This window comes from Molothrus ater, chromosome 8 (genome assembly GCF_012460135.2).
Source record: "Molothrus ater isolate BHLD 08-10-18 breed brown headed cowbird chromosome 8, BPBGC_Mater_1.1, whole genome shotgun sequence".
NCBI lineage: Eukaryota > Metazoa > Chordata > Aves > Passeriformes > Icteridae > Molothrus > Molothrus ater.
The window spans coordinates 16,953,234-17,097,412 of NC_050485.2; the positions used below are offsets into that span (position 1 = coordinate 16,953,234).

Here is a 144,179-nt window from a genome sequence, read left to right on the forward strand (position 1 = left end):
GACAACTGACACCACGTCTGGGCACCTGTACCCAGAGCTCCCAGGGGATCCACGCATCGATGTCATTGGCATCGGCCACACAACGGTGACCCTGGCCTGGAAACACAGCCCTTCTGTCCTGCAGCACAGCGAGGGCATCCAGTACTGCCTCCTGGTTAATGAAAAGCACAACTACAAGAGCTTGTGTGCTGCTGAGACAGCCATCAGATCCTCTGGAATGAAGCTGCCACCCACAGTAGCTCTGTCCCTCTCTCCATACCTTCTGGAGCCACAGCAGGTGATGATACTGTCCAACAGTGAACTGAGCATCATCAACAAAGTGAGCAGTGGGGAAGTCAGGCAGGTGTGCATGGGCACCAAGAACACCTACACAGTGCCCAACCTCAGCCCCAGCACTCAGTATTACTTTGATGTTTTTATTGTCAACCTCCTCACAAACGCCAGCGCCGCATACACCGGGACATTCGCCCGGACCCTGGAAGAACCTGAGCCCAAGGTGACAGAGCTGAAAGATGGCAAAGTGATTCATGTGGTCCTGGATGGGGAAAAAGCAGAAATTCTATAGTCTGCAGTACCAGGCAAGGCACAAGAAAATCCACTTCACCTTTCAGTTGTGTCAGGGCCAAATACGGGTTCACATAACAAGGAACGGCAAAACAGTGGCATCAGAAAACCTCTCTGGGCTGAGGTATTTCTCCCTGAAGGGAAAGCTGCTGGACACCTATTCAGTGCAGCTGAGGTCCACAGAGGAATCTAACTCTTCTGTGAAGGTACTGGCATCCCCCCATTTCCACAAGCCCTTATTCCCACTTCTTCCGGAGAGCTTAAAGATCAAATCCTTCAGTAAACTGAGAACATGCAGGTCTGTGACCATTGCCTGGCTGGGAACACAAGAGGAGAGCAAGTACTGTGTGTACAGGAAAAGGATTGAGGAGGATCAGATCTGGAGGGAGCTGCAGAGTGCAGACAGGTGCTCTGGGCCTGAATCTCGGCACAAATCAGAGAAAGTACTGTGCAAGTACTTCTATGACCTAAACCTCCAGCGAGCCGTCACCACAGAGACCATCAAAGGGCTGGAGGCAGGGACACTCTACTTGTTTGATGTTTATCTCTTTGGGCCATCTGGCATCCCTGTCAGATATCACAGCAAAGTTGTGAAGACCAGGAAAAAATGTTGAAGGTTTTGAATGAAAGCTCGAAGTGAGTGAATGCAGGTAGTATGGAAATCTACTCCAACCCAAGTCAGAGCCCCTGCAGTTTGAACTATGCTGATAAATAAAAAAATTTAAAGCTATAAGATTCTACAGCAAAACACATCTTAGGTGATTATACATCTTCTCTCCTGTGCAAGGTGGGGTGCATTTTTTCTTTCCCTGTCTCATTCAAACATTAAAAACAGAGTTGTGAAACACTCATACACATGGAAATAAAATAGCCCAAGAGTACTCATGAGAAATAGACTGGTTACCTAAAATGTTTCTGAAATCCAGCACAGAAGTGATGGGGAAACGCCTCACATGAAGCACACACCATTGCTCAAGTCCCAGAAATTTTTCCACTATCTGTAACTCATGCAGCTAATGAGGAACCGAGAGATCCCACAAATCAGACTGCTCTTGAGAAAGAGATTCCTCACTGCTTGAGCAAGAAAGGAAACAAAAAGAAATTGAAAAAGCAGTGGAACTGATGTATAGCTCAATGCATTGAGTAAAGCAGGCTGAACTACATCTTCCCCTATTAACCTGCATGCTTGCTTGGTTTCATTCCTACAGAGAAACTGTGCTTGGTTAGAAACAGACAAAATTGCAGCCAGGAACTGGCTCTGGATCTGGCTTTTCTCAGGAGTGTACAAATACACTGCTGTGTTACTGCCCACAGAGGAAAGCAGCAATTGAGGAATCTCAATTGATTTGAATTGATGGAAAGATTTGTCATCTATAGCCTCTGAAATCAAGCCCATGTCAATGACTCTGCGATTCCTGACTGTAATATATTCATTCTTTGCATCCTTAAGCCAGCCTATATCAATGAATGCATTACTTTGAGAAAAATTAAATGTGGTTTTCCTACTAAATTTCATGGAAGGAAAATATTTGTAATAAAAATTCTGACACACTTTGGTTGTCTTGTTTCCTTGATTACCTTCCATATATGACATGAGACAGGGTTAAAAAAGACAATTAAGTCTTCATGAATTCCCTTAGGTTCATTTTCAATTATCAGTAGAAAGTATTTTGTGTGTAGGTTCTTGGCAGGCCTGGAATTTACATATAAAGAGATACAATAGCTTCACTAACCAAGAGGTTGCCAGAGAAATTTTGCCTGTAGTAATTCTTTTTCCTCTACAATTACACTAAACACATTACATAAATGATTAAATCCATTGTTGTGTATTTGTCTTGCAGTTCAGGGTCATCAAAGTCCCAGTTTACTCTGAACAATTATTCCATCCAAGTGTGTTTGGAGGCCCTTGGTAAGGACAGAACCAGTCCTGTGTGCAGGACCAGGGTTGTGTTTCCTGCTCCAAGGACTCTGAGCCCTGTGCACCCTGTCCAGGGCACTCTGTGCCTGCTCAGCCCCAGATGAGGGGCCAGGCCTCCCCAGGGATCAGCTGCAGGGTCTGGGCTTGGCTGGGCTTTGCATTCCTGCAGGCACTGCCCCGGACTGAGCAGGGCCACAGCAGGAGCCACGTGCTCTGCAGCCTCCTGTCTACACTCCACAGCCTTTTGGCTAATTACAGGGGCTGGCAGCTGCTCTGCCTTCATTCCAAGGCAGGCCCTCGCTTCATTTGCCTCCTGCCAAAAATAGTCTGAGCTCAGAGAGCAACAGAGGTCATCTCTACTTGGAAATCTCAATGTTTTCTGCCTTCCTTCTCAATTTCAGGCACTTATATTGTGGATGAATTTCACTTAGATGCCCTACAACTGACTGTAATAAAAACCATAACTATAACAGAGGAACAGGAAGATCTGTCTAACTGCAGATACAATATATTCTTAATCCCCTGCCCTCAGTCTGGCAGAGCATTAACCCTTGCTATACAGAAATGCCACAAAAAAAGTCTTTTGGAAGAAGATACATTGGCACCCTGACCAGTACCAGTGTTTCTACTAAAACAGTTTGTTTACAATGGGACTGGCCTTGGGCTTCTCAGTAACATCATGGATGAGGGCTGTAGTCAAGAGATGTGAGGAAGGGATAGAGGGAGAGCCTGAAATAGGGCAGAGAGCTGAGGAGTCAGAGGTGGCACAGAAGCAAAGGCTCAGTGTTACGCCAAGTTAAGCACAACAGTTAAGAACCTGCAAGGAAGGAGTTCAGGTTTGGAGGACAGCAGCTATTTCAGAGGGACTTGGAAAAGAGCCAGGAGAGTCTCTTCTTCCCAGATTGACCATTTGCTCTTCACTCCTCCTCCCCTGGCCACTGCCCCATGCAGAGGACTGGCTGAGGCAGAGCACAACTTACTGGTCCTGTGGCCCAGGCTGGGAGCCAAGCAGGGCAGGGAGCACTGGTGCTGCTGGGAGGGCTGATGCCCATCCCTCACTCATATGAGGAGCTTTCTCCCACACACACCAGCCCCTCCATCAGCCAAGGCCCCTGCACTCAGCAGAGAGCTCGGCTGTAGAGAGGAACACGCTGTTCTGCCACAGCCCATCACCCCTGACACAGCAGAGCAGGTACCTGCCCTCCAGGCAGCAGCCCACCTTGCTCATGTGGGCAGCCAGCCATGCTCTGTAACAGAGCCCAGGAGCAGCAGGGATGGAGAGCAATGTTCCTCTCCACTGATCTTTCCACTGTGATTGCAGCAGGCTGCAAACCTGTGCTCAACTCACTCCTGCCCACACCCTGCTCCTGAGGTGGCCTCTGGGTGCACTGGTTTGAGCTGGGGCTCAGTGCTGTCCTCAAAGTTTCAAAGGCTTATCCACAGCAAAACCAGAGGTGCTGCATTAACCCTTGGTGCTCTTCCCTCCCCTACACAGGCAGCTGTTTGTGTGCACAGCTCCCCATCTTCAGCACCCACAAGTCCTTTTCTTTCAAAGCTCTTTGGCATCTTTCCTTTCCCCCTCCTTCCATTTTGACTAGTCTTGGCCTACTAGGCCACGTCTAACCAAAACATTTCCCAAGCCTTTTCTCCTTGCTTGTCTTCATGCTTTCTGCAGTCCTTCCTGCTCCATTTTTAGAGGCTCAATGTCTTCAGCTCAGCCTGTCCTAAGCTGCCATCAGCTCTTCCCACCCCTGCTCAATCTGAGTCACACCAGAAGCACAGACAGATCTCTTCATGGAGAAGATTTCAGAGCAACGTCTTGTTCTTGTGGATCATTTAAAGTAAGCCATCAGCATTATTATCAGGCCAAAGTATTTTCCCTGGCTAATGTATGTCAAGTCCTGTCACAGCTGAGATCAAAGGCCATGCTTCTCCTCCCAGCCTTTTTACAGAATTGCTCCCACTGCCATGACACCCCCTGCACATGGGAAGTGAGGGTCAGGGTACCAAAAGCACAGCAGGCAAGTAAGAGAGAACAGGTCTAACTCCACATCCAATTTCCCTGTGGGCTCAGCCTCACAAATGAAAACTAGAATTGGCAAAATGAAGTGCTGGTATGGGAAACAGTGCAATAACAGAGCATGGGCCTAAGTTTACCATTGTGTGTTGCTGCTGAGCACAAACCAGAACAATGAGGGCCTCTTCAGCATCACCTTTCAGTGCTTCATAGAACTGCTCCTGATAGGGACTTTGAAATGTGACCCAAGTCAGTAACAATTGCTTGTTTAATTTATACACTTTGAAAGATATTGCTGTCCAAAACCAGTGAGAGGTTTCTGACGCTGGGTTCATGTACTAATGGCATTTATGAGTTAATATTTAGCTGACAGCAAAAATAATCTATATTGTTCATTCCTTTCTATTTCCTGTATGTAACAACCCATTTATCCATTCCCTGTTACTTTGAGTTTGCCAATAAATTTAAATACCCTTCCAAGTGGACCTGGTAGTTTAATAAATTGTTCCCTATCTGCCCACATTCAGGGATGCATTCACAGCTTTAAAAGAAAAAAATAAAAGCTTAATTTCAACTTAGTATCTTGCAATTTCTTTTTCTGGCTGATGCTTTCCCATTTGGAATACTCCCTTCTAGCTTAAACAACATGTTAAAATACTCTTCCTACTTTGGCCTGTGGTGCAGAGGCAAAATCCTGCTCATTATTTGCTTTGTAAGACACAGAGCTCAAGTGTTGGTTTATATGCACACACACCACCCTCATTTTGGGCTTCCTTACTATTCCCTGTTGGGTTTTGTGGGTTAAGAATTTATGAGCCATGGACACTGCAGTTAAACATCCTGGCCACATGCAGCTTTGCACAAGGCATAAAATCTAATATTGAAAATCAAACAGCATTAGCACTGACAGCAAGTACAGACCAGTGACCCCAAAATGCCAAAGGCTTTCAGGTGCTGTTAGAGCAGCTGAAGCTCTCTGGCATTTAGACAAAAATGGATGACTGAGTAATCATTCAGCACAACAAAATAGAGGGTGGCTGTGGGGGCAGAAGGGGAACAAATGATGTGTGGCTGCTCATCAGTATTCCCTCTTCTGCACGTGCAGGACTGAGACACCAACAGTGTAACAAAGCCAGTGCAGTGTGCTTCTCTTGCACAGCAACAGGGATTCCATGGACAAGCCTGCCAGGGAGTATTAAACAACAGCAGTGTAAAAAGGGAGATCACTCTACTAGAAGAGGCAAACGACGAGTGCGTCCCGCAGCTGCAATGCATTCCTCCGCCCAGAAACGCGATCTAAGTCAAGGATGGGCCGGCAGCATCCTGGGCTGCCGGGAGAGCATCCTGGGCAGCACCCGCTGCCACCAGAACTGCAAACACCAGAGGGCACTCCCCGGCTGCAGAAGGAGCACAGAGTGTGCTCGATAAGGCTTATCAGCAAGAAATATCTCAGCAAATTTAACAAGTCCAGCATCCTTCTGGTAAGATTATTAAGAGTAGCAGGTAGAAGAAAAAAATCCAAAGAGCTCACATATTATTTTCTTTTAGTCTTTTACATCTTCCAAGCTTGAGGGATTTTTGTTAAAATTAAGTGTGTAAAACCTAACAGCCAAGGAATAGTGAGAGACAAGCACTTGCTAAAAGGATCCAAACAGTAGTGGTCCCACTGCCTCTGAGATGTCAAATCAATCACTAATGGGCTAAAGCTCAAATAAAACAAACACTGTGGTACTGAGGGCAGTCACAGACTTCATCATGCTCAGGTGGGGAGTCAGGCACAATCCGCTCAGCAAGCTCCTATCCCAGGCACCTCATCTCTCCTCCTGCAGTGCCCTTGTACTGAGGGACATTCTCTGGGGTATTACTTCCCTGACTCACCAACATTTAGACACTGACCTCCCACTGGAGCTGGATGTCCCACCTATACTCTGGGACACAGCAAACAGATTGCAGTTTGTCAGGGCCCTTTTTGGGGGGAGAATTTGGTCACTGGCCTTTTAGCCTCTATAAGAGATTAAGGATTTGCTTACAGGGGCCAGGAGCCATCCCCAAAAAACTGCAGACCCTGACCTATACTGCTTTTGCATTGAGGAAAGCTCTCTGAAATTCTACTTCTCCCCATCAAGTTTACAAAAGCATGTGAACAAGGACAGGGCTGACAGCAGAAGGGACCAAGTCAAAGAGCCAGAGATGCTGTTTCTTTTTACAGACATTGGTATCAGGGACACAAGGGGGGCTTTGAGAAGGTGGCCCAGAAGCTCAGGTTCAAAAAGACTCAGACTCCCATGGTAATTGGCTCTGAAAGCAGAACTCAATAGGAAGGGAGACCTCCAGGAGCCAGGGTGAAAGCAGAAGGAAACCATGAAGAATCTGAAAGTAATGAGGTAAAATTCAAATTTGTTAGAAGCTTCTAAGGAAGCAAAGGGCCAAACCTGGATCCACATTGTGGATCCAGCTCACATTTTTATAAGTTGCCTACTATGGACAGGAAGCCTATTTATCTGGACAGACATTCATTTTCAGAAGGGCTCTGCAGGAGCCTTGATAAGGGCTGCCAGTGAGATACATCAGTCCTGGCCCTTCCCACAGCATTTTCCAGGCACCAGCACCATGGTGGTAACTGATACCAGCAATTTTTTCATTCTCCTTCCAGCAGCAAGAAGATTACATTCGATTGAGCTTCACTACTGATTAATTTCTGTCTCCAGGGTTCTCTGCCAGCATACAAACCCACTAAGCCCCTAGTATTCCTTTAGCCTGTGACTCATAGGAGAACCCAGCATGCAGTGTGTTTTCTGGTCCAAGACCATGATCCTAAGGAAATGCTCAATCTGATTCTCCTTTAGAGGCCTCTGAAAATAACCACACACAGTCCACTGTCAAGGTAATGTGCTGTTAGACCTGGATCTCACATCTGACATATCTGCTACATGAAAAACACCACAAAGACCAAACAGGGCCTCAAAGCAAATAGTCAAAATCTAGCTGCCCTACTTTTCATTTTCCTCTGGGACATAGAGTTCAAAAATCAGCCCAGCAACACCCAAAGTGGTACTAGCCAGCACAGCTGAGGTGGTACTAGTGTTCAGAAAAACTTCAGTTTTAAAGATGGGAAATGCCAGTGCTGGGTCCCACACGTTCTGTCAGGGCAGGTGATGGTTTTAAAGAGATTAAATGCAGCTCCACTCTGAGCTTAGGGCATGATGTGTCTCACCCAAGGCTGCAAACACAACCAGAGAGTCAGAGCAGAACTGTTGCTATTGACTGCAGTGCTGACAAGTGCTCATCTCCTGAGGCTTTACCCACTGAACTCCCACAATCAGGGAGTTAATTCCTTCTTTCCTTTCTCCATTCCTGACACACAGAAAGTGATCCTAAGCATGAGCTACTCAGCTTAACAGTACCTCAGTGTCATGACTTGGGGCCAGGTTCATGACTTTTAAGCATTTGGAGTTGACACCCATGACTGGGGCTTATGAGCTGCAGATCATGAAAGCAAGAGCAGTTTGCTTACAATGGCAAACAGGAAAGATTAAGATGTTTTCTGTACATGGTGGAAAGCTTGAACTTGAATTCTTTGGCCTTTTTTCCTCTAGAAGAATCCCAGCCAAAGAGGGAGCCAACATTAAGCACTACAGTCAGTGACAAGTGCCTTTGAGGACAAGAGCCATCATCCACCCACAGAAAAGGATTCTTTTCTTTATCTACAACTCAAGGAAGGAAACACAATTTTATTGTTGGGTTGGCCTAAAAAACAAAAAGAAAGTACTTCTATTCAGGCAGTTAGTTTCATATGTGGGCCAAACCCTCTGCTTTCATAACATGGTAGAGTCCTCAAAGCCAGATGTTCAAAAACAGAGTGCCAGTTTCTCAGCTCAGACTGAGAACCCACAAATTGGCCAGACCATCAGCAGTGTTTTGCACATATTATCTCCTATTGGGACAAAATCTTTTCAAATCTGCCTGTAACTCAATGAAACCACAACAGTTACATCTGCAAACAATTTGGCCCACAATATTTTCCTCTCTAGTCATGCCTATGCAAAGAGAAAAAAATGCCACTTTCATAGTGACTACTTTATCCACATTATTCACATGTACTAATGCCCAATAACAATGTTTTCTAGAATACCCAGGAGAAAGCAGAAAGGTGTTTTATTTTAATTCTCCCAAGAGGAAATTTCCACAAAGAAGCAGCCAATTCTAACTCCAAAATACAACTGTTCTATAGCTAAGCAGCAGAACAACTCAGAAATGAAACTTCTCCAAAAGCAATATCACAACTCCCACTCATGCAAATGGTTTTTATTTGCAAGGGTGGTTGTTCTTCAAGAAAGGACTCCACAATGGAATGGAAAGGTGATTCAGAACTGTAAGTCTGGTGCTAGAAAGGACATTAGAGTAGAAATCTGCAGCTCACATTGTGTTGGGCACAGACAGTTCTGACTAGAATAACTGACAATTATGTTATTCAATAGCCTTTTGAGTCTCAGAAATTGGCAGCAAACCTAACATTTCAGCTATTTGGATAAAACTGTTCCTTGTCTCTAGGGTATTGCTGTTTATTTGCCTCAGCTCTATTAATTCCATCTTAACCAGGTATTCAGAAAATGTGTGATAGCAGAATTGATCAGTCAAAACATACCGAACATTCTTTTCCAGAGGATTGTGAAATAGCTCATTTAAGTACTTCTTTTGCAACGTCTTTTGGCTACACTGTCCCTCCCACTAGCTTCTTATAAGAATCATTGAATTACATCTATTAGTGCTTCACTACAGTTTCTTTCCCTATTAACTTGAGATAAATTATCACAGAGTATTCTCAAAACACCCACAAGGATCATTGAGTCCAACCCTTAAGTGAATGGCCCATACAGAGATGGAACACACAGCCTTGGCATCATTAGCACCAGGCTCAAACCAACTGAGCTAAGTATTCACGTGCATTTCTACTTCATTTAGAGCAGGAACTGTTCCCTAACAGAACAGTTCCCCACCCACTCCAAGAAAAGAAAGCTAACTGTCATAGCAAGGCCCCAGGTAAAACTGTAAACATGCTCACTTCCGACTGCTAGAGCATGTTTCAAGGTAGGCAAACGGAAATAAAAGATAATGGAAAGACCAAATTTTAAAAGGGAAACTAGAAAGCTCCCTACAGCCTGCAGACATGAAGGAGGCAGATCCACATGCCTTAAAGGTTACTTTGGGCAGGTAAAGAGACTGGCCTTCTGCACCCTGCCTGTCCTGTGCTCCCTCCAGCCATCCACAACACCCAGGGGCTATGGAAAAGGTCAAAATGAGGGGTTCTGTTCACTTCTATCCTTACTGCCTATCCCACAGCCAGAGAGGCATCTCTCCATTTCCTGGAAACTGCAGCATTGTGGCAAGAATACAGAAAAGAAATAAACACAAAGCTGTATCACAAATCTGAATGTTGGATTCCCAGTAGAATAAGGGTGAACAGCATTTCACTTTTAGGAAATTATGGGTTACTGTCAGAACACAGCTTTGATTTAAGCTCTAGTTTGGTTTGGTTCAGGCTTGTGTCCAAACCTTTTAAAAAACAGTTCAGTTAGAACAGTTAAAGGAAGTACTATAGGGTTTACTGCACTTTTTCCTTCGGCAGTGAAATGTTTTGACTGGAAGCAATTAGGGTCAGGAGCCTTTTTTTTATTACATGCATATTCAGGCCACAACACTGATCCAATGGGCAATAAATGCGGTGGGCACCCGTTGTTTATTCTCACACCAGAGTAACTGGACGATTTTACCATTAGGTGGCACCAGAGAATATTTGAACATACCAGGAAGGACTATTGGGACTGGGATCGTCTTAATTATAGTCCTCTTTGCTATGCATATGAGCTCTTTAATTACTTACTAGAAGTGTTACACAGTTCATCAGAACACAAGTTGCAGCTACAGCCATGATTTATTAACAAGTGGTTTTTAATCATACATGAGAAGTATTTCACATGAAATTGCCATACAGTTGGATTTAACTGAGATGAACAGCTTTGTGGGGTTTTATTTGTCTTACTGAAAAGAAAAATATATTTCTGCCCAGACAATTCCAAATGTGGGCTGTTAAAAGAGACCCTTTGAAGAATCCCTGTGCATATCTGGTACAATTCCAACAAGGTCTATGAATAATTTACTAGCTAATGAGCTCTTTTTCTGTTTATGAAATAATACTCTTAAGAATAATAAGGCAGGACATAAGCAGTAGCCATATGTTTCTTCTCAAGTTCTAGCCAGACAAATGACCTGAAAATTGCTGTTGCAAGAACTTCTAAAGCATATGGCTAAGTACAGGGAATTTGTTAACTTCTTGTGTCAGATCCAAGAGTTTCTAATTATCAACAAAAGATGGAATACCAACCCAATTACTCCTGATATATTCCAGCCAAAGACAGATTCCAAGTAACCATAGCTGTGTGGGTGTATGTGGTTTGAAATAACAGGAATCACTGCAAATTTAGTGTAAATAAAAAAGTAGACCCAGAGAACACATCCAGACAAATGTGTCCCAGTGTGCTGAATGTACTTTCAACAGGAAGCAGGAATTTTTAGGCATTCTACCAACACTGATTTCGAGCCACCATAAACTATTAGAGGTACATTTACTTTCCAGCTCTACAGAAAACTCCAGTAACAGCTTATTTCATTTGTCAGAGAGGAAAAGAAAGGTGTATTTCTTACATAACAAAACAAAAATATAGCAAATAGTTGACAATTTTTTTTAACTATTAAATGCAGATTTCTTTTTAAGACAAGATCCTCATCCAGCTGGATAAACACCAGGACATTGGTACATTATGCATATTGCTGATACATCTGACTAAGCAACTGAGTCCAGTGCCATTTTCTCACTGACAGGAATCCTTACTCCAAAGCCCTGGACACAATGTGTTTTCATACCATGCCTGAATCATAGAATCTCCAGCCATTCTGCTTGACAGCAAGATGGAAAAGCAATGATATATTCACAACAATGGACCAGAACTCATAAAACCTCTAGGGGAAAAACACGAGGAACCCATTTGTACATTAAACAATATTTCATATTCACATTAACATTTATTACATCATCTTAAGAGCCATATAAACTGTCGGGGATTATTCCCACTGTACTGGGTCAGTGTGTCAATCCAGGTCAACAACAGCATATTCTTCACTAAATTAAGAATGTTTCTGGGTTAATTTTTGTTTTAATCACACATCTTGCAAGGAAGGTGAAGGTCCACAGGTCATTTCATGCTGTGTTTATGTTTGAATTCAACATGTTGAAAGTCACTGCTTAGGTCCTTTTTTACTTAACTTCCAGTGACTGGCTCTCCAAGGTTTATGGCAATAAACATACAAAATGCCAATTATCCATAGACAGGCCAATGGCTGGGATGCTTTCCTCTCCACAGCCCTGCAGGCACTTCTCAGCTGGGTTCTCTTGGGTTGAGTTGCTCAGTCCAGAGCAGATTCCACTTACTACACTGCAGAGCTCTGGGGAGTAAAGCTCTAGGGGGAGTAAAGCCTGAGTAGACGCTGCTGGAGAATCCCTAACAGGCCACGGGCTGAGCAAAAAACCTGAAAGAAACCATGACACTGGTGAAGAGAGGAAAAATCCTACAAATCCCCAGAACCACCTCCTCTTCCTCAGGATTTCCAGCCAGACAATGATCATGAGAGAGACTGGTCCATTCCAACAAAAGTAGGCAAAATCTATGGAAAATGATCCCCAAATACTTAGTACAGACTAAACATTAAAGTAACCGCATGGGCAAAAGATGTGTAAGAGTCTACAAATGCAATCTTTTCCTATTGGCTCAAGTTTCACTTCCATCAAAGTGAAAAAATCACCAATTTAACTAATCCTTCCTTTATTATACTGCTTTTAAGAGTAGTACCTGAGCTCTAAGTGTAAAAAATAGGCATTTTTTAAAAACACAACCTTGATCTAGTTAATGCACCATAAGAAAATAAGAAGTGAAAACTCACATTTTGGACCTGCCTAAATTTCCAGAACTACAGTAGAAGTATCCCAAAAAATCCAAAAAGTACTTCTGAAATTTGCTCTGTCCATGCTGAGTGCACATGACTGATGTATTTCTCCCAAACACAAGATTAAAACTAAACTGTTGTTCCTTATCATAGCAAATAATACCTGGCACTGTTCCTAGGCATTTCCAATATTAACCCACCTGTAAACCAAAGAAAACATTTTCTCATAGCTCAGGAATCACAGTGCCACAGCAGCTCATTTCAAAGACCCAGGAATGCTGCCTGTGAAACTTAACATGGTGTGAGCACATGGAAGCTTTTCAATGATTAGCTATTGTTTTATCAGGTCCACAAGAGAAAAAGATGAGTTTTCACCAGAATGGTAATGGTACCTGACTGACAAAGCTACCTCAAAACCAGAACAAATAGAAAGATACTAACAACTAGAGAGAAAGATACTAACATAGTATTAGTAGCCAACAGGTTTTCATAAATGTCCTTATACAACTTATACACTAAAGTGTGGGGAAAGTGTTCAAATGCCTGTGCCCCCAATTAAAACACCTACTTTTAAGCAGGCAACAGTCCACCTTGCAAAATCTTATTCCTCACTGCCTGTTATGTTCCACTTGTCATGCTTTGTCTCTCTCAGGCTTGTGTATAACAGTCAAACACAAACTAGCACTCCCTTCCAGCAGGAATTAAGCAGACAAATGAATTCAGTCAATTAAGCCCATTGATTTTGGTGATTTTTTTTGTACACACAAAGCCAGGCTTAAACACCACAGTGAACAATGCCTTTCTTTATTATCCCACACACTGTCCACAATCATCCAGCTATCCTAATATCAAGGTATGCATACACAATCAGTCAGCCTGAGCTACTTCACAACAGTTGTGTCCATAGAAAATCAATAAATATATTTATCTAATAATATATAAATATAAAATATATAAATATATTTGTATAATAATATATAAAAATACTAAGAAATATATGTGTTCATGGTTTTGTGGTATCAGCCAAACATTGATGCTGTGGTATCCCCAGGTATCTGAATCCTGCCCTCCCCTCACCTCCTGAGGCACAGGACATTGCAGGTGTGTCTCTGGAGCACTACACTCTGCAGGGAGTTCAGGAAGTCTCTTCTCAACATCAGTGCTCAGCATCACTGCAATAGCTGTTCACAGGGGGAGGATTCTCTGCTGTACAGTATTTTTTGATTTTTTTCAATACACAATGATTAAGTACCTTTCATCTTCCCTCACCTCAAGCCCTGTACGCCCTTTGCCAGGGCAGCACTGTGCAGTTTGTTACAGAAAATGGGCTCAGCAAAGGTACAGATTAGTTAAGGGAGCACCTGTACAGAATCCCTTGGGCTGCAATATTCTCAGTTACACCTTTTAACTGAGAGCCCTCACCTCTCTGCTCTCACCCTGCAAAAATCACAATGTTCTTCCCAAACTCCAGCAGCTCCTTCTCAGGCATGGTGGCTGTGTGGAAGAGCATTGCTCTTGTCAGTTGAAATCCCTGCTGCACTTGTTTGGATTGATTTAGCTCAATACTCTCAGCCAGTGCTTCTGTACTAGATTCAAAAGATTTATTTTAAATATCCCAACAGAGTCAGATAAGACACACTCGGCCCATTTCAGCATAAAATGCAAAACATTCTTAGAGCAAAATGTGCAAAACTCCCATAACTATTTAAGTTAATAATTAAAAGGCCTTCCCCTAGGGTTAACCAAGTCAAGTTAGTTATTCCTCTCATTTAAAGTGCATGTACTAGGACCAAAAAGGAAGACTGTTGGATGATTTTGCATTTCATCCACGCAGAGCTGTGCATTATAGCCACATACAGAAGTGCAATATGCTTCCAGAAAAGCACAATATTGCTCCATACCTTGGCATTTGTGACAGAGTCCAGCAAGGCACATACCCTGAAGCCATCCAAGCCTCTCAGACTGCTATAGGAGACATACCTGCATACCTGAAACCAGCTTAAACAGCATGGCATCCACACAGAACATAGGCAAGGTGCACATTTAACAATGCATTTAAAACCTTACTTGCACTTCACACCTGCTGCACAGACACCTTTATACCTCACACCTAAGGGAACTTGTGACTGGCAGTCCCAGCCAGCCACTTCTCCAAACAATGCTTTAAAAAAGCAAATTTACTTTAATCCCAGTGCTGGTGCCAGCTTTGCAGAAAGACTAAACCATAGGAAAAGGCAACACTCTCCCTGTATAAGTGCTACAGTAAATGACCACCCTTAAGTGATCATGTTCTGAATAAAACTCATTCAGGACTGTGTGCTATCCTGTGCCCATTACCATCATCCTGTCATCATTTGACTGCTTTTTTGGGAAAAAAAAAGGCTCTCGGGTAGCCCTGCTATCTTGACACACTGGAGAATCTAAAGGCAACAACAATTATCCCAGAAAAACATGATTAAAATAAAGTGCTTAACTTTAGCAATAAACACTATATTACAGCATAAGTATTTCAGATGATTCTAAAATGTAACAGAATCTTCTGAAATCTCAGGTTTTTCTTTACTCTTTGTAGCCTATTCATGCATAGGATAGAGAGCATTCCTACATGATTAATCTTACTAATAAATGCATTTAGAGGCACCCTTTTTTTAAGGGCAGTATAAACATTTGCCTAAAATATAAAAAAAAGCACAGGATTTTTTTTTGACATCAACTTTTCAAAAATTAGCATAATAGCACTCTGAGACTCAGGTATTAATTAGGCAAACTGAAGCACATGCTTGATAGCATTATCAGAGAGCATTGACTACATTGAAATCTCTGGATCAAATCTTTATCTGTTTCACATCCAAAGTCATTTACTCCAACATCTCTGTGTGAAAATATCCAAGAGCAAAATGTATTCCTACATGTCCACTGGAGTTCTTGGACATTTACAGTCACTGACCTGACAAAACATTATTACAGACTTGTTTTAGGAATGTTATTCAGTCCTTTCAGTGCTTCCTGTCTCTGCCTCTGTGGGCTAGTAAACTTGACTTGAACAGTTTGGTTACATTAACCTAGCTTTCCTTGCCATTACTATGATATTTTTCTTTCTTGTGAGTACTGTGAGTCATTTCCTTAAATCTTTGCTGGTTTGGCTGCAGCCTTCAGGATATTAGGAACTGCCAATGCTCCTCTTCTACTTCTGGTTTTAATTGTGCTGTGTGCAGGAACCATTGCTCTATTAGAGTAGATTTATCTGTTTAGTTGAAACAATTACATTTTTGCCTAGTGCAAACCATTGAAGTTCAGTTTCCATCATAGCTTCCTCAAAGCCATAGAAGGTTCCAGGTGTTGAGAGTCTGAGCCCAATATTCTGTGAATATTTAGATAAAACTCCTGCAGATGAGCAGCAAGACTTTAGAAACATGGCCATACCACTGTGTCTGATCATGCCTTTATTTAAATAGAACAAAGACTTTACACCTAACTAGATAAAGTCTACTAATCATTCTAATGCTTAAATACTCCTCTGTGTATACCTAGGCCTTGGGCAAAGGAAAACACACACACACAAAAAGGAACAAGAAAACTCAATATGTGAAAGACCCATCCAGGGAGATTCTGTGGTAACAACAAGAAGCAGGACAGGGAACCACCTACCTGTAACCCAGAACCAACATCCAACTCTCCAAGGCAGGGCCAGAGCAAGAACCTAAGAGCCAGGGAAGCCCAAAGCAGGGCTGAGCTCTGGGCCACGCTTAAATGCAGCTCTTAAGCCCATGGGTAGAGGGTGTGGGTGGGGCCCAGCCCAGGTGGGGCTGATCAGGCAATTAAAGCCTGTTACACCCAGAGCCCTGGCACTGGGGGACAGGGGCTTCCCAGCCTTCGAGGATGAGTAGCTGTGAGACATAAAAACAACCATGTTCTAAGGGCTGAATAAATCCAGGTGCTTTTTACAGACTTGTGACTCACCAAGTGCAAACAATTTTATAATAATGAAGACACATATTAAACCTGTATGAAAGAAACAAGGTAAAAGAAGAAATCCTCCAATCCCATCTTTTGTTCAGTTTCTGATAGATACCCAAAGCTAATCTCAGCAGCTATCAGCCTTTACTACTGAAAGGGAGGTACATTAATTGTTTCAGCCATTATATACAATATGAAAGCCTTGAGAGACTGAAGGAACCTCTGTGGTGTAAAGGAGATTTTTTTTTTTTAGTTCAGTGACTACAATAATAATTGAGTAAATCTTATCTGTTGAGACAAAAAGAATAGATTTTTTTTTTTTTTAATGGATCACTGTTAAATGCAGCATTTTAACTATGCAGGACGCTAAGAAGGATGTACACTACATCATACCCCAGTAATAGAAAAGAAAAATAACCAGAATATTCCTAATAAAGAAGGTTGACCTATTTGGAATCTGAATCCAGAAAACACTTTTACCTAGCCGTAATTTTATTTCCATTAGTTTTAGAAGAAACAGAGAAAAACTGATTCAGTATATATTTATTTTAAATCAAAGTATTAACTCTAATTGTAAACTTATATCAGAATTTAGTTCAGATACTCTCTCCTTCAATAAAACCACTTTTTCCTGTTTGACACTTTATGTGAGTGGAATAGAAAGAATGTAAAACACCTAAAAATCACCTGTGAAGATTACAGTGTAAAGAGGCAGTTTCAAAATAGGAATATTTTTTCTTAATCCAGAAGAACCTTTCTTATTCTTAATGAATTAAAGAACATGGTTATCAAGTTCAGGATTTAGATTAGAAACCAACTTTTCCTTATTTATAGATTAGTAATGCAGTTCCTTTGACAGCAATGACATGACAGGGAGATTGCCAGTGCAGGGTTATTGCTCTCATCCTTTTTGGTTCTTTAGAGTGCCATATTCAATTCTCATTCCTGCTATCATTCATTAGTTACTCTCCTTACAAATTAGGCAATATCAGTTTTCTTTTTCCAGTTGGAAATATTTAAATCTCTTGTTTTAGTGTTTTCTAATTGGATTTAGAATGTGAACTATGACTTTGCTTCTGAGAGCCAGAAAGAGCCCGTGCCATTTCCAAGAGCGAAAACTCCTGGACTTCTGAGCCTTGTACATTTGTTTCAAATTCTCCTAACATTTCTGAAAAGACAAGGTTCACATAATCCATCTGTTGAAAAATCTTCCAGAGATTAAGATGTTTAAAACTGCATGGCTCTAATAAATAACAGTGTATATATAAGGTTATACAGCACATTGAATGTTACCAAATGTTAACACCTCATGTGTGATCAGTCAGACTTTTAAGCTGAGATCCAATGGTTTTCTGCAAGGTTGTATTTATTTCCCTGCTCATTCTCACAACCATTAATGACTGTCTATAAAATCCTTTGGTGATGGGTGAGGTACCAGAAAACAGGAAAAGGTCAAATATAGACTGTCTGTAAAAAAGGCAGGAAAGGAACAAATAAATTCTAGACTAGTTAGTTTAACTTCTTCTCCCAGAAATATTCTGGAGTAAAAACAAGTAATTGGAATAGGTAACCTAATAACAAGAGTCACACAGAGCAAGTATAGCTGTGACAAGAATAAATTCTACTAGATCAATGTGCTACTGTAGCAAACCAGGAATGTTTGTAGCAGTGGCCATAACTCAGGACTTCAGCAGAGTTTAAATCCTATTTCCTGTAACATTCCCATAAAATACAGCAAAAGTTGTCAATGACACAAAATGTGAAATAAGCATCCCCACACAGGACTGTTGTGACCATTAGGATGGAAGGATGTAACAAAACAGACAGATATCCTATCCTGGGCCCACTGTGTTCTGTGTTTCACTGATGGTTCTGTGAGAAAACTGAAAGGATGCTCTGAGGGGTGTAAAAACTGAAGCTGCAGAAGTACAGCATTAGTGCAAATAGATGTCAAAAAAACAGGGAACACAATCTTTTAGAAAAACCAGGATCAAATTCATTTGGGACAAGACCAGAAGACCATGCTGAGCAACAATACTCAAATGGCACACCAAAACGTACCAAAGAACAATTAGTTGGACAATGGTATTTTCAGAGAAGGACCTGGGGGTTACACTTCATCAACACAAGCCAGCAATGCCATGCAGACAGGATAAGCACTGGATAAAAATGAATATTCAGGAGTACAGGTTGTGAGGCAGCTGGTAAGGTCATGCAGTTCTGTCCAGCACTGGTCAGGCCTCAGCTGGGGTACTCCCTGCAGTTTTGTGCTTGCATTTCAAGGATGTAGCTCACTATGGAAAGAGTTTGTTGCAGACCAAGACAAAACATGACTGAGAATGAGCTGAAAGACTTAGGAGTATCTAGCTTAATGAAGGTAACTCTTAAAGATTAATCAAAGCTTGATAAAAGTATTTATAAGCACCAAAGTCTGATAGAAAGAATAAATAATTCATTCAATGTGTCCATGGTGGACAGGACAAAAACTAATAGCTTTAGGTGGTAGGAAGAATAATCCAAGTTACTTATTAAAGGAAGAAAATACTTCTTGATGGTAAGTGAAACACAGGAATTTCCTGGATAGGTCATGAAGACCTCATCATGAGAAATTGTAAAGGACTGAATAAATAAATATCTATTAGAAATGAACTCAGCATAGTTAGGAGATGAATGAGATAACATTTTTTGTTATCTCTTTCAATCTTTTTGTTTTATGGTTCCATAATTCTGTATCACTAAAAAGATGACTCAGAATCTCTCTGCCCTTTCAGTTAGAATTTATCTGGGGAATTTCTAGGAGTGGAGAAGTTTTTGTAATGGCTGTGGCAGACGTTTTATTTATTTGCTGGTGGGTGCACACTACTTTAGAACAGAGTAAGACATGTTATATTATTCTGAGAAATTTAAGTTAATGGGACTTGTTTGGGGAATATGGTATAGCATCATGAAAAGACAAAATATTATAGGCTTTTACTTTTGTAAAACAGTGAATGCAATAAAGCCTTTCAAAACACCACCAGCATTAATTTTCACTAGCAATAACCTCTCCCAAATAACAAACCCAAACTTTAGCACTCCTTCTAGAAAAGCATTTCTAGATACTACAGATGAAAGAATCTTCATGCCACCTTCTTTCCCCACCCTCACTTTGCAGCTTTCCAAACTGCCCTTTCTGCACCCACCTCAGGGAACTACAGAAAAGAGTACTTTGCTTCATCCTGATGCTGTGAAGTAGAGAAATTTGAGATGAAGAACAATAAATAAATGCAAGCTCTGCAATACAGACTGTGCTGTATTAAGGGTAAGTTACACAGCCTGACTCTTTGTTTATATCTCACTTCTCCCTCCTGGGCAGACACACCCAGCCATCAGCCCCATGCACTGGGAGCAGCCCCAAAGCAGAGCAGAGCACATCCAGTGCTGCTCCCTGCATGGTGACCCTCATTTCTCATCCCCCAGCCCAGGGCAGAGCCACACCCTTCCCAGGAGAGATCCTGCACTTCTCTCAGTCTGGGGACTTCGTGCAGCCCCAAACATGTGGGACTTATTACAGTGGATCACCCAGTTTATGAAGTTCCTTTAAATTCCAGGATTTCACCCCAATGAAGGTGGGCTCTGCACAGAGGCTGAGTGTGACAATGAAACATTCTCCTATTCAGTGATGCTTTTTCTGAGATTTGCAGATATTATATGTGTGTGTGTGAGGTGAGGGAAAGAGACCAGGATGAAAAAAGAAGGCAGAGAATGTAGCAAAATAGACATGGTACACCAGAATGAGAAAGATCCTGTTATTCTTTTCTTTGATCAAGCTATTGGCCCCAGAAAAAATGTCCAACATAAATTATATATGCCAAAGTCAACTTCAGCTGATGTTCTTTCTAGCCATTTGATTTTGTATCTGCCAACTTCCACCCATTTCCCCAGTTTTATCCACATGTAATAGTATGTAGCCATTGAAAATGTGTTTTTCTACTTAGTTCAGGTTTTCTGTGTAACAGGCATTTTATTCTTCCCCTGCAATACACTAGGAAAATAAAATGTCATTTATTCAATTGAAGTGGTAGAGTACTGAATTTAACTACCAATAATAATGCCTAATGGCTGTATCCTTTTAAAAGCATTTATATGGATTTCAGTAGGAAATCAAAGAGTTTACTTCTTATTTTTTAATCTAAAAGCACATTAAGAAAGGGTTCTTTTCAGCGAATAAAAACTAAACTGCAGACAAAATTATTTTTAAGAGGTCTTTGATTGATTATATTATTTTTATGGCTGCTGAAAAAAAGATTACTTTTGGTTCAACTAACTGATGAGAAAGAAGGTTTCTGTGGCTGTATTGCAGGAATGGATAAAACACAAGGAAAGGGACTTCCTGGGCTTCTTACACTGAGAATCTCTGACTGTATATCTCACTCATTTATGAGTGGAAAATACCCAAATAATTGTTTTGCTCAGAGGAGCTAAGCACCTGTAGCTGTTGTGGATTGTAACTGGTGCTGTTAACACTCACCACTTGTGAATATTTGGATTGTACAACTGACAGGTCCTGGCATCTAGAAGACACACAACTCCAGCTGGTGTTGCTCTGGGGTGAGGCAGCACACTTCGCTGAATTTCAAGTTGTTTTGATAAGGACAATGTTCACTTTCTCATCTACCAGAAAAAAAAAAAAAAAAAAAAGAAAGAAAGAAAAAAGTGCTTGATGACTGTAAACTTCTCAACTGGGAAGGAAAAGACTTTCAGTCTTTCCTGAGATTGCCCCACACACCTATATTGAGATCACACTACAAGAAAATATTAAGAGAAAGGGAGATTGCACTGTTTTCAAGACCTACATTCATATTTTGTTCTAGTGTTTTTGAGTTCAGACACTTTATTTCCTGGGGCCATGGGAAGTAGCAGAGGATCTTGTGAGCAGTGTGTTGTTACCTGCAAGCTGCTGGCTAGCATCCACAGAGGCTGAGAATGCCTCACTCCATGCACGTAATGCACAACTGGAATCCTGGGTGTTGTAGAATTCATACTGTCATGGAACTAAGTGGGAAATATATGAGGACTCAGTAAGCCCAAACTGGAACTTTGTAAAAATGAGTGCATGTTGAGACTGGGCACAGTGCAGGTCCCTGGATCTACCTGGAGTACCAGTAAATCTCCTCACCAATGTTAGCATGGTCCTTCAGGCTGATGTTATCAACGAGGTGAGTTCACTGTCACATCAGCTGTAATTTTTGTGTTGGCATCCAGAGTGCATCCAGTAACCTGGTTTGGCCACCAGAAAAGCATGGATGCTGCAGATCTGGAGGAGACAGGCATCTACAGCAGTGTAGGATACCTTGTGGGATTCCAGACCCAGTGCTGCTTCTATCTTCTATCTAGCAGACTGGAAAACAGCAGAAAAGAGCAATCAACTGAAGCAGAAAGCTCCTGTTGGAGTGTGTGGTATGCAACTTTTTGTGTCAGAAAGGATTTCTCCGATTCAGTAGAAACAAAGCAGACCCAAAGAGAGTGGGATGTCCATGCTTCACTCTTTGTCGGGGTGATTTGGACAGTCACACTTGGGCAGTGATGGGCCTCCTGGGCAGTGTCTGGCTGAGGGAACAGCAAAATGCCACCACTGCCAGCAGGCCAGTGTAGCAGCTCATGTTCACGTTTCCTGTACACCACTGCGTGCTTCTGGGCTCAAACTGTTTGCAAAGCGGCATGAACTGTGCCGGAGTACATCCAGCTGGGATTCTGGGTCTGGGTAAGCGCAGTTCTGCTGGAAGGTGAGGGATGTGTAACCCAGTCTCTTGAGGTGCAGCAGCACAAGGCACTTCTCCTTCAGAAGGCTTCGTGCAGCGAAATGTCCGAGCGGGGATTCGGGGCCCTGCCCGGCGGGAGGGGATGTGCCAGACGCGGCCCCAGGCAGTGACTGCAGGGCATGCGGCCGGGCCGCCCTCACGGGCGCGATTCGGGATCGGCTCTGGGCACGGTGCGGCTCAGGACCGCCACCCGCCTGTCCTGTGTGTCGCCCGCCACCGCACGGTCACGGCCGACGCGCTCTCAGGGCCGGGGGTCGGCGGGTGCGGCGGGACCCCGGCTGGCAGGGCGACCCCGCCTGGCAGGGCGACCCCGCCTGGCACAGACCCCGGCCCGGCGCCCGCAGGCGGGGGCGGTGCCGCTGGGGGCGGTGGCATCTCCCCTCTCCTCCCTCTCCTCCCCTGCCCTCCCTCCGCCCTCCCCGCCCTCCTGCGGGGCCGCGGCGCTGCCCCCTCCCGCCGGGGATATCCCCGGCCCCTCCCCGGCGGGCGGCGGCCCAATGGAGGTGGGGATGCTGTGCGGGCTGCGGGCGGGCTGGGGGCGCCGCCGAGCCGCGGACGCCGCCGGGCCGGGGCCGCGCTCACTCGGCGGGGAGCCGCGGGCAGGGGCGGGCGGCGCCGGAGCTCGGTGCGGCGGCGGCTGGGATGCGCCGGCCGGGCGGCTCTGGGGGCAGATAGCGTCCCGCGGCGAGGCGGCCGAGTGGGGCCCGGGGCGGCGGCCGCCGGGCAGCGCCATGGCGGCGCAGTGCGACCCGCTGAGCGGGTACCTGCCCCAGCCGCTCTCCGACCCGGGCTCCAACAGCGAGCGCAGCGCCGACTCGCCCGCGCCCGGCTCCGAGGAGGACTCGGCCGGGCCGCCGCGGCCCCTGCACAGCCCCGAGTGGGGCGAGGAGCGATTCCGGGTGGACAGGAAGAAACTGGAGGCCATGCTCCAAGGTGAGGGCGGGAGCGGCGGCGGTGCCCGGGGGGCGCGGGGCGGTGGCGGCGGCCGGGAGCGGCGAGAGGGGCCCCGGTCCCCGCCGTGCCGTGTCCGGCTCTCCCTTCCCCGCCGGAACGGGAGCCCCGTCCTGTCAGCCGCTTCCCTGGGCGCTGGACGCGGGCCCGGGTCGGCGGGGGCCCCGTGGGCCGGTCCCTGCTCCGGGCGCTGCCGTGGCCTCTCGGGCTGAGGGAAGCGGCTCCCTATGGCCCCGGAGCGGAGCCGAGCGCCCCTGGCCCCAGCCCGGATCGCCAGATGCCGCTTGGGGCGGGCCGGCCCTGGTGTCGCGGATGGTGCCGCTGCCCGGCCCCGCTGGGGCTCGGAGGGTCCCTGTCCCCCGGCGTTCCTTCCGTCGGTGAGAAGGGACATCCCGCCCGGGCAGGCGCTGCGGGCTCTCGGCTTTCGAGGAACAGCCCGGCGCGCAGGGAGCCGCCGGAGCCGGGTGTCCCGGCCGGAGCAGCGGGGATGGATCCGCAGGGCTGACAGCGGCCGTGGGACCGGCTCGGCCCTTAGCTCCGCTGTCTGGGGTTTTTTGAAGTTTTTTTTTTTCTTTCCTTGAGGCTACATATTTTGTCCCAGTATGTTTTGAATTATCTGCTCTCAGTGGAAGTTACGTAGGCAGCTTTTGACAAAACAGGAGTAGTAATTGCTGGTTTTGTTGCTAAAGAGCACATGAGTGGGTTTGAACCAGTTGAGGATGCTGCTGAGCGGGGTGATTCCCTCGGGCCGTTCCCAGCAGTCTGGTCTGAGTAGCCTGTGAGAACCGAGGTGAGTTTCAGGCCTTAGAGTGTCAAATCTCAGAGTGTGTCTGGATCAACAAGAAGAGACGGTGCTGGTTTCAAGAGGGCGCTTTTCCCTTTGGATCTACTGTTTTGTAAACATTTAATGTTACATTAACACGGTAACTCACATATTTGTGTACATTTTCAGAAGAAACCCTTGGCAAATGTTCTACCTGGCATATCACAAAGAAAGCGTTTTGGTCACTTACTGGGAGCTTTGGGTGCTCCCTACGTGAGCATCCCCTGTCAGGGACCTGCCTTCCTCCTTGCAACAGTGGAAGGGAGGCTGTGGGAACGAGCAGCAGCTGGTGACTTAGGTTGGTCACTGAAGAGCTGCAGTTTGACTTGGTGACTACAATGATTGGAATTTTTTTAATTGAGATGGTCTCTCCTGGGGGTGAGTTAATCTTTAATCAGTTAATACTTTAGAGCTAGTAGAAAAATCTCATTATGTAATGCAGTAAAGAGAAAGGAATTTGGAGAAACAGAGCAGCAACAACTATTTATAAAGATGTGCTCATCAAAAGTGTCAGAAAACCAAAACCACATGGGTATTTCTGTGTAAGAAGTGGTAGAGAAGGGTCAAAAGTTAGAGTTCTGTAGGAAGATGAAGGTTGCCTTAACTTTTTTCTCTAATAGCCAAATAAATTTCCATTATCTCATCCCTCACCCAGTCCTTTCCTCTACTGCTTGAGGTAGTAAGCATGAAGGGGTAAACAAAGCTCCCAAGCAGAAGACAAATACTCTGTAAGTTGTGTGACCCAGTTGTAGCCACTGTCAAAATGTAAGATTTTTCTTTGCTCCTATTTCAAATTTTATTTCTTTATTTCTTCTTACTTTTGTAGGAAGAATAAAGTAGTAAAAAGTATATGAATGATAGAGCATAGTGAGTAAATACAAGCAGAGTACTGCCTGGTTTTTGATGTGAGGTTACCGTATGCCCTGTCTAGAATACACATTCTTCAGGTGGTGGTTTGGGGAGGGTTTGTATCAGGTAGTTGTCCTTGTTGTGGTGGAAAGTTTATGCTGGACTTGGAAATAAGTGGCTTTATGTGAAAATCTGAACTGTCCGGCTTACTGTTAATGAAAAACTGTTTATTAGGAAGCAAGAAGCAAACATAGCAGTTCTTTCTGTGAGAAAACCAAACTGTTTGGTAAACATTTTGTCAGTTCTGTCAGTTTCCTCTCTGTGCTTTACAAGCATTTGCCTCATCTTTTGACTTACAAGAACCTCAAGCACCAAGCAGCTCTGCCAGGGAAAGCATCGTGAAACCAGATCTGTACCTGGTACCCAGAAATTCAGTCAGCTATGCTGCTGCTTACAAGCCAAACTTGATTTTATTTTTTAACTTCTCCCACCCTCCCCACCATTTGTTTGTGTCTGTCTTTTGGGAGTGAAGCTTTGACTTGCTCTATTAGGAAAGTGACAATGGAAAGGAAGCAGTGTGAATCATCTCCAGGAGCAAACTTCTGTTAGATAATTTATAGGGTTGTGTTCCCTATAAATTAGAAATAATTTATATTATAAATACCAGATCCTTTACTGGAAGTTCTTAAAATATGCAGAAATTGCATCATGGAAAAGAAATATCTTTTCAATCCAAGTGATGATGAGCAGATTTCTTATTTCCAAAAGTTAGCCAATTTTTGCACTTTTTTTTTTTAATTTCAGGCTGGTGTAAATACAGCTTTTTGTTCATATTAGATGCTTAAAGGTTCCTCTTTTGCTTTTACTAGATAGCTTGTTTACACTTGGGAAAGTTACTTTCTAAATTATTAAACAACTTAGAATATCTTCTAGTAATCACCACACCTTTCTTATATTATAGAAGAGTGAAAATGTATCATCTTTAGTTCAGTTGTCTTTACAGCCAAGTTTGAAGGAGCATCTGCTGAAGGAACTTATCAGGAAATGTTCTCATTCTTGCTTGGGGGTGCCTTGGTGGTTTTTTTTTTTCCTCATCAACATCTGTTGTTTACTGAACTAATCGTGAAATGTAAGAAAAACTATCTGGGAGAAAGAATAAGCAGCAGCTCCATGTTCAGCCCAGTGCTTCTGTTACTTCTTGCATTGCTGAGTTTTTATATCTGCTGCTACTGTGGTTATTTCCATCTTTCCCACAGTCTGTGGGCAGTTTCCTGGGAGCCAGGGCTGATCCCAGCAAGGCTCACCTGGGAATGTCAGCCTCTGCAGGTCATCAGGGACTGGGGCACCTCCCTGTGAGATACACAGTAGCTGCAGTAAGTGCTGTAGCAAGAGCTCTCAGTAGTTCTCTTTCAAAAGAAGAGGAGGTGCAGGTAGTTTGCTACCAATTGTATCTGAACCAGAAATCAAATCTGACTTGTGGTGCCAAAAAATTATAGATTTGAGGATGCCTCTGCTACCTTTTTTTTTCTCCCCCCCATTTTAAAATAATTGTAGTGGCATTCCTGAATAGTTCTGTTTGGAATATCAGAAACTGCAAAAGCTGTGGTAAACCCCTTGCAAATAAGAACTGGTTTTTCCTTGTGTTCATCTTCTCTGTATGACTGTTTCATTACTTGCACATGGATGACTGGAATTGTGTCCCATAAACAAATCTCAGTCTTTACAGAGGGGTGTAAGCTCTCTTATCCCTCATGTCTTCATCAGTTTCTTGGTGAACAGATACTTCTAGAATAATTCTGTTTTTCCTAGGAGGCTAGTATGAGTAAAACAGATCAACTTTTCTTTTCAGCACTGACAGAAGATGGTATTTCCTAATAGCCCAATTAATTACAGCTGCTCTGCACAAATTCTGGTTAATGCTCAGGTGACTTCATATTGTGGGATGATTTACTTAGTGGTGAGTGCCTGTTACCATAGGAGCTGAATATTATTGTAAAGAGGCAGAACAGTAAACTTAGGAAAGCTGTCCAAAAAGTATAATCTATCAGCTGATGTTGCAGCAATCAGTAGGCTTAGTCCAGTTGGCCATGAACATTAAAAAAAACCCAAACCAAAGAAAGCAACACCTTTTTTGCTTGCGTGGTGTGTCTCATTCTTGGTTACAAAATGTTATGCCCATCTTGCATTTCAAATAATCCTCTTTCTTTGTCATGTTCTTTAGCAGATGTAGGGGTTTTTTATGTGGTATGTGTGGTTTAAGCACTCACAGTTAAATACTTTTTGACTTTATAATGTACTATCACACGATAGCAGTTTGCTAAAAAAACAAATCCATGCTGTTTTTAATAAGAGTCTAAGTCAGTCTAAGTCTAGCAATGATGTGTGGGCCCTTATTATGTATAGCTTTTTCATTAAAGTAAAAAACTGTGCTAGTTAAAATTCTGTATTTCTTTACTTTGTTTTGTATTTTTTTTGTGCATCATCTTTCATTTTGAGGGCTCCTCAGGGTAATTTTACTCAGGGATCTAAAACTTTATGGGTGGTAGTTTTTTTGCTCTATGTTTTTTTGGTTTTGTTGGGATTTTTTCCTTTATGAGGTAATTCAGCATTTGCCTGACTATTAATTGATAAACACATGAAGAAAAGCACAGACCTGCATGCCCAGGAAACTTTGAGGAGCACCCAGTTGGCTCTCGAGCTCACCTTCAGAGCAGGTTGTGTGGAGACCAGGTGGGCACCTTGGAAAATAGCACTGGGTGTGGTGCTGGCTATGTTGGTTATGTCACAGGTCAGCTGGACTAGGCCAGAACTAGAGGAATCATGTAAATTATAAAGATAATAGTGGATCAATGGTTACTTTCCAAGCAGGAAGGACAAAAGTGCTGTAAGAATTCCGCATGAGCAGTCAGTGCAAGCTGCTCATTGAGGTGCCCTTGTGGAGCTCTGTCCTGCCATTGCAGCACTGAGAGAGCTCTCCCCCATCCTACTCCCTCTGCTCTTTGCCTGTCGTGGGGAGCTAGAAAAATGCTCAGCTAGTAATCTGCCCAAAACAACCCCTGATTTTCTTAGGGGGAGGTGACACCAATACTTAGCTAACTTTTTTTTGCATGGTTTAATCCACATGAAACTTACTGTAAATTGTTCATTCCTTTGCCTAAAGGTCACCCAGAGACCATTGTTAGATCTTGATTGTACTTACGCAATGCCTCTTTCTGATGTCTGGATGATAACCAGCTTTTGTTTGCTGATCCATGAGATGAAACTTGTGTTTAAACAAGTATATTTTCCCTGCTTAATGCATAACTGTTGGAAAGTTTACTTCAGTGCTTTTCATAGTCTTCTGCACTGGTTGGTTTCATCTGCAGAGAATGAGAAATCGATATGTGGGGGAGGCAAAGCTTGGGGGAAGTGGAGTGGGGGGAAGACAAGCACTTTTATTGGAATGTGCTAAAGAACACAGATATTCTAAGAAACCCAGGCTTCTGCTGAGAGCTACAAACAATGGTTTTATTAGAGGCTGGACCCTGAAGATAGAAATTTTGAGCAAGTTGACTGCTTAACAGGCAATTGTAATGTTCCTGTGATGGTGCCTGTGCAGGGAGGGCAAGTTCCACGTTAAATTTATTTTGGGGTTTTATGTTTAAATGGCTAAGCAGTAATTACTGATATTCCCCTGGATTTATTTGTGTGTTTGTGATGGTGGTAGAAATTTGTACAATAGAACTTAGTGTACTGTGGTCCTTCAAATAATTAGTGTACCTTGCTTGCAGCTGAAGTTAAAAATACTGAGTGCTGGTGATTTATACTCCTGTTTACAGTTCCCATGTCCCTCTTGGAGCTCCAAGGGTTGTGAACTATGTCTTATCTATTTCAGATTTGTACTGAAATATCTTACTCTTTATTTTAGCAGGTCCTAACCACAGTTGCTTTTCCTAGAGGAAGAAAATTTTGGGTTTTCCTACTAAATTGTGAGATTTCTGTTGGTGGTTTTTATTATATTTTGTTCCTTGTAATGTGTCAGCATAACCTATACAAGGACATAGTTGTGGGGAAATTGGAACCTTCCTAATAGCATTTACATTTGGTTTTCAACTTATATGTAGCAGGAAAAAAGAATCCAAGTTCTTTGTCAGGTTTTCAAATCCCCAAAGTGCTGAATAGTCTATTTCTACAAAAAATAAATACATGAAATGAATTTGTGTGACTTGTAGTTCTTGCATTCCACTATTAACAATTGTAATAATACCACTTTCTCAAGTTTCAGTGTTCAAGTAGTACAAGGGACTATCATGGTTTGGCATGAGCTGCTGAGTTAAGTATTGCTGGCTTGCACATTCCTGTTGGTTATATTGTAATCTTTACCTCCACTGGAAAATATGTCCTATTTTGAGTACTCATTTCAAGCTCTTGGCTTTATGCCTCTCAAACAATGAAACATGCTAGTTTTCTTTAATTTCAAACTTCTGTGTCAAAGAACTAATAGCTTTTTTAAAAATATTTTACAGTAGTGACTTTTGCTGTGAAGACTCTTTAGTGACTTTCATGAACTTTGAGCTTGAAAACTGGTATGACTCCATGAGCTGGAGTTCAGCTACAGAAAATACCCACACCTAATAAGCTATCTGAAGGAACAAGAACTTGATTTAAGGTTTTATTCTTTAAGATGCTACCTATTAATCGGTGGTAATTTCTAAAATAATTTTGACTTAAGCAATTCAAACCATTCTTTGAACACAGCCTCAGCTCTTGTTCAGTCTTTGTTTTTGTTTCTTGCCTCTGGCTCAGAGCAGTATGAGTGTATTGCATGAGGCAAAAGAACTCTTCATGTTTCGGTGACTTTTATAGCTGATTTATGTAAAGATATTGGCAGTGATAGCCTCTTTACTGGAATAAATAGTTTTGTGTTAGAGTTCTATTGATGTTTTGAAGGAACACTCCAGAGTGAGAGTCTTATCTCACTAGATAATACAGTCTAAGGAATCTGAGTAATCACAAGTTCTCTCATGTGTGAAAGCAGGGTTTGGATATTAGGTGGAAAAACTCTTGATGTCTCTGCAGAAAAAGATGGGTGTGATGGATAGGGGATTGAAAACAAATCTAAAAACAAATCCATAACTGTGAACACTTAGTGTCTGGATAAGTCACTTGCCTGGTAGCATAACTCCATGTAATTTTTCTGCTGTGAGCCTGGTTTCATGGAGGGGTTGATGGGCAGGTAGCAGCACTGTTCTGTCCTGTTCTGCTGCTGTGCAGCTCTGCTGAAGTTACAGACACCAGGGTACAGAAACTGGGAAGGCACACCATAGGTGTGTGCCTGCAGGACTGTTCCAGGAAAACCTTTACTGGGAACCCATGAGTGTGGTACATCCCTGGAGCTGCTGATGGTGATGCATGGGTGCAGACAGGTGGAACTGCAGGGCTGCAATCTCCCTGAGGCTGGAGAGGTGTGGTGGGATAGCTCTGGGGACGGGAGTCCTTCAGTGCCAGAGTGGGATGCTGAGGAGGAGGTGTTGCCCTTTGATGTGGGGGAGTGGCAGGGTGGCAGGGAGCTCTGCCTTGGAGCGCACCAGCAGCTATTGGAGAGTGCAGGCTCAGGAGTGCTGGGTGGTTTTACAGGTGGCTGCTACAGACCATCTCATCTGGGTGGGAAGAAGCAGCACATGAGGCCTTCAAACAGCTGGAGGGAGGCTCCTGTTTGCAGCTGATCCCCATGGAGGAGTTTAACCCCTCTGTCCTCTGCTGGGACAAGAGCCTGGCAGCACACAAGCCATGTAGCAAGTTTCTGGGATGTTTCTGTAGCAGCTTCCAGACAGGTGATCAAGGAACTGACAGGAGGTTTGCTGGGCTTTTGCCTTGCTTGCAAGGAAAAATTATTCATGAATGTGAAGATGGAGGGCAGCCATTGAGAGGGACCCTGGCAAGCTGAAGAAATGGCCCAGAGGAATTCCATGAAGTGCTGCACCAGGGAGAAAGCTGTCAGGGGTTTGTGCAGCCCTGACACTCTGTGCTGCCCTGGTGAGACAAATCAGGAGTGCAGGGTCCAGCCCTGGTTCCCCAGTGGCAGAGAGACATGAGCATTCTGGAACAAACCCAGCAAAGGGCCACAGTGCTACTGAGGGACTGGAGGGGAGGCTGAGACATCTGGGATTGTTTAGCTTTAATCTTGAGAAGGCACAGGGAACACCGTATCAATTGTGTGTGTCAGAGGATATAAGCAGATGGAGCCAGAGTCTTCTCAGTGGTGCCTAATGACAGGACAAGCAGAAAAAAATGTCATCTTATGACTTTTCCTCTTTTTGTGAAAAAGAAATTATCCATAAAATCTGGAGGCTTTCCAGTTTTTGCAGTGTTCACTGCTGAAGTGAGGTCACTGCTGTCTTTTTTGGACAGCAAAGGAGTTAAAGAATTCTTAACTACAGTTTCAGTTGTTGAGTTAAAATACTAAATCTGAGATTGGGCTATTATATTAAAGCACAGTGTTTATTAATGTTAGGTATTGGAGATTTTTAGGTAAATCCTTGCTCAGAAAGCAGTATTAAAAATAGCAGTTTGCAGCCTGAAGCATTCTCCATAGTTGATAAAATTGTGATTAAGTTAGGGGTCAATTTATCTTCCTCAGAGCATTGAGAAACATTGGGAAAGCTGGTCTGTAGACCCCACCTTTGGCATCCTGGTAGGATTGGGTTGTGCTGGCCCCCAGGGCGATCCCTGCAGGAAGGCAGGATGCTGGCTGGGTCAGCTGCTGGTTCTCATGCCCACGAGGGGTGCTGGGGGCTGTGTCTGGCTGCACATTGTGGTGTTGGGGTGCTCTGGCCCGCAGGAGCACAGCTGGAGGGTGCCTGCAGCCTGGCTGGGTGAGCTGGGACACAGATCTGCCCTGCCAGCAGCGTGTGAGTGCTGCTGCTTGGCTGCCTTCAGGCAGCTTTTGGGGTGCTAGTCCTACAAGGATGAAGCTGTGGTTATCTCTGTGAGCCTCCCACCTGCTGGGCTTTGCTGAGGCTCTCTCAGGGCTGGCTCCAGGGATGGATAAACTAACTGGGTGCTCAGGGCTGAGCAGTGGGAGCTGCCCGTGGGCTGCATGGCCTGGCTGGCCCCAGGGGTGCAGTTCAGGGATGCTGCGCTCTGGGCTCCAGCACATCCTCCTGAGCTTTGTGTTCCTGCTGCTGGTATGTGAGCAAGCTGTGAAAACAGGACCTGGGAGTGCAGCTGGGCTTGGAGCACAGTCCTGTTATCTCTGCTGCTTGGATTCTGTTGTGTAAACCACAGAAGGACATGTTGCTCAATTTATCCTTCCTGGAAGTGTCTTCCTTGCACATGTGAGTGACAACAAACAGGAAATAACTTGTTCTTTAGCTTTCTTTTCCTTCAAGGGTGAAAGGTTTTTAAAAATGTATTTATAAATGTATCACTTGTGGTGAGAAAGACAATAATAGATGATGCATTTAAAAGGCATGAAATTTCCAGTCATTCTGACTACCTCCCAAATGGCCAGCTGCCAGCAGCTGTGTCTTGAATTTGGCATCTTGAGATCAACAGTTTAGAAATGCTGTGGAGTAAAGCTCCTTTTTTATTGCTCAGATTTTTTTTTTTTAATAACTGCCCAGGTTGACATATCCTAAACCTTTAAAGATCAGATTTTGTCCCATTCCTTTAGGGGCTGTGAACTTCTGGGGCACACTGGTGCCTTGAGGAGGTGCTTTCCAGGACAGCCACACAATCTGCCATCTGAAGATGCAGTTAGCTCGTGATAAGTGATAGTTTTGTATGCAGCTGAGTGTTTTAGCTATTTCTAGAGGGGCTCCAATGCAGCCTGGTAGAAATTTTACTGGACTGGAAGGAATATTCTCTGGTTTGCTGCTTTGAGACTTAAAAAAATTGCTTTTCTTTACCCCATCTGATTTGACTGCTGAGCCTTTTCCCAGAGGTAGGAAGCTGGACAGTGTAGCTGGTGCCAGCCACAAGGCAGCTGCATTCCCTATTCTGTTGCAATTCCAGGGCTTGCCTGGTGTGTAAAGGTTGCAATAAAACTTGTGAAAAATACTCCTTGTGTATAAAACTTGATAAACTTGTATGGAGAAGCCTTTTCTGAGATATTAATGTATGAAAACAGTGATTCCCCATTCCTCTTTTGGCTTTTTACTTGTTGGGAACATGTGTAGCTGCAAGTGAGACATGAGCAATCCATTTTCCATTTACTAAACTTCTCTGCAGGCCAGGTCTGGGAGGCTTTGCAAAATCTTGGTTCCATTTTCCCCTAGAACTATGTGATATGAATCAGGTCTGTAAGAATGGTTTTCAAGGAAAAATAGGCAGCAATCATGTTGCTTATGTGGTTATTGCCAGGCTTGCAGTATGCAGATGCTGAGGAACGTTTATTATACTGGGGTTTTATAGGTACTTCTTCTCCCTCATCTCATAGAAAAGTTTTTCTGTTTGATTGGTTTGTTTCCCTTTGTGCCTGCCCAACATGTTAAGAAGCTATGGGTTGATAATTCTTTTAGGACTTTCAGCCCTTCTCTACAGCTCTTTAACTTGCAGAAATAACTTCTATTTGTAGGAGTTAGAATGGCACAGGATTTTGATTTGACTGCTAAGATATTAAAGAGGTTTTGAAAGCAAAAAACTATAAATAAGAGTGCCAAGGAAAGAAAAACAAAGCCTCATTCCAGATTATTCAAGTGAAATATATCTGCAAGTTCAAATTATGTACTTGAAAAGATTGAGCTATGTGTTTTCTCACTTACTTGGCACAAAGTCTGTGTAAAAGCTTGAATGATTGTCCATACTAGTGAAGAGATGACAAGCAGAACAAACCCAAAATACCATTCTGCTGCTTGTGGAACAGCTCAGATCATGGGCTTCATCTGTTTAAACTCGGTTCTTGGAAAGGAATTATGCTAGATTTCCTTGTGAGGAGAACTTGCAACATTTTTATAAGCAAGCTGAGCTAAATGGTCTCCAGTACAACATATCTGAAAATCAGTATTAAGCCAAGTAAATCTGGTCTGAAAGAAGCAATGTTAAAAGATAACTGGAGGGAGAAGTTGGTAACACTAATGATTTATCCTGTTGTTTTGAAGCGCTGCTTTTGTTTTCTGGAACATGTACACATATCTGTGCTGTTCTTAGCTCACACATCCCAGAGTGGGTCAGGAAAGGAGCACAGGGGGTCACTGGTGCTGCTCCCTGCTCATCCTGGAGCACATGGCACAGAGCTGTGTCCAGCTGGGTCTGGAGCACCTCCAGGGAGGGACGGAGGAGGCTCCACACCCTCTCTGGGCTGTCCCGGTGCTCGGTCACTGTAAGGAACTGCCTCGCGTGCGGATGGAACTTCCTGGCCTTAACCTCACGACATTGTCTCTTGTTCTACCTTGCCATACAAACCTTTAAATTTTTTTATTGTTTTGATAGTCTAAAGTTCCATGGTGAGGTTGTCACATATTCCAAAATTTTAAATAGATTGTCACCTCTTTCTTTTTTGTTTATAAACCATTTTTTAATTCTACATACAGGTGATGATTCTTTTTTTACATTTTAAGCAAACTTTGGTTTGGGGAATCTGTGTTACCACTCTGAATTAGTGGTTTAACCTTTAAGTGTGCCTTTTACCTTATTGCAAATCACTTTGTATGAATGGAGGGCTTTGATTATGTCTATTTTGATTGGCTCTGTTCTGTTCAGTGCCTGCAATAAATTTATGGCAGTTGAATATGCAAGATTGGTAACTTAAAACCAAACATCTTGAGAGATGGAAAAATGAAATTCATAATTCCAAAATAAATATTAAGTCCATTATAAGTGATGCAGTGAAACAGTTTTATGTTTAGTTACATTGATATCTTCTGAAGATATTCTCTATGTTCTTTATGATGAGATTGTGTTCCTTGAGGGTGTATAAACTGGAATGTAGAGTAATTGAACCAGGAGTTTTGCTGTAAAGGAGTTCTTGTGCAGAGCATTACACTGTGGTACAGAGCCATGATGAGTGAAAGATGAGCTATGTGCTGAGCAGAAATGGGTTAAAATCACCTGTATTTAAAACCATGTCTCTGTGTGTGTAATACTTACATTTAAATGGAAAAACACACATGTAATTTATGAAATGAAGGATACATTTGCATGTCACCCTTGCTGGGATATGGGAATCCTTTTCATTGAAGGAATATGAGACTTGGTGTCCCTTTTTCAGGATGTGTAAGCACATCCATGGGTGAGAAGTGCTATAGAGTGGTGAAATATTAAATTACATTAGATGGCCTTTGTTTATATGCAGCTGGAGCAGTTAAAATAGCAATGATTTAAAGAGTCTGGATGTGGAATACATTTTTTAAATACTGTTTTATATGGTGGAAAAGAACCCTGGTATGTCTTTAGTTTTTTAGTTAAACAAACACAAGTGCTGTTTTTGCTTAGTAAATTTGCTTCCGGAGTGTGTATAAAATAGTGGATAAGAGAGAATCTGTTTCTAATCTGTTCCATGTGCAGAAACAGTGAATAAATTTGATCAAATCTTTAGTTCTTCATAAGCAATTCCTTTTTGAAATAAGAACGTATTCTGCAGAATTTTCTTTTCTTCCTCTGTGTGGAAGACATTACCATCATTAGAGTGCAGAATACATGGACTCTCAATATGTGTGAAATTTTTCAATGCACTAAACAATTGAACATGTAATGATGTTTTCTGGGTTGCTTAGCAGCACTCAGGTTTTTTACTTTAAGTGGTCTTCAGTGACATCTTTAGATTGTTCAGAGACTTGGCAGAAATAAAAAAAGTCATTCCAGTGTTTGAGACATGAGGAATCGTTTAAGCTGTGGAAAAAAAAAAGAGTAGGGTACTGCAAAGTTTTGTATGTATTTAAACATTTACAAAACTTTATATTCTGTGTTCTTGTAAATGTTTGGGGGAAGTGAGTGCTAGAAGATTATTCTGCTGAGTTTTAAGTATAGTTTTAGGCATTTATCACCTGAAAGATGAAAACTTAGACAACAGATGAATTTTACCTTTACAAAGGCCATCTAATTTAATTTAATATTTCACCACTCTATGGATGTGCCTACTCATCCTGAAAAAGGGACACCAAGTCTGATATTCCTTCAACTGAAGTTTTTTTAAATTGGTTTATATGTCATTGGAAGTATGCTTTCTGTATTTCTGTAGAGAGCTTGAGGGTTAGTGGTGTTTTGACTTGAGAATATAATGCAAACCAATTAAAATGTAAAATGCTAATACACTTTTTTTCCTTAGAGGATATCAGCTGCATATTTACAGGGATCCTTTCATTGGGTGTCTCTCCTGTACCACTGCAGAGCTTCTGTTGGCAGTGCCTTCCCTCCAGGCTTGAACAGCCAGCAGAGAATTTGAGACTGGTTTTAATAATGTGTTAAAGAATTAAGTGCTGTCAGCTTCGTGCTACAGCTCTGTGCTGCCTGAGGCTGCTTTTGGTGTCTCTTTCCCTGCTCCTGCTTTCTGCATTGTGTGAGTTAAAGGAATGTTCATCCTCCAAGTGAGCAGTGGCAGGGTCTGGCCAGGGCAGGACTGAGCGAGGCGTGGGAGCAGCGAGTGGCGGAGCTCAAGGAAAGAGTGACACAACTGCCCCTGCAGGCTGGCCAGAGCAGAGAGAGCAGGGCAGCACAGCCAAGTCTGCCAGACAGATAGGAAATTTCAGAGTGGGAAATCTCAGGGCTCAAGAGGAGAAGGGAGACGTGACTAAGAGGATTATTCAAGTCCAGTAGCTTTGGATGAGCACAGGAAGGATCTCCCCATACATTGCACAGCAGCCAGGCACGCTGCCGGGACAGGAGCTGCTCAGTGCTTCTCTGCTGCTCATTCAGCTTCTCTCCTACTCTCCTTCTGTTTGTACTGTTTTCTGGGAGGAGAGGAGGAGGAACCACTCACCAGCTCTGTTCTGCCTCCTCCCAGCAGCGTGATGGATCGAGATCACTTGGAGCACGTTCAGCATTTCTGCACCTGGTACCCAGACTCTGGGCTGCTCCTCTTCATGTGAGTGAGAGCAGGCCAGGGGCAGGCAGGGAGAGCTGGGAGCCTGCGGGGATGGATGGACACAGCCTTCTTCCATCCTCTCCTAACTGCCCTTTCAGATAGAGTGCAGATCATTGGTGAACATTGCATTTGAGTATAGGCTTTGGTGCAGGTGCTTTGCCATGTCCCTACCCAGGATGGGTTCTTTCTGTGTGATGTGTGTCCCAAACAGCTCCTCTGGCTCATCAGGACTGCCTCACTGGAATGGAGGCAGTGTCAGGATGGTTGGTATTTGGGTGCATTTTGTTTGCTGCAGTAAGGCCAAGTCAGATGATGCAGTGCATGTTGACTTCCACGTGAAAGATGTGACCTGGAGGACCATGGTGTGGAGCTGCTGGTCAGCATGGATTTGTATTTTTCTGAGGAGAAGAGCCACAGCCATAATTGGGGGAATATACGTATTTGTCAAGTAGATCAATTTTACCTGGTAGTGTGAAGGTAATGGGAAACTTATAGATGCAGCTTCTCATTCTGAAACTCTTGAAAGTCCTTAGTGTTTAGCATTTTATTGTAACTTAACCTTTCTTCCACCATTCTAATAATCAAAGGAGTAAGAATGTTCTCTTGCAATATCTTAGTAATTTTATATCCCATAGAAGGGTTTAACACCAGCCCAAGTGAAAACATGGTTCTCTGCTCTAATTATAAAATACACTTATCTTTGTGGTCTCTTGTGATTCCCAAGTGATGTTGTCTTCTCAAACATTTTGCTCTTGGGCTGTATTTTTTTTATTTCAGAAATACAAAGCCAATTTCTCTTTTGAGGTAGTCCATGATTTAAACCTTATTGACTTTAAAGGGAGAGTATTTCAACATTTTTAAGGACAGAAGTAGAGGTGAAGAGGGTATTTAGGAGGAAAACACATTTTCTGGTAAGTTAAATAACTTTTAATTCAATTTTTTTAATGTGCTCTAATGATCCTTGTTTGTTCTGCTGTAAGTGGTGGTTACTGCTGCAGGTGGATCCCAGGTCAGCTCCTGTTGCTCAAATACAGACTGGTTTGGGATGTTTCTGGCAGGAACTGGTTAATTACTGCAATATAGAGATTGAAGTGGATTGAACACCTTGGGCACTGGTGCTTGGGCTGTCTCAACTCCATGGTGCTGTTTGTTCAGCAATGGAAGAATAGTTTCCTTTTCTAGAGAAACCTCTCTGATCTGTGGGCAAGTGGGCTCCATGTAGGCACAGTGAGGGCTGGTTAACATTTCACTATGACAGCTTAGGCAACAGAAATTTATTTGCTTTTCTTTTCTAAAAGAATTTTTTTCTTCTGACACTTTAAATTTGGTGGTTATTTTTCATTAGGTTGCAGAGAAGATTTGTATCAATTTCTGCAAATGGGTTTTGCCAAGGCTGTGGGTTTGTGGTAGCCAAAGAGTCTCATGATTTCAGGGTAGCAACTTAAAGAGCTGAAAAGTATTTTATGGTGAAATCCAGTTGAGCTGTAACCGAATACCCAAATTCAACCAAAATCAAAACAGAAGAAAAAAATGCAAACAGGAAATGTTGCTTTTTTTGGCAGTCTTAATAATAATGGCTTATGAACTCCAGAAATGGAGTACACCCTCCAGACTTTCACCTCTGTTAATTCTAGATGGTTTGAGTTTGGTGGTTTTTTTATAATTATGGTTGAGATAAGCAGAGACTTTCAGAGTCTAGTGAGCTTTTTGACTGTAACTTCTGGCTGTTACAATGTCTTTTCCTCCTCAAGAGAAATGTATACGCTTACATGCTTGTCCTTACAGAACAATCTGCTGGTCTCCATACCACTTAATTAGTGCTAACTGTATGCAATGCCTCATTTTTTTTAGTAATGTGGCAAAAAAAAGCAAACAATAGCCAAATTCTGTTTTAAAGGAACAGCTCAAATAGTTGAAATAGCACTGGTAAAAAACCAGCATGAAGGAAGTGGCATAAATTAAGGGATAAAGTCATTGTTGGCACAGCAGGAAGCACAATACCGTCATGTTTATCTCAAGAACAGCTTGAATTGTCAAGATTGGAGCCACATCTGATGTGTCATACTTGTACTATTTCATCTATGCAATAAACTATATGCAGTTGTGACTTCTGTATTATTTTTGAGCTCATGATTAAGTGCTATTGATGATATGTACTGTCTTTAGAGTAAATAAGGTCTATGTATTTACAGTTTTATGTTTTTTAGGATATCTGGATTTCAGTATCAGGAGGTGGTGTTTGAATCTTGGGCTTGCATTTCCCTGAGTATATGGACTTTTTTCAACTGCAAAAACAGGCTTGGTATAAAAATGACCCACAGTCTCTGCAGAGTTAGGAACTTGGAAAATTCCTAGGGATTAATTGCAACTCTAGGAAGACCCAGTTAAATAAAGTCAATAGTAGGAGGCTTTGCTTAATACTTATCATGTGTGGGTAGGGCTGTGTTTGCCATTTTTCTGCAGGAGGCATAATGCACTTTATTTGGAGTGGACACTGTCACTGTGGGGAGGATTTTCCTGAGCTGGAAAAGCCCATTTTCCCTGGTGGTGTTTGTGTGTGCTGTGTGACAGCAGGGCTGAGCAGGGCTGCAGGTCTCTCTGTGGGGACTCATTCTTACCCTTTCTCAATGCATTTGTGATTTAAGATCCCTGACTCTACCAGTATATCTTAGTGTTTAACCTCCTTCCTCTTCCAGTGCAGTTTACTCTGCTCAAAGACTCCTGAAACATGAACTTTCCAAACATTCAGCAGAGGAACTAGAGCAGCAAGTCCTCCCTTTTTTTTTTTCCTTTTCTGCTTGGTTTTAAAGCTAATCCATTTTAACTGTAGGAAAAATGTAATTTTACTGTTGGCTGCTTTGCACTGCACAAAGCTTTGGTTCACGTTGTGGAACATCTTGAAATCTATATAATTGTAATGGAAGAAGAATGTTTGGAATCTTTTGTGGACAACATTTTTTTTTTTTAGCAGAGCTTTCTGGATGGCGAAGAGCAAAGGCTGTCATGGCTTTTTAAACTTTTCTATTCCTCAGTAGCAGGCATTTTCATGTTGAAGGGCTCCATCATCTATCCCCCCCCCCTCTTTTCTCAGGAAAATAATTGTTGGGATGGCAATTTTGAGTAAAATACTTAGCCTTAAATTTTCAGTTTTCAGCTGGTGGTACAGCTTTGTTTTTTATTTTTCTCCTGGATGGCTTTTTGGCTTATTCAGCATTATTCCAAGCTTTGCATAGTTCTTGAAAACCTGTGGGACTGCTGACCTGGCTTTTTGGATCCTGAGTTGCTCTGTGTGATAAAAAAAGCTGAAATAAATGTCAGAGGCTCAATACACTGAGAACAACAAAGTTAAAGAGGTTGTTCTGTGGGGAGGTGTTTTGTTAAATTACAAGAGGAAGAAGCATTAGATGTTATTTTGTGTTTGTTATACATATGTTTACTTTTTTTAAAACTTACAAGTTAACTTACTTACAGAATTTCCAAGAAGCCTAAATCTCACCCAGTATGTGCAAGTCTTCTTTCCTAAGGGCTTGATAAAGCTTTGAGGAAGTAATGGAGGACTTGGAAAATGACAGGTTTTTCTGTGATTGTGATACTTGCATGCATGCATTGCAATTTGGTGTTGTAAAATTACATGGCTTGAAATAGTCATCAGAGAGAAAGTGAGGCTGAGTTACAACGTGTTCAGTTCTTACATAAACTGTGTGATTTTTATTGGGGCTGTTTTGTTCCTGCTATTCATTGTTCATCATCTTCTCCTATTGCATATTTTGATAAGATGAGAATGAAAATTTGATGAGAACGAAAATTTGATGAGAATGAAAACCTAAAGCAATCTTTTTAATATTTCTTAACTGGGACTTCTTAGGACTTTGTTGCATTTCTTTTTAATGAACCACTAGCTGGTGTTTACTGGAAACAGTAGCCAAATGTGGGCACATAAGGGGCATTGACTGATCTGTGCTCCAGGGTGGTGATTGTTTTTCACTGAAATACAAAGCTAAGATCCCCTTGGCTGTCAAGTGGCAGCAGTGCCATTATATTTTTACTCTGCAGCAAAGCTGAGTGCTTGAGGCTTGGTTTATTGTTAATTCTGTTGAACATAAAGCACTCACATGGTTTGTTTTTTGTTGCAGAAACTACTGATGGGTGTTGCAAGCACACAAATATTCTTTTTTTTTATTGATGGGTAACTCATTTCTTTTGCAGAAAGTTGACCCCAGTACGTGCTTATTTATGCCTGGGAATGCTGACTTTGAGCCACTTCCCCCTGCTCTCAAGTGGACTGTATTTCCTTAGGAAGGTTTGCAGTTCAAAGCCCCCTTGCCTTTTGGAAACAAAGCTGTTGTTTGAGTTAGAAATCACGCGTTTGCACGGCGTCCTTGTTTTCCCACATGCCAGCACACAGATGTGGTTATTGTAAATTAAAAATACCCTGTTTGTAGAGCTGAACTGGAAGTACCTTAATGTATGTGCCTGCTTGTGCTTTACATCATATGAGTCACACACAGGGATTTCTCAGGAGCAAACGTGGCTCCATAAATAAATAAAAGAGCCCTTTTTCCTATACTGGCTGTCGTTATCATTCCTAGCCAGAATTATCCTCAAGAGCAATCCCTTCTAGTGTTCCCTGTGTATGGCTCTTGCCTGTGCTTATGTTAAAGACCTTTGGATAGCATTTTTCCTTTTGCCAGCCTTCTTTGATACATAAGTTGGTGTTTTTTGATACTTATTTCTTGTTCTTTTTGAAAAGAATGTCATCAATACTTCTGTACCTCTTTAGTAAAAGCTTGCTTTCCTTTGGTTTCCAGTCTAACTTAGCTGCTACCATAGCAATCTAATCATCATCTAATTATCAGATGACACTCTGCTAAGATTTTTTTTGTCCAAAAACTGGCTGTGGTTTTGGTTTTATTCACTATCGAGTCCTGAGAGTGACATACCTTGATTATAAAAGATATAATAAAATTGCTGAGTGTACCATGTCAGCTCAGCCTCAGCAGATCTGCATGTGTGCGTTAATTATGTTGGTTAATTATGGTTACTCCAAAGAACACCAATTGCCAGGTAACAGGGCAAATAGCATGGTTTGAAAGTAGACTTGATTTTTCTCTTTGGTTCACTGACATTCCTTCCACATTACTAAGCTTTCCATGTCACTTAAAAAGTGAGTGTTTTGGCAAAAGCTTTATGAAAGCACGAAACACATGGGCAATATTTCTAAAACTGGGATATTTTGCAAGTGCAACATGTTGAGGGATGTTACACAATGCTCAGCCCATAGTGGTTTTTATGAATAGGTGGTAATGTCATTCTCTGTTTGGTGATAAAGAATTGGTTTTGTTTTTGTTACTGGAAAAGGAGCCGATTGTTGACGTAATGCAGGGAAAAAAATTGACAAACGTTTATGGAAAAGATTCAAATTGGGTAATGTTGAGAAAAATGGTAAAAGAGTCCTGAAAGCAGCATTGCATTAAATCAGCTGCACTAAGATCTTGCTACTTAAGCCTCTTTTTGTTTGCAAAAATATGATATTTCTTTGGCTAAAGCCCCCACGCAGGAACTGGAGGCAGAAGTGGGCCAAATATTAGTTCCTTGCTTGTTATTGTTTGTTTTTCTAGATTTTGGCAGAAATTGCACATTCTTTGTTTTAATTTTTCACTTCCCCACACTTGACATTTTATATCCTTTAAGTTTACAAGTTTCTTGCCAGTTTATTTTGCATGAACTTAAAGGGTTTTGTATTGTATCAGCTCTTCTAAGCAGACTTTCCTGAGTCTCGAACATAAAAAGGGGGAATTTAATATCAGAAATAGTCAAGGTTTCAAGATAAATGAGTTGTGTAACTCAGAATTGCAGTTGTCTAACCACAAAACAATGCTTTCTTGTTTACTTGTGGTCATTAATTTAGTTTAAGTATTTCCTGCACTGTATCACAAGGTTGTGTAAATGCAGCTTTGTAGAGTTTTCCTGACTTATATATTTCTTGTAAACAGCAGTTGTAGAAATAGTTTTGAGTCCATAAAAATACAAATTAGATAGCGGGGGGCCAGATGCAGGTCTTTGAGATTGTACACTGCAGTCAGTGATTTGCTTGTGCTTGAGAAGAAAGGAACTTTAGGATTTGAGGAATATATTTTTGGGCCTCATATGGACATATGTTTGTGTAGGCAACATAACTTCAGCTCTGCACTTCCTGCCTGGTCCTTAAACGCCTTTCTTGGTTTCATAAGGTTTGAATGAAGGGTTCAGCAGCCCACAAAGGCTTGCTTTCAAGTCTTGGGGCACACACTCCCCAGTGGTGTTTATTTAGGGTTGGGATAGGTTTGAGCAGTCCAGGCCTCTGCTGAGGGTTTCACCCCTTTGTGGGGTTGCTTCCTGAGTACTGCAAAGTGCAAATGAGGATTCCTCTTGCCTCACAAGTGTAGCAGCTCAAAGGTGTTGCCAGGAATTTGCAGTCCCTTGGGAGAGTTTCAGCTGCCCTATGGCAGGACCTTGCCTCTAGGAGGTGGCAATCACAAGGAATCCAGTGGGTGATGCACCTGGATTTCTAAAGACTCATCCCTTTAGAGCCTTTGGGTGGAGAGGGCTTTGCATTTCTATACATCTGCCCTGTAGCCAGAAGACACAGCTTGGAAACCAAGCATTAATTAACTTGAGCATGTTAATTTATATGAAAGCATGGCCCAAAAATACATACAGAATGTGATAGCTGAACTATAAAATTGTTGGTAATCTTTATCTCTATAAGATGTAAATTTATTTTTATTGAAGTACTGCAAAATTTGCATCCTTGACTAACTTTGTTTTCTTGAGATAAACCCAAATCTCAGGGAGGAGTCACCCTGTGAAGAGGGCTGACAGCCTAGATCAGGGCTTTAAGGTGAAGGGGCAGTTACAACTTCTCTCTGTGTGTAGCCTCTGGTGATGAGTGCGTCCAGCATGTCTGTGTTCAATTTCAGAAAGAGCTTTGGGAACTTTGAGGGACAAATCTCAGTAGCGTTGAGGTATTTGAATAAATATCACTGTGTGTTCTGCCAGATGAGATCTTGGTTTGGGTTTATTTTAACCTTTAGGTGACTGACTTGTGGTCTCTTTGCTTTGACTCTGCCATACACAGCCTGAGCTCAGTTTTGTAATGCTTGAGCCATGGTGCATTCTTTGGAGTGTAGAGCACTTCTCCATGAAACTCTAATGAATCTGTGACTTTGCTGCTTACTTTTCTAGCTTGAAGTTCCACTTGTCTATGCCACCTTACCCGTGGTTTGGCAAGAATGCTCAGGTTTTCTGAAGGAGTATATAGCAAACTAAATACAGTATCAGCATAATTTATCCACAGTTGTTCAGCTCCTCTTCCACTGTAGTGAAAACTGTTGAAGGTTTCCTGTAGTTATTGATGAAAATTCATGAGGAATAGATGGTGAAAGAATGTCATTATTGTCTATCTGAATTTCACAAGGATTTGCTACCATTCAGCAAACTTCTCCCAGAAGATTATTTCATTGGTAATAAAAAGAAATGAGACCAGTAGAAGTGCAGAATTTCCTGTGGAGTTGGACTCTTTTTACCCAGAAGTGGCTTTCTCCTGGTGCCAGCTTAGAGCAGTGTTTTTCTGGATACAATCATCTGCTAAGTCTCAGTCCTGAGCTGTTTATATCTCTAGTGCTGTCTGAGTGAAAAAGCAGGTAGGATTTCCCATTGGAGTCATTTCACTTAGGAGATGAAAACTAACATAATTGGTTTAATTTATTTTTGTTTAACACCCTAAAATCAGAATGCTCTTGCTTTTCTTAAGGTAGCTGTCCTCTTTTTTGCTAAACAGTGCACAATTCTAAATTTAAAACTAACTAATTATTCTTAACACCTTATGCAGTCCACATCTAATGTGGCATGATTGGAGCTGGTATGGATGCCAAGCTTCTGGCCAAATGTTACCAGTGTAATGTAAACCAGTGAGGCTTTTATCTTACTGTAAACTGTGTCTAGAAATCCTAATTGTACAGCTTGACATTCTTGATTCACTGTGAATGTGTATGTTTTTGTTTACATGCATGCACATAAATGGAATAATTTAATGCTCTGCCAGCTGTATATACCAGTTGTGGTTTTTAATATGAAAACTGTTCTTAAGAAAAATTCATGTAGATGATGAAAATGTGGATATAAAACCAGCTGTGAAAATAAGACTTGTTCACCTTTACCAGAAGGGTCTAGACTTCTGTTGTGCTTTGATCTTCTTACCTAAACAATTACTTCATTTCCTTAGTTTCTTGAAAGCAGAAAGATCTTGGTGTTGTGAGTAAACTTGAGTTTGGCAAAGTAACTTTTATCAATGTATTTTTGTGCTGATACATAATTTGGATTTCATGCCTAACAAGTGCATGGAACAATGGGTGACAAGTTGGTGCACGTTTTGTTGTGGTGATACACAGCTCTAGGCTGGATGGATGGGTGAATTTACTTCCTCTGCTTCCACCCTTTGGGGGGATCCATCCCACCCTCTCTTTACAAATCTGCTTTGCAATTTCCTGTGATATTACTTGAACAAATTGTTTTGGTTCTTGGGTCAAACTGATGAACTTGCCTTCTTCAGATGTTTCATGGATTATGATGGTATCCAAGAACAAACTGGCACCCTTTTTTCCTGTCTTTAAAGCTGTGAATTGAGACATAGGGTGTATTCCTGAAAATGGGATTTTGTGTGATTTTTACCTTTATCTTCTTTCTTTTTTTAATTAACTGAATGCATCAGTGCCTTGCCCCAGTGCTTATGCCTGCACTTACTTACATTTGTTTATCTTATGCTTTTCTTCTTGGCTTTTTAAACTTTTTGTCTTTTGCTACTTAATGCTAGTTTATAGCTCAGTTATCCTTCTCATGAAGTGTTTAAGTGGGTTTACATTTTTCTGTACGTATATTTAAACTGGTGTTTTTCCTTTAGAGGGAGTAAAAGATGCAAAAAAAACCAATTTACAGTTTGCAAATACTCAAGGTAACAGCTGATGTCAAGTGGGCACTGCTTCAGTAGTACTGTCAGTAGTCTAACATATTACAAATTTAGTGTACAGGAGTGACTCTCAATTTTACCCTGAATTGAACAGCCCTCTGCTAAAATTCCTCTGTTGCCACATGCCTTAGAATCTGGAATTAAAATATAGCAAGAAGGCTGAATTGGATTTTTATCTGAGGAAGAATTTACATCTAAGGCGATCAGTATATTTTCAAACTGATGAATGCAAGAAGGGAAGACAGCAGGCATTCAAAATTCTCAGGCTAAGGGAAAAGGAGATGCCAAGCAGCCTGGGTGTGTGGATTTGCAAGTGTTACCAGCTGTATGGATGTTCAGGAACAGGAGAGCAGATGCCTAGAAAAGGGTTCACAACATGTGTCATTTAAAAATTGAGGTGTTGGGTTTTTTTTCTTCTGATAGAGACAGAAATGAAGAGTGTGTGGGTTTAGACAGAAAAATGAAACTCTCGTTTTGTTCTCCAAATATTCCAATTTCATCCAGGAAGCTGGAGAGTGTGGAGTTGGTTGAATTTTAGAAAAGCAGGAGACTTTGTAATTCCAAATAATGGGAGTTTTTTTGTCCCTGTCAAATGTATTCCAGAATCTTGTTCAGCATAATGGGCCCAGACACAGGCAGTGTCTCCTTACTGTTGGAAAAGGCCTTGGAACTCAGGGTTTAACCTGCCTTGCAGCAGACTTAAACTGGTTTCCTGTATAAAGCTTTGTCTTTGACTTAATCTTGGCTTCTCTCCTTTAACTCCACATCTGTGAATGACTCATAACAAGCAGGACCATCAGAAAAATATTGTGTACCTTTTTATCCAATTCTGTGGAGGTTTTGTTTCTAATTTTTTTACAGCCTTGCTGCATTCTCCCCTCCCATGCAATGAATCATGCAGTGTCTGTACTCATACCTGACAGGAAAAGAGCTTGTGCATTGAGGGAAAGTTGAATGCTAAACAAATAGAGAGAATATCCCCAGCCATCAATCTGCTGAGAGCAGAGCTTTTGTGTTTGGCAGGTATCCTCAGTCAGCCCCCGGGGCAGTGCTGATACTATGATTTTCTTTCCTCCTGTAAACAGCAAGCCCTGTTAAATGGATACTCTGGCTTGGGGCAGAGTTGGATCTGTCAGGCACTGGCAGCGAGGGAGGTTCTGCCTCAAAGGCTTTTTTTTTTCAGCTGTCTCATCCAGAGACTCAAGGCAGTCCCACTGCAGAGCTTTTTAGAAAAATGTCAAGCTTTACATGTCTTATTTCTCCTGCCCTCCCATGAATGTTTTGGCCCATTGCCAGATGTGTGCCAGCACAGGGGCAGCTCACTCAGCTGTGTTTACAGTGGCCACACTGGATGGAAAGGGCAAAATGCTACACCCTGGGTCCTTGTCTTCCATATTTTTATTTTAAATACTTTCCTAGGGAACCACAGCCCCCATATTTAGTGCAGGTTATGTGCTAATGATGATGAGGATGTCAACCGAGGCAGGCAAGGTGGGAGAAGGGCTGGAATGGCTTCATCCTGTCACAGTGTTGTGGTCTCTTCCCTTGTGTCAGACAGGAAGCCTGGAGTAGTGGACAAGTGAGTTGCTGGCATAAATATTGATAATTTTTATTGCTGTGCAGAGCAGGATTTTCTAGCAGCAGTATGGTGTGATGTGGTGAGTTGGTGAGATGCTCCTGCAGCTGCTAGAGCTGCCCAGCTCCAGCTGTCTCCTCCAGAACTGCCTCTCTTTGGGTGACAGGTCAAGGGAATTGATAACATCTGAGCTGTGTTTGAAGTGGGACAGTGCTCTCACGGCTGGCTGCACACTGCTGCTGTCAGTTTTTCACTACAAAGGATTTGGAACAAATTAATAAAATGTGATTTTTTTTTCTGGCCAGCCTATCATTTTGGGTACAGAGTTCAAAATGGAAAATTGAAATGCTGAAAGGCCTGTTTGAAGATAGAGAGGTAATTAACTCCTTGATGAAAATAATAGAAGCTAAACCACATCACCTTTCCTTTACACATCTCAGTATAGGTGATGCTTTTTGGATGTGACTGATGACACTTTGCATCTCTCAGGCAGCTGCTTGGCAAAGAGCAAAGGAAGACTGAGGTCACAGATGCTTTATTTTTCTGTATATAGGCAGCAAAAATGCTTTATAAACATGAAAGTCATAGAATTGTTCTCTTTCCTTTTAATTACTGCCTCAAGTAGTATTTCAAAGATGTTTTTCTCAGAAGTGGGGGAGCTATAGTGCTTCAATATACTTAATGTAAGGTTTCAATCAGATTTCACTTGTGCTCATAGCAATGGATCTTAACAGAGCTGTCTCATAATTCACTTTTTGATAGGCTCACTTGTAAAAAAAGTGATTATCAGTAGCACAGATGGAAGTTTTCTGTCTTAAGAGGACCTGTTAATAGGGTGTTCAACTTGGCTGTTATTTAGGTGTCAAAAAAGCCATCTTCATCCATTGATTAAAATGGAAGAAAAATGTAGCTTGTAATTTTAAATCTGAGGATAATGGAATTATTTGATGAAAAATCAATGTCTTTCTTCTCTCTTTCTTGGAATTCTCATCTTCTTTCCTACAACCTGGCAGCTGGGTACACTGTTTGCATGGATATTCTCCTTTCACAGTACCATTAAAGTGGTTACAAACTTGAAATGGAAAACTTGTGTTCATTTCAGACTCCTAACACTTTCAGGAAGTCATAAGTGAAGTTGTTGTGAAGTTGTTTTCTTGTTGACTTCATTTGAATTTTGTAAGTTGAGCAATTTCCAAGAAGCCCTCTGCTGATCCCAGAAGCAGGGTCATTGATTTACTCGCTGTCAGTCATGGGAATGAAGACTTCAGTAGGGCTTTGAAAATCTCTTTGGAAGCCTCAGCTGGCATATCTTCTGTAGGAAACAGCAAAAGTCCTTGAGTGCATCTGCAGGGTGATGTAGGAGACTTCCAGGAATATTTTACCCAGTCAGAGAGATGATGGAGCATTTGTGGCTCTAGCAGTGAGCAAGTGGCAGCCAGCAGAGCAATTTTAATCAGGTAATACAGTGCTGACAGCTCCTCAGTTTCCCTGGCTTTGTTCTGGAGTGGCTGGCAGGAGGCAGAGCAGTCACTTCATTATCCTCATTAATTCCTCAGTGCCTCACTGTGCTCCACATCCCACCAGGCACTGGGCATGGGCTGCACTCCTGTGTGCCTCTGCAAGGAGAGATTTCCACCAAGGAACCTCAGCTCCACTGCCTGCCTTCAAGCTGTGACTTGTCTCTAAAAATAAATAAACAAGCTGACTTATTTCTATGCAGAATCTTGGCAAGACAGCCTTTCCCCTAGGGATAAATTTGTTTTGCCAAATTAGAAAAATCTGTTAGATATCTAAAATTTACAGTTGTTATGTACTAAATTATTGCTTTTAGAGATAGAGTTTTGGACTTAGGCAACTCGAAAAATATTGATGGTGGAATGGACAAGGCAAGTTGCTTTCTGTATAACCCAATTATTTTTTTCCTTTTTTTCCCTTTCTATTTGTTTTTCCCCTTAGCTTTTAGTCACTAAATCTGTCAGGTCCCTACAAATACCATGGGGAAATCTCTAGGAATATTTGTTGAAAATCCATGTCCTTTTGGTCCTCAGAGTATGTGTGTTGTTTTTTTTGCTTGCATTCTTTCTCGGCAATGCATGCAGAGCTTGTGGAAGCAAGTGTAGTTTATTTTAAGTTTTCTCTTTTTCTCTGTGTTGCTGTTCCCTTTATTCATCACAAATGGTGGGTGAGGCTTCCTGACTTCTGGTTTTAGTTATTTGCCAACAATCTTAATTCTAGTAAAAACTATTTAATTTTAATATAGAATTATGGGGAGTTGAAAAGTTAATATTCTTCTAAGTGAATATGACTAATATTAAGGGGAGAATGAAGATCATGGATGTGTCACCTGTCTGTGTTTACAGTCACATTCTGATGATGCCAGCCTTGATCCAGTGAGCCTCCTCCAGCTGGCAGGGGGTCCAGAAAGAGCCTGTGGACCCTGAATGGCCAAGGGGGCTCATTGACCCTGTATGTCAGCAGCAGGGAAAAGCAGCCCAGACTCAGCCTGCTTGGTTCCCAGCACTGGTTTGGTGTGTCAGATGCTGGAGCACAGCTGGCTCTCTGTGGATAGCTCAGCAGTTGTGTATTGAGTTCCTGCTAACAGGAGGAGATGCACTGGAACCCACCCAAAACTGTCCAGATATTTGACAGGCTACTTATTGTCATTTACTGAGCATGCTGAAATTCTTCCAGTTCTTCCTTGGCTGCTCTGACAGAGCAAGAATGCTCCCTTATAAACATCTTAAGTTTGTAGCATGGATGGTTTTGTTTGGACTTCTAAAATTTTTTTTCTGACTTCTTAATAAAAGGAGACACTTTCACCCTCAGTCCAAGAGTCCTTTTGTCACAAAATATGTAGATCTATGATAGTTTCTGTAATATTCCAGATACCATGTAGGCCCTGGCTTTGTCATTACTTTTTTGTCAGCCTGCTGTATGGACAGGTATAGTTTGCTTTTTTCTCTTTTGTTGAATGTTCCAGTAATTTCTCAAGAATTTTGGAGCTTTTCTCCTTTTGCTTAGTCTCCTTTGCTGGTACCATCAGTTGACTCTGACCTGTCTATAGTGAGCATCCTCAACACATGAAGATTTCTCTGTATATAAGTTTAAGAACATTTGAATGTCTGATTTTCATTCATCAACTCTGGAAAACTCCATGAAGCCAAATAAGACTCTGAAAAAGTGAGATTGCTATGTGTAACAAGTTATTTTATGAAGTTTATTATAATTTAAAAAATAAAAAGAATACATAACCTTATTGAAAAGCCAGTTAACAGTCTCAAATATTTAGATTTTTCAGAAGCAAGCAGATTTCTTGCTTGTTTCAGCCTTGTTATTTCTCTTGCCAAACTGTATATTTTAGTTGAGCTGTCTCTGGGACTTCTTAGCTCCTAAGCTGAAAACTGGAAATGAGACTGGCTTTGCAATTACGAGAAAAATGGAAAATTGTTTTATTTGGATTTCAGCAAATTCAATTTAAGGTCAGATTTTTTTCTTTAACAATGTACACTCTATCTTTTTATTCCTAAAGGAATATTTTCAGCAATTTGGCTTAACTCTGTGGTCATGGGGGTGGAATTCTTTATCTTGGCTTGATATAAGCAAGCTTTCAGAGCATGTGTGGGTTAGTGTCTGACTTGGTGCATAGGAAAACACAATCTCTTTATCAGGTGGTTTCTGGTTCAATGAAAGAAGTTTTTGGTTGGGTTTCTTTGTGTATGACAGCAGCTTGGTAACTTTGGAGAAATAGCTCAGGCTTTCAATAAATAACTGTCCATTCCATTTAAAAAGTTAGGAGTCAATAAAAATCAACATTCTTGTGTAGCTAGCATGTTTCCATGGCAGTTTGAGAAAAAAACTCAAATTTAAATAACATGAGGACACTCTTGACATAAATGTTATGAAATCTTTCTCATGCAATGGATAGGAAAGGTAAAGGAGAATTGAGCACTTACCTTCTTACCTATATTATTCTGCAGCTTCTTGAAATCCTGTCAAGTTGATTTGTATTGATACAATGAAAATAATATATAGTTACCTGTCATATTAAAGAGTACTTTGATGCGAGGAATTTTTTTTTCATCATAGTTGAGACCTGAAGGGCAGAATGTGCTTTTTTGTTCTCTTAAAAATTTAGTCTTTGAATGCAGACAGAGGAAGAAGTTTGGACACTAATCAATGTGAAGGCCAAGTCCCCAACTCAGTCATACTCAGTTACCCTGGGTTTTTGATAACTTCAAGAGCTGGGAAAATAAGACACAAAACTGATGTGTGAGATCAGCAAAGTTACAGTAATTCATTTAAACACTTGACTTAATCAGTGTTTCTTGGGTTCCCTTCCTGTAAAATATGACCTGTATTGTAATAACTTTTTTAATAACTGAAATAACATTTGAAGTGAAAGCTCAAATTCATTTTTTCCATGTGAACCTAGAAATTACAATTGGGCCTTTTTATGATTTGGTGATTGAGTAGACAAATGGTGCACTTCTTGGGTACCATAACAGTTAACACCTGTTTCAACTGTTTCATATTTGTATTGGATGGAACCTCAGCAATCCAATATGTCTTGAAAAGCAAAAATCTGATATAAAATATTTCATGGTATGGAAGAAATTACAATAAACAGAGTATAGCTTAAAATATAAAATGCTTGTTATGCACATTTACGTAGGTTTCATCTGTATTTCTGAAACCAATGTAGCCACCTTGTGTAAAAGTAGTCCTAGTTTTTCTGAGGGTTGGTTAAGTGATTATTTAATACCATAAAGTAAATACTGTTTTCTAAGAAAACAGTATTTCCTGAGTTGGCAGAAATGAAGCAGTTTGTCAGTGAGAAGTCAGGTACAGCTGGATTAATTAGCATTTGTTTTTGATTTCTCTCAAACTTGCTTTGGGGACAGGGACCACTGGCAGAAGGGTGGAGTGGTCTCCTATGGCACATACCAGGCAATAATGTCACTTCTTTATGTTCTTTGTTACTGGTGTGGTATTTTGCATTCAGTAATTTCAGAAAATGTGAAACTTTGTTCATTAAAATCTGAAAGCTTATTTCAAGTTTAGTGGAGATGGGCTCTATTGCACCTTCCATGCAGCTCAGGTACAGCACTGCTGGCCCCCTCAGCCTCCTACAAAAGGCTTTGTTGTCTCTGGTGTTTGGTAACTTGAAAACTTCCTGCTTTTCTGGATAAAGCTTGGTTTGCAAATCTAATTATTATTATGAAGATTACAAAAATAATTTGCCAGAGTGCCTTGTCAGATGTAAATATCGTGAGCTTCTTAATATGATATTTCAAAGCTGAAGTTTATTTTGAGAGTCAGGGTTAATGCTCTCAAGATTTGTTTAGAAAATATGATCTTGGCATGTGATGACTTAGGAGATTGTTTTTCCTAAACACGAATTCAAGTTTGCTTTTATCTCAGTTTATCTGATTTGAGGTAAACCTCAATGCCTTACTAAATTGCATCTGCTTGTAGAGAACACTGTAAATGATTTGCATTTTAATAGCTTCTGCATAAATTTCATAACTCTGGAATGCTTCTCTTGCTCATTTCCCTGCAAAAGATGCTGGGTTTGTCTTGCTGTAACAAAATCTGTTTAGCTTTTCAATTATAAGAGAAATGGATAAATTTGCCCTTGCTTTTGGCTATTCCTACTCTTTTCAGAATTTTCAAGACTGCCTTTATCTACTTTAGAGAGCAGAAAGGCTTCAAGATAATTTCACATGAATCATAACATTTCAGACACGTGTTGGAAGCTTTCTTAAACATAGGTGCTTGGTTTGGGAGTAAACATACATGCAAATGTAGGTTATGGTGGGTAGCATCACAAAATTCATAAACTACTAGTAGAATTTAAATTTCTTTAACTGCAATTGCTCCTCATAAAAACCAGGGAAAATTTAGGAAGTAAAATGAAAGAGTGAGTAGATAATTGGTACAAAGAGTTATATGATATGAGGAAGGAGTGAAAAGGGAGACAATAGCTGGAAAATAGCTAACCTCAAAAGAAGCATAATACATTGGTTTATGTAGTTTTTCTTCAAGTTTTTAGGCTTTTTTTTTCTCTTTTATAGTGAAATATATTCTAAGTGTAACAAAATACTTTAAGACACAATTCTGAGCATCTTTCCTTTATTGCATAATGGAGATGGTAATGACTAGATCACCTTAATATAGAAAAATGAGATCTGATCAGATGCCTTTTCACAGCTATCACTAGACCTGACAAAAGGGTTATCATAAAGTATCTTATGTGCTGAAAAGCTCTGATGAAAGACCCTATCTTTATAATATATTGTGACAACTAAACCTACTCACTACTAACTAAAGTTTTTTATAAAGTGCCATCTGCTCCAACTTTCCTATTGTCTCTGCTGTTGTGGGTTTTTTTTTCCTGTGAACCAATTTTGGGATGTTTTCATTCCCTCTTGTTTCCCACTTTGTCCGTGCTTGCTGGATTCTGTCTGTTGTGCCATCAGTTGTTGGTGGGGCCAAGCTGTAAATCAGGTCACCAGAATGATTCATATTAAAAATAAACCTACAATAAAAAGCTTGGAATCCTCTTTGTCAGCATTCTACTTAATGCCCTGCAGAGCATCACTGCTATTATCTTAAGCCATCTCTTGTTTGTATTCAGTTTGGAAATTATGCATTTGCAGCTGGAACAAAATCTGTGTATTCTCAAAACTGCAGCTTCAGCCACACATCTGTCACGTTCTCATCTCCAATTTATCTCGTGTACCCTCTGATTAAAAGCATGTTGGTCCCCTGTTCCACTTGAAATAGAGTGGTGGTGCTCCTCCCTTCCCAAAAGCATTTCCTATCTATTCCTGAGTTAATGGAAAACATGTCAAGAAATGTGCACCTATCAAGGGGCTGCTTCAAGCAAGTTGTGTTTTTCTGCTTGAACCAGTAGCTTGTAAATCTGGAAAACAAACCTTCCCCAGCTGTTATCTCTGCTTGCAGAAAACCTTGTTTGCTCTTCTCATAAAGACACCTATGGGTTTTGAAGGTGGGGAGGGTTTTTTTTTCCTCAGACTTGTGGAACTGGGGAGTCTGGAATAGCTCTGCAGCAGGATGAATGCTTGACAGCTTCATTTGCTGCCTCTGTTCTGGCTGCACTGGGGTTGAATCATGAACTTCTGAACAGTATTAGATAAAACTTGCTAGTGAGCTCTTCTCTGTGGTATATAAGTGTTGTTATTGAGATTTTGAGAAGCTTATTTCAAATGTAGTGGCACTTCTTCCTCTGGGGTAGAAGTCATGCCTCCAGCCTGTATCTGCTCACTTGCATTTTGCTATCACATTGCATTAGCTGTGTTGACAGTCCCTTAAGAGTTTGGAATTGATTGTGTAATTGGAGGAGGGGGGCAGAACTGAGTAGTTGAAACATGGCTTTGAAGCCAGGGTGATGGGGTGAGCTCGAGGGGTCTGTTTTGTACATGAGAAATACAAAGTTGCTTCAGTAATCCTGTACCATTCAGGAAACTCTTCTCCACCCTTGGAGTTGTTTTTGAAGGCATCCCTTTCTCCAGGGAAAAGGAAGTTATCCTCTTTGTAATCAGTTTGAGCTAATGTGTTTTGAACTGCTTGCTAGTTCAACACAGACAAACTACAGCATAAGCTATGTGCAAACAGTTGTATCATTTTAAGTGCCAAAAAATTTTAAATGAACTTGCAGTTATGGGTTTAAATACAAGTGGGAGATAATCCAGATTATTATTATCCCACTTCTATCCAGGTCTTGAGATCACTGAATAATGTGATACTTGATACAGAAAATCCTGTGCTCTCCTAGCTTTCTTTTGATCCTGCTGTTCGTAGAATTGCAGGGCAAAGTATGCAGTGTGACTAAATTGTTACACTTAGACCGTGTGGATTTTGTAACTAAAATATCTACCAGTGGGTTAGAGCTCGAGTACCCAAATACAAAGGGCTCAGACTCTGTCCTTGGCAAGTGACTTGTGAAAGGTTAATCTGGGTATTGCTCAGCTGTTGACAAATGTTTATTGCATGAGAAAAAATACCCAGAGTTGTTATTTTACAGTAGCATGTACTCACTGAGACTTTCTATATGTAAGCCTGCAAATTGTCTCCTGTGTATTTAGTAACCAGATCCCACTTTTGTTTTACAGCTGCTGCAGAGGGCAAAGGGAAAAGTGGGGAAGACTTTTTTCAGAAGGTAAGAAAGATATTTCAATTCTATAACAGCACCTGACTAGAGAAAGAAAAAAAAACCAAAACCAATTATTCATGCATGTGATCAACTAATTAAACTTCATGCACAGTTTCCACCATATTGATCAAATTTTTAAAAATTTTGTCATTTAGTGTTTTCTTGCTACCAGCCATGCATGGAATGAGATGAGAAACAGGTTCTTTGGTGTATGCCCTGTCATCTGTGCACAAAAACAATTTAACAGTTTTACCAATTACTTAGCTGAAAATGTTAAAATATGCATGATGAACATTTGTTATGCTTAATTGTTAAGCCAAAAGATGTTGTGAGGTGGTCTTAAGCATGTTGTCTGTGGATAAATGCTGCATCCTGCAATTAAAATACTGCCTTGCAACTTAGTGTGAGATTGTTAAAAGCATACATATTTGGTTGAGAAATGCAAAGGGCTTTTAAGAAAGAAATGCACAATCCACAAAATGATTCAACAAAGTTTGTGGTTGGACAGAGGCACGGAAGGACTGGAAAAGGGAGTCCTGCAGCAACTAAACTACAAAGTGAAACGTGGTCAAGAGTAAGGACTTGCAAATTGTTTTTACAAAGCAGCATAGTATTGGGGTTTTTTTGTCTTTTTGTTTTTGTTTTTTTTCAAGAATAGTTTGAAGAACATTATTTATGAGTTATTTTAATGAAAATCTGCATGTTGCAGGCTAATAAAAATGATGAGCTGTTTTTTTAGTACAGAGAAGAAAGACAGTGCAAACTTCGCTGTATACTGAAATGCCTTGACACTCTTTTTTGACTCATTGTCCATTGTAGTAATTTGCTGTATTTTGCTATAATTTTAAGTGGTTGTTCCAGAAAGGAGGATGTGAAAGGTTACTTTACCCTGCATGTGACTGTGGGATGCCTTGATAAAGGCTGGTGAGGAGGAATATATATGCTGCCAAAATGTTTGGATTTTCAGATTTATGTTGCTCTGAACTGACAGTGAGAGTTGTTTTTCTAAATGTGGGGCTTAACTGTCTGATATTGGTGTGCACAGAGAAGAATGTGTCAATAGTGCCTCCTTAGGATTTTATCAAAATACTTTGAGGTTTTTTTACTTGCTGAAACAAAGCTAAGCCATAGTGGCCTGTGCTGTATTCTACACATTATTCATTTTACCACAGTGTTTTCTCTCTTGTAGATAAATCTGCTCATAATTCTTAAAGGTGTGGATAAAATATTTCTTCTTGAGTTGCTTATCTGTTTGATATGTGTATTTGATTGCTTGATTATTTACTGTAGATATGACGTGCCTTACAATTATGTAGTCACTAGTGTAATAGCAGAAAATGCTGTGTTGAATTTAAGAGGAAAGCAAAATATGCTGTACTTCAAGTATGTCAATGAGTGCACTCCTTACTTACCCACACTGATGCTACAGTGGCTATCCTGGCATTTAGATCTTGTCATACTTGTGCATAATTATTATCTAGGCACAGTGTGGGTGCTGCAATAGGTTCAAGCTGCTTCATTTTAACTGGCATTCTTCTTAAAATATCACCAACTCCACAGTGTAGATTTCTGAAGTTTCTGAGCACATACACACAATGCTACAACTAATAAAACCAGATGGAAACCATCTCCTTTGAGTTCTCTTTTGTTGGAAGAAATCTCTGGACAGTTGCTCATAGCTTACTCACCATCTCTGTCTGTGCAATTTCCTTTAATCAGAGTTAAATTTTTCCCCTCTCATGTGAAATGAACAAGGCAGAGTATGTGGAGGTAAAATGAAGACTCATTTCATGTGTTTCAGGTTGGTGCAGTGAGGGAGAAAGTGATTTGTGGTATTAGAAACACATTGCCAATGAAGGCAGCAGGACACTTCCAGAAACTCAACATGAACTCAAAGCTGCAGCAAAGACATTTTTGTAAAGCAGTTCAGATAATGAGACTTCAGGACATTATTGGCAGGATTTTGAGTGGAACAGGGAGGGAGAAGTGCATCCTTGATAGGCCACATCTAGAACATGAGGGCTTTATTTGCATAAATAATGCCACGTTTGGTGTGTTCTGATGGACTGCCCTCAATGTGCTGAGGTTGGAAATGGCTTTCGAGGTGGAAGAAGTTTTCATAGGAATGCTGAAATGGCAAATGACGAGGCAAAAATTCAGGAAGGTGATTCTGTATGTCAAGGCATGCAGACCAAGAGGGAGGAGAGAGGAGGCTGTGCCTGAGGGGTTGGCAGAGACTCAGCCTGCATTGTTAAGCTGCAGAGAGGCTTTTAAAGAAAGTTAATACAAGGCTTTGGTGCTAAGCACTCTTTTGCTGGTCTTCAAACATGTGAGAAAGCAGTATTACTTGGGTTTGCATAATCAAGCAGGATCTCAGTGGATGTGAACTGCGCCTACCAACTTTCAACTTCCAGAGTTTAATAACAATTTAAATATCAATATGCATAATTTCACTGAGCATTTTAGCAGAAACAAGCATGTGTAATGCAGTTGCTTGTGGAGCTACTGAATGAGCCCCAATTCTTGGTGAAATTCAGGCAATTTTTCTGCCCTGTGGTGGCAGGAAAGATCAGGTGAAGACATTCCCCTTCCTCTGGTCCTGAATTGAAGTGAGAAGTAAATAAAATGTCTTTTGGTAGTGTCATTTTTAAGAGTCTGAAAACTTGATCATACTTTCTTCTAATGTTTCTAAGTTGTAGTACTGCTTCAGATGAGGGAAAAACCTACCACCATCTAATGAGGATTTTTCAAAACCACTGGAAGCTACGAATAATTTGGCAAGAAATAAGTAAAAAATGGCATGGTTTTCTGTGTAGAGCTCTTGGATCTGCAGTTCAGTAACAGGTAATCCTAAATAAACATGGATTGCTCTGCTGTTGTGTTACATACTATTTATGTAAAAGATCCTTGTGGGCCTTGCTAAATTGTTTTTCTTATTTATTCTGTGAGAGGAATACATAATACGAAGTTATTACATGTCCTTGATCCAGAGCCCATTTTCAGTTGATGGTGGATTTTTTCCACCAAGTTCCACAACATCTGGTTCACGCCTCATAGGAAGCAAGGCCCTTTCCCCAGCAAAGCCAGGACATTGTTCCAGGGAACAGATAATTTATGTAGCCCTAAATTATCTGTTAGGTGTGTGGCACTCTTATATAAAATGTAAGAAGGTGGTGATTCTCTGTCCTGAGGAGTTCATAATCCAAAACAGGTGAGGGTTGGCCCTGTGGACCCAGAGGAATGTCATGCATCATTTTGGTTTGCTTTTAGCTATCTCATCATCAAGTTGGTTTCTTTTCTTCTTTTTAAACATTTGGGAATCTCAGTGCTGATGGTAATCTTTCATTCTGAAACTTCTTTGGACAGAAGTGTATCTGTAGCCTTCTCCAGGGCCTGTGAGCAGAGTAGGGTGGGTGATAGGTGAAGGCTGTGGCTTGAGTGGAATTTGGGTGGAGTTCTTGGGACAATGTGGGACTGCACGTGCAGAAGGTGGTGACTGGAAACGATGCACTCATGGTGCTCTGCACAGGTCACATCCAAGCTCTTTATTTCAGTGTTATTCAGTGTGCACGTGTTAGTGTGAGCTTTGGGAGTGTGCCTGGAGGGGCTCCTCAGCTCTGGCTTTCTTGCCTTTTAGAGTTCATTTGCAGAGCTTGGTTTTGTAGGAAGCATTAAATACTACCAGCCAGCTGTAACTTGTGTGTTTTACTGGTCCTGAGTCTTTGACATCCTGTTATGTTTTGTGTTTAGGGTTTCTTCTGTACCTTTTTTAAGCAAACAGAAGTGGTGTTTGCATGCATTTGCCCAGTTGTGGATACTTAGGGGTTTTTAAGATATCTCTGGATTTAGGCAAAAAGTGCTAAAACGCAAGCATTTAAATGCTTGTGTTTCTCTCACTGCAGAGTCTGTTTTTCCCTGAGGGAGACATAAGTGTGCTTGGAGCTGTGAAGTTGCAACTGGGCAAAAGTTTCATGTGTGTACCAAAATCTCTTCTGTTAATTATGAGGAGCAAAGGAAGACGAGTGGTTTCTTTTCATTTTCCTTCCTGTGCTTACATGGAGCATGTTTAAACTGTAGCTTCAAATTTTATTAAATAATTAGCACCATGGAAGCTACTGTGGCCATTTTGGAAGCACAATATGGTGAAACCATCCTTTAAAAACAGGTGGTCTTTCAGTCCAGGTATCTGGAAACAGTAGTAGCAAGAGACTAAGGAAGAAAACAAAGAAATGCCCAACCAAAGCCAAAAAATAAACCCCCTGTGATTATTTGAAGATGTGAAAAATAGCTATATCTAACTGCATCTTTAATCATATTTCTGTTAAAGTCCTTTATGCAGTAGTTATTAATGATTGTGTATTTTTATTTATTTAGGAGGCTCTGGCAGCAAAGGCAGCAAGGAATCTTCCTCAAGCCCTTTTTGCTTATCTAAGACAGTAAAAAAGCTTGGTTTGCAACATCCTGTGTTTTCTCTTGTATCTTTGAAAAATATCTTTTACATTGTTCTGGGACAAACCTAATTGTTGCAATATTCTCACATGTGAATATATTAATACAGTGTTGATGTATGCATTTTGTAAGCATAGGTAGTATATTCTGATACAAATAAATTTAATTTTCTCTTTGCAGTAGGTCAGGCTGGAAGTGGATCAGTCTCACTTTTTAATCTCTGAACGTGAAGCATATCTAGAGCTTCAAATGCAAGTGGCTTAGGGCATTTTCAGGCATTAAAAATATTAATCATTGACCTGAGACTAAGATGTCTCAAGCTAATCATTATCCGCATTCAGGACTAACTTCTGGAGGGCTTTTCATGTGTCTTCAGCCATGACTATTCCCCAGCTGCCTATTTATAGCTTTAGTTCCCCCAGGGCTGTGTTTCCATTTCTGATGGCAGCCACTGGGCTCTGAGTTTCTTGCAGTGTTATTTATCTGGTGGTGAGACCTCGTGAGCTGCTGGTGATCAGACATTAGCATGGGTCTTGTCTCTGTTTCAACCACAGCAGCAGCTTGGAGCTACAGGAACTGGTTCCACACATTCCACTTTTTCTGGGTAGGAATCAGGATCTGCACTAGCGTTAAAATAACCTCTTGATGTAGAGCTTGGCTCAGAGCATGTGACAAGGATTTATTAAGGCCATACGTTTCCAGAGCTGGCTTCAAGTGCCTGGCTGGGATGGGAATGCTGGCATCCAATTTACACTGAGCTTCCTCTCATTTAGCTTCCTGGGAAGAGGAAGGACTGCTTGGAGAGGGCAGCATGGATTAGGGGGCTGAAAGAATGTCAGCGCAAGTTAACATTTGCAGGAAATCTTGGGATTGAGACATTTGTCTCCCTTTTGGCAAAACCCCACCCAGTGGAAAGGAGGCTATTTAGGTTGGATCAGCTTCTCTAAAAAGGTAAATCAAGAATGCTTACTTAACTTTTTGCTTAGTTCAGGCAGAGCTGAGTGGTGGGAAGGCTTCATTTTTGTGGAAAATGGCACTCATCCCATCTGTAGTATAGTGACCATTCTGCTAAGGCAATGGAGTCATTCCAAGGATTTTTGGTTTTTTTTTTTTTTTTTCATTTCATCTCCAGTTTCTCCTGTGCTGCTTCTGATACAATGGGTACTATCTTGAGATTTTACCTGTAATATTAAGTCTTAGTTGATAAAGTTCAGCTTTATGCCACTTTATTGCTATACCTAACACTTTGTGCAAGATCTCTCCTGCATTGTAGAGCAGTAGAGGAGGAGTGGTTTGTCACCAGCATCTCAATTGAGGTGCTCAGTGCTTTTCATTCTGAGAGTTAAACCCTCCCTCAGAACAGAGGAGGCATTTCCTTCACAGAAATGTTTGTGCTTTTACCTTGGGGGGGAAAAAATAATATAAGGGAGACAAGTATGAGGATGATTCAAATGAAGAATATACACTGGGTATCTGCCTTGTAAGGAGGAGAATTGCTGATTTTGGTTTCAGAGAGGAGACTTGGATGCATATTGGTGTTTTGAACAGTGTTCTGTGTAGCTTCACTTTTAGTGATACTTTTCTTAGGATTTTTTTATATTACTTGTGTAATTCATTAATACTGTAGAGACAGATACTTCTATAGATCATTTTTTGCATGCTTAAATATTTTTTTTGTTTTCAACTATGCTTTGTCCTGTATTTAAAACAAAAGTGTTACCTGTGACCCTTGACAAGTATTTCCATTGAGGGTAAAATAAACTTTCAAATCAAGTGAAGGACTTCAGTGTTTCTCCATAGGTAAGGGCATTTGATTGATTTTTACTCTCAACTTTTTTTGCTGTACTTGTAAATTAAGTACCAAATTCTGTAAACATTTTTGTTGCAGAAGGTTCACTTAATGTAGTTTTTGGATGCAGCAACAATACTGCAATATTTGTTTAAACAAAACCTTTGTTTTAAGAGTCATCTTAGTTCCTTTCAGGTGAAGTGAAGGTTAAAAAAAGATGGAGTGAGTATGTGCATACATGCTTTTGTTCTCAGCTTTTTTAGGGTAAAAATCCCTTACTGGAAATGGAAACAATAAAAATTCCAAAGCCATATCCATATAGGCAGCTTTCCCAACTCCATCTTTAGTGATTTAGAGCTTTTATGTGCAGTCTGAAAGTTTCATTTGTAAAACTGATGTCTTTTACTCTGCTGCCTTTATTGCCTTTATCCATAATCTGTTCATTAGTTTTAGTATTTAGTATAAAAATTTTGATACACCTTGATCAAAACTATGAATAAATACATTGCTTAGCTTCAGGACCTCTTCATCCTGGACATGCTTGCTTTAATTCTTGGTTAGTTCTTTAGGAATAGCTGTGAAAACCTTGTGAAGATGGTAAATTTGTTAGAGTCAGCATTAGGATAAGTCCTTGACAGCAAAGAGCCTGTGTGCTGCTCTGGGGAAGCCTCAAAGTCTGCACACAGGTATTGGCCCTGAGAAGTTGTAGGGAAGTGTTGGTGTTCTGCTTAGCTTGACATGACACTGTATAGCAGTATGCAGGTGAGCTTTCCTTCTGTTCCCTTTTTATATATCAATCAGAAACACATCAATGTTTTTTAATAATTATTTTAGCATTTAATAAAAACTTGAAATAAAAATCAGTTTAACAGAGATGGACAAGTGAGTAGGTGAATATCAATTCCCTGCAGTATTGAAGCAAATGACTTGCAGTGGAAGCATGAACAAAAACATATGGGAGTATTGATCCTTATCCATGCTGCTTATTCCAGACAGCAATGTCTAAAATAATTTACATATTACCTTTTTCCAAGACAAGTAAAACTAGGGAAGAAGGACTAGCCAAGCAGTCACCTTTTCTGAAAATGTGTCTGGGTTTCTGACAGTTGGGCTATAAAATGGGAAAATGAGGAGCCCTGCCCTTGAGGACACACAGGCACTCATGTCCTTGTGTGTGGGAAGGCTCTGTTGTCCCACTGCTCCTTTCTGTACAGACACATAAGTGGAGCTTGATCCTTGTCCTCCCTGTGCCTCCTTTGGTTGTGTATTTTAAACAGATGGCACCTACCATGTGTGCTGTCAGTACTGATAGACTGCAGTCACAGCAAACTTACTAAGCACTTTCTGTATTTTATGGTTTTAATTCTGGTTCTCTGCATAGGAGATGGGTTTTTTGCCGCACAGGAGCACAAACTGGAAGCTCTGGACAGTATAATCTGGGATGTGGGGTGCCTGGGGCTGTGTGCCATTGCTGCTTCTCAGGAACAGCCCCTCCTCCTTACCTGCAGAATTGGTGCTTACACAGGGGTCAGGCTGTACTGTCCAACTTTGAGTAGTGGCTGTGACAAACTGTGAATTCTTGATGGGAATTTCTTATGTAGATCACCTCAGGGGGAAAGAAACCACCCCAGGGCTTGGGATGCAAATCCATTGCTGTACCCAAAATGTTGGCCAGACTTCCACAAGAGCTGTGTACTTGCACCAGGCTTTGGGCCAAGTTTTGTAATCTCGTTTTCAACTCCTTATATTCCTCAATTTTCCTCACCAAACCAGTAATCCTTGATGCTGTCCTGCTGATGTGCTCTGGCAATGCAAGTGCTTTCTCTGGCCTCACCAGTTTTGGAGTTTGAATTCCCAATGGGTAACTTCACACAAACCTCTTTGGAGTCTCGTTCTTCCTTCCCATCCTTGTTCTTCCCTTGCTTTCTCCTCCCCCCAAACCAAAAAAACAACAAACCAATAAATGTAATAATTCTGGTTCCAGCTACAGCCATTGCTGTGTTCTTGCTGCCAAAAGCCATGTTCAGGGATTAGTCATCCTCTCAGATTGTGCTGCATTACCTCTTGTGCACTGCAAGAGATAGAACTAAGCATCACCCCGTGCAGAATTTCACATGTCTGCTGTGACTCTTTAGGTCTTGTCATATGGAAATATATTTTCCTTTAATTTTCATCTAAGTTATATTCCATGATTGAAATAAACCATAAGAATAAACTTGTTTATGCAGCTGTAAATGCATGCAAACTGAGGGGACTGAGACAACTTTTCTGAAAGCTGAAGATGCAAGATGAAGTCTGTGAAACCAAGTATTCCAAGACTAGACATAACATCTTCATGGTGTAAAGTGAGATTCTCTCAGAGTTACTTTCCCACATGGTATTGAAGTCCAAACTGATTTAATTTTGTTCTTTTCCTCACTTACCTGGAAAAAGAATTTTATTTAACTGGGGAAGGAATTCAGACTGGGTAACTGCAGAGACCCACAAGTAGATGCAGATTCCTGTCTGACCCATTTTCCTTTCACTGTGATTAATTCCTGAGGCAGAAAAGGCCAAGATGCCCGAATCCCAAAGGTGGGAGGGTCAGAAATAGGTATCTTACCAACACTAACTATAAAGAATAATACTTTGATTTAATGTGCCTGCTTTAAATGAAGAAAGGTCTGTTATATATGTTCTTGTTCATCCACTCTGTGTAAAATACTTCCTTTGAATTCTGAAATACTTGTGGGCTCTGGGGGAGTTTTGTTTGGTTGGTTTTGTTGCATTCAGGACATTCCAGTTTCTATCCAAAATCAGCTAAACAAAAAATACAGCATAAGAAAAAATAATTTCTTACTGTCTTAATGTAAAAACTCCCCAAAGTGCTCAAACTATAAACTTTTCAAGCTGGAATACAAGGAAGCCAAAAGCTTCTCTTCCAGCTGCCTTACAGTTAGACTTTTTTTTTCCTTGAAGGCCCAATGATATGCAGCTAGAGCCAATTTTTTCAGGGTCAGAGTACAGTCTGATTTGTTTTGTTGGTGTCTTCCAGTGTCTTTGTCCTCTTCTGTTTTTTCTCCACTGAGAATAGCTTACATATTTTGGCTTGTAAATACTACAATTACACTTGGGCAAAGGGGAGGAAGGAAAGTTGTAGAAAGGCCATTTCTTAGGTTTTCCTTCATTTTGAGAAGAAGCATGAGGTTATTTTTTGGGGATTAAACCTTGCTCACTGATATGCCTGATCCCTTTGGTCAGTTGATCCCTCAAGGCAAGGAGAGCACTGATTAGTACTCACTCTATCACTTATTTTGTGTGGACATGAGGGAAACTATGGCAGAGGTGCTGTTCTGCAGAGATCATGAACTCTGAGTCATCCCTAGGCTGAATTTCCTCTGAATGTTATGTAACTCCAGTATTTATACAATTGGAATGCATGTATTATAGCTGGAGCACTTGAGAGTTCTCTTTTTCATGTGAGAGCAGAGCCCCTGTTCTCAGGGTATGTGGCATAATACTGATTTCACTAATGAAGCAGTTCCATTGCAACATGCACTTGAGGTTGTCATGGAATTATTCCAGATTTTTCAGGGAAAAAATTAAATCTTGTCACTTAAAATTGCCTGTGTTTGAATGGTAAAGCTGAAACAAAAAGTTGGTGCAGTGCAACAGTGATCTATGCAGTCTTCAATATCATCTTTACTTTCAAGTTTAACTGCTCTCATAAAAAGTCAGTTCCAAGTTTTCCAGAGCTTTGTGACACTCTGCTGTTATAATAAATACAATCTGTAAGTAGTAACTTAAATACAACAATAGTTTAAGAAGTAAGCAATGTAGTTTAATTTTTTAAGTGTTCTTAGGAAAGTCCTGATTTATTCTAACATTACGGCCTGGAGTTGAAAAGCCAGCACAGACTGAGCATTTTGATACTTCAGTAAATGTACTTCATTTAGGTGCATCCTGACTTTTTTTTGCCTTTCTAGGATAGGAGATAAACTTGTCTTTGTAGGGACCAAACTGAGTTATCTTTTTTGGTCTTATGTGGCAATTTTTAACATTACGAAGAGCTTAAGGAGAGTAGATGGCCAAATCTCAGTGGCTGGCAGTCAAACTGCTTTTCCTTTGAAGATCTTACATGCATCTTTCTCATATGTCCCCAGAATGTGCAGCTGTGAAGTTGTGGGCTTTCATTTTATTTTAGTTTAGCATAAGTAACGGGGAGGATTTAATTTCTCCAAGACAGAAGTCTCCAACCTTTATTGAAAGGGTAAAGGACTGATGGGATGTAACACTTGCCTTGAATGACATGCATTCTTCTTCTGTCTCCTGTCTTGTGGTTCCTTTCATGTTGGATCTTCTATAACTCAGTCCTGCCCCATTCTTTGTTTTAGCATCTCCCTTTTCCTTTTAGACAGTGCCTTGCAATTTTCTGTGTATTTCTCTGCCTGTTGCCCAATTAAAAAAAAATCCTTGCCCAAAGCCTTTTATCAGAGACAAGTGACTTCTTTGAAACAGCTTCTTTCACATCTGGATTGAAAAATGGTGAAAAGTATATGTATGTTGCCGGTAGAATTTCACCCTCCTGGAAATGTTTTATTTCAGCTGTAACTTATTATCCAATAGTGCTGAAACCAAAAATATAGTATAATGAGGTCTGGCTGACGCTTTGTTTTTCCACATGGCATGCTAATCTGGAAGTTGTTGTGGTGTCCTTGGGATTTGGATGTAGAAGATAAGAATTAGGAACTGTTAGAGAAATCTGCCCTAATTCTGAATTAGACTGTTATGGAAAACTTACTGGTATTGTAGCTGTTTTCTTAATACATTACTTTTTTTTCTTGGAAGTGGCTTTGCTAATTATTTTGACATTTAAATTGTTCTCATTCCATCATGAGTATGATGAGAGGTATGAGCTCACCATGCTTGTTGATGAGACCTTGGTATAAAAGAGAAGTCCTTCAGTCTCAGTAGACATTCCCAGCATTTCTAGGAGCTGCATTTCCATTCATCGATCTGAAGTCCTTGGTGTCAAGCAGTTCCTTCTCCTGTGTTACAACTAAATGCGTTGGTGAAGCTCTGTAGCTCTGTGCCAAGATGAAATTTCAGTATAATCTGCCTGTAATAGGGCTGGTGGAATTTTCACTGAGCCAAAGGCAGCAGCAGATGAGAGCTGACACTGAGCTAAATGACTGCATGCTTTTCACAGGGTGAGAGTGTGTGCATAGGCTTTCCCTGTTGGTTGGTTGGAGATGTACAGATAGATTACACACTGTGTCATAATAAATAAATGCTGTCAAATATCTGCTCTGACCTGCTAAACTGAGAAGTAAAAATTCTGGAGTCTGGATAAGATTATAATGAAAAGCTGCTTTTGGGTAAAAGTGAGGCAGACCAATATATTTTGACTTATGGAGACTCAAAAAGACTCAATTTAAATTTGATAGGCTTTACTTAAGAACCATTTTAAGGTAACTGAAGAAATATTTGTGTTGAATTGTAAAGGTTTGAAATTCCCTCAGAGATGGATGTGGAGTCTGCTGTAGCTATTAGTGGTCATTTGAACTTCATGGAAGCTGCTGAGCATTTTGGGTTTGCTCTGTGGAATTCTTTTGAATGATCAGTACTCAGCCATGCTTATTAACAGACAAAAGTTCTCAAGAAAACCAGAGAAGCAGTTAATGGCTTGTGCTATTTAAAAGTAATAATATTTAACAGTTTTAAAAATGGTAATCATCATATTTTCAGAAAATGAACGTATGCTTTTGCAGGAGAAAAATAATAACTTAATTCTTTGAAAATGCTTTCTTTTTTAATAGATTATGGAAGAAACAAATACACAGATTGCTTGGCCATCAAAGTTGAAGATTGGAGCAAAATCGAAAAAAGGTATTTTATTTTGTTCTTGTTATGGGGTGGGATTTGTTGTTATCATAGTAAAAACCACAGAATAAAGAGTTGGATTTTCAGAGTCACACATCAGTACTGGTCACCTGAAGTATTTCCATTTCAGTCTGCCATTTCTTATAGAAATTTTGGTTTGACATTATCTTGGCTTTATATAGGTATTTGATACAGCAACCCATTTTAAGGAGCTTGCAATTCTGTGAGTATTTATTTAATCAAAACTGCTGTATTAAGCATGTGTGACTTCTGCTGTATGATTCTGTATCTAATCAGAACAGTTTCTTTATTTTACAGCAGCCAAAGCCAGTGTTTCTGGTAACATTTTAGATGAGTGGGTGTTTTGTGGGGTTTTGTGTTTGTTTCTGTAGAGTACAAAGATGAGTGTTGGCCAAGCCCAGCAGAACAGTAAATACTCATTGTGTCCCTGACAGGGACAGCCTGCACACATTTTTGGGTTCTCTAAGAAACCTAAGTGGAGCTGTTTCTTAGGAATGACCAGTATTGTGTTTTAAATTGTTTCTTTTGGAAGTCCAGCCTATTAGTGTGAGCTAAGTATACAGTCTGGACATCTCTCTTGGAAATAAACCTTCTTGTTCTGTTCATAAGGAGTCATAGCTGTGACTGATTGAAAGCAACACTTAATTTCTCTTCTGCATAAAAAATGGAATTGGGAACACTGCATGCATTTCTGTCCAGGCTGATACATATTTAAAAACCAAGAAATTGAACTTCAGATAATTTCTCTCCATGTTATATATAGAATGTAAAGGTGGAGGTGTGGGCTAACCTTAGTAAATTAATAACATCTCTTGGGAAGAAAAATGACCTTCTTAGAAAGGTGCAGGATTAATAAAAATTTTATGGTGTAAAGTGAGATTGTTTCTGAGATACTTTCCCACATGGTGTTAAAGTCAAAATTGATTTCATTTTTTCTTTACCCCACTTGCATGGAAAAAGAATCTTGCTTAAATGGGGAAGGAATTAAGACTGGGCAAAGTGCAGGTGTTCTGTATGTAGGCATTAATGTGTGGAACTAACATTGATAGTAATGCAGGAGTGACAAGGTCTCTGTGCAAACCTAGGGAGTTCTGTGTACCCTCTCCTCGGGTGCTGGGAATTGATGCACACCTGACACTCCTCAGCAAGCTGAGGCACAGGAGTTGGTTTTTCTTCTGAGGACAGAAAAGATGAGATGGTACCTCTAACTTTTTTCCCCCTAATTTAAGTGGGCTTAGTTCTGAAGATGAAAAGCATGAATGAAAGGCAAAAAAAGAGGGGTAAGAGAGGTGGTTGGTTGGGTTTCTCCATTGGTATTTGGAGATGCAGCTTTAAATTAAATTAATTTAACCTCTTTATTAGTGACCTCAAGTAGAAGATCATATGGTGAAGCTCTATCAATGCATAGAATGAATTTGAGTACCATGGGAAATAAAACAGCTAAAAGAGTTATGGGCTGATAACAGTAAAAATTGAGGAAAGGGAGCACATATTCCAGCTGGGCATACTGAGTGAATCTGCAGTGGGAATGATTATTCTGCAAAGTCCTTGTGCCAAAAGAAACCTCAGATAGTGAGATAGTGATGGGCTGTAAACAAGACATTTTAGCAATATGCTAAACTATTAAAAAAAGTATTTCAAATGCCTGTGGATTTCAGGGTGGCTCTAGAGTTAAGACTTGTGCTCTCTGGCCACCTCTGGTGTGCTGGGTTGTGTGTATATACACCTAAGATGGTAAATTACAGCATGTGTACAAAGAACCCCTTAACCCTGAGGTTCCTATTTCTTGTGAAATAAGGTGCAGTTTATATGTTCTGTTTACACTTAATACCAATTGTTTGCAATGCTGTGACTTTGCATTTGCAGCTACAGCAGCTGTTTATATAGGGGTAAATATTCCAAGTGTTTAACATACTCTTAGCTTCACTTAATGACATTTTGTGATTGAGAGGAGAGTCTGCAACAAACAACTGGCTGGCTCCCCAGGGACTGGAACTCAGAACATGGTCTGCCTGCCTCCCTCCTTGGCTGGAGCTGAGCCTGAGTCATTGATGAGGGAGCAGCAGCTATGGACCGTGCTTTACCCCAGCCCCACGCTGCACCCAGGCATCACCCACACATCCTAGGGTTTTTTTATAGTTCTGCAACATAATCTGCTTGTGGTTTCAGCAGCTTCACATCCTGTGTGTTGGGGCCTTAGGTCATTCACAGCTTTCCTCCCAATATAGGGGAAAAACAGTCGTTAGGAAAACGTTGCTTTTCTTCCTGTGATATTGGTCAGTCTGTCATGAAGCACTCAGGGCTCAGTGATATCATTCTTCTCACTGCTGGTGACAATTTTAATTAGACACTACTGATACTAAATCAATAAGAACAAACCATGTTTTGTTTTGAAGTGAAACACAAAGACGTTGAAATTTACAGCCAAGGTGTACATAGTAAGATTCAGTAAGGATGAGAAATAAGTTCTCTACAAGATCCAGAATCCTTTCGTGATCTTGTAGAAAAAAACGTGCTACAGTGAAGCTGAAGCACCAAGAGTAGATGACTGGTGAACCTCTGTATTATTTCTTTTCTCTTATATTAATTACAACTTTTAAATTGATGAGTCCAAAATTCTATATTTTATGTATCATAATGGTAATTCATTAACTTACACTTGATAAATATTTTCTGATGGGGTTTTTGAATTGCAAAAGACTAATGTCTGAATTAAGCATAAGCAGATTTTAAGAATTTCCTAATTCAAATTCATTATTTAATGTATTTTCTAAAACACATCATCACAAAGCTAAATTTAAAAAACTATTATCAACTCTCAACAGTTTCATAAGGGCAAAACAGGAATTTCCTGGTTTTAATGAACACCAGATGCTGTAGCCTTACTCTAGTGATGAGGAGGGTTAAAGCATTTAGAAATAAACGTTTAGAAAACACACAAACACATAAATCTTCCACAGCATCTTAAAGCAAGCCATTTGTTCAAGTTGCCAAAGAGATCCCATAACATGAAGGATTTAGGGAGGGAAGTGAACAATTTAAAGCACTTCATGACTGATTCCATCAGTAATGAAAGAATTGACACTGGCAGGGTTTCCTCTGCTTTGCACTGGTGCTGTAGAGCTCAGGCTGTATCAAAGCCTCATGTTCTGGAGGTCTGGGATCTTCTCTAGTCTGGTGAATTAAAGGCCAAATTGAGAGACAGTAACTCTGAGTCTCAACATGCTTTTTCACTCTGTTGTAGTTACTGTTCCTTTGGAATGCTGTTAATTGTCTTTTAAAGATTTATTCAGTGGTATGAAAGCATGAGTAGGTTGCCAAATCCTAAATTATCAGATGCTGTAGTTCCACAAACATTTTCCAGGCAGGCATAAGATAATGGGATTTTCCCTCTCCCTTTCTGAAATACTGACCTGTCTTGTTCTTGTTGTCCAGCCCTTTCTGCTGTGCTGCCATTGGAGCTCACGTGGGGGACCAGGGTGGCTGTTCCTAAAATCTAGCCATGGATAATTTTTACTTTTGCTGAGGGAGCATTCTTGTTCATTTGCTAGGTGTCAGAACCCTCACTATACGTGCTCATATGTCTCCCTATCTGTTTGTATGGAACTGGAATGCTTAATGCCTTGGAAGCAGGTGAATGTCATGTTAACCAGCAGCAGTGCTTGTGGATGGGTACTGAAGCTGTTCTTTAGGAAATGGATATATGGGAGTTCAGATTTCACCTATATTCCTTACTAATTTTTATTTCTAAGTTCTCCCTCCCCCATACCCCTGTGTCCCTTTGCATTTCAACAGCCAGAAAGAGGTTGTGGGATGTGTGTGCTCAGAGTGCAGCTTGGAATAGCTTTTGGGGAGCAGCCACCATAAGAATCCCTTCAGCTCTTGGAAACTTAGTGGCTCTAAGCAGCAGGATGATCAGAGAATAGTTAAAAAAGATGGTAAGGGGAAATGTAAGATAAATTGAACTTGCAGAGCAGGTAAGAACACTGGGGTCCCTTCCACTCACTTTTAGAAAGGACTTCTCTTGCTCTTTTTTCTTCCTCTCACTCCCATGTTTTCATTCCTCTTGTGTTTTCTTTAGTCTCCAGCTCTTTATCTGTATCATAGCCTGAAATTGCCAATTTCTTTTCTTTCTCTGTTGAACTGCTGTTACTTTATTGTACCTCTTCTCTTATTTGCTGTTTCTGGCATTGTGACTTTTTGTTTTGCTTTTTTTCTGTTTTTCCTCTCTTATCACTGATGCATTTTAAGTTGGTCAATAAAAATCTATTTGTACTTTTTCCATTTGATTTTACTTTTTATCAAATCTTTCCTCTTTTTTAATAACTTCAGAAAATTTAAACTAGTTTTTGTTATCAAAGCATTTCATACATGCTGTTTTTCATTAGCATATCTCCAACACAAGTACAGAGCATGTTAAATTCATATCCAAGGAGAATAGCAAGAAACATAGTGGTGCTGAAGGTACTGAAAGGAAGGCAGCAATAACTGGCTTTGGGCACTGCTTACACTTTTGGTTACACTGGCAATTTGGTTTCATTTTTTTCATTAAACTTTGCCTTTTTCAAATTATCTTGCAAGCCAAGTGCAACTGTTTCCCTCTTTGCATCCTGAGCTGTGAGGGTAACATGCACAGTGAAGTTAATAACCAATACCAAGCTTGAGATGAATAACCAGAGAGACTTCAGCCAAATCAGTAAAAGCTCACTCTGGTTTATTGGAATGTTGTTTAGGTGCAAGGGAAGCTTTCTGCCTGTTTCAGGAGGCTTGTGATAAAAGGTAGAGCCTCCTCTTTTGTTAAGATAAATGTCCCTGCTTAATGAGCTCAAGGCCAAACTTGTGAGTTACTGCCTTAGATATCTAGAGTAAGCTAAAATGTTTGTCCTTTCAGACCTTTAAATCAACTTTCAGTTGTTTCCCAGTACTGTGGTAGAAGCTGAAGTTTATGCTTTCAGATGAAACAGGGAGGGAGAGAACCAAGAACTGTGATGTCAGGCTCTGCAGCCTTAGGAAAGTGGGCAGATAAAATGCCAGGTTATTTCTTCTTTTGCCATAGGCTTTCTGATAAATATGATTTTAGGCATTTTAGATAATTTTTTTTTCAAAAATACCTAATTTTCTCAATTCACTTTGTCAATGCAATCTTTTTTGAAAAGAGTGTGAACTGCTTTTAAGGCTAAACCTCTAGCAGTACAATATCACAACTCTGAATTACACATAGATTAACCAGGAGTGGTTAATCTATGAGTAGTTCAGAGCTGTGCCTGCCAGTTCAGCATCCATTGCAAACACTTCATCATTTACACACGTGTTCCGTGGAGGGATTACATCACCACTTAAAACACAAGTGCATCATAAGTTGTGCAATATTGCTCTTTGTACTGCAGCTGAGCTGAATCCCACATTTGTACAGAGGAGAGCCTGCCATGCAGGAATTCCACACTGCAAAGCCCACCTCATATTAATGGATGTGAGTAGGACTTAGTCAATGCTTGTGTCCAAACCCAGTATTTTATTATTAAATATCAGTGATAATGGAAGAGTTAGTAACCCTCTGCAGCATCATTAGCTAGGAGTCTTATGAGCTTTACACATCACTGTAACCTCTTATAGCATGTCTGGGAGTCTCTAGAGTTTTCTTTCCCCCAGGAAACACCCAGCCAACCAAAAAACACAACCCCAAAACCTCCACCAAACCACAACACCCCTAAGCAAACCAGAGAGCTCAATGAGGCAGATGTTGAGAAACTTTGAGTAGAGGGAAAAGTACTTGTGTGGTATCAAGGGGGTTTGGACCCTTGCTTCAGGAGATTCTCATTGCATTGATGGTGTTTTGTAGTAAATGCAAAGTTTGGTGGAATTAATAGATTTCTCTGCTTTGTTATCACTGGGATTGCTGAAACACTGGAAGGATTTTGGTCTAGGCCACTAGATTTACATTACATACCTCATCTTTTCTAAATACCAGCTGTCTTGGTGTTCTTGAGATGCTGGCATGTGTGCAAAGGGCAGTTATATAACCTGAAATTTCCCCAAGAAATTAGCCAAGTCCTAGTTTAGACAAATAAACATAAAAGCAACTAGAAAATTCCTAATAGATTAGGCTATTTGCTTCTTTGTCTTATGCAACTCCTAAGCAGATAATGCTGTGCTCTGTGTGGTTGTGTGCGTATCTTCCCTGAAGGAGTGGTGCAGAATTGGGAAATTGGAACAGGGAAGTGGTGGAGTTGCCATCCTTGGAGGTGTTCAAAAAAAAAAAAAAAAAACAAGTCATGGCTTAATTGACAAGGTGGTGTTCAGTCAAACGTTGGACTTCATGATCTTGGAGGTCTTTTCCAACCATAAAGATCCTCTGATTCCATATAAAATAATGACTGTTAGGATTGCCTTATTTTTTAGGTCTTTGGTGTTTTCCTTTTCTTTAAGGCTTTACATACATGTTACTCCTCTTAATATAGTTGCAGCCATAACAGAGGGTTTTACTTGTTTCCTTAAATGACTTCCTTCCTCTGGGCCAAAGAGGCATTAGTTATTTTTTTTTTCCTTTTTCACCTTATATGTATATATATTATGCCTGATTTTAATTTTGTTAAAAAGTGATTTGGAACTAGCTATATTGTGGACAAACCACAGAAATTAAAGATTATGGATTTCAGAGATGGTGTAAGTTGCATGAAAACATTTTCTTACAGAAGCTACTTTTCTTAGTTACAGTAGATTTATTCTTAATTCTTTCAATATATAAGTGAATCATGCTGCTTTTTTAAAGACTATGCCCAAGTAAAATGTGAGGTAAAAGTACTCATGTTAATAGGATTAAGAGCACTCCTATAATTTCATTCACTTCTAAAATTGCAATCTTTTCCTTTGTAGCCATATGTAACATTTAAAATTGCATTAAAATGTTGTGAATATTAGGAAACAGAACTTCATGTGCTGGAATTGCTTGTGTGCCTGCCACTACTTATCTGTGTTGCTGATTTATAAATCTTAAAGGAAAACACTCTACTGTAAATTACTGTAGAAGAAATTGATGTTTTGTGTTTCTTTAAATGCAGCAAGGCACTGAGTTTGACTTTGCACCTAATGTCTTAAATGGTGAACCAGCCCCACCTGGGAAGGTCACACAGCATCCCAGGACTACCAAGGGCTGTTAATAAACCAAGAACTCTAACAGTGGTTTTTCACAGTTTGGGTCAACTCCTGCTCTTGACCTACTTTCATATCTCTGTTGCTGTTTCTAGTTACAATAAAACCTCAAAACCAAACCTGATCAAGTGAATGTGGGATACAATCAACTAATTTTCCTACCTTAAATTCTGTGCTATGAATAGCCACTCAATTGGTTTAGAGCCTTAAGCTCCAATTAAAAGAAAAAAGGGGTAGGGGAATTAATCAGGTCCTTGGAGACCTGCACTGATATGTGGAGTTTTTCTGACAAACTTCAGCTTCTCACCCACTAAAATACTTTTGAAAACTGTGCCAACTGAAAGGCTGTAACCCTAACTCTTGCTAGGAGCCAAACATGTATGGAGTGATGACTCTTCCTGTTCCTTTAGCTAGGGATGAAGGGATGTTGAGTGATGGAGAGAAGAGAGCATCTAAACCTCTGAAGTGCCTGGATGCTTAAGCAAACAGAGGTAACTTTTGTGTTGGCCTCTTGTTAAGGTTTAATTTATTTAGTCTCAGCACTGATTTCAGTGTGCACATCAATAGAAGTGTTGGCTCAGCTTGCCCCAAGTCATCCTGCAGCTTACAGAGACAGTAATGTACTGTATCTGGAGCTCTGCCAGCCACTCAAACCTGCTGCTGCTCTAGTGCCTTATTCTGCTCGTGTGGCTCCCCACCCTTAAAGTCAAGGAAACAGCCCCTGTCCATACCTGGTGCAGTGGGGTGAGGGAGGTGGTGGTTTGATGGCTGCTGTGGGCCCCTGCCCCCTCAGGAGAGGAGCTTTCTACTGTAACTAAGAATTCCACAATACAGCTAGTTACCTGGTTACACAGCAGGCAACAGCAAGGTGCTGCAGGATGGGCTTTGGAGTTCACTTCATGAGTCTTTCCCAGCTGCAAATGGAAAGGGGATCCCAGTGTGCCAGTTTGAGACACCTTCCTGTAATAGCAGTAGGCACAATGGGTTTTGATCACCAGACCCCAGGACAGCCTTATTCCACATGTGAATAACAACAAAGGTGCACTCACTTGTGCCTTTTCCAAGCACTTGCAAAGGCAAGACTGGTAACCACTTCTGCTAGAAGCAAAATCAGGGAGACATGATTGTTTTCACAGCTGGCAAACAGCACAATTGTGGTCTTCCCTCTCTCTCCTGCCTTGCTGCATGCTTCCAGGCTGTCCCCTGCCTCCATGGCTCCCTGCTAGGCAGCTCAGCCCTGCAGCCTGGCATGCCCTGGTGCCAGTCCCACTGACGCAGGGGACATTCAGGGCCGCTGGGTTGTGGGGGCCAGTGCTCTTTTGTCAGCAGAATTTTTCCTGAAGCTGCTTAGTTTTGGTTCCCAAGGTGTAAAGTTGTGGGTCTGACTTTATACCAGTTCAGTAAAGGTTTTCTCAAAAATCCTGGCATTTCAAAACCTTTTCCTTGTTGGTGCCCATGACAACAGAACCGTTGGTTTGGGTATTCTGTGTCAGCTCTCTCCGTGTGCAGCAAAATTCCTTTGCAGCTCTTATTCGACCTCACTAAAAACAGGAAAAAAGATTCACCCTATTATGCAATTGTCCAGCTAAGGACTGTGTATATAAGTAGATTTCTTTATAAAAAATTCTGCTCATATCTTCAAAATGGATGAATTGCACATATGATTCTGCAATGCAATTGGAAGTTGCTCATGCCAGGAGATAAAGGGTGCTCTGCAATGTTTCTTGAGAATGCTGGCAGTGTTTGGGGAGGGGGGAGTAACATGGTCTCTTATCTATGCAGTTGCTTCATAAAATTAAATTTCAGTCAGATCTGGTAAAGGGTCTGGGAAATTACAAGTTTTTTCTGTTCCTTAGAGTGGCATTAAACTTGTTTTTGTTTGACCTTATTGCAGCAAAACTAATGCTATTTGTATTACTCTAGTACTTTTTCCTTTAGAGAAGGGATTATTCACCCTCTTGAGTATTTTTCATGAGAGAAGATGAACTCTTGATGTTAAGTGTCCATAGTACATTTTTGTTCTTTTGTCACCATGTACCTTTTCTTGGGTTTGGTTGGAGAAGTGTTAAAAAAGGCCAAGTGTCATGTTTCTTTTTTTTTTAAGTATGACATGCTCCTGCTACCATGTGTTTCAATCCTAATGGCTGAGAAGGCATAAAGGGATTCTGAGAAGTTCTTGCTACCAAAATAATGCATTACTGAATGAAATTATCTGACACTAATATGAGTAACTGAGGATGCTAATTTCAACACACCAATTATGCATTAAGCACAATTAAGCATTATGCAGTGAGTGGCAATGGTATGTCAGGTTAGCAAATCGGACTTGAATTCTTGTTTCCATTTGGAACAAAAAATGCTTTGAGTGGAGGAGGCCAGAACCCTCCAGCTCTCAAAAGCTTAGAGAAACAAAGATGTGTGACAGAAATCTACTTAGGAGTCTTGTCACAGTTAGAAGGAAAGAAGATCATATGCCCTTGAATATTACTGGGGAGAACATTACATTTTTATACTTGAAGCAATTCTTCCTAATGTGTGATATTCTGTAGCTAACCAAAAAATGCCTAGTCTTTCCAGGTTTGGATACAGTGTTTCTGTAACTTCCCCAGAGGCTTTCCTGGGGACAGGAGCACTTGCAGGTAGGGCTGGCTGCTGCATTCCCTGCTCCAACCCTGATCAAGTCCTATAAACCTTCTGGAATTACAGTGTACATGAGTATCATCCTCTCCCTGCAAATTTGATGCATTACTAGTAAAATTCTGATATTTTTGTGTGCTTTGATTTCAAGTATTCTTTATACTGTGCATTCTAAATATAGACAGAATCTGTGCCAAAGGCAGAGTGCAAGCTTACAAAACCATCATTGATAGAAATTCTGGTCTCTTTAATGACTTCCTCTGGAAACTGTAATTTGAATCATACAGTTTTTCTGAAGTAGCAGTAGGAGGGAATATCTGAAAAATAGCTGTAATAGAGTTTTCAGAATTTTAGACTTTTCATCTGTACACACTTAACCTTCCATAAAGCTGAGTTGGTCATTTAATTCCATTATTACTTGGCAAGATTATCTTGTCTGTAAAAGTCAAAATCTTTTAAGTCAAATCTAAAGAGGACAAAATCCTAGGCATAGCTAGTGTTCTGGTGATTTTTTTTTGGGTCCACATTTTTAAGGTTTAAAAAGTTTGTGTTTTTATGGTAAATGCTTGTTAAGCACCCTGGTAGTTTTAGCTTTGGAATTGGGTTTGTTTAGCTGGGGAAACCAAAACCATCTGGCAATGCTCACCAGCCATGGCCAGTCTCAGAGGGCTGTTGGCAACATCTTCTCCCTGTATTAACTCCTGTGAAAGGGAAAGGCAAATGGGCTCTTGTTAATGGGAACAAAGCTGTGGGAAAGGACAAAGTTGGGAATGAAGTGGAATGGAGAGAGACACAGAGAGGAAATGAGAGGCTGATGAGGAGACTGAAGCCAGTTGGAAAGAGGTAGGTGGGATGGCAGGAAATGTGAGGTTGGAGTGGGAGTCTTAAAGAAATGAGGGTTTTGAAAGAATAGAATGATAAAGAGTTAGTGCCAAAGATGGTGTAAATGGGAAAACAGATGGGAGCTGCAAAGGAGGAAGGTGGTGAAAATGCATATTACAAAAGGTGGAGGGGAGGATTACAGCTTTCTGTTCATAGGTGCCTGGCATGGATTTCCAATGCATATCCTTGTCTTGGAAATCAGATCAGACACAATTCTGAGGTTCTTACTTAATGAATATCCTAGGGGAAAACTGCTAAGTGCTGCTGTATTGATGTGTACTTTAATTACTGTCCTAAACCAGTGATTCAATGCCTAACATGTCACTATTCCCATTTGATGTTTTTGTCCAGCTTCCATAAAGTTGCAGTTTTGATGGCTGCAATTTAAATTTGTTAAACATTTACCAGATGTCTTATTTCGCATCAAAACATATGGATGACTTTAAAAGACCAGGAATGCAAAATATGAATTTTTAGTCCACGGGAGCTGAGGATATTGGCAATTTCTACTAAAAAAAGAATCACGAACAGAGTTAGAATGTGTGCAAGTAAACCAAGATGTCAATAAAAAGGATTAATTTTGAGTGCAGCTTTCATCCAGCTGATTGGATTTGTATCCAGTGCAATGTCAAATAATGTAAACTTGGTTTTGCAGTGCTGGAGGAGAGTAATAGCCAAGAAAGTAAGCTGTGAAAATACTGGGCTTCAGGAAAGTGCAAGCTTTTTTTGTGGAATTGGCTTAAAATCCTCTCATGCCAAACACTCCCACTGAGATTTCCAGCAGTAAATTTGTAGCTATATGTGTGCAAATTCCTGCCCGTGCTCAGCTCTCCTGCCTCTGTCATGTGGAGTGTTACAAAGGGGAATTGACTTTGCTCATAGATGCACATTTGGTCACATAAAAAAAATCTGAATTGTCAGATTGAACGTGTGCTTTCTGTAAGGGGAAGAAATACTGGAAGTGGTTATTTGGGTACATAATTTTTTTTATATTCTTCTTGTGGATTTGCTTACTGAAGGATGTTGCAAGAGGGAATCCCTGTAGGAATGCCATGATAGTGTACATGGGTATACATTTGGGAGGGGAGCAGACTTTGGATTCCATAAGTAAAGATGGAAGATGGAGTTAGTTCCAGAGTGATGAGGTTGGAAAAAAATAAACCAAAAGAAACTACTACAGAGAAGTTCATTTATAGCATGAATTACTGGTGGAATGCCAGACAAAGATAAGAAAGCTACTACAAAATGGGTTATGCTTTTAATCAGCTGACTCATTATATAGAAATTTGCTTCCTAGCAGTGTGAGCAGCATATCAGCCCAAAAGAAGAAATTATCAAGAAATAAGAGACTCTTGGCCATTAACTCTTTTTTTCTTTTCTTCCTAACATGCATTAACAGACACAGATATTTTTTGCATATTTTCTGCTCCATCTTCTGTTATTTTTACAACTAAAACTTCAACCTCACTCATTGCCACCATCAGCAGCAGCTGAAAATGAACATCTGGTAACTCAGACCTGAGTGCCTAAAGTGCAATTTCTAAACCTGTGTCTGCAAGTGGTGCCCTTTGCTGTTCTGCTCTCATCTGCTGGCAGGGCAAAGATGTGAGCAAGAGCTGTGGGGGAGAGGTGGTGCTCTCTGCTTTTTTTTTAATTTTTTTTTTTTTACTTTTTCATGGGCAGGCTAAAGGTTATCCAGAGAGTGAGGTATGTGAAGCCATAGCTGCTAACCAAAATACTGACATAAACCTGTGCCCAGCATTGCTATTCAAGAGTTAGACTGGCATGGTGGAGTATGGGGAGTTCTGGGTCATATTTTGTGGTTTCTCTCAGCAATTCTCTGTCTTTTAAGTCCAGTGTTTGCTGGTAATTTTTGAAGTAACTCTCATGCCTGGTATAATACCCAAGTATTTACAGAACTCCTTTGATTTAATGCTGGTTGAAATTTACCCAAGTAAAATCAGTTGCAGGCAACTTGATGAATATAACATAAATATATTATTGATGGAATTACCAATTTTTAGGGGTTTTTTTCCTATACTTGTGAGCTAGAATTTGATTTTGCTACAGTTAATGTAAAATTTGTGTTCTCCCACAAGTATTTAGGCAGATAAACTGTGGGGACAATTTTCAGCTAACTTACGTTGTTCATCCACAGCTGGGACTACATTTTCCTGAAGCAAATTAGTGAGACATGAAATATTTGTAGGAGATGGCTGGAAAGGGACTGTAATTATTTTTTTCTTTAGAGAAACAGTTACTGGAAAAGTAACACAGGGATTTTTAATTTTTTTTTTTCTTCCAACTGTGGATGTAGAACTTGAAACAAGGCTGATTTTCTTTGATTTTTCTCAGCATTTCAAATGGAACTGCACTGCCACCGTTTTTCCGAGCAGACATACTCTTTGTCTGGAGGCTCAATCTTCCTATGCCTCACTTTCTTCTAGTCTAGTTTTTAATAGCTTGCCAAGAGTGCAATGTTTGCATATTTTGCCATTTGAAATGAGTGCATGCACATGAATTATCCAGTTTTTCTTTGGCCAGTGGCTGCTCTCCTCAGGGTGAGATGTAAAGGTTGAAAAATTCCACTGTTTTCTGTGTTTATGATGTTTGGCTTGTGAATATTTTGAGAGGAAAAGTCTTTTTAGGTTAAGTACTTCTCCCAAGTATTCACTTTAAGTACTCAGTGCTAAGCTTCCTAATTAACCTACAGGGTACCTATTGCAGCTGAAGGATTTGTTACCTCAGTGCAACTTGGTAAATGGTCAGTAACTTCTGTAATGTGTTGCTGTTAATCAGTCTGTAATTGACTTAGAGACTTAAAGTGAGTGTCTTGCTGACATTGTGTTGATTGTTTGGAGTGCCAGATTAATTACAGCACATATTGTAGTTGCTGTATTATGACCACCATCTGCTTTTTATTAACTTTCTCTGTAAATGAGAAACTGTCAGTGCAGACTGTTTCTTACATTCTGAAGAAAAAATCCCCCAAACCCCACAACTGTGTACTTTAAAAATTAAAGAACCGTTGTGTTTAGATCACAAGTTTATTTCTTTTGTCTCTGGAGCAGCTGACTCAAGCACAGATGACTCCTCCCTGTTTTGCAATAAATAAATGGACAGAAAGACCATCCCAGGCCATTTGAAAGTCAGCCACAGGAGCTGGTGTTGGTTCTCTCTGATCCAAGCAGTTGGACACGCACAAACCCTCAGCATCCCTTGTGCCAGCAGCTGGCAGCAAATCCCTCATTTGCTGGAGTCACTTATCCCAGACTGCTGCCACTTCAGAAAGCAGCCCCAGCCATTAATTCTGCAGGGTAGGTGACAGGCAAGGAGGCTTTTAAAGAAATTCACATTTGCTTGAGCCTTTTATCTCATTTCTGTGTGCCTGCAGCCACCAGAGCTTAAAGTCACGGATTTGTACTGGCTCCGAGGAAGATGAAATAAATGTATTTATGGTCACATTGGTGAATGTTTCACATTGGTCAATGTTTTAAGGAAACTCTAGGTAGCAAAGGAGCCAGCAGGTGGGCATTGTACTGTAACTACACTAACATGAGTGATTTGAACTTTGGCCATTCCTGTAAGAGCAGGAAGATTTTGGGCTTTTCTGGTTTTGATCAGGGCTTGCTGTGTTTTTGTGAAGAGCAGTGATTTGCCTACATTTGGCCAGACAAGGGAGGAGTAGAATACAAACACAGTTGTAATATGAAGGGAATTATCAAGGGACTTAACATCCAGTGAGTGTGCTTGGCAGTAACTATAGTAAAACTGAAATTTCAAGCCCTGGAATGTAGTTATATAAACTTATTGCTGTAATTAAATTACTTGAGAGTACAAATTTGTCACGATCTTTCAGTAAAAATTGGAATTAGTTGGTTTTGGATTTTTAGGAGCTTCTAGCAAGAAGATACCTTGCAATGTACTCTGCATTGGATTTGCAGGTAAACTGGAGCCTGAGAGTGTTCCACTCTGATGCCCATCTTTCTATTTAAACTCAATTTTTGGGACACCAAATGCAATTTATCAGAGTGACTGCTGAAATTCACATTTCAGAGATGCTCAATAGGTGATTAATTTCCCAGAGGTGAGTTTTGCTATTAATGGAATACTGGGAGAGACAGATGGACAGAAGTGATGCAGAGAAAACTCATCTGAGAACAGCTCAGGAATGACTTCTTGATTTGAAAGGCAACACTGGGCATCTTTCAGGTGTTTGGTGTTCTTATTTCTCAGTATATCACAAAGAAATTACCATTGCAGAGGAGCAGTGTGGGCAATGTTTGCTTGCTCTGAACACCTCCACGAAAAGAAGTTTTTAAGTCACTGTTCTTGAGGAGATGAAGGTTCTTTTCCCAGATCAGCTGCAAACTGCCTGTTCCACCAGTAGGTGGTCCAGCCCCAGAATTCCTCCTTGCAGGGGCTGTGTCCAGACCAGCTCACACAGTGGGTGCAGTCTGTCAGAGCAGCCATTCAAAGGTGCAGCAGTAGCCAGGACTGGATGGGGGAGCACTGCAAGGAAGGCTGACCCTCAGGCGTGAACTTCAGCTCACGAGTCAGATGATGTTTTTTATTTAGAAAAACACAGTCACAAGGACTTGTTTGAGAATGTGTCTGTGAGAAACTAAAATTATCTCATGGTTTATGCATCAGAATTGCAACCCTGAGTATGAGTCCATGTGCAGTGAAGATACAGTGGTGTTATTTCTGATAGGAATGTCGTGGCTGTTTTCTAAGTCCTCTATTAAGCTGATCTTGCAGTACTATAGCTTTTTGCTTCTCTGTATTTCTTATTTTCTTTGCCAGGCGTTGTGGTTCTGTGTTTGTGCTTTGAGATGCAATGGCAACAGACATTTAAGTCATGAACTGTGAAGTTGTTGTGTCCGTGCTGAAAAAAAATAAGCCATGACAGGCTTTGTGTCCTGCTGAGGAATTGCCTTGCTTTGGGTGGCTGCTTGGGCTAAAGGCTGAAGAGCAGCAGCAGAAGGGCTTCATGATATGTGCCTTTTTGTAGCTGACTCTATTTGCAAAATGTCCCTGAAGGCTCTTTTTGGAAGTAAAAGAAGGAATTTAAGCAGATCATGGTGGTAACTAAAGTTGTGTAACTGAAATGGAGTGTCTTGGTGATTACAATTAATTCATTCTCATTTCTTCTTTTCAGGTTTTCTTCTCCACCTTGGCCTTCCCCTTCTCCCTTGAAATCTGGTCACTTTTCTGTTTAAATTGCCATATGATCTGTTACCTCTTCCTTGTCTTCCCTCTTTGCTTATGCTTTAAGAGAAGTCTTTTCAACTTCATTTCCTCTGTCAGTGGTCCGAAATCCAGTCATCAATAGTTTATTTCTCCAAACGTAATGTTGTACAGGTAATCTATTTTTTAAAGCTTATCTGATGTTTCTGGCTAATTTTCATTTAATTCTGGGCATTCTGAACATGATTTTTCAGTGTTCTGCTGGGATGTTTCAAAGCTGCTAGGAGATCCAAATGTGGGATTCAGCTATGATTCATGTACGAGTGCATCTCATTTCTTTCAATTTGTGAGGCTTACATCAAACAGATACTTCACTCTAAGAGCCATTTTAAGTAGCCTGTTGCAGATATGGATGTTTTCTTTTGAGCCACACTGAAATCTTTGAGAAACAAGGTTCTTTTCTTCTGCTCTACTAGATGCTGCATTTCTTCAGGTTTCTGTGTGTGTAAGGTCGGTGTGTTACTCAGTCTCTGCTTTGTGAATATCTGTGTATGTCTGCCTGTGTGTGCGTGTAAGTGTGTCACTATAAATGGTGGACAGAAGTGAGCAGGGGATTGCCAGCTGCACATCACACACTTGTTACAGAGCAGGGGGGAAAAGCAGTGCTCTGGTGGTTAATGCTCCTCAGGTGAGAGCATGGCAGCAGCCAAACTGTGACAAGAGTGAAGGGCTGAGTGTAAACTGCCTTCCCTGGAGGCAACGGTGTGCAGAACAGTGCAACAAGTGTTTGCTCTTTCTCAGCTTCCTTCTCATGTCCTGAGTTGAACAGAAATTCTTCTAAAGATGGTTTGGAGGTAGGTGCCAGTAATGGGGAAAGTTAAGAGTGAAAAAATGCTGAGAAAACAGTCTTTCAAATGTGTGCTCACATATAGGCAGTGGCTCTAGCTCCTTCCAGGGACATTTCATAATCAGTTGTTTGTCCACAACAAACAGATCCCCCAGAATGCCCAGAGCCTCAGGATATGTCTCCTCTGAAGACACTATTAATTGCTTGCAGCCCTTGTTGAGTCTGAGTAGGCTTTTAATCATGCCCAAGTTAGCTGGGTGAAATCTCCTTCAGACAAAATGATGCTGCAGTCTAACTTCAGCTAAAAAGCAAGAAAAAAGACAAGCCCCCAACAAAAAAAGCTACATGTTGTTGTTGAGTGATACCTCTGAGAATACTCAGGAGTCTGCAGTAGGAAATGGCTCATTGCTTTCTGCCTTAGTACACAAGCAGATTTTTCCTTCTGTGGTTTAGGCACTGGGAGGAGAAGTGAGTGCTCTGAGTTGTATTGCAGAGAGGATTAGAATTCTTTTCAACTGGTAAGCCAACAGCACCAAGTGCCCAAGTGCTGAATTTACTTTATTATTCAGTCAAGATCCTTTGCCTGTGCCCTTACTCCTGAGCATTTGCTCCATGCTTTTAGCCTTCATGTTGCTTTTCCATGACAATAGTTTGAGCCTATTTCAAGTCTCTCTTGGCTATTACCAATCACCTACTTTGGTGAGGGAATGTCCACTCCTAAAACTGTACACACAGTATTTCCTAATTTATGGGCGTTAAGTAAATTGTTTCAATTTAATTATCCTTTGTTCCATATTAATAGGAAGCCTTATTTGACCTTTTTGCTTAATTCACTTGTTTTATAGGTCTGTTTTTTCATCTTATTGTAGGGTGATCAGTGTATTTGCCCTTTCAGATGAGAACATACCAACTTCTATGTGTTAATTTGTTTGGGTTTTTTTTTTTTTCTTTTTAACTTCTCACATTGCTTAGTGTGTTTTTGTTGGTGCTTTTGGGACAGACACTTTCATAACTTGTCCCTTAAAAATGCTGGGTCTCTTTTGTCTTTTTGTTTGAATGGCTCAAGTTCTGTAATACTCTTGGGCTATTCAGATCTTAATCAGCCCCTCGTTAAGAATGTCATCTGCCCTGGTGTTGCCCAGTTGTCTGGCTATTTTTAGAGTAGTGGTATTTTGGTATTTGTGTTACTTAACTTAAGGCTGTTCATCCTGTAAACATGCTGGATGCATAGCTCTAGTCTGAAGAGCTGCCCCAGACATGAAATGTAACACTTGAATTTCAGGAGAGGCTTACACAGTTAAATGGCTTCATTATTAGAAATATTTCTTGCCTGGGAGAAGTTGGTGTAGATGCATTTGCACTGGCACAAATATACTTTTGCTTGGAGGAATTTTGTTTTGTTTGCTGAAGTGTCACACACAATAGTAGCAATAAAGCTGGAGGCTTGCTGGTGTAGCTGTGGACAAAGACTGGGGAGAGAAAAATCTGCCAAAGTGTGGAGTGAGGAATTTGAGGATAGGAGCAATAAAAGACCGCTTGAAGGCAGGAGTCTGGCAAAATGAAGACTGTTGAGAAAAATTTCCAGCAGTGTCTGTTGTATAACTTCAGCTTTCTATTCTATGTAAATATTCCTCCATTCTTAGTGAGGGGGGAAGGCCTGTTAAATGAATTTTATCTTTTCCATTCCTAAAGAAAAATATACTGCCCTTCAAAATTGACGGAAAAGATGGATTACTATAGAATGACATTTTTAATAGTTTGCATGACACTAATCATGTTGTTTCTTATGACTTAAAACCTTTTCCAGGGTCTGATACTACACTTTAAATGAAGTATTAAAGCCTTATATGCTTCTAGCGCACAGACCTTTGTTCTGTGTTTGCAAATAGCTTGCAAAGCTTTGGTGTCTCATGTCTTTATTTGTGGTAGGCACCTGCTCTTTGCTCTCTCTAGTTTTATATGGAGCATACTCCCAGTTATATTGAGGAGCTTAAAGAACAAGGTGATTTTTTTTTTTCCCCCCCCAGTAAAAACAGGCATCAAGCCCTGTGTTCCTTAGGGATGAGGGATGACCTGGACAGAGGTTGATGGTTGTGGCCCCAGCCAGGGCAGTTGTTTGCCTGGTTCAGTGGGTGCTTTCCCTCCAGCCAGGCTGGGTACTCTGGCCACATGGATCAGTGGCAGTAACAACTGCAGGGGCTGCTCTGTGCTAATCTGCACTGTCAGTACCAGACATCATCACACTTGGCACAGTTTTGTGCCTGACAATCCTCTCCACACTTCTGAGAGTGCCATGGAGGTTTTTGGGGGTTTTGACAGTGCATTGCTGCCATCACACCTGTAGGTAACTCAAATATTAAATACAGAGTTTTATGCAACCAAGATTTTTGTCTTAGTGCCTAAGACATGGTAGGATTTTTTCCCTAAATTAAATGTAACTGTTAATCCATGGAATCAGCTGCAAAGCAAACAATCTGATTCCATAGCTATATTAAGAAATTTTGTTTCTGTAATACACAGAAAATCAGGTTATTATGATGTAATTTTCTCTCTAAATTCTTAATTGTTTGCTGAGATGATCTGTTTGTTGATTGCTATTTGGATACCTGTGAGTTTTCCTGCAGATCATACATAGTTTCAATGTGCTTTCAACTCATACAAGGCCAATTCAAACACTTTAAAATCTTTTAGTTGCAAGTAACTCTTTTCAGGCAAAATTTGATGAGAATGTTGTATTTAAATAGTGTTTCACTGAAGGAAAGAGTGAACAACTCTCAAAGAAAGAATTTCTTTGACTTAAACTGACCTGCTTCATATCCATTTCCAACCACTGTGTCCTTGAGAAGAAGGAGAGGGGTACTTAAGACAAATTTTGAAAGATTTGGTAGCACATTTTAGAATTGTCACTGGCAGCACTGGATTCTTTTTTGCCTTGTGGGCTCTTCTATGGTTTTGTTTTTAAACTGAGCAATTGAGCTTTTTTTCATCTTAAAAGAACAAACAAGTGTAGAAAGACAGGATGTTTGGCTGAAGCTGTCAGTATCAACAGAAAAGAGGTGTCCAACTGAGATGAGAAATGGAAAAAATAGGTATTCTAAACTGTATTTTCACTCATGAGTGAGCAAATAATATTATGAAATGATAGCAATCTCCTTTGGTACTAATAGGATGCCAGGCTTGATTTCAGGTAATTTTCCTACATATAATCAAATGTGTATTTAAATACAATGTTTACCAATATGTGAAAATCAGCTCCACAGTGGTGGTGATGGTCTGGGCTTGTGTTTTTCCTGATTGCATTTGAAGAGCACTTGGAGCACACACAGTGTGCTAGAATCTGCTTCTGGGGTTTTCTGACTGCAACATCCACTTCAAATATCATTCACAGCTTAAATGCATTACAACCACATGGCTTCCTGACAACTTTAAAAAGAAAAGAAAATTTGCCCTTAAGACTATTTAGTTGGGGTTTTGTTTGACTTTGCTCCATTGTGAAAGGCTGAAGCAGCAGATTTTTGAAGCCTGTGTAGGTTCTGTGTGAGTACCATGTTTTTGTGACTATGGTTTTTCCATTTTAAAAAATAAAATATATCTGTTTCTCAGAACTCAAAATGCTGCATTTTTCTTGACTTTCATGAAACTTGGCAGTGAATCCTGTGTTACTTCAGTGTTTTTGTTTCCCCAGCTTAATGTGCTCAGAACTTCTCAGTGGTAAAGACTAGAGGCTTATTTTTACTGTTGGAATGAAAAGAGTATCCAGGCATGACTTAAAGGGTTTCAATTTTCAATTGAATAGAACAGGTTTACAGCCTAAAGTTGTATTATTTCACATTTCTTTAGCAGGGAAGTGATCATTCAGGTCACACAAAAGGCAGATCTGTTGTGTTACAGCTGTTTTCTCCTGCCATTGAGAATATATTTATTTTTATATTCCCTAAAGTGTATGTATTTGCCTAGCATAATGAATTACATTAATTCAAGAGTCAGAAGAGGGTGGAGAATTTTTGTTTTAAGAGCAGTTCATTGTATTATAGGGGGAAAAAGGCACTGCAGAAGGGCAGGGGACTCAAGAACAGGGGCAAGAGGCATCACCTGCAATGCCATACCCTTGTTTCTAGCACACAGAAATGTGGCTGGGAGTTGGGCATTTCTTTCTTTGCTGTAACTGAACTTACATTTCATGTTCTGGTGGTGATTTTGCACTGTGGCACTTGGTGCTCCTGGACGCCAGATGGTGCTGCTAAACTGGCTGATGTGTCATTTTCACACTTGCAGTAATTGGTACTTGATTTAGCTCCAAAGTTGGATCTGTACTCTCTGACCAGGTGTATATTATGGGATACAGAGCTGCACCTGGTGGCTCAGCCCAACACCTTGTGTTGTTTAAGGACAGTGGTCTGATAATTATCATGTAAATCAAGTGGGCTGTAGAATTAATATTTTAGATCTCACTGGGCAAAACCCACCATCAACTGGTGTTCCTGCTAATTTATGTATTTGAATTTCAGCAATTTGCTTTAATAAAGTGTCATTTAAATTTCATTTGATAACTGCAATCAGAAAACTTTGGGTGGAGACACCTTTAGTGCCAGGTTAAAACTGCAAAGAATATTTGTAGAGACTAATTCAATATCTCAAAGTGATGATGAGGGACGGTTTGAGTTTGGTGGGCTACCAAAAGCTTAGAGTTGTCTGTTGTTACTTTTGGTTTGAGGAGATATGGTGGCTTAGCTATGTAATTGCATTGCAGACAATGTTTATGATACTGTGATATACATTTGGAATTTGATTTCTATTTATTTTAAGTTGGTTCTTATGTTTAATAAATTCATCTGGTAATCCTAATTGTGGGGCAGAAGGGATGGAGTAAGACATTTTGGCCTTCAGCTGAATCCCAAAGGCTGGTGGTATCGTTTATCAGTGGATTATAAATAATGGGCTCAAATTTATTTGAGCAGTGAGGAAATTATTTTATAGATATTGTACTGTATTTTTCTTACAAGCTTATTTCTTTTATAGATCCCCATATTAAAGTTTCTGGAAAAAAAGAAAACGTTAAGGAAGCAAAAGAGAAAATCATGTCTGTCTTGGACACAAAAGTAAGAAAACTTTCTTAGAATGACACCTTAGCCCCTAATTTTGTGGTGACATTGATCTCTTTAATAGGCACATTTCAAGAGAAGGTATTTATGGAAGCTCTGAAGCAGAGTCTCCAATAAATGCCTTGCAGATGTTGATATTGGTGTATTCCCACATATTTAAACATTTTGAGAGAAAAATACTTGCTTGAAGCAGCTTTTCCAGATCTGAATTATATAGAAATAATATTTCCTGCCATATGGCTAAAAGCATAAGTGATTTGTTCATTGAATTGGCGTTTCACTTCAAAATCTGAAATACAGCTTCACTGTAAGCAATAGATTATTCAACCACTTCAGAGAACCTAAAATTTTGTTTCTGTTTGAAATTTGATTTTAGGAGCATTTATGCTGTTTTATGTTTAACAGTTACTCTATTCTTACACTCTGAAACATCAGGACCAGAATTTCTAAAACATCTAGATTTTGGCTGGGGTCTCTTCTGTTCATCAGAAATTATTTTCATTTAGCAGCAGCTCTTTTGGGGCAGTCTGTATGGCTCCTGTGTACTTGTATGGCACCTCCCTGGCTCTCTGAGCAGATTGCCAAGAGGAGAATTCGAGTGATAAGCACCACTTTTTGAACAACTATTAACAACATTATTGTGAGCTGTTAACAATAGAGATTTTAAGAATAGCTGTAGGCAGTGTTTGTGTGTTTTAAAAATTCATGTACCAAAAAAAAAAAAAGTGTTTAAGGAAGAAAAAACAGTTACTTGCTTCAATGGCTTTGATTTGCAAAGTCTTTGTAATGTATCACTTTCAGATCAAATAGGCGTGCATGACTTCAATTTGAAAGAACGTGGAATTAAAAGAAATCAGAATAAATTGCAGAAGGACACTTAAGTCACAGTTGATGAAAGTTCAAGGGTGTTTTAAAAGCATTAGTTGTTTTTGAAGATGCATCTTTGGGGTATTTAGCTCCACTATTTATTTCCTCACTAGAAAGAAAACAAGACCAAATTAACATCCAACTGATTCCTATTAAAAACATCATCCTTGAGTAGGAGTTAAGTAATAGCAAAAATACTTTGGAAATACAATTTTGATGTCATTCTTGAAGTTATATACTCTTAAAAACTCAAATACTGGGGTTCTGCTATGACCAAGTCAAACTGTGGCTGCTTGATTTCCAGAGCAATCGGGTAACCTTGAAGATGGATGTTTCACATACAGAACATTCTCATGTGATAGGTAAAGGTGGCAATAATATTAAAAAAGTGATGGAGGAAACGGGATGCCATATCCATTTTCCAGACTCAAATAGGAACAATCAAGCAGAGAAAAGCAACCAAGTAAGTGTTGTTTAATACTGAGCTCGTTTGTGTTGTAATTCCTGAGAGTATAAAATATTTCTAAACTTCTCTCATCAATATGGGTTTTTTGGGGATGGTGTGTTTGTATTCAGGGAAAAAGATTTTTGGTTTTTACACTGTGTGGAAAGTACAGAGCTTCCTAAGTGAACAAATCTTTAAAAACAGATGGAAACAATTTGTGATGGCTCATGAATCATTTTAATTTTTTTAAGCTAAAATTACTTTGCACATACAGAAGTCAGCAACTTAGTGTGAATGGTGGAGAAATGGTATGAAAAAATCTGCTTTTGTAATTTTTTTTTTCCTGTTCAACACAATGACTTATTCAGCATATTGATTGATTTTTTTGGTGCTTTTTGCTTATGGTGTAACTTTGTTGAAGACTAAACTTAGCAAATAGCCAGCAGAAATGAATGTCCTATTGTAAGAGTTCAAATTCATTAGAATAAATCATTGAGCCTAAGTTGTTCATCTTTTCTAGTGCTAATATTGGTGGAATGTTTACTTTCAAGTCTCTCATCCTTGTACTTAGAATTTCCACTTGTGCATCCTAATGGCTGCTGAGCAAGATGCAGTAATTTCAAAACATTCAAAAAAATCTACTGTTGTCTGACTATTAGCATTGAGCACATCTATACAGTAGTAATGCCATTATTTAACCTAAACCACTATATTTTTTGATGTATCCTTTTTTTTCTAGTTGCTTAAATATATATAACCTAAGATGCTGAAACATTTTTTTAATATTGGCTACAGTTCTCAGCTAGTGTTTGGAGAACAATTAGGATGTCAGCGAGTGTGAAATGGGTTGATTTTTTTCTTAGATTTTTTTTTTTTTTTGTTTTGTTTTAAGGAAACCCCAGCTATCTGAATAACTTCTCCATGCCTCACTTGAAAATATGATCCAATGTTTTTCACATTCTTGCTCTTTCAGGTGTCTATTGCAGGACAGCCAGCTGGAGTGGAGTCTGCAAGAGTCAGAATTCGGGTAATGCTCTAGCTCAGTGTAGTGTACCCCTAAAAACACCTGCCAGGGGAAAAATGTATAGTTTTGACAACTCTAGTTTTGAGAACCCCTGTCTGCCTCTGTCTGGTGACAGCAGAAGTGTAAGAACAAATGTGAGAATCCATATGAGAAATATGCCAAGGATATTATAACAGTGATTCACATTCTGGCTGAATTTTTAATTGGCCCAAAGTGGGTCTTGAACACGAAGTCTACACTCTAAGCAAGATGTAAATTAATTCCATACTGTGTAGAAAATTATGTCTTAACTTACCTACCACAGATGGCCTGTGGAAGCTCAGGCATCCTGTGTGAATCTAAAACTTGGGAAAGGCAGTTTCTCCTTCTCACATTTTAACCATTTTCATGTATAATTTGTGTAAATAATTCAGTGTCATTCTCCACTTGTAGCTATTTTCTATCTTTTCCTTATAGCTTCAAGTCTTATGTGTATTTTGGCATGGGTAATGAAAAATCAAATAAATTACCAGAAGCTTACAGCAATCTTTGAGCCAGATGTGTCACACAACCTTTTTCCACATGCTCCCGCTATTTTGGAGAGAAAAAAAAAATCAACCAAACAAAATTCAAAAAAGCCTCTGCATAAAAAAGAAAACTGTTCTAGTATTCCTGGAAAAAAGAGGTGTCTTTTTCCAAGTGACAGTATATTTTTATCCATGAACTCTGGACAGAGGATGTGTTTTATCACTTAAATCATCACTGACCAGTGCATCATGACTGAGGAATAAAATTGTTGTAGTTTGAGTATGGATCTGGTTTTCAATATCTGTTCTTCATCACTGTTGTAGGAGCTGCTTCCATTGGTACTCATGTTTGAATTGCCTATTGCTGGAATTCTCCAACCCATCCCAGATCCTAATTCTCCAACCATTCAGCACGTGTGCCAGACGTACAACATTGCAGTTTCCTTCAAGCAACGCTCTCGAATGTATGGTGCTACAGTCATTGTCAGAGGGTCACAAAACAACACTAGTGCTGTGAAGGTAATCTCTGCTCCTAAGAAGGTTTCTGAATGTCACATATTTATAATTTATATGTCGAAGATGCTATATCTTGCATCATCAGCACACGCTATGGTACAATTACTGCAAACCCTAAGGGTCTGAATTTTTTCCTGTACTTAACTTATACAGGTGAAGTGTAAAAATGCATAGAAAATAGTTTTAAGTTCAGGATTTAGCATCGTTGGTGGTAAGGTTTTCATCTAGTGTTCACCTCCTGCACGCTTGCTCAGGTTTTCAGCAATTCTGGTATTACTTGCAGGTCTTACCCATCTTTTCATTGAAAAACAATGCAAACAAAAACCACAAAATACACCTCCCATCTCAAATTGTTCATGCTGAGCTCTTCTCAACACGCACACAAATATATAATGTTGAAAGCTGCCCTGTCAGTCAATAAAACTGAATCCAGTGCCTGGGGGTGTGAATTTGACAGCCAAGGCAAGGAGCTGCCAGGAGCCTGTTGATCTTAATAAAGTAAAAAAGTGTTCTTGGTAGGAACTGGCAGTAGGAGAGATTGATACAGTCCCAGATGGGTGGATCTCAAGCCAGTAAGAACATCTGAGCCCAACATCAAGAGGAAAGTTTTGCAAGTGTACCTATCCAGATAAATCTCTGTTGACTTTCTGACTGCCTTTGTGGCCACAAAAAGTCTGTTGGGACCAATCCATGTGGCATTGTCTTACTGCCTGTTACAGAGTGGCAATTAAATGCTGCATTTGGCCATAAAATGGGAGTAGTGGGCAGAATTTCGTTACCTTTAACAAATCAATCATGGTTTCAAACCCAACAGCGTTTTCTTATCTTGCCCGTGGAATGCACCACAAGAAAGAAAGCAGTCTGAGTTGTCCTTTTGTGTGCCTGTGAGCCCTGTTCCACTGGTTTCTCCCATTTCCCCCCAGGAAGGAACAGCCATGCTCTTGGAACACCTGGCTGGGAGCCTGGCCTCTGCAATCCCTGTGAGCACGCAGCTGGACATCGCAGCGCAGCATCATCTCTTTATGATGGGCCGCAACGGCAGCAACATCAAACATATCATGCAGAGGACTGGTGCTCAGATCCACTTCCCTGACCCCAGTAACCCACAGAAGAAATCCACTGTCTACCTCCAGGGCACAATTGAGTCTGTCTGTCTTGCCAGGCAATATCTCATGGTAAATACTTTTAGTGAAGCTTGTGTGAAAAAATTGCCAGATCATAGAAAATATGCTTGCTCTGCATATGTTTACAGGTCACATGTAAATTAGCCTTAGAGAGGAATGAATGCTATTACACTGCAAACAGCTGACTCATCTTTTGTCAGGGTTTTGTCAGTGTTTGTAGTTATTGAAAATATTTGTAATCTCTGGTAACATGACTTGAAAAATAACGTTTTTAATATAAATCAGACATAAGTAATTTAAATTTACAACAATATGCCTCTGAATAGAGGCAGTTTTCTGAAATATTCTGTGGGTGTTGGGTGATGGGTTGTATTTTATTTTGCCAACCTGTCTTTTCTATGTTTGTCAGGTAATTAGGTTTCTTTTGAGGGAAATGTCAGAAATTTCTTAGTTTCCATGTTGGCAAGTGTTCAATGAAATTGGGAAACCATAGGAAATAATTACTTGTTTTGATATCTTACATTCTTTATAGTGCCACAGTTACAATTCTATAAGGCCTTTTATAAACATAGCTCTGGTGATGTATATCATTATTTGTGGCGATTTTTGTTATATTGGTCTTTAAACTTCACAACAGCCTTTAGCTATATGTACACATTTTTCATATATGTGAATATTGAGGGACAAATTTTGTGAGGACTGGACCATTCAGTTTTTGGGGGTTTTACTCTAAAGCTTTAGTGTTTCAAGTGTGTTACAGATGTTATTCATATCAGTAGGAAATATCTACATAGCTGATCTAGAATGGGGAAGAGAAAGGTACAAGTTAAGACTTAGGCAATGGTGAATTAGAGATTTTTTTACAAGTATTTTTCCTTATTTCAAACAGTTTAATGGGAGACTTTTAGTATGGGCATCCTGCCATCCTTTCTTGACAAGACTGTACTGATTGGAATGTCAAATATTCAGTGAATCATTTCACCCTTGTGCTACCAAACTCTGTTCAGAGTCCTGGGACAGGAAGATACTCCTGTATTCTTGCATACAAGGAAATGGCTTTCCCTAAAATGTAATCCTTGCTATTTTTTCTGAACTTACAGAAATTTCCTTACATCATGGTGTATAAACATTACAATGTTTGTAGTTCAGTTTATTGCTACCATTTTTATGGGAAAATGTCCAGTTACAAGTGCTAGGAATTTTTTGTGCCTTCCTTTTCAGGGTTGCCTTCCCCTTGTGCTCATGTTTGATATGAAGGAAGAAATTGAAGTAGAACCACAGTTTATAACACAGCTAATGGAGCAGTTAGATGTCTTCATAAGCATTAAGCCTAAGCCAAAACAACCAAGCAAGGTTTGTGCAAAGCTAATATTTTCCTTTTAGACTTTCATGACAAAGTTTTAGAGCTGATGAGTTGATGTGTGCTCTTTCCCCCCAGTTTAACAGATCATAAACTTTTGAAAGCCATATTTATTTTCTACTTGAAATACCAATTTAAACAATCCAGCAGTTCTGCTTTAGGGTGATTTGACTTTCATTAAATGCTTAATAATAAAGAAATTAGCTTCTGTATAGAATACATTGATAAAGTAGGAGGGGTTTATTGTAAAATATTAGGCCAGTGTAAATAGGGGACTCTGTGTTGTGTAAAATGCCAAAGCAGGCCAAAGTTTTAAAATTTTAAATGATCATTCCATTGTGTCAAAATTTTAAATGATCATTCCATTCTGTGAGCTTCCGTGTGTAGGGATATATTTAATCAATACAAAGAAACATCCTGTAGAAAATGTACAAGAAGCAATTGGGTTTTGTAATTGAATTTTCCAGAAACTTATTACCTTATTCTCAGACAGCTATGAATTTAATGGGTAAATTTAAATGAACAATTGGGGTTTTGTCCACTTCAAGGTGGACAAAAAGTAAAAGGTAAAAGAGAAGATATTAATTATTGATTCAGTTATCTAGCTCTTGAGGTGCTTAACATTTGGTCTATCAAGTAGCACCAAGGTACTATAGTAATTAATTTTCTTAGAGAGGTGTTCCATCATTCTCATTGCAAATCCTTATGAAATCCCTAGTCTTGCTTTCCTGAACTTCACACCCCTGAATTTAAATAGTTGCTAATGGATGTTAGCTCCTGCTGTGTCACACTGCTGTGGTTGTGGTAACCGTGCAATAGTATGAGGAAGAATTATCTGTGTTGCAGATCTGTGTTATGGAGCAGTGTTACTCACTGGTTTTCCATTTTTTGTTGTTGTTTTCTTTCCCTGCAGTCTGTGATTGTAAAAAGTGTTGAACGAAATGCCTTAAATATGTACGAGGCACGGAAATGTCTCTTGGGACTTGAAAGTAGCGGAGTCACCGTAGTATCAAATCCCTCTACCGTCTCCTGCCCTGTTGGTCTGTCTTGTCCTGGTTTGGATATTTTGTCCTCAGCAGGACTAGGACTCACTGGGCTTGGTATGCATTCATTATATTTATATTTTCTTTAATATAGTTTTGTTTTAAACTTAATTCAATTCTACTAGAAAAAATTATCAGAGGTGTGTTTTGTGTAAGAATTGTGTTAAAGCATCGGAGAATTAAAGCAGCCTCTAGCCTCTCAAGGGCTTGTTGTAAATTTTCTCCAAGGCTTTTGTAATCAGGTGTAGAAAAAAATCTCTGGAAGTGTGCAAACCACTCAGCTGAAAGGGAGGGAAATACAGGTGAGGCGGGGCGTGGCTTTTACAGCTGCTTTGGCCGTGTGATGTCCCACGCTGTCCTGGTAACATAGCAAACACCACGTTTCAGGTCAGTATCTCACTGTAATTGAGGGGTCCACGTGCTTCTAGTTTAGACCTTACCAATAGGAAATATAGGACAAAAATTAGTAAACATCTTAATTTTATAGCTCATATTTCAGACTGAAATTAGGGTTTTTATTTTGACACTGCCAATACCTTTGTATCAGAAATGTATGGATAGAAAAACCAAGTAGTCCCAGAAGAATCGAGTGACAAATCTTGACACAGGTCCTAGAAACGGAGTTCTCATATAGCCAGCACTGTCCCTTGTGACCTGCCATGCAGGAGTGCTGTGTAGTTCCATCTTACATGCTTCCCTCTGGTCACACAGGAGAAAGTGTTTCTGCCATTTGACTGTGATTTTTAATGCTGCTTCTGTGACTATTCTTGTCATGCTGCACTTTGCAGGTTTGGGGCTTTACCTTTACAATGTGTAATGCTGAACTGCTTTGTGAATGCTTTTGCACGAAGAGCTGGTTTGGGGGAAGGTTTTGGAAGTAATCAATGGATTTGGGGGATTATTTGCAGCCTGTATTGAAGGTACAAAAAGAAATTGATAGTTGTTAGTGTCCAAGTAGTGGTTGATTCACACAGGAGCTTCTGAGCAGAAGGTCATTGTGTGAAATGAAAGTGAGGTGGTGCAGTACAGTTGCTTTATTTTCTGTGATGCTGCTTTGAAACAAACTATCAGAAGCAGCAGAGGGGATACAGAGGGATGCTGGGGCTGGGAAGCAGCCAGTTCAGACTCTGTTATGACAGGAGTTAGGGTCCAGTAGAAGGACATAAAAGATGTTCCAATTCTTCTTGGATATATGATGCCCAGTTTAAGAACAAGAATTCTTAATGTGCTCTTAATGTGCACCAAATGAGCAGCAGGTTTAATGTTAAAATTGGTTTGTGAAATACAGGCTGGTGCAAATTACTGGGGGATTGTTTGTTTCTCTTCAATTGGTACTTGTGTGAAAAATGCTTTCCTGTACATCTAAACTAAATATTCATCTTGCATAATTTTTTGCAGGCCTTTTAGGTCCAACAGCCCTGTCAGTCAACACCTCAACTACTCCAAACTCTCTGTTGAATGCCCTTAATAGCTCTGTGAGCCCTCTGCAGAGTCCAAGTTCAGGCACGCCCAGTCCCACACTGTGGGCAACATCTCTCACTAACACAAACACCACAGGTCAGTGGAAGTTTAATGGGAATTAAATGAACTGTGCAACACCAAGTCATTAGAATTGCAGCTGACAAGTCAAGATTAATTAATTATTTGGAACCTTAATTCCAACACTTACCTTAACATGGATGAATAAATATGCAAATTTAAGGTTATAACCTAATATGCTGTCACAGCCAGTGTTTTCATCTGTTTTATGTAGAAAGCAAAGTTAACCTACCCAAATAAAGCATTATGGTTTTGGCATGCAATTCTAATGGAAACTTTTTAGTAAAGTATCATAGCTACATAAAAATTGAGGTAAAACAGTGTAATGCCTGAAGAAGTTAAATGAGACACTTAATCAGAACATAACCAAACTTTATTACAGGTTTTTCTGCTATTCCACACCTAATGATACCATCTACTGCCCAAGCAACCTTAACTAGTATTCTGCTGTCTGGAGTGCCTAATTATGGTCAAAACACTCCATCTCCACCACCAGGCTTGACTCCTGTTGAAGTCCACGTTAATGGCATGCAATCAGAAAGTAAAAAAGGTTCACCTTCTTTAAATGGTCACGTGAAGGTAAGTGATACTACACTGGAGAATATGATTTCTTTGTCCTAGACCTCTACTAAGAAAAGCTGAAAGAGAAAACTAGCTGTATTAGTAGATTTATAAAACTAAGTTTAAAAATGCACAACAGTGTTTTGAATATGACTTAAAGATTGAGAAATAGAACATTCAAGCATACTGTTCTGCTGTACCAGGAATGAATTTCTCATTCTCCTGCACATATAGAAAGGGGAAATTGTTTCAATATTTCCTTAAACATAAAAATCACTTCAGTGATTTGTGACAATCTTTTCAGGCCTCAAATATTAAGTATGCTGCACTGTCTGCCACATCGCTGGGAGAAAACGTGTTGAGCACAAACCACAGTGATGGGGTAAGGCAAACAAGTGCTCACGGTGCCTCAGAACAAGTGGCTGCCAAGGCAAATAGTGAAGAAGGTGAGTTTTTGACACTGCATTCCTTTGTCTGGTAGTGTTTGTACAGTCTGTGTACAGTTCATGATACAAAAATGTAACAATATTCTCTCTGAATTTGTTTTGCAACCATGTTTAAGGAAAATATTGCTGGATGTCCCAGAGTCATTGTCAAGGAAAGTAAATAGAGCCTGTAGTAACTGAGCTGTTGATAGAAACACCTTAAATCAACATAAATGTACTTGCAACATTTTACTACTTCTCTTCCCTAGGAGTAGAGGGAGATAACCTATGAGGATTTTAGTATTTTTTACAGCACCTCAACTAAACTCTGCTGGTTTAAATTATGTCTTAATTTTTGCTTTTTAACAAAAGGACATAATGTTACTGAGAATGTTTTTTGCAGAAAATTGTGTAGCTCTAACCTAGATGACACTGGGAAACAATTTTGTGTGTTTTGCAGCAGCATTTCAGTTATGCTGCCCTTTAGAAGCTAAGGTACTTAACTGTCCCCATCATTCTTGGAGGGGGGAAAGCCAGCTCCACTTCAACTTGAGCAAATATCTGTAAAGGCCTTGTTTCCCTTGTCAATACTGATCAAGGAGATCATCTCTTAGTTGGGGTTGTGGTCATTTGAAATGCTGATTTGAATAAAAGGTATATTGTCAATTTAGGGTGATAAATATTTCTAAAAACATGTTCTGAAGATATTTGAACATGAAGTGGAGGGAGCTCTTATTCCAGCAGAAGTTACCTGAGCTCCTGGCAAAGTCTATTAAAACTGGGTATAAAATCAAATTTCTTCAGAATACTTAGTCACTTTGAATTGTCAGCCTTCACATTTGTTATTAATGAATATTACTTAAAATAAATATTTTAAGAAAGAAAATACTTAGTGTGACTACTGTCTATGTGAATACTGACAACTTTTTTGGGCATTTGAACTTGCGAATCTTGACTGCTTAACCTTGACCTGAATACAGTCCTGTAAGGAGGAAGAGGAGGTTTTCCCCCATAGTTCATTCCCCCAGAGAGCTCCCTGGAACACAGCAGGGTGGTTGTTGAAGTCTCCTTTCTTGGCCTGGTAGGTTGCAATGATGCTTTTGTGGAGGTGGGCATGCCTCGGAGTCCGTCGCACTCAGCCAACACCAGTGACCTGAAGCAGATGATGAGCTCTGCCAAGCAGGCCTGTGCCAAGAGACAAACGGTGGAATTACTGCAAGGCACCAAAAACTCCCACTTACAGTAAGCTGAGTTTATAAACACAGATTGGGGGAACTTCCACAACATAAAATTATTTCACACGTTTTTGTACACAGAAGAGGTGATTCAGTCATAAGATACTCAAAGAACTGATTTAATTTGGCCTTGATTTTCCATCACTTTAGGGGTTTGTATAGCCTCCTGTTTATCTGGTAACTGCAGACTTTGAATGCTTTTTGTTATCCTGTTTGACTTGGGGTTCAAAAATGTCTTTCCTCTTCCACTAAAGAATGGAGGATCCTCGTCAGAGCAACTTTCATTACCTGTTTCTAAAGTATGGGCTTTTGCTTCTTTATTGATTGCTTAGAGAATTATTTCTGACAGCTTTTTCCTTTTGTACCTGAGGCTGTTTTCTTCTTAGGAAAGCTGTGTTCAGGGCATAGCAGCATGTTCTCAGACACTTGTCTCAGTGCTGATTTTGGTTGGGTTGGCTCTTTAATGACCCAGCAGTGGGAAAGGCTTGTTTGAGTCATAATACATCTTGGCAACACAGGTTTTTTTTCTTAATGCAGTGTTTTTGTCCAGTGTACTCATGTTCTCACTGTTTGTTTGGGAACTGTTTATTACCACTCTTTTGAGACACATATTTTCTTTTGCTTCATTTATTTACACTGTCAAGGCTATGATATGTATTTAATTCTTCTTTCACAGTTTAAAAATCCAAGGAATCCTGCTAACCAAATTTGGTTGTTTGTGTGTCTTGTTCTTTTTGTTGAGGACATAGTGCTCACAGTTTCCTTGGGGATAGTAGTTTACAGCTTCTAAAACATGATCACTTTTTTATTGTATTTGTGGGGTGCCCCCGTGGCAGGGAGGAATGATGAATTTGACTCCATGTTCTCAGAAGGTAAATTTATTATTTTAAGATACTATATTATATTAAAGAATGCTATACTAAACTATACTAAAGAATACAAAAAGGATATTTACAGAAAGCTAAAAAGATAATAATGAAAACTCGTGACTCTATCCAGAGTCCTGACACAGCTTGGCCCCAGTTGGCCAATGAGTGAAAACAACTCACAGCAGAAACCAATGAAACAATCACCTGTTGGTAAACAATCTCCAAACACATTGCAAAGAAGCAAAATACAGGAGAGGCGAATCAGATAATTATTGTTTTCCTTTTTCTCTGACGGTTCTCAGCTTCCCAGGAGAAAAAATCCTGGGCAAAGGATTTTTCCAGAAAATGTCAATGCCACACTTTTAAAATAAGAGTTTATACTGTTCTAGAGTAGCCCTTAAATGTGGCAGAGTTTAGGAAAAAGAAAAAATTGCACCAAGAGGTAATGTAGGCATGAAGGACTGCAGTTCTTGAAGCTGTGAAAGCAAGCAGAGCCTATGTCAGCTTTCTTAGTTCCTATTATGCAATCTCTTTTTATCTTACAACAATGAACCTGTTAGAACTGCTGGCCTGAGCAAGGCTAAACAGGAAATCACACTGAGTAGGATTGCATGCAATAATCCCAGATACCAGACAGCTCAAAACTGAATTTATAAGCTATACCTTGTATTTGGTAATACAGGAAGGAGAAACACTTGTTTTCCTTCACTGACAGAAAAAGACACAGGAGATCTGACACGTTTGGAAATATTGCTAAAAATGCTGAGATCTCTGTGAACAGACACATCTCAAACGTGGCTGGCAGGCTTCTCAGGGTGAGCTGAGTGAGCAGGGCTGCACTGAGGTGGCCCCAGCCCGAGGTGAGCCGAGCTAACAGCGTGTTTGCCCCGCAGCACCACGGACAGGCTGCTGGCCGAGGCCGAGCTGGGCGCCCCCGAGGGCCCCGTGGCTGACAAGAAGGCCCCGGGCAGCGAGCGGGCGGCCGAGCGGGCGGCGGCGGCCCAGCAGAACTCCGAGAGAGCGCGCCTGGCCCCGCAGCCCTCCTTTGTCAACATGCAGGTACGTCCCCTGGCTGAAGCCAAGGAGGTGCAAATCCTGATAATGGCAGAGTAAAATTGCCATAGAATGCAGAGGTGGCTGGGGACTGGAGACTGAGTTGTCATTACCAGTTCAGTAAAAGCATTCACAGCTGTTTCACTGAGGAGTGGGTTGGCAATGAAAAGTCTTGAAAACAGAAATGCTCTTATGCTTCTGATGAGTAAGAAAAGTTTAAGTACAGAAAATTGTGTGGCTGTATTTGTCTCCACAAGCATCATTTGCCTGTTAGAAATCTTACATTGTCGCTTGGAGAGAATTATAGCTGCAAAATACATATTACAACTTTTCATATGCAGTGACAGCTCGGTGAATTACAGCCTACAAATATAAACTATTGCCATGTTACTGCAAATCTCCCCAAAGAGGGAGGAGACCCCCTTGACTGTCAGGAAGCAGTAACAGGGTTATTTTCAGACTAGATCTGTTTAAGTGTGGGCATAAGTGTATGGAGTAGTGGAACAAGAGTCAGACTAGTGTTTTGCAGCCCTTTTCTTCAGTTATTCCTCTACTTACTTTCAGTAGAGAATGCAATACTTCAGGCTAATACAGCATTTTGTAGTTTTGTGTTTAGCTTTCCCAATTTTTAATTCAACAAAGTGTAGCTTGTTTAATCCAGGGTATTTAAACTTCACATCTTGCATCGACATAGGTAGAATTTAAGCAAAAGTTCTTTAAATTCTCTCAAAACCTACATGCTTTTCCTTTCACAGATGAGTGCATGGAGGAGAACCAAACCTGAAAGATTATTGAAAATAACTATGATGCCCAGATTTGCAAAGATATATTATCTTTTTTGTACTGCTAAGGAATGTTTTAAAAGCTAAGAACAGATAGTTAAGGAAGAGAAACTATGCTTGAAAGATAACTTATTTTAAAAATTGAAGAAAAAATTCTTCCTAAGCAGTTTGTAAATACTGCTGCAGCCTCACTCATATGGAAATCAGATAGTTATTAAAATCTTTATCTATATTTGAGTGAATACTTTAAGTAACTTAGGCTCTAACTGGGCTGCCATGAATATATTGTGCAGTATTTCAGGTTTCTCCTAGGTGTATTCCCTGGCCACTTTGAAAGCCTTGGTTTTCACAGAGATGAGTACGGGAGTGACATTTAGTTAGAATTGCAATTAAATTATCTTCTGCATGTTTAATTTTTAGGCATTTGACTATGAGCAGAAGAAACTACTAGCAACCAAAGGTATGTGGATGAACAGTGACTTCTGAAAAGTTTGTTAGCACGTGGATGAAATTATTTCCTGAAATTTCAGTTTTATAATCTGATTTTTAATAAAATCTGAAAGTGGTAGAGAAAAATTTGTATATTAGCTTTATGTTCCAAAAAATTTCTTCATACCAACCCAGTATAAAATACAATATAAGCAGCTTGCAGATAGGTTGTGTAAGTACATCCATGTGCAAATGATCAGTATGGTTTTCAGAGAGCTTATTGCTCTAACACTTCTGTTTATTTGGATGCAAGTTAAAATTTAAGATGTTTGTCATATCAGCTAAATGGCCTCTTATTTCAGAGATAAATTAAGTTGTAGAATTGGTAAGGGACTTAAGCATATTTTTGACCCTGTTATAAAATAAACCAAATTACCTGTTCACCACAAGAAAAACAGAAGGTCCTCTCTTTGAAACAGATGTGATTTTTTTGGCTTCCATGCAGCCCCTTCTGGCAGAGTAGATTGCTTTAAGGAAGGGTAGGATTCAAGCTGTGCAGCAAGTGGAGATGTTTAGGGTTTGCTGTTTGCTGGGCTCAGGCTGTTAGCAAACATCACTTCAGTATTATCATGTCAGTATCTTTACTAAGGCTGAGATTCACTGATTTGTCTCTATTTTCAGCTATGTTAAAGAAGCCAGTTGTAACAGAAGTGAGAACGCCAACAAATACATGGAGTGGTTTGGGGTTCTCTAAATCAATGCCTGCAGAAACTATCAAGGAACTAAGAAGAGCAAATCATGTATCATACAAGCCTTCCATGACAACCACATATGAGGTATCTAAAAGTGTACTATAATGAAAGTTTACTTCTAGTGAATAATACAGTTGTTTCTCTTGAGAAATGTTTAACTTCTGTAAAAACAAAGCCTTGCAGATAACTGCTGTAAATATTTTTTTATGGTGAAAAATATTTCTTACATAAATATTAAGGCATATGGAATACATTCAGCCCAACACACAAGGTTACATCTGTTTCACAGATAAGTCACAGAGCATAGATGTCTGCTTCTTAAAATATATTTGTTTAAAGGAGCTTTGAACAAATTACAGGACCAAACATCTCAGTGTTGCAAACCAGCAATAGGGAATTTGTAACCTAATGAGAACAGAGCATATATGACAGATAAACTATATCATGTGTATCACTGCATGGTGGAGGAGAACAGCAGAACAAGCAGCTCATCTTTCCTTCTGTGGACAGAACTGGAACAGCTGTCTCTACTTGCCCTATTCACTGGGCTCAGAATTTTCCCAGGCACAAGGCAGACAGAGTCCAGCAATTCTCTTCAGAGTCCCAACATGGGAATCTTGCAGGGAATTTGTTCCTTTCTTCTCAAAGGCATGCTGAAGTTGTTTTTTACTGTGCTTCCCTGCTGTAATCCTTCCCAACTTCAATGAAGACATCCTTTTCTCTCCTGCTTGTATGCTTCTTGAAGAAGGGGACTTCATAGTTCTCTAGGATATACCTGTCAGTTAATGCAAAAGAAAATTTCAGCTGGGATAAAAATGTGCCTTGGTGTTCTCCACTTGGCATATCAACTTCCTGAGCCATTCAGCTACATGTAGTAGGCTTGGCTACACGAGATGCAGTAGTAACTAGGAGAAAGAAAAAACTGCAACCAAAATCTGCAATTTTCTTTTTCATACTTTCCTGTCTTGGTTGAGCTGGGGTGGGATTTTCCCCCAGGCCTTAATGTCTAAAATCTCTAGATATGTTTGTGATTCTAACCAAGAGCAGTGTTTCTTCAGGGCTGCCAGTTTTACTAGTGTAAAAGATTGCCTCCTAAGTGATGCTTTTCAACTGCAATTTGGTACAAGTTTACAGAATTAAATTGTTAATTTCCATAGTTTTTAGCTCATGTAAGTATGTGATATTTATAAGGTCAATTTCTTTTGGGTGTGTTCCCTTGGAATACTGCTGCCTTGTATTGCTACATTCTGACTCACAGTGATGGGAGTTGATAATAAGTATTTCACAGGTATATGAAAATCTATTTAAAAAGACCCCAGACAAAACAACTACAAATTCACATGGCATTGCAGAATTGTTATTGTAGTATAGTGTGCAAGACTGTTGTCAAGTAGTGTGTACTTGATCCACTTATCTTCAGATAAATGTTCTGTTATGTTCTCTTCCCTGTGAAGGGATGTAGTCAATAGACTGCTTTGTCTAGAATTTGTGTGGGAATTTGATACCATGGAATGTTTTGGAAACAAACTTGGAAATACCGAGCAATTTATTTTGAATCATGTTCTTTAAATAACTTCTGCTTAAAAACTGTAAACTGCACATGTTTGAAGCACACCTGCTGTTTTTCGTGTCCGGTTTGCAATTATTTGCCTATTGATCAACTGCCAGAAGAATGTTTGTGAGCGTTAAAAGCTGCTTTTCAAGCAAGCTGCTTCAAAGAAAACATCTGAGTCACAATGAAAGCTCTGTTTTCAGCCCAAATTTCCTCTCTGTGGTTTGCAGGGCTCATCCATGTCTCTGTCCCGGTCCAGCAGTCGGGAGCACCTGGGGAGTGGCAGTGAATCTGATAACTGGAGAGACCGGAACGGCCTCGGACCCACTGCTCACGATTTTGTCTCCTCAATTGGCAGCCCCAAGCGGAAACAAAACAAATCAGGTTAATAAGCTCTTATCTGCTTAAAAGAAAAGAATCATTTTGGTACCAGTATGTATTTTGATATGAATGTGTCCTGACTTCACAAGGGATTTAAATTACTGACACCATATAATTACTTTTTTTACAAATTGAGAAGTGTAAGCTTGTGTTGCATTAGCACAAGAAATGAACGACACTCACAAGCTGAGATGTTTAAGGTAAAAAGAGGGTAATTTTTTTCAAATTCTAGTATTTGTAGACTTTTAAAAGTGACTATAGATTGGAGGATGAAATTGCTACTTCTCCAGCTACACTGGTCAAACTAATAGTCTATCAATTTTTTCTTCTTCTAGAGAGAAAGGTAAAGCAATTATTATTTACATAAATGTGTGAAAAACTCCATTATAAAAAGGTAAACATCAGAAAGCTTAGAAGAACTTAGAAAAACAAAGCAACAAGCTTGTGTAACATGATAATCCAAATAATGGTCTGAAAGGAAAGCTTTTAAGGATATTTGTTAAATGCCAGACATCCTTGCTGAAAACTCTTTGCTGTCATGGAGTGGGTTTTTCAAGGTGTACTGGAAGCAGACCTGTAAAAGGCTTATTTCTAGACCACTCTCGTTCTCCTCTGTCGACGATGCAACAGCAACCAGGGCTTTATTGGGCTGTTTGCTCACTAGGGAAGTCATAATCCATGCCAAAACTGGATTTTAAAGCATGAGTCTCCTCATGGGGATAAAATTTACAAGAACACTGTGTCGTGACAGGACAAGGGGGAGTGGCTGCAAAGACAGTAGGTTTAGGTCAGATATTATGAAAAAATTTTCCCTGTGAGGGTGCTGAGGCCCTGGCACAGGGTGCCCAGAGAAGCTGTGGCTCCCCCTGGATCCCTGGAAGTGCCCAAGGCCAGGCTGGATGGGGCTTGGATCAACCTGGGATAGTGTAAGGTGTCCCTGCCCATGGCAGAGGTTTGGAATGAGATGATCTTTCAGGTCCCTTCCAACCCAGGCAATTCTATGCAAAGAAGGCTGTCCATATGTTTGGCATGGGCTAACATGATTTTAAATACTGGTTTCTGTAGATACAGGCTGTATGTTTTGCAGTGACTTTTCAAACATTGTTGGAAGTTTAAAAATTGAAATTTTACTTTAGTTTTACTCTTAGAAACTATATTCTTTTTAATAAGTTAATGGATGCTCTTTTGAAAAAGTGAGAACTGGAGGTAGAGAATACTAAGTCCATACTACCTCTCTGCTTTATGTTTGTACTTTTTGTTGTTGCTTTTTCTTATAAAAGTGAATAAGCCTAAATCCCAAACTCAAAGTACACACATAATAAAATTCGGGTATGGTAAGAAAGGATAGCTCCAATTAGAGAAAATATTAATGGTTTTAGAAAGTACATTAGTTGAGCTGTGAATGGCTGCACATCGTATTCTAAGTACCTGAAGAGCTAAAGAGATGACAACTTTATTTGAAATCAATCTATTGATGTTTTCAACCTAATTGGACAAAAATGGAAGTTCTAGTTTAATTAAAATAATTAAGGATTAAAAATGTGTTTACATGTGTTTTCTTCTTATGTTAGAAGAAAATTAGAAACACAAATACATTGGCAGTGAAGGACAGTGTTCTATGATAGCTGTAGCTTTCCCAGGAAATAAAATGTGTGGATAAAGGATAAAAGAAACAGTGATGAGTTGGATGGACAAAAGTAGGGCTATAGAAAACAAACACCAGAACTTAATTAACAATAAAATTGCTTTATGTTGTTCGTTCTCTCAGACCACTGCGAGGCCTTTTTTTTTTTTTGTCCTGAAAAATAAAGATTTAAATACTTTGTAAATGTAATGATCTAGCTGAATACAATGTTGGTGGAAAACCATGCCCTTCTGTGATGTGTCTGAAAAGTGCACTTGTTCCCTTCCAGCTGAACACTATCTCAGTAGCAGTAACTACATGGACTGCATTTCCTCGCTGACAGGAAGCAATGGCTGTAGCCTCAACAGTTTGTTCAAGGGATCTGATCTACCTGAGCTCTTCAGCAAGCTTGGTTTGGGCAAATACACAGATGTATTCCAGCAGCAAGAGGTTGGTGTTCCTTTGAGAGGCACCTTTGTGTTGGTAGGATGTTTTCCAGGACTAGTTGTGCTGTCTCTTCACCAAAAGCCACTTAGAGCTCACTTTATGACAGGATTTCCATGAGCTGTTCTTTCAAAGCTGGGTCATACATCTTACAATCATGGTAAATACTCAAAACCTCAAGACTCATAGATAAGACTAACTGATTTTCTCTGCTTTTCCTGAACTGGTTACTTTTAAATTCCTCCTTTTCTGTCACAAGTGTAGCAAATTGAGCAACTATGTGAAGCAGCCATTGAAAAGCCAAGATTGCTGCCTACATGAGTAACTGTAAAATGGAGCAGGGGAAAAAAATGAAACTGTGCTGAGCCACATTTATTACTTAATACTTTTGTGGAAAGACTTGTGTTTTGCATATTTTTCCTATTTCTTTTTAATCTAGATTGATCTGCAGACATTCCTCACTCTTACTGATCAAGATTTGAAAGAGTTGGGAATTACCACTTTTGGTGCCAGAAGAAAAATGCTGCTTGCAATCTCAGGTAAAAAACACAGAATACCATGTATTGATTTTAAGCACTGTTTATATTCTTCTCACTCAAATTGTGTATTTGTAGCCAACAAAGGAAAAAAAAAACCTTGGAAAGAGTGAAAAGTAAGACTAGAGTCTACACAGGTAATATTAGCTTGCCCCTCACCAGAGGTGCTTAAACCCAGGCTTTATAGAGCTTTCCCCTTACCTAATACCAGCTCACTTGCAATAGTCCTGTAAAGCTGCAGCTTGGTAGAAAGTTCATCTCACATTGTGAAGTTTAATGCCCCAAAATTGCGGGTCCAGGAGTTTCTGGGATTACAGGCACTGCAGGGTCTGAACAGCACTCCTTACCAGTCACAACTGGCATTTTCAACCTTTTGGTTCCCTGTCCTCCATTTTATTGATTAGCAGAGCAGTCATCCTACTGGGTAAAAGTGCCTGCTTTCAGGGGACTTTGGGGTTGTTTTTTTGTTTGTTTGTTTGGTTTGCAAATGTACTTAGTTCAGTAGCAGTCTTGAAAAGTTATGTAATCTCTCAGCAGTTTGTATCTAGCACAGACTTTGTTTACGAGAACAGGAAAGTGGAGAAAAGAAAAATATGTTAGATGATCTATTACTAATACGAGATTAGGGTTCATGTTTAAATGAGAGGTGAGCGTCTGTTTTTTTCTGAAAGTCCTTGTTAAAATACTGCTTCAGTTTTATGTTTAAAGTAAAGAATTCTCCATTGAGAAATGATCAAGTTGGTAACAAGCTTTTCTGTCAATCTCAGTCTACACTGCATGGTAGGGCTTCCAGGAAGATTGCAGTGTTTGAGTATTATAAGAGAAACTTTTAAAAGTTTCAGCTATGTCAATTTGATCTAAATCAATATTGCAGAAAATTATCAGTGCCAAATAAGAATTGTCCCAGGTAGAGCCTCTGAGTCTTAACCTGATGCTCTTAATTATCCTGTTGGACTGTTTGTTAATTGAAGGAGAACTTCACAGATATTTTGAGTGCCTACCCTACCTGCCTAAAATACTTTGTTCGTTTTCACAGAAGTTGTGCATTTGGTTGACATAAAGCATTAAAATGGATTTCTGTGGGTGTGCTTGCCCCCTCCAGAACTGAACAAAAACCGAAGAAAGCTCTTTGACCCATCCAACATCCGCGCCTCGTTCCTGGAAGGTGGAGCCAGTGGGAGACTGCCGCGCCAGTATCACTCGGACATTGCCAGCGTCAGCGGGCGCTGGTAGCAGGAGGCTGGGCTCAGAAAGCAGCTGGAAAGATGGACATGGCAATCCTGTGGACAGCCTTCACTGCACACCACCCTCTGCACTTTGGGAGTTTGGGTGTCAAGGACCAAAGCAAAGTTTTGTCTGCACAATACTGTGCCAAAAAATCAGAGAGAACACGTTTTGTCAGTTGTCTTTCGAAACACCAAATGTGGGTTACGTTTTACTCATGTAGATTGGACAGAATTTGCAATAATAATAATATAGGGTTCTTTTTTTAGTATTTTATTACCTATAACTATAATGTATGCACTGAATTTTGTACTTTGTTGAATGAAGGAGGAATGAAGCGCTGGGATGCCAGAGAGCATAGATTTGGCTTTATCAAGATGGATTTTTCTGGTACTGCTTAAAATAATTATTGAGGTCTTTCTGCACTTTACATGTTCTGATTTCTTGTCCTGTGGAAATTTATTTCTCTTTCATTTCCATATCAATTTTTATATTGGCACTAATCAAATTTTTTCAGGTGTTCCTACATTAAGTCACATCTCACTATAATGGTACTAGAAACTGGTTCTTATGCAAATTTTTGTTTTTCCTCTCTCTGTCTCCCAGGTAGTTATCTGAAGAGATTGTTCCAAAATCAAGTCACTTGGTAGTGGACCAGTCCTATTATGCTCTTATAAAGCAGTCTAATGCTGCCTGCAATAATACTCACTGTAATAAATGCAATGAAAGACCAAAATGGACCTTGCAATATTAACCCTTTTCAGTCAACATATTTAACTGCTGCCTTTATGCTAAAACTGTTTTTAATGGTTGTCTCAAAGCAAAGGGCTATTTTTAGTACCCTGCCACTAAAGGACACTTATTTATATCAGACTTTTATTTTTAGATTCTATGCACCTACAATACGTAACAGATTAAACTGATCTACTGCAGATTTATGGTAGAGACCAAAAGGCATTCATCAAACTAGAGCTCTGGGCTGTCAGTTTGATTAAACAGACAACTAATCTAATTTGACAAGACAGCACTGTTGCCATTTAATAAATGACACATATTACTTACATGACTATGCATGCAGCAATGAAGTGACCTACATAAAATAGGTGTAATTGCATCTGTTTTGTTCGATCTAGATTTGTAATTGTCAGCTGCAGAAGTGTTTGAAACTCTGGAGATGAACTATTTCTGAAACAAGTTATGTTCAACAGAAAGAGTCCATGTTATAAGTGGCTAGAGCTAAATTTTGTATTCTTATACTGTGAAAGTCCGAAAGATTTGGCGATGTTATTCCTCTGTCTTTACAGATGTTGTGTTATGGGTTTATGAAGGGTTTCAATGTAATGAAGGAATCCATTAAGTGCCTCTTTTTGCAATGCTATGTGTAGATTCCAAGCATTAATTGAAAAGCATTCCCATGAGAAATATTGTGAATTACCTTACCTCTACTGTAATGTATTATTTATGTTCAGTGTACAAGCCTTTTGAGATGGACATAAACCACTGTGCTCTTAACAGAAGGCATTAGAATAACATTTACAGTAGTTGGGGTTTATGCAAAAATGGGTGAGAGAGTTTTGTCACTTTCCATGGGTAATTCTTTCTTTTAAGGTGAGAATGCAAAATGATGTATGGCAAAAATTGCACACACAAAGGGAATTTCAAGAGACTATTACTTGAGGGCATAGATGATCAAGGAATAATGTAAAGTCTTGTGGTTAGCTAAAAATTGCTGCTCAGTGCTCATTTCAGCCATATCTACTTAATAGTGTATACCTGGGTGACTTCCCCTGTAGATCAAGTAGCAGCTTTGGTTTTAAAATGGCACTGCAGATGTGACTGGCTAAAGCTGTAAAAGGTACTCACACAGTTGTTCACAGCAGCTTCCTCTGCTCAATGCCAAGAGTCAATATCCACATGTCTAGGAGAGATTTGTGTGTGTGTTGCACAGGCAAGAGCAACTTCATGGAAACCCTCTTGGAAGCCACCACTTCTCATTCTAAAGCTATTTACACTTGTGCTTACTTCTAAGCATGCAGATAGCTCCATTCACACGGACTATTTATGTGCTTACAGATGAGCTGTTCTTTAAATGTTTGCATTTGCAAGCCCAGTGCTTGCAAATCAAATTGTATTCAGACTCCTTATTTCATAAAATGTTTTTAATGAACTAAATATTCAGCAACACTTTGTACAGAATTTTCTGCAACCCCTTCTTGCTTATTTTTGCCTAAACTTAAAGCATCCAAAAGCTTTGCACTCAAATTTTTAGCCTTTTGTAGGTACGTGCTATCCATCCAGATGGTACTATACTCAGAAACTGATTTTCTTACAGTATTAAGTTGATGTGGTCTTTTGCTGAGCAGCTTATTTCATCTACACCAAAGTGAAGAATTTCCCATGAACAACATTATTTTTCAGTAGGGCTTCACATTAAAAAAAAAAACCACACTGGAAGTAAATTCTCACTTTGATTCCACAAAGGGAATATAACAGTACAGTGTATCGTATTGTTAGTGTTACATTATGCACAAATATTTGACTTGCTACATAAAATGTTAGTTTTAAATCTGTGCCTTAACAGTGACCAGTTATCTGTAAATATAGAGCAGATACAGATTGTATTTTTGTGGGTTGTGTCCTTTTAGTGATTTTTTTAAGAAAATGAAAGTTGAAATTAAAACATTAAAAATGGAGATTTTCAAAACTAATCAGTGTTGCATAAAATAAATTTATATAACTCCCTTGTATTCTGATTGTTTCATGAAGTATTTTTATATAGACCCAGTTCCAGGGATGCTTGCTTGTTAATAAAATATAAAAAGCACTATTTGACATAATGGCAACATGTTTCTTTCACATGTTAATGCTTTATGTGTTTTACTGTTCATTTTGTATCACATACAATGTCTTTGTCTGGATTTTAAATGAGAATGCTTTTTTGGGGTGCTTCTCCTTAATCGAAGAGGAGTTAAATTATGACAGGTTCAGTTCTGAGCAGTTTTTAGTGGTTTGGCATGAATTCTGTTCTTCCTTTGGTCCTCCCATTTTAATGACTGTTTTGGTCAGGTTAGCAGAGAGTTGTGTGTTTTCACGATGGTCATTGTACTGTCACCTCCAGTAAGTGGTGGGGAGGGGGAAGGGAATTCCTTCTTCAGGCTGCTGGGACATGACCAGTCAGCCTGGCCAGAGGCACAGCTGTCACACTGAGGTGACGTGCACACGGCAGGGACAGTCAGTCCTGTTGTTTGCTCCACAGCTGCTGGTGCAGGTTCAGTATTGCTCTGGTACAGGTTCGGTATTGCTCTACCTCTCCACGTGCTCTCAGGCATCTCATTATCCCCGCCTGACGTGTTCTGTTTTACAGACACAGCTCTCCAATGGCTGTTCCTGGCTCACTGACTTTGCAAAACTCAGAGTTGTTTTTCTGAGTACCTCCTGAGAAGTGCAGGTGTGGGAACAAGTTTGGGAAGGAAATAGATCAACAAACTGTTCTGCTGAGAGCAACTGAAAGGTGTGGTGCTGAGCACCAATTTACCAGGCATTGACATAAATTACGTGGAAATTTACAGGCAGGTGGGCTTGCAGATTCCACAGTGTTTCTGATGTCTGACCTATAGCGAGCTACGAGGGTCTGAAGCAAGGTAGTGTCCTTTGTGGACCATTTATTTGGGCATATTGCTTCCAACAGCTTTAGTCAGTAGAGTGTAAAGCTGGTGTGGGACAGAGAAGGAGGTGATGGAGCATTAGAGCTTGTTGGCTGCTCCCTTACGGAGCAAGCAGTGTTCCCAGCAGCTGGCATGGCACAGCATGGACAGGATTGCTCCCTGAACAAACTGTCTCTCTCCACTACTTTGCTTTTAAAATGGCACTGCAGATGTGACAGGCTAAAGCTGAAGCCAGTGGAACAAAACTGGTGATTTTCAGTCTGAACAAAAAGTTGCATTCTAAGAATTGTTGCCAATACACAAGAGAAAATAGATGGAGTCTCCAAGCTCTGTAAAAATTAAGTGAGGCATCTTTCTTTGCTGTTGAATCCCACTCCAATCTAACAGTTGCTGGAGTGTTGGAAAGACTCCAGACTCCAGAAAAACAAGATTTTTCCAAATCCCAGAAAACACAGTTACACCAGTTTTGTGAGTACTGTTGTAAGCTGGTCAGTACAGGTGTGATGGGCAGGGGTATTCAGAAGTTTGTGCTCACACTGTAAAGTAAGCCAAGGAGTATTTGATTCCAGGCAAGTCTGGACACGGTTGGAGCTATATTTTGTCCTTGAAGAACCAGCTTCCTTTCCATCACAGATCCTTGAGCAGAAGGAAGGTTTGGTTTTATCTGGAGTTGCTACAAAATTGTTGAGGGTGTCAGAAGATGTATAAACTGCGGAACTTGTAGAAAAAATTGTGATATGAATGGTTGGTGTCTGTTATGTTGTTGACAGCTGCTTTGAAAGTGGTGAGCTCTAAGGACAATTAAGCTGGTGAAGGGAGTATTTTAGCATGGTTAAAGATAAAAGAGCTCTTATTTTGAATTAGGTGTAGTTGTGAGTGAGGACTATCTTGTAATCTGAAAAGCACACAATAAACTTGTGCTTTGGTAAAAAATTCCTTTCTTTTTATTTGGGTTAAGATAGCATCTGGAGCAGAAGTAACAAGCATCCAGAAATTATAGAAAGCTTTTTGTAGATGATATATCTTGTATTAAGGAAAATTTGAGTTTTATCTTTGTTTCCTGTGCTGCAGATGTACTTTTTTATAGTGTTTATAATTTTAATATTTTACATGCTTTCATGAGTTAGTAAAGCAGACTTAAAAAATTAAAGTAGTAGAACAGTCATACTTGCCAATTTTGAATATTGACACAGCTATTAGGAGCAGTTAAATGTTAATAAAGATTTTTTTTTCCTCTCACTTTGAAGAAAGGGTACTGTTAAAGAAACAGACTCAAACAATGTAGAAAGTTTTTGCATTAGAGCATCATCTAGTGTCAAATTTCCCTGCTCTCTTAAGGAGTAAGATTTGGGGAATATTTTCTCTGAGAAATGCAGAATGATTCCAGATGTTGATGAAAATATGAAGAAAGATGAATACATTGTGATGGAAATTCCCAAGTTTGTGCCAAAACTGTGTTGCAACTTCATGGAAACTAACAGATGGAAAAAGCAAAACATAATATGAGAAAAAAAAAACCACTAAAATAATTATATAATGAAGCAGAAATTTGTCACTTCTAACAATAGGTGATTAATGTTTTAAGAAATAATGTTGCTACTAATTTAGTAACCCTACGACCATAAACTGATATGGGTTTTGGTACGCTTCTTTGCTGTGATAAAAATCATGGTCTGTCACCCACGAAGGACAGAAGAGTTGAAGAGGCCTGAAATGGACATGGCAATAACTTTTGGTTCCAAAACTAAAGCCATCCATGGGAACTGCAATCTCATGCTGTGTATATACAATACCAAAGTGAAGAGGATGTGAGTATTTTTGAGATTGAGAACATAAGAAATTTTCTGTAGACAGTAAAGCTTGCTGTATGTTACATATGAATATACTAAGGGAAAACAAAATGGACCTCAAGGATAATTTCCTTTTGCTTTCAGGTGATCCAAAGTTCAGATAAAACAAAATATTCACAACCCTTTCCTTTGGCAGGAGTTTTTCCACCATGCAGCTGAACAATCTTTTGGTTCCTCAAAAGTATGCTTCTGTTTTCACGCTGAAGCTCACCTCAGAGAGAAGTTGATAATGCCTGGTCCCAAAAAAACCCTTTCTTTGAAGTAGCTTGCATAAGCACTGGGTGCTTAGCACTGACAGTTGAGTACTGAGTGCTGATTCTTCCAACACTACAGGATCTCTCTATGTAGCCCAGCATCTAGAAATCACTACAAACAAAGCTGACATGGTGAAGTTAAATTGCCGAAAGATTTGAATCTTGCTTGGAAACTGGATAGGAAACAACTAGGTAACTAATCCCTGTGGGGCAAGAGATGTTTAGGTGTGGCTAAATTAAAACTAGCTTTGTGCCAGCAGTGTTTCTCTTTGAACCAAATGGTGACAATAGCCAGCAAACTGGAATGCTGAAGCCATCTGTCATGTAGGAAGGCTCATCCTGAGCATGCCTCCAGCACTGGTTATCTTCCATCTTCACTGAAATTGGTTGCAGATGCTCCACTGTTGACTCTTTCTTTCTTTCCATTGTACTTTTGGACTCTAAATGCTAGAAAGGGCAAACTTTTAAATTTTGCATGCAGCTTGATGAGCGTTTTGCTTGCACAAGCATAATGTTTTCTTCTTTTCCTAGGAGTGATTAGTGTGGACAGTATCCAGAACCACTAGAGTGGATGAGAGCTTTGAAAGAATTTTTTTAAGGGATTTAAGAGCCATGAGTGGGAGACTGGAAATAACACTTCTGGCACTGCTGCCTCTCCTGGCCGCTGGTGGTGTCTGCTCACCTCTCCTAGATCTTGGCTCTCCCGTGCTTGGCTCAAGTTTCTGCTCTCTTCTGATCAGCACTCAAGTTTCAGACAAGTACTTCTGGGAAGTTTAAGGCATTTTAACTTTTCAGGAAGACTAGTGTTTGCTTTTTGAGTTGGATTTTAAAACTGTGGCAGTGAGGATACAGGTGCTAATGGTCATCTTTGGCCACTGTGAGGTAATAAATTTGTAAGCACAGCATAAACAGTACATTGTGGTTACAAGGCTGGAGTAGATGAGGGCATAATTTCTTCTTGTGAGCAGTAGTTTGTGAAGATTAAGTAAAGGAAATGTTAGTTTCCTTGGTTGATTCTATTTTTTTTTCAAGCATTCATAGAAAGGAGCATCCTTTTGCATGGTGTTCTTATCACAGTTTAAAAATGATTTTGCAAAAGTGACTCCACAGGGCCCTTGCCTCAACCACCGATAAAAGCACAGTTATTCATAGAAGGATTCCTAAGGATTCATCCACTTCAACATTAATTATTGGAGTACAGCAGCACATTTCTTCCTTGCTTCCCACCTGCCTGTAATATTTCTCCTGAGGCCCATGCATCCATGTTCTTCAGTTGCATTTTTTGTGTGGTTATTCTGTCCCTGGCTCTGTTGCAGATACAAGGTAATGAAGCCCCCAAACAGAATTGCATCTGATCTAGTTCCTACTGTATCTTCTCACTGTGTAAACACATCAGGAAGTAGGAAAGCATTTCTGGAGAGAGCAGATGTGTTGGTCTGCTGGAAGCTTTGAAACCCTGTATTTTCAAGTCCTCCTTAATCTTTGTGATGAATTTGTAAGCTTCAAGATGTTTTACATCTGGTTCTGTTTGTCAAATTCCTTTCAAGTGTTCAGTTTTTTGTGATTATACCATCTGTGATAAAATGGGCATTAAATCAAATACTACATAAAGATGCATTGTCTGTTCAAAGCTATACTAGAAAGGGAATATTTTGTATTTTGTATGTTTGGTCTATTTTGGGTTTAAGTGAAATTTTATAGACATTTCAGAATTTGTGTTTATACATAAAACCCCAAATTGTTATGACAAAGAATCACAGACTCTGTTCCTTCCACCTCCCTTCCTGAAAGCAGATAAGTCAGTGTTTCATTTTAAAGCTTTTTTTTTTTATCTAATTGAGATTTTTCAAGCTCACAAAATTTGACAGAAAACAAATCAAGTTTTTTATGGTTCCTGAAGGCAAATGACTTTCTTATAAATACTCCAGTGTGTCTTCATGTGCTATTCAACGTGGGAGGTGTGCAGAAATATCAAAAAGATGTTGAAAGCTTTCTTGCTTGACCTCTTAACTCTTCACCAGGTCAGATTTTCCTTTGGCTTGAGTCTGGTGAAGTTCTTCTGTGTTTAAGTACAGAGAAGAAATTCATGGTAGAGCAATACCTCCTTCCTCAGTGCATGCTGTGACCTTGCCTGCCTTTTTTGAAAACAAGTTCTCCAGGCTTCTAGACCTGATAGAATCCTGTTTGAAATGTCTAGTTGCTACATGTTCACCTGCTCAGAAATGAGAGGCTTTGCACTCCATGGTGAATGGGTTTTTCATTTGTGTACCCAAGGGAACCAATTATTTCATGTGTTTCATGCTCAAGCATGCTTTGGTGCAAGCAGAGTTCTTTCAGTTCCTGGTAAGTAAAGAGGACTGCTCCAAATTTGTCAAAACAAATGTTATGGTTTATCTCCTGGCAGCTACCCAAGTCTCCATAAAACTGAGTTTTATTCCATGGGGACCCATAACTGAACCCAATAGTGGCATACGCTTTCTTAATGGTTTATTTTCCTTTTGCAGCATTTACAACTCTCATTATGTAATAATCCTAATGAAGAATTGAGCCAGCATGATTTCTTATTATTTGGATGTGTAATATTGCTATGTTGTAGACAAAGTGAGGAGCTGGATAGTCAAAGGTTAGCATGAACAACTATTAGAAAAACTGTGGATGACAATCTCCATATTTGACTTTGGGAAGAGCTGCTGCAACAGGTCTTTAAGAAAGAGAAAATATTACAAACCTTTGCTTTGCCATTGCTTATTAGTTGGAGTGGTAATGCTTAATGTTTAGTGGAGAAAACTGGGTGTGTGGTGCACCTTTTAAGAAACATGACCAAATCACTGCTCTGAAGAGGGAGGTAATGTTTTATTAATGTTCTTTATATCTCTTCATTAACTATTAAGCCCGTATTATATAAGCGTGGGTTCATTCACCTAGTGAGAAAGTGTTTGAAAGTTTTCAATTAGTGATGACAACAAAAATCTCAATTTTTAATTTTCAGTGATAGGCCACTCTTCAGTGGGGTTTGGAATGGACAGCTTCTCTTCTAGGCAAAAAGTCTAACCTTACCTTAACTGCAGATAAAAAGTCAGAATCTGTTTCAATCCACTTCTGAATATTTGTCATATAAATTACATGACATTATACCTTGGATTCCCCCAAGGAGATACTTAGGTTGCAATCAAGTCAGGCTTTGATTTCTGTCCCTGTGGGTTGGCTAGATGGGGTTTCACTCCTCTTACTGGAGGTTTTTGGATCCCTGTAAATCTATTTTCCACCTTTTCCATGGTCTGTTTGGCTGGTTTACCTTCCCTCTCACTATCCCTCTTTGCAGGGCTTCCAGGTAATCCATCACTGTCCCAGCCCCAAGCTGGGTGTCTCATAGGACAGGGTTTGTTGCTGGGATTTGGGAGTCCCACAGGACACTGCTCACAGAGGGTTTATTGCTGGGGTTTGGGTGTCTCATAGGACAGGGTTTGTTGCTGGGATTTGGGTGTCTCAGGGGACAGAGCTCACAGAGGGTTTATTGCTGTGGTCAGTACGATGTGGCCAAGCTGTGGTAGGCCAGCTCTGGCCAAAGTCAGGTGCCCACCTCAGCAGGGCCGTGCCATGTTGGGTGGCAGCTGGTGGGTGGCAATAAGAATGGGGACATCCCTCACTCTGTACCGTCACATGAGAAATGGCTTTCGCCTGGGGAAAATTGACTCCATTTCTTGACAATTAGAATACCTTCGGGTGGTGAGGAACAAAGGGAAATGAACCCTGTTGCCGCCTGTTTCTTGCCCCGCCAGCTCCCTTTACCCCCCAGCCCTGGTGCCCCAGCAGCCGGAACCGGCCGTGACCCGCCTGAGGCGGCCCCGCGCTGCCCTCACAGCGCCCCTCGGCCCCACTGCTGCTGCCCCACATCCCACCCTGGCCTGTCCCAGGTGTGTTCAGAGGACAGCTCGGACACAGAGGACACCACAGGGGCCAGAGGGTCGCCTTCAGCCATCGAGGGACAGCACCGGGGCTGCCGCTCCCCTCACGCCTCAGGCCCAGGAGCCAAGCGCACACAGGTGAGCATGGCCTAGCTGCTATTTGGGAGCCCAGGCTGCACCTGGAGAGGAGTTACTCAGGTGGAGGCCATTTAGGGGATGAGTTGCCCCACCCCTTTCCTTCCCTGGGCAGGAGGGGGTTCCTCAGCACGGTGGTTTGGGAGTGTGGGAAGCAGCTCCTCCATTGCTACAAGCTGCTGCCCGAGTCACCCGGACAAGGAGAGTGCTGGCCCTGGTGAGCAGAGCACAGCAGGAGGGGCAGGGCACTCAGAGCACCCACAAAGGTGAGTCCTCTCTTATAATTACATAGAAGAAACAGGCTGATTATGAGCCTGTGTGTCATCAGGCAGCCTGGTCCCTCTGAGCTGTCTGTTGTGTCCATGATGAGGTGTTTCATATCGGGGTTTGGGTCTGTTGTTTCTCAGCAATATGTCGTCTCTGTGCTGGGTCATCCTGAAAACCTTTAGTGTGTGACCACAAAGGGACTGTAGAGGATATTTAAGTCACTAGATACTTGATTTTCCTTGCTTTAAATGTTTCTTTGTAGCCAGGTGTCTTTTGAATTGTATATCTGGCCTCATCCAAGGCTTGGCTTGTCATTGTGAGTGCAAATTCATTAAACCCAAGAGCACCCTGAGGAGGGTTCCTGCATTGCTGCAATCTCAGTCTCCAGCTCTGGGTGCTGCCTGGGCAGAGGCAGGGTGTGTTTGTGTGGCATATTCTGTGGTTAGAAATTACATTCCAGTGCAATAACTTGTGTGATGAATTTAGGGCTTGGCTTTGGGAGTGAATTGTGTGTTGTTCACACAGGGCAAAAGTCATCCAAATCATAGTGTAAAAAAATGTTTTTGTAAGAAATAAGCTGTTGAATATATTTAGTTATTTGCTAGCTGTATAAATCTGACCTTGTGTCTTTACCCTTTAATCTGTGCTAGTCTGTTATGTTCACATGAACGCAAAAAATAATTTAAAAGTTCATCATGTAAATCGACGCCACTTTAAAACGTCACATAAAGGAATTGCTTTCTATTTAGTCAGCGATGTTTTTGTGAGGCATGGGAGAAAAGGCAAGAGCAGATGGCAGAAATTTCCAGCAACATGCGGGGTGAGACGCGCACGGAGCTTCCCCGGCTCCCCCGCTGCGGCAGCGCACGGAGCGATTGGCACGGCGGGAGGGAAAGGTGACAAATGCCAGGGGAGGGCATGCCAGAAGCACCGCAATTTCCTAGCCAAGCTCGTAACGATGCTTTGAGGTTTTCCTCTCTCTAGACCTTTTATGGCTTTTTCCAAGGCGAGAGATCAGAATTGTGGCTTTCCCCCAGCCTGTGCCTGAGTGCAAACATACACACACAGAGGTGGCATTTTCTGCGTTTTGTAAACCTCTGCAAAACATTCAGAATCTTCACAGCCTGTGCTTTCTGAGACAAAACGAACTTAAATACAGGAGAGCTCATCATCTGGTTAACTGCTGTCACCTGCACTTGCCATCAGGTGTTTAAAATAATGCCTAATTATCCTAGGAAAGGAGCACACGTTTTTCTGTTACAACTTTGATTTTTCAGAGCTGGTAGAAAGTTGTGTGGAAGCTTATAGGCTAGTTGCAATTTTACACCATGCATTGTGTTTTCTTGCAACCTATTTTAGTTCAACCTGTCCACAATGATAGGATTTTACTGCTCTTCTAAGTGATCTCTGTAGAACTGATACTTGAAATAACCGTTCCAGCGGTCAGATTAGCATGTGCAAATCTTGCTCTTTAGGTTTGTGTTGATGAGATTTTTTATTTTAGGAACCTTAAAATTTAGGGACTTCACATTTGCTCTGCTACGGTGCAATGAGAAGTTCACATCCACTGTGCTGTGGGACTGCTCTGTGGGAGGCTAAAAAGCTCCTGGAGTCAAAAAGGAGTACAAGGAGAGTTGTAGCTCATATTTAGGTCAGAAGCAATAAAAGAAACCTTCCTGAGTGTTACTGATTAATCATTAAAGTGAAAGATTTTTTTTCCTTCCTTTGCATGTAAAGCTACAGTATGTTAAAATTGCAATTGTTGGTTTAGTACAACACAGATCTAGCTGAAGCTTTGTCTGGGGACAGTGACCTGTGAATTGTATTGTTCAATCTGTCACTGAGCTTTCAGGTAGCCAGGGGCACTGTCTGGACTCGTCAGGAGTCATGAGGCAGCTGTACTTCATGGGAGTCTGGAAACCTGCCGGTAACAGCCTCACAAACAACATCCTCTGGCCGAAATGATAAACTTCATTAGGTCAATAGAACTACACGTACTGAAGAATTTTAAATGTACTTTTACAGGACTACATAAAAACATCACATGCCTACGGGCTCCACAACTATTAAAGACTGAGGAAAATCATCTAGTGCTTATTAAATTTTCATCTTCTGAATTAGGTAGCTGAAGTAGGTCAGTGTTGTTGAGTGTTACTCTCTTACCTTTTAACTGAAGAGAAGTTAAACATGTTCACAGTTTAGAAATTTCCATAGTGAGTAACTCTGCATTTTATATGGCTTGTGAAATTTCAGTAACAGCTGCTTCATTTTTTGTGTTTGAACACATGATTTCTGAACCTTGAGAAGGCTGATAAAGGCTTGAGGTTAGGGAGTCAATGAGTAATGTTTTATTTCTGTGAATGTTGTATTGTGTTCTAAATAACTTTAGCTCTGGTCACAGGGAGAAATCAACGGGAGTTGGTGGTGTTCTGGGTATGTTTATACCTGCTCTTCTCAGTGGTGAATATTGAATCGAATGTTGTACTGGAGATGGGAGCTTTCGTGCATCTCCTGTTGTTTGTACAAAAGCTTGAGGTAGATTAAGTGTTGTGATAAAAGCTGATTGCCAGAGTTAATGAAAGTGTGTGGGGGCTTTGTTTTTGTTGTCTTAAACCTCTGAAAGGTATTGTTTGCATGCATGTGGGAATGTGGGATTTTAACGCAGGTTTCTACAATGTGCTACTTTGTGACTTGTTTTAAAATAAAAGATTAGCAGACCGTTCATCTTTAGAAGACCTGAATTGGCAAAGAAGATGATCTTCCTGGCAATACATGAGAAATGTATTTGTGCTCCCAAGCAGTACAAAGAGGAGGGAGATAAAGCTTTTATAAATGTCGTGTACTGCACAAATGTGCACTAATTTATTTAAATTACTTTTATTTTTAGTACATACAATTGTATATACAAAAAAAAAAATCAACTTTGTAAAGCCCTGCTTGGTGGAAGCAGGCAGTGGCATACCTGGGACAGCTGCACTGGGGTAGGTCAAGGTCCAGCTGGTCCAGGACTGTGCTGCCAAGAGCCACAAATATCCCCTAGGATTTCCTCTTGGCTCCAGCAGATTACTCAGAGGCTTCCACAAAACAGGATCAGCTTTCATTTTGATAGTTATGTTGAGAACATGGAAAAAAAGATCCACCATTTGATTTTCTAAATGTGTTCTTTTATTCTGAGTGCATGTGAGGTGAGCATAGTCTGGGTGCCTGCCTGGGGCAGTCCAGTGACCCTTTTTTGAGTATCTTCCCTCTCTACCTGTTTTACAGGCAGGGGCAAATTGCCATTGCTGCTGCAACCATAATGTACCTTCTTCAAACTCTTGGCTTAGTGGGGCTTGGGGTCTATGGTCTGGGGGCTTTGGGGGGAGCTGTCTTGTTTTTATGTTTAAAAATGTTAACCCCATTTGTTGTTCTCCCCTAGTATTGCCTGAGTAAAACACATGGGTGAATATGGTATGTGGGGAAGCAGTGTTACCGACATGTATCTGTGTTGCCCACACTTTTAAAAAGGAGGTGAAACCAATGCTTCAGTGGCTCAGGCCAAGCTTCTTCCTTGATGGTACAACATTCTATTCATGAGTGATGCTCTCATGGTACAATGCTGGGAAAATTATGTGTTTTTCTTATCTTGGTTTTTTTTTTTTTTTTAATAAGAAAAGTGTTGGTTTTGTTATTGAACGCTAGCAATTCCCTTTAAAGTTCTGGAAGAACTCTCCGGAGCTTCCTCTTCCCAACAAATGCTGCCCTTGATTTACTGTTGACCCTGTGGGATGAAGTCATCAGGAGAAAGTTCTTGTTTTCTTGTATCTTTTTTCCTACACAGCCTTGTTGCTTTATTAAATTCACCAGAGCAGACATGTGTTTTAAGTCTGATGACTTGTATTACGTTAGGAAATCCTCCCACAGCACAGACCTTTCTAAACATTGTTTGTTGACTTATGGGAAAAAGATCGTTCCTGTTGCTGGGGCTGACATTTGTGTGTGGCAGCCACATGCTCTGGGAGACAGAGACAGCTTGGTCCCTTTCCTGCTTGCAGAGTGAAACGAGCAACAACAACAAAATAACAATGCTGTTGTCTGAGAGGGGTTTTTCTGTGTTCAAATGCATGGCAAGGCAGCTCTGAAGAGGCAGCTCTTCGATTGAAAAGAAGTGTTTGCAGCTGGGAGGCTCCTGAGAGCCTCGCACGCAAGTGTTTGGGGGAGGGCAGCATGTCTGTGTCCATCAGCCTGCCTGAAAGAATCAGGGCAGCAGCATCCGACTGAAAATCAAACAGGCACCCACTTCCTCTCATCCTAATCCGCACCCACCAAAAAAGAAGGGAAAACTTAGGCAGGGGCTCAGGGGGAGTATTTGGCAGCTCCCCAAGGAATGCAATAATCCCAACTGTGGTGTGAGAGCATTTCAGGATCGAACACTGGCATTCGCTCACGGTGCTCGCTGCCAGTTTCCCTCCCACGCGTGCTCGGTCTCGGAGGTAATGCGAGTCTGGATGCTGGGCAGTTAATCAACTGCAGGGAAATTAATGTTTTGGAGATGGTTCCTCTGTTGTGAGGTGCTTGGTGTTTAATAAAACACAGCATGCTGCCACGTATTGCATACTTGCAGGACCCTGCTGGCTGCCTGCTCTGTTGGCTTTTGGTTTTGGCTGGGGTTTAGCATTTCTCCGTGCTGAATTTCTCCTGTTGCCATTGCTGAGGGGAGGATGGGCTGTGCCATGCCGGTGAAGGCAGCTGAAGTCTGGCCCTGCCTGCTCTGGGTTTTCTCCCGGGCTGCAAACCCTCAATAGAGCAGCATCCCATTTTCCCTTGGTACCTGTGAGTGACTTGGAGAAAGGCTGGCCATGTGGAGGCTTTGTGAGGCTGTTGGGAACAGAGGATGCTGGAGAGGTTGCCCCATCAGTTAAGGGTGTACAGCTGTTTCTTCTTATGCTGTCTGTGCAAATGGGAGGTCCTGAAGAGTTTTCTAACAATGGCTACAAGCCTGCAGGTGTGGAGGCAACATGCCCTCCTGTGGCAGACTCCATCCTTGAGGACAAGGATCACTGCATGGGAAGGGTTCCCAAAAAGGGCAGGGTCACAAGGGCAGAGCTGTGGACAAACACAGGCCAGCTGTGGAGGAGGGAGGAAAGGAGCTCTGCATGCCAATTTAGCACCCGACAGCAGTCAGAACCCTGGCAACCTGGGAAAAAGCCAACCCATCCCTAAAGCACCTTGGAGCTATTCTTTTGCTATGATGAAATACATTTTAAAAAATTGCTCTGAAAAATAACTCCAAAAAAATTCACATGCAATGTATTGCCCTTTGCTGCCTAGATTTTGGGAAACAGTAGTGGTTTCTCCATCCAGCAAGGGTGATTCAGGGAGTGGTGTGTAAGTGCTGTATGTAAATTCCACATCAGCAGTTATGGGCCTTTGGGATGTGTTGTTGCCCAACGTGGCCCAATACAGGGACCCCGTGCTCTGGCCCAGCTCACATGTTTTGCTCTGGAAAGGCTCAGTTTTTTCTCTGTCCCACTGGCCAATACATGTGTACAGCTGTTGTAATTTTTTCCCTTGATCTTTAGCTTTGGTTCACTTTTATAATTTAAATAACTGTATGGAAAGTGATAAAGAGTAGATCATGTGTCTTGTGATACAGTATCCAAAAGACTGCAAGTGATACATCCTGATTCTTATGGAGGATTTTTCATGTTGGCTTTGCTCAGATAGAAATCTCAATTACTTTACCTTTTTCCAAGTAACTTAAATGCTCTTGTTTTTCAGCCACATGTATTTTGAAAAATGTACCAGTAATCTTGTTTACTCATTTACAGCTTCTTACAGGGCTTGGCAGCTCTGCCTGCCTTCCTTAAATCAGGCTCTGATCTCTGTCTTAGGCTCTGTCTAAAACACCCACAAACTCAGCAATGGAAATATATAATGGGTTGAAATTGCTCTTGTGAAAGGGTTTTGTTTTGTTTTTGTTGTGGTTTGGTTGTTTTTTGTTAATGTGGAATGATTTTAGGAACATAAGGAGAAAACATTCACATAGCCTATAAAATCACTGACCTTTACCTTCAGAAGGGTTCTTTCTGTGCACTCTGGGGAGCAACTGGAGAAGTCGCTGCCAGCCCAAAGAGCTGCTTGATGTTGAGCAGCTGGGACAGTGCGGGCAGTGCCTTGTGCTCTGGGGTTATGCTCACAGACCAGAAAAGGAAGCCATAGTTTGGGAAACAGCAGACACATGTGGCTGGAAGAGGAATGCAGCACTAGGCTGGTCCAGAAACAACTGAGGTAAGTATTTAGAGGGGTAATTTTGCAAAAGGAAATCGCTCTCCTCCCACCCATCGCACACAGACAGGCAGGGGCAGGGAAGGGTGGCCAGACAGACACAGAGGAGGGGGGGATGTTTTGTACTGACACAGCAACAGCATTGTCTGGAGAGCAGCAGAGACTTTGTTACTGTTTCAAAATAAACAGAGGACTTTGGACACAGGAGAAAAACCAGTAGCTCCTCAAGAACACATTGAGCCCTGCCGTCAGCAGAGCTGCACTCTCTCACCACAGCTAGAGCAAAGCCTTACCCCATTTTCAATGAGAGCTGTCAAGAGTACCTCTGGTTTCTGGCATTGCTTTGCTGGCTAGGCAAGAGAGGAGCCTCTGGAGTTGAGCTACTGCCCATCTGTGTCTCTTCAGCCCCTGGGGGCCACTTGCCTTTCCAGACAAAAGCATCATGATGCTTTTGAGGAAGGACAGCACATAAACTCTTGCTCTTATGCTCTAGAAGGAAAACCACTATGAAGTCTGTATGGTTATTTCAACCTCTAAGAAACAAATGAAAAATGAGTGGGGAAAAAATTAACCTTTTCTCACCACAATATGCATCTGCTCTTGTTGGGGAGCCAGTTAAATTTAAACTCTAATGCTTTGTGTCATTAGGGATTATTTTGTCTTAATATTGGTCTTAGGTGCCTCTCTAAAGAGCTGTCAGTAAAGCAGATGATTTTGCAGCCAGCTGAGAGATACAGGATCTAGAGAGTGTTCCTATAAGTTCAGCAGGGCTGCTCCTGCCTTGGTAAAATGCTTTGTCATGCTATTCCTTACCTCTGCTGGTCTGGGACAACTTTCCTGGTGTTGGGTGCTGAGATTTGTTGATGTTTGGCCTTTCTCAAAGCAGAGCTTCTTTCTGAGTCCACCTGCTGCTTTGCTTAGCACAAAAAGGTAAATTTTGCACTGTGGCTCCCTTGTGCTTGAGCTCTTCTCTCTGCCCCCATTCTTCAGCAGACCAGGACTGGCCAGGATCTGTTAGACTATTGATTTTTTTGTTGTTGTTTTTAAATTATTTTTCCATCACAAGGCTGCAGGCACAGCACTACTTGGTATTGATTTCTGACAGCATAACAAAGGGTGTGGAGGTGCTGTGTTTGCAGGGCCAGCCCAGCCCCAGGGGACAGCTGGGCCCCTGCCCTGCAGAGCTGCACATCTGTGTCGCCCTCAGGCTAGAGGGGAAAGCCCAGGGGGAGAGGGCTGATGTGAGAGGGGAAAGGCAGCACCCGTATAGGAGCTGATAAAAACATGCTCTTGAATTTATCAGCTGGGCTCTCTGGACCTCTAACTGGAGTTTCCAAAATCTGAGAAAACCTTTTCCATTTCTCAGTTTGCTCCAAAAAAATAAGCTCTGCCTCAGTACTCAATAGTGGCTGCTTTTTTTTGGCACCTAAATAAAGACAAAGCAGAAGTGAGTGGCACATCAAAAAGCAGGTTGTTTTCCAAGAACCTGACCCCACTATCCTGGGTTTGCAAAGGTCTGTTCTCCTTTGATCATTTTATCCCATCTAGTGAAGACTGCAGTCACACTTCCAATATTTGTCTGCCTGAATAATTTCTGATGGGGCCAGGACCCTTGCAGCTAGGACTCGTGCTCAGGCTACAGTGCTGTGTGCTTCTGCTGTCCACATTCGTGTTGGAGATTACCACAGCTTGGCAAAGCATTTGATCTACATCTGGACATGACATTTAATATTTCAGTGTTGTTTTTGCAGCCTATTGACATTCATAGAGCACGACATTGATGAGGGATTTTAACTGACTCAGAGTGGAGAAAATCTGAGAGCTCAGTCCTCTGAGCTCTCTGAAATGTTCTCAACTCCAGTTGCATCCTTGGGCTGTAAATGTAAGTCATGGTTCACTGACAGTGCAGCAGCAAGGACCAAAACCTGCAGGCTATTTAGCTTAGAGCAAGTGACAGAGGTGCAGGCAAGAGCTTGCCATGGCTTCTGTGTTCCCAGAAAATCCAAAGCTTTGGTCTTAGCATGAGATGTGGTGGACAGCCAATGTCAAAAGGAAAATACTTTCCCTGCTGTTTTTTGTTCCTCCTTTCCTCCTGCCCTCCCCACGTGCCTCCCAAGCTGATATGTGTCAGAAGTGAGGGCAGAGCTTTGGTCACAGGACGTGGGTGTTTCATTAAGGCACAGAGGCTGCCAGGGACCACATGGCTGGGGTTCACCTGGGAGAGGAGCAAATCCTCCAGTGCTCTTTAAATCCTGTGGTGCAACACATCTCCTACCAGCATTTACAGGTTGAAGAAAGATTAAAATGTGGGACCAATTCAAGCATTTATTCAAGTCCTCTGAGCAAAAGTTAAATATGCTCTTAAATCCCTATTGCGACAATTCAGGGTGCCCATATAATAAAAGGCAAATTATCAGGTTCCAGAGAGCATCCATGTGTATGAAAAGACCCCCATCTCATATATTTTTAATACATCTCATGTGCCACTCGTACCACTCTTTCCCCCACCTTCCTGGTGGCCCTCTGGCAAGGTGAAATTACCTGAAAATAGATGAGATAAAGTGTACAACTAATGGATGTAAGGACAGTTTGGAGGTTTTTTTTTCCTTTGTAAAGCAGGAAATTAAAAAAAAAAATCTCTTCTCAGTTCTTCTGCTTAGGTGTGAAATTTGCCAGACAGCTTTCAAGACATGTAGACACTTAATTCCCAGGAAGAAGTGGGATTTGTCTCCATAGTAATGAACTCACTTTTTTTAGAAGGTGTTGGTGATAAAAGATCAGAGGGTTTTCTCATCCAAGCCTGGATTTCCATTACTTTGTTATAGTTATCATAAAGAGGCAACAGAATAAAAGTTAATGTAATAAATCAGTGCATTTAATAAGCTAACAATGGTTTTATATTTAAAAAACTAGTCCCAAAAATGAAAATAAACCACCCTCAGTAAATCCAAGAATTTAGGCTTGAGTTTTCAGTTCCCTTCATCTCAGTTTGAGCTTCCTGATATTCATTCCCAAAACTGTTCAGCCAGTACATGTTTGGAGAATGACAACTTGACTAAACCATTGATATGAAATTTCAGCAATTGAGTATGTTATTGCAATTTACAAAATAATTTTGACCTAACAGATATTGCAGAACTGAGTAGTGGTTTGTGGTTTTTTTTTCTTTTTTAATGGAGACTTTTCAAACAGGCATGCATAAAAACATATATTGTTTTGAAATTTAAGTGAAACAAAAACTTGGGAATTTGGGCACAAAGAACCTTTTCTCTGCTCAAAATCTGTATCAAGTGTCACTTCAGGAGCTGAGCATGGACTCTTAGTGGGCAGATTTTTCCCCTGAGGAGCAATATCAAGATATTTGTGTTTGCCTTTCAATCTGAGCCCCTTAGATAAAGAGCAGCTTGATTAATTGTGAACTTCTTGTTCCTTGCACAGCCACTTTAAAGATTTGAAGGCCTGTAAAGGCACAGAAAGTTCTGATGGGTTTTTCTCACCCATAGGATAAGGATGTGAGGAACTTAAATCCAGTTACACATACCTCAGTGGTGTTTTTTTGGAGCTGCACTTGCTGCAGATGCATTTGCTAAGCTTTCCCTCTTAGCCCTGAGCAGCTCCTGAACAGACAGGAATTTACTAGCAACTAAATGTACTTGCTTACAAAGCAAATATGCTTTGGAGCCCCTGCATCCAATGTGGCAGCACTGTAACTGTGTCACTGGACATGAGCTGTGGTCCAGGACCAAGTGCAGAGAACAAGAGTGGTTCTTTTGTCAAGATGTTTGTCAAGTCTCAGAGCAAATCTGAAGCCTGAGATCTATTTAACTTGAGATTTTTGTGAATTGTGCACTGCAGTAATGTGTTAATCTCACAGCTTCTGAAAACATTTACTGTTAACAATGAAAACATGTTGGTCTGTGAGGGATACTTGCTGCACTTCCAGAAACTATATCAAGGATGGAACAAATTCCCATGTTATCAGCCAGGACAGTTTTATTGTCATTCATAATAGAGCTGAGAGTGCAAAATACTGTGTTTCATCAGGGCTTTGGTATTAGTCTCTTTAGTGCATTTTGCTTCCCCTGAAATACTCAGAATAATTGAAATTGTATGAGCCTTGCAAAAATGAAAAAGAAAAATAACTACACGAAAAACCTCTGTGAATATTGTACAAACATTTTCATGCTCAAAACCAATTTTTCTGATTTATTTGCTTTTTATCCCATTTCTTCCATATGTTGGACCTGGTACCACATTCCTGCATGCACTAGGAATGAATTATATCCCAAGGATAAGGAATAAGCTATTTACAGATGTCTTAATAGCAATTGTTTCTCAGTTCTTATGAAAACCCATTAGAAGTTAATGAAAGTTTGGAACACTCTAAAGGTTTCCATACAGTATTTAAACATTTAGAGGGACAAGTGAGTGAAATTAATCTGGTCATCAAAGCTGAGCTTGCCAAGGTACAATTCTCTCAGTGGAGGGAGTTGATTGCCTCGGCATTGGTGACTGCCATGGCCCTCGTGGGGAGGGAGACAGGGAGGCTGTTGCTTTGCCTTCCTCTTTCCTCAAGGGGAAAACCTTCCCAGAGGAGTGAACCTGGCTTTTGTGATTGTCTACTCAGGCAGCTGTGGGAATTGAGCAAGTTTTGCAGCCCAGTCAGCTGACATGCTGCCCTTTACAGACAGGCTCTTTGACTGAGGTGTAGAACCTGGCCCCAAGTCCTCAGTGGCTTTGGACTCTGTGGGGAGGGCACAGCACTGCTCTGTTTGGGAGGCAAGGGCTGCAGTGCTCCAGCTCGTGGTTTCCAGCAAAGATGAGGATGGAAAGTGCCATGGGCAACTCAATAGGGGCTGCAGTTCCCACCATGCTGCCAGTGTGCTGTGAGTTGGTGTCAGAGGCTTTGAAGCATAGGCTAGGAACACAAAATCCATCATCAAGGGCAGAATTGTATAACTTCTTCACCTGGGAGAAATCTTTGTGTTCGATGTATGGTAGAGCCCTAAAGCTCAAATAGAGTTTAGGCCACCATCAGCCTTTCTCATAACCCTACAAAATGCAGTTTAAAGTTGGGAGGGGCAAACATAGTCTTCATTTCCCATTCAGCTGTTTCTGTATTTCCCCATTTTCTTCTAGCTAGAGAATGAAGTCCCAAAATTATGCAAATATTTTTCCCATCTTCACTTTCTGCTGTGACTGCAAAACAAAACGTTCTGCAACTTTGATAGGAAAACCAATTTTCCTTGACTTCCCAATTTGTACCCAGCTCAGGCACAGACTCAGCTGTAGTTCAGCAATAAACCAGCCTCCAGATGTTTGGGGCTTGTACTAATAGCCGAATTCACCCATTTGTTCTCCAGTGATTTGCCTTTTGGCTGCTGAGGGTTTGTGACAGACAGAGTGTTGGCAGCCTGAGAGCTGACTGAGAGGTCAATGACAGCTGCATGGGCTCGCACTCAGAGATCCATTTGTCAGAGAGATGGACAGGTGTGCTAGGGAAGGTGTTGGATCCTGCATACATGAAGCAGGAAATATCAACAACATTAGCCAGTGACCGTGGACACAGCAATCCTTAAAATAAGGCAACTGTACCTGCCCAGTTTCTGAGTTACTTGGCTATAGCATCCCCTGTGCACTGCAGTGTAATTTGCTCTCTGGTGTCACAGCCAGATCGTTTTTGCTGTGGCTGTTTTTGAAGACTGCCAGAGTTCCAGTCAGATTCCCTGTTTCCTAGACACCGTAGTGCAGGCAAGGTCCCACACAAATCTTGCTTCATTAGTTCTGCCATCAAGGTCTGTCTGTCATTTTCAGCAGCTTCTCGGGTATTTAGCACCAAGTCTAGTTGAAAAGGAAAACTTCTCCCAACCTGGCTTTTCAGTTCCCTTGTGCAGATTCTGAAGGACCTACACTTGCTCTGTCAAAGCTCTAGTAGATGCTGGGACGACTCTAGTTTTTTATTTTTCTTCTGAAGCTCTGTAGTCTGCTTTGTATCAATTTAACTGCATTTCAGAGCAAGCCAACTTAATTAATGGTTTCCCTCAGGATCTCAAACAGCAGTGTATCAGCTTTCTTACTGAAATCCACAAACATTAAATTATCTCCAGTTCATTTCTTCAGTCTGTAACTTTTCCAGTTTCTTAAAAATAAGATTGTTTGCCAATATTTTCATTTAATATTTAATGAACATGTGTTGTTTTATTGTAAAGATGTGAGTCACCTCGACCTTGTTTTCAATTAGCATTTCATGTTCAGATCTGAAGTTGCCTCATCATCTGCTGAAAATCCAATTTTCGTGGGAGACTTTGGAAATTTTAATTCTAAATTGCCAAAGAACCGTTTTTTTTCTCCTCCCTTACAGACAGCCCTCTGTCAAGGAGCCTACTAAGCAGGGAAGGGTCGCCCTTAGACTCCTTAAAAATAATGATTTGCTGCTGAAAAACATTCCACACCAATTTCCCTCTCTGCTGTTGCTATGCCAGCAGCTTCCTAGATCAGAGAGGCCTTACCTTCTCTTTTTATTTTAACTCTGCTATGAAGACACCCAAGCATTTGATTGTGTTTCCATTTCTGTCTGTGACAGCTGTGCTGCTGAGATGGAGGGGAGAGAAAGGCTGTGGTGAGAATCATGTTGAGATCTGCACCCTTATGCTGAGGGAGCTCTCATGGAGGCACTCAGGGTGTGACCATCTGCAGAGCCAAGGCTGGGCAGTACAGGGGGACACAGTTGAAAAGGTAGAATTAGGATGCAGAGCTTAGGTCTCCTAGGAAGTGGGACAGCATTAGGAGAAGTTGTTTGCAAGAAAGATGGGCTTTGCCTCAGCCAAACTTGGTTGGCTGTGGTTATTCTGGTGGCATTACACTTCTCCAAGGCTTAGATGCATTTCTTTTCCAAACTGGATAAGCCATTGTGCATGGATGACTTCAGAAGTGACACACACAAGCAGTTGAAATAATGAAAATCTGTAAACCCAGGATTTAAAATAATAGAATATAATAAATTTGGGAGGGAATAGCAAACTATATTACAAGTAAATAGTCCCTGTCAATCACAGTATGTAAAACCAGACAAGAAACAAATACTGTATGTATAAACAAACAAAAAAAAGGCATGAAAAGAAATACCCAGTTAAAATCAGAATATAGAAATAAAAGTTACATCAAAAGTGTTTGGTAGAAATGGAATGCTGTAGTAAAAAGACACAAGTCATACAGGCATGGCAGCTCACACCATGAGAGGGTAAACTTCCTAAGTTTTTTTAAGGTGGTGTCAAGAACAAAACCACCTGCTTCATATAGTATCTTTGGACATGTAAAATTACTGTAAGGACTTCTACATGTTTGTATAGAGAGCAAGTTTTTGTAGGATAAGATTTTTGGTTTGATTTTTTTTTTCATTTGGCTGGGTTTTTTTAATGGATTTATAAACACAAACAGAATAAGGGAGGAAAAAATGGCCAGTGTTCACATGGGAATATGATCTCCACTGAGAATGCAGAGCAATCCACAGTTTAATGAACTCACAGCTATGTGGGAAAACAGGTGACCAGTGAGGGACAGCACTGCTGAAGGTGTCAAGTCATTTGGGACAGCTCAAGCAGATGTTACTCAGGATTATTCAGAGTGCTAGGACATGATTCTTACAATTCTGAGAAGCTGTATAAGAAAAGGGCAAGGAGTTTTATTGATAAAAACTGAATTTTAAGTTCAACAGCAGTAGGAAACAGCTCCAGCCAACGTAACCCAGGGATGTGCTCCAAATGGGCTATTGCCTTTTCAGGGAGGAGTTGGTCATTATGGAAACTTGTTTGAAAATGTCTGCTCAGTGCCACTAATGAAGATATCCAATGACATTTTCATCCCTGATGACCACCACATAGGGTTTTCCTTATAAAATGTCTGTTGTTTCAAGTAAACGATCTTATTAATGCTATGTGTAAAGTAAATGAAGTGCATCTTCCATCCCTCACCTTAATCCTCTGGCATTTGGAAGCGTGTGCATTCCTATTTTAAAATTGGAATTATGTTGGTTTGGCTTCAGCCTAGTTTCTATTGTAAAGGTTTTTCTCTGAATTTTCTCAAAGGCTTTCTGTTGGTATTTTCTTTTAATCTGCTTGTACATAATTTTCTTAGTGTTAGAAACCTTCACTTCTACATCAAGGATTCACACAATTTAATTCAATGGAGATCTAGCACTGGTAAAGATTTTCTACAGTTGAGGTGATCTCTAGTTTGCAAACTTGGTGGAATTTCTAGATTTTCTTGAAAGAATTTATCATTTTGTTTTATACACACACTGATTATCTATAGTAGATATTCACAGCTGCTTCTGTTTGCTCAGTTTTCTCTTGACATTAGTAGGCTTGCACTCAGTTTGAATATTACACCTGAAAGAGTTATTTAATAAGAGCAAGAAATGGATTTCATAAAAGTTTAATTTCTGAAGGATTAGTTCTTTAAGAACTTTCATTCTGAGATTGACTGCACAGTGCTTAATATGAAATTTTCTTGAATAGTCAGAAAAGGATCTTGTGGTATTAAAACCTCTTGACATCTCCCTTGTGACTTAAACAATTTATTTATTTAAAAAAATAAATTAGTTTTTGCAGTGTTGTAATATGGACACAAATATTTAAATTATTTGGATTCCTGAACAGAGCAGAAGCAAGGAACTCTTCTGCAATAACATTCAACAAATTGAGAATTGTATCGGAAAATAATCAAACCATGGTAAATCTCCATCTTCCTTTTGTGGATCATTACATGCACAGACACACCTTCCCTTCCTTCCCATACAAGTTTTGCTTACCTGAGTGCAGGGTGGGTGAAATTTATCTTCCCAAGGACCTGCTTTTGGGATTTGTGCCCAAGTGCAGCTGACCAGGTGCCCAAGAAGTGGGGCCCACTGCAGTACAGAAAGCATGAGGGAGTAGATTGTTTGCTTTATGAAATTTAATCATTAAAATGAACTGTAAAACAGCTTTTCATGATTGAACAAAGGGTCTACTGCTCATAAAAGGACTCATGTTCAAATGTATTTCATGTAGAAATATTACACAACATGCAAGTTTTCCTTCTTACTGATCGGTTACTCCTGCAGATTTGTTTTCTGCAAATTCATTCACTCTGTTGACCACACAGATACAGATTTGCTATTCTGTGCTGAACTGATCCATATTTTAAAAAACCCTCAGAGGATTTTTCACTGGAGTTGCTTTTCATTAATTTTTTTGCTGATTATATATGTAGAAGGATGGAAAGAAAGAAGCCATTTATTGTTTCATTTGAAGTAGTCACTTAGGATTAAGATGATTATTCTTCTTTTTTCTCTGAAAGTGTAATAGCTGACCTTTAAGAGAATGGGCTTATTGTTCTGACAAGATATTGAAGTCCATTTTTAATGAAAAAAATTTTTTGAAGCTTCACATTGTTAAACGAGAAAATATAAATTCCTTCATTCCTCATCATGACTTACACTGCACTGCTGAAACCATAAACAAGAATTTAAGTGGAAGAAAGATTAGTGGCTGTTTCTTTATTCCTCTTTCATTCCCTTCCACCCTCCCCTCAAAGTCTGGTACAACTATGAATCCGCTTGTACATAATACATTTGAAAAATGAGTGTTTCTTGATTGCATGGAGCTCAGGCCAAGTTTGATATCTAGAATGCAAATACAGCCTTATCATTGAACATTAATTGGTAATTCTTTAGACTTAAGCTGTGGAATGTTGCAACTGTCACAAATGCTTTATTTAATATCTTTTAAAATGGAGTTCCTTCCCTGAGTGAGAGCTGCATTGGTTCAGTTGAATTACAGACAGTTCCCAAGAAGGATAAGCTCAGTACTTTGCAGCAATTTATTTTTCTTCAATTAAGAAACTAATACATTGTCCTATTTTATCCATCCTCTGGAAATATCTCAGGAGTATCTTCCATTATGTGGGCTAATCTGAGCTGATATCAACCCTCTCTTTCCCCATTACATTAATCTTCCCATCTAAGTAATGTAATGCCCTGCTCTCAAATAGGTATCAAGTCTGAAGATCTGAAATGAGATCGAATGGGAGAATTTAGACTTTCCTTCAGCTGGGATATGCCCAAAAATTGCCCCATTAGCACCTTCAAAAAACATAGCAAGGGAAGAAAATGCCTTTCCCCACACCTTGATTGTACAAACAACAGAGGCTCTTGTAGGAGATGGGTCTGTAACCTTACTGGAAGGATCCCTGTTGTGCCAAGCCTGGAGAGGGATGCACTTCAGCAATTGAAATACTCATTTTAGGCTCTCTGAAAAAGGCTCCTAATGAACTCCTCTCTTTCTGTCACTGAATTGTTGGTCTGCAGGATGAGCACATCCTGGAGGATGGAGTAATACATCACAGTAAACATTTTATTCCCGAATGCTCCCTCCCCCTGGTTCCAATAGAACATTGGTTCTCTGCTGTTCCTGTGGCCTCTGACTTCCCACTCCAGGGTCTGTAATGCACAGAAGTCTCTCAAAGAGGGTGTGTGGTTTCTCTTTGTGCTGGAAGTACCTAAAGCATTTCAGGCAGCAGACTATCAACTAAGCACAAGTTTATCTGCCTGGAGACCTGCACAGCCCATCTCATTTCAGGCTCTTACTCAACCTATCTTTTGTTTGTTTTATCTACTCAGAGACCGACCCCACCATTTCATGGCGCCACCCTTTAAAGTTGGCTGACCTGTGTATATTTTTTACTTATGTGTGTGTATATAAGTAGGTATTAGTTTTGAGTAAGCTAATGCAATTGTGAGAATTTTCAGTTGTTGGGGTTTTTTTAATATATTTTTATTGGCAGAGTTTGGAAGCCATTGAAATACAGCCATGTTGGCTTATGCTCTGTGAGGAACAGGGGGAGGAATTGGCTTCTGCCAAATGGAAAAGGATAAAACTGGTGTAATGATATGTTGCAATCATGCTGCAAAACCTACCACAGTAAATTACTGCTGTAGCAACCTCCTTCCTGTTGCAAAAGGCTCCAAGCAGGCTTTCTTGTGTCTTCTTGACATTTCAGTTCTTGAGAGAAAGTTGTCTCTGCACCCCTTAGCACTGAGTGACTGCTAAGCTTCTTTGAGGACAAGCTGAAAAGCAAACACGGAGGCCAGGAGGGTCAAGTGCCAGATCTGGGGCTGGATGATGCTGCCAGATGTGAGCACCATCAGTCTGTAGTGGCCAACCCGTCGGGCTGTGGGCAGGGCTTCATCTGGCACGTTGGTCTTTACTGTGTACAGTCTATTCTCCCCTGCCCGCTCGCTGGCAGCTGGTGTCAGTGTTTGTAGGTCACATGAAGTTTTCATGGTATGACCTCCACAACCCAGCCACTGGGATGCTCTGCCCTGTGCCTGCAGCCGTGGTTTGGCCAGGCTCGGTGGCCCAGGGGGAGGGACCCTCTGACGTGGCCTGTGGGAAATGAGCTGCAGCTCCTGATTCTGTCTGTCCCAGATGCATTTCCTCTCCACAGACATTGCGCTGTGTTTGGCACACAGTTGTGTTTTGTTAACACTAAATGAGGGAGAGAAAGGGGAAAGAGCCAGAAAACTGAATTACTGTCCTGGTTTCAGAGCAATCCTCTGACAGGGAGAGGAGAAGGTGACAACCTCAGTGTGGGAAAGTCTTCAGGCTGCTCTCTAAGTTGTTTATGTTCTGCGGAGAGAGTGGTTTGGGTCTTCTGAATCCAACTGCATGTTTGAGAAAAATTATTCATTGGTGTAGGAGAAGGAGGAAAGAGGCTCCTTCTTTAGGGGAAAGCAAGGAGATCTCAGTGGTTTCAGAGGTGTAAGGTGATGGCCTTTTGACAGCGCTTTCCAGACAAGCATCATACTAAACTTCATCTGCCAGTTAGCACTAAAACAAGAAAACACTGGGAGGAACTCAGAGCTGCCTTGTACCAGAAATGTACAAACCACCTGGTGTGGTCCATGTTGTCAGACCAGTCACAAGGGGCATCTCTTCCCAGAGGTTTCACCTCCTGCTTTTGAGATAGATGGTGAGGATTGAGAATGCTGGGAATTATGCAGAGAATCTTTAAGTCTCTAAAAGCTAAAGCGAGTGGAAACCCCCTTTTCTCAAGACAATTTCCAGCCTTGCAAATGATGGGAGTCCAGTACCCTGTGCTTTTCCAGGTGCTGCTTTGACTGTTTTTGGATTTCTCACAGCTGAGCCTGCTGTGCTGTCTCCCTTGGATATGAGTGAACTTCTAATTTCTCTTCTGTGGTGTGTACACAATTATATTTTTCTGAAATAAAGCCAAACCAGGAAAAAAAAAAAACAAAAAACAGCCTTGTCCCACCCCAACTCCCATCATTACCTTCCTGTTCTTGAAGCTCACACCAAAGCCTTGTGCTCCCCAAGTTCCCAACCTCTGCTGCTTCCAATAATAATAAAACCTGAAAAGGCTTGTTCTCTTTAGAGCTACAACAAAATGGATGTAGATGTAGCTGTGCTTTTCCCTTCAGCTATCTGGCAGTGCTCCCTTTCTTTCTCTCCAAGTCCTCCCTGTGAGGAATGAGCACAGCTGATCATGGGGATAAGGATCAGCTCAGGGGAACATGTGCTAGTCAGGGAAATTTTTTCCCTTTGATGCCCATTGCTCCCCACCTCTGATGTCTCATGTGCATTTGACATTCTCCAAGCCCAGAATCATCTGAAGTCACAAGCCAGAAGCAGCTTCTCTCCCGGGCTGTGCAGACCAGATCACCCCTAGGGGATTTTCCTTTGTTAATATTGCCAGCACAATATTTTGCATGGCTTGCAGAAGGATCAAACTATTTCCCAGCCATGGCCAGTTTGAACGGATGGTTGTTATGAAGAAATGCTGTCTGTTACATTGAAGTGAGTGGTCAAGAAAAGCTCTGAATAGGCAGGATCCATTTGGCCAATTTATTTCCTTTTCTCTTGTGATTTTTAGCTAGGCTTTCTCTCTTAAAATGAAATCTGATCTTTATGAGAATATCTCATTCTCTATAAAGTCATGATTTTTTTTTTCATGAGCAGATCAAGCACTACATATAAACTGCATGGAGCAGATAAGCAGAAATATGTTTAAAAGTGGATTTTTTTTATATAACAGAAGTGGGTGTATCTCATTCTTTCATGCACTGGATCTTCTCTGTGGAAAATCCATAAAACAAAATGGGAAATAAGAAACCATTTCTCTGCTGCTGATGTAAAATGACAGAGAGGAAGAAGTTTACGAATTATAATGGGTCAAGCAAAAATACCTTCCTGACTACTCTTTCCAAAAAAAACCTGAACAAGTCAGCAGCCCAGCATAGCACTGGGATTGGTTTGGACACCAGTTTTGCCATCAAGGGATTTTGGTCGTATTGCTTGTGATACTAAATTCTCTTGGCCATAAGAACCTTTAAACATTAATGTCAGAGTAGTCATCTCCAATTGTGTTTGGGTAATTACCCAAAGTGGAAAACAAAGGGAATGGAGTGTGGCTTGGAGTTAGACTGGAAAGGGACGGCACATCTCCTGCACAGGGTTTAGTTTCCTGCTGTGAGGACCAGACAGAGGGAAAAGGTGAATGGTTGGAGGCAAGCAGGAGCCAGAGCTGGGGTCTTATTGTGTGGGGCTCTGTGCCATGAGTGAAATATTTTGCCTCCCCAGTAGTGCCAAAAGTCAGAGTCTGCCCTTCATTGAGGGAATGTGTTGGGAAGCACATGAGAGTGGCCTCTGCCATTCTCTGTCTCTGTGGTAGTTGGAGAAGTAAGAGAAGTATCTGGGCACTGTGGCCCCCACAGCACCTTCGATGGGGGCTGCTTTTGCTCTTGCCCCATCCTTCATTCCTGAAAAACCTCTGAGGATTCCAGCTGGCAGTGAAAGAGAAGGGGCAGCAGTGCCTGGCCTACCACCCTGCATTGCTTAAAATCCCATCACAGTGAGGAGAATCATGGCAATGAATGGCCCATGTAAACCTGTAATTCACAGCAGCTGAAAGGTGCCTTGCCAAAGGGATTTCGTTTATTATTTCTGCATGTTGCTCCAGTAACACTGGCTGTCAGACCCTATACCCAGTAAATGAGAATTTGAGCTCTAGGAAACAGTTTTTTGCTGTCACAGCTAATGGCTTGTCAAAGTTTCCAAGGTAATTCTGATATTTTGTCAGACCAGTTTCCTGAATATTTTAAAATGCACTGCACTAAGTCCTGCATCTGCCTAAGGAATACAGTTCTTTACACTTCCTTACACATCCTTTAGAGCATACTTTGCTTGTTTACTTTCTCTATTCTTTAAATTTTTGTTGTTCGGGGGTTTTTTTAAGCAGGTCTACATACCTACTGTATGGTTTATCTTCGGTTTTTTGCTACTTTTTATTTGCTGTTGGGGTGGGCAGAGCTGTGGATGAATGAGCACTCAGCTGAGTGATGTCCCTGCCAGATGCTCCTCCTCCATCAGCTGCAAGAGAAGTGGCTTTTTTACTCTGCTGGACCACTAGATGGGGAAATTGCATTTGCATTTTTGGGTTGCAAAATGGATCCTGGCAGCTGGGCTGCAATTTTTGATGTAATGAAGCATATCAAGCCTGTTATCTGCAAGAGGTGTATGGTGATGACTCAAGGCTTTGCCCCTCTCTTCAGCACCACCACTCCATCTCTGCAGGGAGTCAGGCTCTGCTGAGCTGTGCTGGGACCCAGGTGCCTTTGGGGAGGTAATTTGCAAAGCTGACCTTTAAAGATGTCCCCTCCTTTGAAAGGTTGCTGTGGAGTGGGGCCAGCAGGTACCTGCCCCACTGCCAAGCCCTGCATGCACCCCACAGCTTCACATGGAAAACAGGGAGAGGGCATAAATATTTCAACAAAATTTGGAATAGGGAGCTCCTGAGGCCAGGAAAACATCGGGGCATCCAAGAGCTCACATCAGGTTCAAGGCAGGAAAAAGAACTTGTGCTCAGGGTCTTCTCTTGCTTTCAGTACTTTGCAGCTGCTAGGCCACTGATGTTTTCATGATGAAAGCATTTCTGAACAGAGTGGCAAGAGTGGCACCTGTATGGTGACACTGGGTCTGACAATCCTGCAGGTTGGAGACCACTGGTTATGGGGCAGAGTAAGTAACGGGAAAAGCTTGAGAAGATTTGGTCAGCACAGTAATGTTTCAAAGTTGGTTATTAAAGATCTTGCCTCAAATGTGACAGGTATCAATAGTCAACCATCAGAACATTCTGATTTAAGTAAAAAACTTCTAGGACATAATGAACCCTTTTTCTTTAAGAGAGCAATAAGACTGGTTATAGTCCATTTTGGATTACTCAAAGCTGTAAGTCCACAAGGTGATTAATGACCTAAAGATGCAGTTATTAAAAAAAATGCAGTGCAGGTCACAGGGATGACTTTCCTTGCTGTAGGGTGTGTGACAGGATTGCAGTGCTGATTTGACTCAGAGCTACAGTAATTCAATAACAACCTTCTCTGTGTAGTGCTACTCACAGAGCAGATGTGCCTTCTGCTCAGGTATGTAAAGTCTTTTAGACTTTTTACAGACAATATAACTTTGGAAAGCAGCTGTATTTCTTTGAAGGTATTGCTGTACTATTTTGGGGAGATATTTTAAGCAGTGCAGCTATAAAAACACGCACCTCTACCTGTGCAGGCAGGGAAATGAGCCATAGCAGGACGAGTTACCTTCACGCTGCCATGGCCCAGTCCATGCAGTCTGTCCTCACCTCTCCCTGCCAGGCTCTGTGGGGCACAGGGTATCCATGGGGCCTGCACTGACCATGATGGGACTTGTCATGTCTGATGGATGTTTTTGTGAAAGCTTGGTTACCCAAAAACAATATCAGCTCAAAGGAAGCCACAGGAATGTGTTTAAACAAGCACACCTGCATCTTTTTGGCACTTGGAGCTGCTGTAAATAGCTTAGCCAAAAATATGGATGGGTTTATATCCTTTCAAATATCACCACTAAGTAACTAGAGAGCCAAATATTTTAGCAGCACTTGTGTGCTTATTCTGCATGTTCTTTATTAGAGAAATTATGTCTTTGGATTGAAGTCTGGAAGTCAGATATTAAGGAAAGAAAATGCGTGTGAGCAGCAGGTACAATCATCCTGTGGGTGATTTGGGTTTGCTGTTAAGGAAGACATCTTATGTTTAACCAGACTTGGCACTAGGAGTCTACACTGAATAACTGAGGAAATTTTACAGACTCTTTTACATCTGTGGCTTTGGCAAGAAGTTGTCTCTGATATACGTAACAATGTGCTTGGTGAAGGATGATTTGTGGAAGTTTTTCAATTTTGATCTTTAGGGATGCCTCCACAAGGGAAACCTTAGGCCAGGCTCTTCACAAATTGGGCAGGTCCTGGTACAAGAGCAGCAGGGCAGTGTGTGCTCAGGGGAGCCAAGGTGCTTGAGTAGCAGCCAGTCTTTTCTGTGCCATGGAATAAAGGTAATCTTTCTATATTGTTAATTCATCTGCTTTTGCATTTATACAGGATACAAGTAGGATTGTTTGCATCATAAATATGGTGAGACAGGAAATGTTCCCTTGTGCATGCATGCTCCCCATCCTAATCTGTGAGCTGGCTTCAAATGGGATAAATGCATTTTTCTCAGAACATTTCAATGACAGGAAGAGGCAAACGTTCTCCAGGGCATCTGCCCTGATGTCATGATTGAAAATATTCCAGAGTATATTGAGTCTTCATCTCTTGACATACAACAGTACAGCATGGCAGGGTTCACTCTAAGTCCTTTACACCAGGTGCTGGTTTGGATGAAAGGTAGATGAACATCAGTATGCCCTGCTTTGATCTCTTAGAGTAATTTCTGATTTGTTTCTGTTGTGCTGGAGGGGTGACCGTAGTGTGAGTGGAGGTACTCTTGGTGGTGGTGGCAGTGCAGGAGAGGGCTGGATCTCAAAGGCTTTTTGCAGCCGGCTGCAACACTGAGCACTGCTCTGGTATCCCAGGAAGCAAGACTGCTTTCAGTTACATCACAGTGATGGCGCTGGAAAGCATTTTATTACCTTTGAACTGTCTTTCACACTTGGTGATGTGCACAGGGTGCTTTCTTCTCTTTAATTTTTTCCAGTCAAGGGGGGTTACTCTGTATCCTGAACTACAAAGAGCCCTTTTGTACCGAGGCAGAGGACATCTCTCAGCTCCCCACCATGTTGGATGAAGCTGAGGTCCAAAAATACTGCATCAAAATTAGGTTTTAAAAATTCATCTGTGAGACAGCATGGGAAAATCAAAGAGGTGAGACATAATCACAGTCCAGCATTCCCTGAGATTGAAATGTAGTAGAAATGTTCTTGTTACAGCCTTAGCTTGTGGTTTATGCTCTTTTCAAGAACCAATCAGGCGTCTGTTATCTTGATCTCTTTATGGCCAGTCATTGGCCAGAGCAGGAGCTTGCACTGAGCTTTGCTGCTGCTTCCCACCATTCTTTTGCAACCAGAGGTTAAAGGAAAAAGCTGCAGACCACATGCTCCCTGTACAGGATCCATACCTCAGCAGGATAGAGAAGGGAGAGAACTGCACATCCTTTGGGTAACATTGCTCGCACAGGCTGCCTTTACAGCCTGAATGCTGGAGAGCCACGATACATGACTGACAGTTTCTTCAGCCCTTCCCAGAGCTCTCTGTCTGAGCTCTGATTTTTAATGGAGGACCATCTGCTGCAACACACACAGTTATTAGCAAATGCCTACCGAATGCTTTCTGAGCAACACCCAAGGTAGATGAAACAAATTAAGAAAATATACCACCTGCTTTTCTATTTGTTTAGTTCACTGCATTCCACAACACCTTGTGTAAAGTCAGTTTTACTTTTCCCCTGCCTAGTCTGTCAGATTTTGGTTTTGTGGGGTTTTTGCATGCCTCATGGAGGGAACCATCAGGATTGTAAAATCACAAAATAAATAGCTGGAATACAGAAGTGTGGTGCCTGTAGCTATCTGAAAAATGAGAATGGATAGATTTGTAGTAAACAGAAATGTTCCTTCAAAG

At 40.7% G+C, this 144,179-nt stretch overlaps 2 protein-coding genes across 3 annotated transcripts in view; both read left to right on the plus strand.

The window, feature by feature from the left end:
* The window catches only part of LOC118688537 (protein NDNF-like), a 7,511-nt gene extending 5,395 nt beyond the window's left edge, over nt 1–2,116 (plus strand). Inside the window, 2 exon segments of the mRNA XM_036386192.1 lie at nt 1–541; nt 543–2,116. The exon segment at nt 1–541 is cut by the window's left edge and continues 175 nt beyond it. Coding sequence (XP_036242085.1) covers nt 1–541; nt 543–1,178 — 1,177 coding nt within the window. The 3' untranslated portion in view covers nt 1,179–2,116.
* Nucleotides 2,117–22,951: 20,835 nt separating this feature from the next.
* On the plus strand, nt 22,952–112,691 carry BICC1 (BicC family RNA binding protein 1). 2 transcript variants are annotated; one of them, XM_036385886.1, is made up of 21 exons: nt 22,952–23,188; nt 55,595–55,641; nt 67,672–67,741; nt 89,481–89,560; nt 90,735–90,893; nt 91,849–91,902; nt 92,730–92,924; nt 93,845–94,096; nt 95,267–95,398; nt 96,319–96,505; nt 97,847–98,005; nt 98,370–98,566; nt 98,853–98,994; nt 100,059–100,215; nt 101,971–102,136; nt 103,333–103,372; nt 104,023–104,177; nt 105,876–106,029; nt 107,940–108,100; nt 108,534–108,633; nt 109,733–112,691. In XM_036385886.1, the coding sequence occupies exons 1-21, from the start codon at nt 22,987–22,989 to the stop codon at nt 109,861–109,863; spliced, it is 2,940 nt and encodes a 979-aa protein (XP_036241779.1). In that variant the 5' UTR covers nt 22,952–22,986; the 3' UTR covers nt 109,864–112,691. The 2 variants fall into 2 exon arrangements, with proteins under 2 accessions (XP_036241779.1, XP_054371609.1); XM_054515634.1 differs by lacking the exons at nt 22,952–23,188; nt 55,595–55,641; nt 67,672–67,741 and adding an exon at nt 83,635–83,788.
* The last annotated feature ends 31,488 nt before the right edge of the window (nt 112,692–144,179 follow it).

Coding starts and splice junctions, on each gene's coding strand:
- BICC1 (XM_036385886.1), top strand. CDS start 22,987: ATGGCGGCGCAGTGCGACCCGCTGAGCGGGTACCTGCCCCAGCCGCTC. Junction 91,903..92,729: donor CTGCAAGAGTCAGAATTCGG/GTAATGCTCTAG, acceptor TCACTGTTGTAG/GAGCTGCTTCCATTGGTACT. Junction 98,567..98,852: donor CTTTAAATGGTCACGTGAAG/GTAAGTGATACT, acceptor CAATCTTTTCAG/GCCTCAAATATTAAGTATGC.